This window comes from Cebidichthys violaceus, unplaced genomic scaffold, assembly GCF_023349555.1.
Source record: "Cebidichthys violaceus isolate CVI_PGR_0920_01 unplaced genomic scaffold, fCebVio1.0.p SCAF_20, whole genome shotgun sequence".
Taxonomy (NCBI): domain Eukaryota; kingdom Metazoa; phylum Chordata; class Actinopteri; order Perciformes; family Stichaeidae; genus Cebidichthys; species Cebidichthys violaceus.
The window spans coordinates 7,238,501-7,382,679 of NW_027176373.1; the positions used below are offsets into that span (position 1 = coordinate 7,238,501).

A 144,179-nucleotide genomic window follows, 5' to 3' on the forward strand; every position below is an offset into this window, starting at 1 on the left:
CTATCTATATCCCTTGCTTTAGAGGAAGTGTTTGCAGCTAACGTTAGAACTGGACCACCAATTAAGACCTTTCAACAACTAAATATAAATACTGTGACTGTGAGTAATACAATTTTGGGGTTGAAATATTTTACATTTTAATGTACATCCTGCACATTATGGAAATGTATCGTATTATTAGGCAACATTACAAATTACGTGAAACCGAAATCTTTCATTGCGAAATCAGTTCCGGGCATAAGGGCCCAAAACATAAGGCAAACTAATCTTTTAAACACAATTTCGCTGGTGGCCCGGAGATTATGAGCAGCACGGATACTGTGTAAGATAACGTTAGGCCGGGGGACTGAAACATCATCCATCCTGACACGGTCAGTCACGACTTTATAACGCACTTTGCAGCAGGCGAAGCTAACGCTAACGTTGCCCTGCACACCTAGCTTCATAGCTAGATTTTGTGAAGTGAGAAACCAACTGACAAAACGAGAGTGATACACTGATTAAACTGCCCTGCACCTATCTAATGCTAGCTGACAACGTTAGCTAAGTTAGCTAAATTCATCACAGGGGTAGTAGCTATGATTCGCTATCTGACGATGTTTTGATGGTGGTACAACCTGCACGTCCGGGATGATAATCTCGCATTTACTAATACGTTGATTGTCAAACATATAACGTTTAGGCCCGTGCATAGTTTTGAATGTTAGCTCTATCTCACTGCTGCACATTTAATTTAAAATACATAGAGGAAGGGGTGAGGATTTCGACTTACCGTCTGCCCCCGCCGGGTTGACACTCCGCTGTCACAATAAAATTCTGCCCGGTGTGTTGGCAAAATGGTACATTCCGACACTAGGCACGCCTACATCACGTTACCGTAATACCTGAAACGGTACCGTGTGCTTTTGTACAAGGACAACGGAAGTAAAATATGTATAAATACATATATATTATAAAAATGTTCAAGCTATACCCAGTGAACGTTCCTTTGGGAATTGCTGTTAATTTGCAATAAAGACTGGTTACAGAAAATCACAAAATGTTCTCGCCCGAGTTTGCTCATAACTGACAGCTCCATCGATCCAATCAACACAGCCTTGAAAGACTGCTGTCCAATCGTATATGATGAAAGACGGGACGTCAGTGTTTCATAATAATAACGCCGTAACTAAGTGCCGTACACTTCTCTCTTAAACTGGAGACATACCTCGGCTCTTAAACCGATGTATTGCAGGGTTTTTGTTACTCGATCAAAAGATGACGTCTATTTAAGAGGTAAGAGTTATACAGCGTGTTTTTGTCAACATATTACGAGAAACAAGGTAAAGTTAAAGGCTAGGCTGTTGTGTCCATTGTTTGTTATGTTAACATTGAGCTAGCACTGATCATCCTGCAGTATTGACAGAAACAAGTAACCTTACAGGGTTATTATCTTGAATTCCACTTAATGTATCGAACTGTTAGATACTGTTGGATCAATAATGTACTTGTAATGATCGATGATCCTTCAAAAACAGCCAAACAAATATTATCTAAACTTCCACGTAGACTTTGTCTTCGGACTTGACTCCTGCATAATATTGAAGAAGAATACTGTGGATGTCATTACCAAGCACAGCGCATGTTGAAGGGACCTGTTGATGGTTGCAATTTACAACAACAGAATTATCTTTACTGAGCTGTTAAATATGAAGTAATTTCCATTTTTTTTCCATTGTTGTACAAATATGCCAGTGTGTTATTTATACATTGTCATGTATTTTTAATACCCAGTTAACCTGTCTTTTGTACCGTGATGTCTGTGCTCATCTCTAAATGTGTTCTCCTCATCTATTTTTTTTTTTTTGTAGGGAATATTGCAGCCCCTCAAAATGAAAGGTCTTTACCTCGTGGAGCCTGTGGTTGCACTGTACGCTTTCTCCAGTTTTCTCATCTATCCTCTTGTGCAGCAGTATGTGTACCGGAGGCTCTGGCTGGAGCTGACAAACACCCCCTATCCCGTCTCTGACAATGCCTCCAGATGTGCAGATAACAGCAGCAGCAACCATTCCAGCTACCATGAGGTTAGTCACTAATCACTGGATGTAAGCGAGCATGTATTTAAGTAACTCAAGGTAAATGGAGTATTCTCAATTACCAATATTTTGAACAAGTAGATTTTTTTCTCTTCCACAAAAATCACACTAAGAATGACGGGCTAAGTGGAGAGCAGGGCCGCCTTTCAATCAGAGGGTCGGCGGTTCGATCCTCGGCTCCTGCTCTACTAGTCTCATGTCAATGTGTCCTTGAGCAAGACACTTAACCCCAAAATCGCTCCCGTAGCTGCGTCTACGGTGTGTAGATAGATACTGAATTGTAAGTTGCTTTGGATAAAAGCGTCTGCTAAATGACTGTAGTGTAATGTAATGAATACACTATAAACTCCTCCGGTATCCACTTGAGTAGCATTTTTAAAGTATAAGAAGTACTGAGGTTTTGTAATAGCGTCAATACTTTTACTACTACTATTATATTATTTGAGAACAATATTACACAGATTTTTGAGACAGGAAAAAAGCTCCTGCTTTTCTTGTGTTTTCTGCCTCCTACATTGTTCGGTATGTGACACAGCCTCAGCCATTGTCATGTGAGGCTTTCTGTGTGTTGAGAAATAATACTGACAGAGAAAAGCCGGGCTTCCCAAAGTAACTTGCAGCTCAACAAGACCTTAACTGTCATGACACAGCATGTATTTTCGTATAAACCTTTCAAAACCCCTCATGCAGCTCAGCTTTATATTGACATAATTACTTTTTAATTCACAGCAAGTAAGACTGCAGCACACCGAGGTATACCACATTAAACAAATTTAGAAGAAATATTCCTCTGCAAAAATAATCTAGTTACATATTTACCGAGGAAGAACGAAAGCAGAGAAGTGAGAACAAACACATTAAACCTGTTTTTTTCTATATTTTGGAAAAAAAACACTTTCTGCACCTGTAGAACGCTTTGTTTCTTTTGGCCCTGAATAAGAAAACCTCACATGACACGCAAATGGCAGTGCATTTCAGTTTGCTTTCATTTGCCGGATAATTGGGAACTTGAGGCTTGTTATTTTTTCCTTCCGAGGCAGTCCGGTGTCAGCCCATACATGATTTTTGGACTTAACCATGCTCTCTCTTTCTGTGTTTTCAGGAGGTACAGAGGCAGGCATCTCTCTTCTCCCTTTACTCGGAGCTCTTCTCCACAATCCCTTCTTTGGTTGTCACCCTCATGCTTGTGGCCTATAGTGACCGGGGAGGACGCAAGGTCACGATCATCATGCCTTTGATTGGCACGTTGATATACACCTTGGCCTTCCTGACAGTGTCCTACTTTGAGCTCAACATTTACTTGCTCATCATCTCCTCGCTCCTCAGTTCTCTGTTTGGCGGCTTGGGCACATTTCTGGGGGGCTGTTTCGCCTACATAGCAGACTTGTGTGAGGATGACCGTCAGAAGACGCTGCGCATGGCCGGAGTGGACATGATGATTGGCCTGTTATCTGGGGTGGCTTCAATATCCACAGGCTACTTCCTGAGAGCTGCAGGCTTTAACTGGCCTTTCCTAACCTCTGCGTTGTGCCAGTGTTTGATCCTGCTCTATGCAATTTTCATTCTGGAAGAGACTGTGACGAAAGCTCCCTCTGATTCCGTTATTTTAGATGGGTCTCCTCAGCACTCAGCCATGAAACAAACCATCTATGGGGTCTACTACATGTTTGCAAGGGCCAGCCGCAGGAGTAAGACTATCTTGGTCCTCCTGATACTCATCTTCACCAGCTTCTCCTTCGCCTATGTGGGTGGGATCTCCCTGATGACGCTATATGAGCTGAATAAGCCACTCTGCTGGAGTGAGATTTTGATTGGCTACGGCTCAGCACTGTCCTCCACAGTGTTCCTGGCCAGTTTTGTGGGAGTGTCAGCGTTCACGTACTGTGGTGTGCCACAGCTGCTCATTGTCCTGATGGGGATCCTGTCCGTCATATCAGGCATGGTCATGTTGCCGTTTGCTAAAACCACTTTCCTGATGTTCATGGGTGAGAAAAACGTTGATAACGACAGTGCTGCTTGAAGATAACCAACGCCTTATCTGTCAGTTGTTTACAAGCTCAAGTATGTGCAGAAACAGAATTAAAACCTGCACCTGGTTTATTTTTATGTTTTCAGAGAAGTTCGGTGATGTTGAATAGTTTGATGAGGGCATTGGGGATTATTAATAAATTTCACCTTTTACTGTATGCCAGATATTGGAAGTTGAGTTGTGCAATTATGCCCAGGAGTTGTGGCCTTGTAGCCTGGTTTAATAACTAATATGCCTCTGTATAGCTAACCATCACATATTTTCGTTTATGTAGCCCTTTTACAATATATGACATGAATCTCAAAGTGATTTACTTGAAATAAATAGGTGTACAATGACATGACATATCATATTAAACATAACAGACATTTTCAGTGCAGACTATAATATAAATGAGTAGTATAAAACAGAAAGTAAGTTAACATAACAGGCATGTTGCACAGGTTACTGATTGACAGAACATGTATTTTATTAGAGTATTGCATTGTATGCAGATGAAACTATACAGATAATTGACTTGAATCTATGTTGTTACTTTAATGTGTGCATGTTACAACTTCATGTGGTTACATTCTGCATTATGATGTGTAATATGAAGTCTGTCTTCTGATATCTGTCAACCACAGTGAGGGTGCCAATGCTTCTGTCTATCATGCCTTTCCCTGTTCTGCGCTCCATGACGTCAAAGATCATCTCAAAGTCTGAGCAGGGTGAGTGGGTTTAGGGCTTTCAGAAGCCACAGAGCCGTGTCTGTGTGTTTGTAGAGTCAGGGTCCACTGAATAGTTGCCTACCTCAGCAACTTCATGATGCACTTGAAAACAAAGCACTCGCAAGTTTCGGTCCCTTTAAACGAAGAGGAATCTTGAAACTAACTTGTTTGATTTTGAACACATTCTGTTTTCAGTCGCCCTATCACTTCTTAAAACCTGTTTTTCCTCTCTCCTGGGTGTGTATTTGCAGGAGCTCTGTTTGCCTGTCTTTCCTTCCTGGAGAGTTTAACTAGCAACGTATCGGCCGCAGTTTTCAACAGCGTCTATGCTGCTACACTGGAGTGGTTCCCTGGCTTCTCCTTCCTGTTGTCTGCAGGACTCTGCGTCATCCCGTTATTTGTCCTTGGGTAAGTTGTACATTTTGTCGATGTAGATAACACACCAGCACTTTTGCATTTTTTTAATACAAAAAGCAAATACATAACATAATTAAAGCATGCAATCTCGCATCTCCAAACTCGTGTCATGTGTAGAGCTGTACTCGGTGGATTGAGTTACAATCACCAAACAAACACCTGTTTTTCTGCTTAGTCACTGTTTACCAGTTTTGCTGAACTAGAAAAAGGGAAACGCCGTCAGTGATTTGGGCGCTCAGAAAACCAGAAGACTCGGTTCCTCATTCCTGCATTCATCACATCTAACTTCCCTCAGCAAACAAACTGTTGAACTCTTCATACAGCAATATTAACACATGACATTTACAGTGTGTCTTTTGAACTTTAACTGCTACGCCACCAACATCACTGCTGTCTTATTATATAGAAATGGAGGCCATTAAAAGGATACTTAACTGTGGTACACTGCGTTCTTACATTTGTTCGGTTACACTGAGTTAGCAGAGAAGTGCTGCTGAGTCAGTCTGGGAGGTCTAGCGTGAAGCTTAAAACTCCTTGGGTGGATTCATCTCTGTCACATGCACTGCTTCTTCTGATACATGGTGAGTAATGATAGTATAACAAAGCTACTGGGTCAGCAATCTCAGATTCATATCTGGTTGCAACATTGGAAACATCACTGACTTTGTGTTACTCGGGCAAGCTGAAGCAGGTCTGCACACAGGAGCTTTGTCGAGAAGACAGTTGCCTAGTTTAGTTGGAATTGGTGGTGACAGAAATGTATGCTTCTCTTATGCCTGTTTTTTCCACATTGCAGTGTGGTGAGTCTGATAGGAGTGGATGTTGCCGAAGAGGTCAAAGAGCAAGAGCCTGTCTTCCAAGGAGAGGAGGATCTTGATGAAGATCAGAACGGCCACAGCTCTCTTCTTAGCTGAGCCACAGCCTGCCTAAACATCACCAGCACGTCATTTTGGCCTTCCGTGATTTGTTCTTAGACACTTTTTACAAAAGTACCTCATTGACTGTTGTTAATAATGCAGGTTACAGATTAATTTATTGTGCTTTTGAACTTGAATTTTATTAAGATACAACAGGGAGTTGTGATTTTTTTTGGGATTAGATACATAGTATATAAAGCAGGGATGGGATGTTATGTGACGTGCATCCAACTTGTAAAATGGTAAAAATCCTTACCCGTTTTTTATACCTCCAAATGGCCTGACTGTGACATTACTAACACATTCAAAAAATGTAATGTGTTTTCATACAGTTTTACAGTGTGATATGATATGCACTTTAAAAAAAAAAATGTTTTCAGACTTTCAGTCACATGGACTGATGATCTGTCCTACATTTTGTGTCTTATTTTTAGTGCAATGTTTGTCAATGCCTTTACAAAGAGCTCCACTGTCACTTGTTTCCAAGATGAAATTTCATAAAACACAAAATGCAATATAACACAAAGCTTGTTATCTATATAAGGATACATATATTTTTCAAACAAATCCACAATTTAGATGCATTTAATCAACTGGAACCTACATTAAGTGATGTAAAAATAAACAAATAATATAGTATACATGTGAATGTATAAAGAATGTCAAGTAACCCCCAGAGTAAGGAAGGGGTTTTTAAAGGGAACAAGGACTCAGTGCTTTTTTAAAGAAATAATAATCTCTATTTAGGACATAGTTGGTATGGTTGTCTTCCAACTTTAAAATGTGATGATCTAAGGGATGATAAGGAAGGAATGATGGGAAAAACTACAAAAAGACATCAATCAAACAATAGCCAGTGTGTTTTCTAAGCGGGAATAGAAATTTAAATATAACATGAACAATGGTGGGTGGTATATCAAATGGGACAGAAATAGGTTGTTTACCCTTAACTGTGCCACACTGAATAAGCTAAAGCAGGATGAAACTTTAGGTATGGTTTCAGGTGGACCATCCCAGGGGGAACCCCTGATTGACTCAATTCCAAATGTGTCATCGAAGTATAATTGCAAACACAGGGATGTGATTGGTGTGTTTTCTTTCTTTTTGTTTATTTCAAAAGTGCAAACAATCCAACAAATAATTTGACAAAACGTTGTATTTGTGACTTGTGGTTCATATCTTATGTGCATGCTCATGTCATGTGTGTAAATGCAATAAAATAAATTAAATGTTCTATTTTTTTATTTTTATGGAGAATTCATATGAGTTCCTCTGACAGTCCAAACGATGACCATCAATCATGTTTTTGTTTTTTGCTGTTTGTATAACATACTCATGTGGAAGTTTACATGGACCAGTTTTTCTTTTGCTTGCTAAAACCACCACTGATGGAGATTTATGTGCCGTGTCTTCAACAGAAGTAAGTACTAGCAAGGAGTTTTCCTTTGTATGAATCACATTTTTTGCAGGGCGATCTTTATCTTGATGGAAACTAATTAGACATCCAGTCAATTGAAAATATGCAGAAATAGTTTTCAAGTCAAATGTTGAGTTTGGATTGTAAAAATTAAGAAAAGGGACACTATTAGGAAATAACAAATGAGACCTTGAATATTAACTAAGGTTCAACTTGAATCTTAAATACTCATTACGTCAAGCCGCAGATTTATCTGTCAGCAGCAACATACAGTGAAATGGTGCCATGGTGGAAGATATAACTATAAACTATCAATTTGTGCACATTTTCTCAGGTTGTAAAAAGTTGCTTTAACTTGTTTAATTCTGTCTAGCATGTGTTAATATTCTGTTTCCAAGGGAAATAATGTACTGATCAAAATTTCCCTGCAGGTTAGAAGTGTTTCATTGATGCTGTCCTTTGCATAATGACCACTAAGTGTCACTAATGGTCCAGACTAACAGGCTCACTGACACGCTACATCTACAATATCATCCGGCCAACACTATATAAGTCCAACATAAGCTGTTGCAGACATGGAAATAAAGAGAATATCTATCTTTTTTATCCTTCAAGTTGTTTTACAGTAAAACACTAAAAACTCACAAATATAATTTTAACTCTCCTATATGTACACACTCCTTTTCACACATGCTCAAGGACTCTGCTCTATATTTCATGTTTTTTTCAAAGGCTACAAAGGGACTTTTGAGAACTCTAGATTTAACCCTAACAAACTTGATTATGTTGTCAGTGCAGCCATGATGTAACGTACTGATCAGATAACTAGTTTAGAGCTGTTTCCCCTGGTCCTCAATAAAAGAGAAGTGCATTTTGAGCATAAAACAAGTTGCCCAATGCAATCAATACACCAGAAATTAGGTTGGTGATTCCTGTTAATTAATTATTAAGGTGAATCTTGAAAAAAAGTCAGCCCTTTTTCCCACAAATGCATGCTCCCAACACTGCAGTTTCTACTTTTCCTCATTCATCTTACATCTTAAAGTTTTTGTATTTCATTTTCCTGTACTGAATTTTCTGAAGTTTCCACCTCCTGCCTTTGTCCTCTATTGTGCGTACACGCATGTGTGTAAAACCTATTTTTCTTAGACTCGCCCCTTCTCTGGGAGAGATGTGAGATTCAAGGAAAAGCATGCAAGCATGCAGACGGTGTGTGTCTTATGGATGACGAATGGACACCAGAAATCATGGCAGGGAAACCATCAGATCGCATGTTTAGTTACTTGACCATGGAGTTAGTGTGCAAACAGAGAAGCATGTAAGTAATGTCTGCAAACACAAGAGATGAATGAGATGGCGGCGATGTCATATAATACCCTCACATGAACCTGGATTGAATATAAGATTAGATAAAACGTACACATGATGCATTCCAGGTATAATTGGGTCTGTTGGTTGTTGGTTTGTTTCATTTAATTCTGTTAAACTGAGTTGAGGGATATGATTTGCACAGGAGGATGAGGAACCCCCATGAGAATACAGTCGACATACACTATAGCTTTGAAAAAGGCAGAATAAAATAAAAAGCAAGACAACACAACTCAACCAAGCTGGTTCAGTGTGAACAGATCTAGCACACCTCCTTGCACTGTAGAAATAAAGTCTTGTTGCTTTTGAACACTGTTGGAGTAAAAAAAATTGCCAGTGAAAGTGTGTTTCCTTTTTCAATTGGCACGTCAGTTTGAATTGGCTTCATTCACGGAAACCCAAATGACGTCTGATCATAATTTGCAGTTATTTGATTTCCATCCTCAAGTCTTGAGAACCGTGACAGAAGCTTGATTGTAAGGTAATGTTGACACTGAGTTTGAATCAAGCTCTCGGCGCTGGAGGTTACATGAGGGATCATCTGAGGCAGGGCTTGCCTGGCACCAGACATGAGATTTCTGGTTAAATTAGAGATGGAGGTGTGGTTAAGAGTGACGATAGTTTGCAGGCGAAGAGACAGTTTTCCTAGGGGTAAGGACGGGGGGGGAGGGGAGACAGCCGTATTGGTGGCTTGTGTGTGTCTGGCATGCATGGGGTCGTTGGGGATTAAAGTGAAGCATGGAGGCAGGGGAATCGAGGGTCTTTGGTTTCTGGTTTCCAAACTAGCTGAATCAGCAGTATGATCATCTGCACCACATCACATCACCAACAGCCCGTTCTCTGATGTTGATCCAGTAAGTTGCTAACAGATCCTCTCTTTATCTCAACCTTCTGCTCTCCGCGAGGAGATAATTCACTACAATATAAAAACCCATTTGAGGTGGTTTGCGTGACTGAAGCTCTGGGTGCGATAGAGGGGCTTCCCAAGCTGGAGTGGCGCGATCATTTGAGGATGATTTGATCACACCAGGATATGCTGCATATCTATTTTCATTCTCAGTTTTTCAAACAGTAAACAGACTAAACAGCACAGGGATCAAACTCACAGTTAATGTGAAATGTGGGCAGATTTTGATGACCACCAAAGCTGTTTCTGACCTGTTTTCTACGAGTGAGTTGGTTTTACACACAGAAGCTCACACAGAAATCTAAATGCAAACAGACTGTTTTAACGTTTACACATGAGCAGCATCAGCATCTGCATCTGCAATGAATGCTTCCCTCAAAGGCATCTTGGCGGTTAGTAGTATTGACAGATTTTCCCAGGCTATGACCTTTATGGTTGCATGTCTGCTTCTTTGCACACTTAATAGGCCGATGGTTTGCAGTTTACCATTTCACAACTGTACTGCATGGATCTCTGTTAATGTATTTTCTACTTGTACGGTTACAGGACTGGCAATAGAAATTTAGCCAGGATAGTTGGTTCCACTACTGTCGTCTGAACCATCAGCTGGTCATTCATTCCTTCATTTCTCTTCCAATCACAAAGGTCACGCTGCTGTGTTGCTATTCTCCTGCTGGCAGGCCTGCCGTGCACTGCAACGGATGATATGTGTTGGTTATGTGATGGTCTGATCATCACACGCTCCCCACAGGCTGTCTGCGTGTGTGCTGTAGGTTGCGTGCCTGCTTAGGTGGATGTTAGTCAGAGGTACAGAAGCATCAACTGTCATCTTCATTTTCATATGAATTTCACATGGGTTATCAACTTTCCCCTCAATCCCATTTCAAGGTTGTCCTTTGATTTTTTAATTTATTTATCCATTCATATTACTGAGATCAACACATCTGTTTCTGTCCCATCTGGATCCCATGGCTTCATGTGGTTGCCCACTCCCTCCACAATCTTATGTTGATTCCCCCGTCGGTCTTACTAACTCCTCTCTTCCACATCCTTCTTATTTTCTCTCCAAGACTTTACTATACAATACCACAGATCCCTGTTCTCTCCTTTGTCATCTCCGACCATCCTACCAATCGTGCGTCAGACTCCAGAAATGGTTTTACATTCAAGTCTTTACCTCCCCCACCCTGCACATCTACTATATGTGTCTCCTGCCACTTCCACTGACACCCAGACACACAATCACAGCCTCAACGCTTAGGTCTAGATAAGATCCAATCAAACCCAACACACAAAAACTCCCCATCTCCCTTTCATGACCGTAGGCATCAGCCATTTCTATGAACATGGCGGGCTGTGTTGTTGATCATCCCATCTCTACTCAAGAGGATCGAGCTGAAGGTTGTTGCACGGTGGTGCTACCCCGCTGAGACCAAAATGATTACCATTTAATGTTTGAAAGCTTTGAATGTCATTTGTGCAGAGCAGCGCCTTTAGCCACGTCGACTGCTGGTGAGCTGGAGTCTTGAAGGCACCCCCCCCCCATCTCTAGAACAGTGGCAAAGGAAAGGTCAATGTGACAATCGATACACTGCCTCTCCCAGTTTGCCTGGTTCTGCTTCAGTGCGTCAGACTAATCAGCCTGCTGCTCGGGTTGAGAGGAGAATTCAGGACCAGATAATCAGGGGGGATTGGAAAGAGGAAGGCTTGACTAACTCTGATATATAGCCACATTCAGTGTCTGTAGTTTTAACACAACTGGTATTGTCATCATTATCCTTTCTTTGCAATCATCTTCTTCACAAATGATAAATCTAAATTATTCCTTATTTTAGTCTCAGGTCTCTTCTCTCCGGTCTCCTTTTCCTTGTGAAGGTGTTATTGTCTCTTTGGGTATATTAACAGCAACGTGTCTCTTAAGTGGTTTCACACTAATTACATTTGGCTAGGGCGTGCTCTTAAACACACAAACACAAGCACACAAATGGACAGAAAGAGGTATCTCTGGTCAAATTAGAAGCTCTCCAGTTTCACTCTAACATTACAGGAACCACAGAGCTAGTTAACCTTCTGTTTAGCCACACTGGCAAACAGCAAGCCGGCACGGTGTGGAGTGATGTGTGAGCACACGGTCACATCTGTATTTATCAGATTTTCTCTGACCCAACCCATGCCTCCATTCTTTGCAATGAGCTCATTTTTACGGGCTGCAGTTGGCTATTTCTGGTTTTCACTGGTCTATTATTAATAAGCATTTTCATTTCAGTTTGCATTAGCACGGTTTCCACAGCGCTCAAAAGCATCGGGTTTCTAATTATGGCCTTAGAGAGGAAATTGTCCGCAAAAAAGTTCAAAATCAGTATAAGCAGCACATGATATGTCAAGCTATTAACTTGCAGATACCCATTACACTCAGTTGCTGAAACACATTATAAATTAATAAAATAAATTGCGCATTTGTTAGGGTCTACTTTCAGCGGTGGATTAATATACATTTGGTTGCCTAGTGAGTATTTCCTGCAGCAGGGTGGTATCTATGGAAATAACTCAAAATAAACTAAATGGCCGTGTTCATGGTAATAAAGTAACATATAACCTGATGCAACTTGTGGCTCATTGATGTTTTTCATATTTAGTTGACAACAATTGAGCTTCATGTCACAGATTAATTAACTTTATCAGACTGTGGCTACATAGACAATACTTGAAAGATATATCAATTCAGCTTTTTTTGGTGCAAATTTTGACAGTGAGAAAATGTATACTTTAAAGATGAACAACATAAGGCTCCCCTACAATAAAATTGGATCCACCATAAAAGCTCAGTTTTGTGTCAAAAGTTCCACAAACAGCAATCTCTGGCTGGAAACCCTCCTGTCACCGACCCTTTAAATATTATTGTTTTGGTTTAATTCGTCTGAATTATTAAATCCCTTGATGTTCAACAATGGAGTCAGATGATACATCTGGACCACATTTTAATGAAGGCAGTTATTTGAGATTGATTGTATTTTGTCTATCAAGCCCGTGTCATGAACCCAAACATGACAGAGGAAGTCTCTATCCCATTTGGTACAGTAGTAGATGATAGTAAATGGGAGTTGGGGAGAGGGGGATACTGGGATAATATGGTGAATTTATTGTCCATGCGGCCCCAGGGGCTTCTTCCCTCTCTGCACTCTTCCTCTACAACAACAGGAAATTTCTTGGAGGGAAAACTTGCAGCAAGGGTGAGACTACTGCAATGTCCTTGAGCCTTTTTTCTTGTTCCTACTGTCATCTCCAGTAGGGAAGGACTGGGACTGAATACTCCTGGGGCATTTGCAGAAGCAGATACTCTTTATACCAGCAGGGAAAGTCGAAGGACACAAATAATATCCTCAGGGCTGTTTTGCCCCTCATCTTCTTTCAGAAGTCTTCCAGCTGTTCAGATTTATTTGTGTCTACTGGAACACTGCTAACATCTGTCCCATGTCTGCCAGTGATTGATGTCGGCCATGTGAGTGATATCAGCAATATCACAAACACATATGAACACATGTATCTGCTGTACAGAGAACACATGGGCCCACATACTTGACAACCAGATATGTGCACATGATAGCTTTATTGGCTGTCACCTCCGCCGTTCAAGTTCTTACTTTGGAAAATTTGTAATCTTGGCAGCCAGATTTCCCGTAAATCTGTAGTATTTGTGTGAAATGTGAGAACTAAAATGTATCTCTCTTGTGCATTAAAAGTGAGTAAATATGTCATGTCATCACAAGGACAACATAAAGGAATTAAACACGATAAAACATTCTTTCTTCTCATACTTTAGAAGCCCTGTGACGTGGGAAGGACAATTTTTGTTGGCTTTTTTTCTCATTTAACCCAAAAGAAAGTCAAGACTCTCAAATTTCTAATTATTTCTAACTATTTTGTATTGTTTTACTTGTCCAAACAAAGCTGTAACCTTAACCCGAACCTTAAATAAAGTTGTTCAAGTTGCCTAATCACAATCTGCCTCAAAGTTATTTTACTTGCTGAAATGTAATCACAATCAAACCCTTCACAACCTTCACACACTATTCTCGTAGCTATTCTCAGTCTTCAATCCCATACGGGGGTGTATTCACTTTATGAAATTCTATGAGATCATGTTCAAAGTTTGGATACTCATAAATTATGTTGATAATGTGATACACAGAGTATGACGACATGCATTCAAAGGCAGAATAATGTAGAGTGAAAACTTATATGTTACAAAATGACAAATGCTGTTTTTATAGATAGAAGTATACAAACTAACTAACTAACATTGTCCACTTGAAAGTTTATCCTCACTGAGAAGGGCGCACCCATTGTACCTTGTAAAAATAAGTGTGGTCATCTTTAAAGTCAATAAAAAACATCCTTATTCTGGGTTTGTGAGTCCTTTTGGAGGTATGAAAGTGTTAGGTGAAGGTCTATCCTTCACTATTGGATGTTGTAGTTGAAGACAACATCTAAATCATACTTTTGTTCCCCACAAAAGAAGAAAACATTGAGTTGAGGGTGCTTTAACTTCCTTGCACCTGGAGCTGTACAAACTCTGGCAAGATGTTTCCTGGATTTCAGCTGTTACATGCTAACTGGCACACTAGGGGGTGAAACCAGATGCTTTAAACAGGACAACTTAATCCTTTTGTTCCACTCTACTTACTGATAAAATAGAAATAACCTTTCTGTATGAAGCCAATAGATTTTAACCATCAATTACACTTTAAAAAAATCCTTATAAATGCATGACATCTAACCTTTTTTTAACTAAATGTCATTGTTTGAAAAAATATTTTGGTGTTTCCTCTAATTACAGTGACATATTTTACCCCAAAAGAAGCTGGCTACTTGTCAGTTTCAGATTTGACATGTGTTGCCACTTTAAACAGTGAACTTATGTGACTCAAATTATCTGGCGGTGTACTCTGGAATTTTACCAGTGCCAGATGCATTTTTTTGCATGGTGCTGAATGATGTTTAGCAGTGATGCAGAGAGGGGTGGTTAACCCTCATTTGACCTTATTGATTATCACTTTATCAGTTTGGCTCATTTACTGTGTAGTGTTGCTTTGCAGTAAAACAGGAAACAGAGATGAGCAGTGAAATGCTGATATTTCAGCAAAACATACAGCATATTTAAAAGAGGAGAAACTCAGAAAAAAGACTTCTGCTCTAAATCACATTCCATGTGAAACACTGACCAGCGCTCCTAATCATAAGATCTCTTTATCGTACCTAACACTTTATAAGGGAAGATCAGTTAATCCAGTATAGAAAAGAATAGCATTTTATGCCATTGGTTTTTCCATTCCCTCTGCTTCACAATGGTTACAGTTTCCTAAAATCAACATTTCCAATCTTGACAAAAAAAAACCTTTGGAGCCAAATACCTACATAGTCTCCAAGCCAGATTTACAGAGGAACCACAACACTATTGTTCTGAGATTAATGGACAATATGTCTTTGACAGCCCAGCTGAAATATTTCCTTCCACATATTGACTGTGCCTGAGTGACCTCTCTCATGGGCTCAACAAACATCAACTAATCAACGCAAACCTACAGTCTTTTAAACTAGTTTTAAATTAGTTTCAGAAAATGAATTGTTCCACATTTTGGAAAAAATGCTTCTTCCCTTTCTTGTCTAAAGTTAAATGAGTGTCCTTTAAATATAAGCCAGGAAACAATCAGCTTAGCTTAGCATGAACAAAACTGGGGGGATACAACTAGCTTGCTCTGTCCATAGGTAAACAAAACTTCCTATCAACACTGCTCAAACTCAAAGATAATAATTTACATATTGTATGTTTGTCAGGCTAGCTTTAACCCCATTTCTTGTATGCTATGCTAAGCTAGGAGCTGGCTCTATAGCTTCATAGATTTGAAAGGCTAAAATCAGTAATAGCTGAAACATGTCTTGACTGATAACTATTTTGTTACAATCTTTATCTTAACTTCTAACTGTGCATTGATTCATACCGTTTGTGTATGGATCCACATGCGTATAGTGTGTTTATGGAAGAGGTCTCATGAGTGGACCATTAAATACTCCAGGAAGTAAATTTAGCAGGCAACAAGTTTCAAACAGTTTAGTCAAGCTTTGAAGAGGTCTGCTGCTGCCCTCTGTATTTAAAAAAAAAAGCCATGTGCCAAGTATCCAACCAGCACATGCACTGCACCAGCTCTAAGCACATGTCCTAAACACAGATTTAGAAAATTCAGCCTGCACATAGAGCTCTTTAAAAAGCTAACACTTTCTCTGATGCAGCTTATTATGAAGCAGACCACATGCCGGCACACATACACACACATACAGTAGCCCATATGTATGTGCAGTGGACTGAGGTCTACTGAGGTCAGCAGTGTTGGTATAGGATATCCTGTTGATGTCACTCCAAGGATGAGAATGGTGTTAAGGGAGGGAAGACACAGCTGGAGTCGCTAAGTGTGCCTTTTTGATGAAGTGTTTCTGGTAACAGAAAAGTTACAGCTCACAACTGTCTCCCCTTGAATATTACAGTTTAATGAAAACTCTGAACTTTGTATCAATGACAAGATAAGTCAAGTTAATATGTGTCTATGATCAGTTCAGATGCAAAACTCAAGCATAATTACAGCCTGAAAATGCTCCCTAATACTTGAAAGTAGAGATTTTGTTGAGATAAGAAGTCCTTGATCCACTGACAATGAAACATTGACTTCACAAGCCCCCTGATTGCTCTAATAATTATCTTGCTTACTCCAATATCTTGGAACCTAGAAAGCAAAGACAAAATCCTATGCTTTATCTGATCACATGCATTTATATTTGTGGAGATATTTATTGTAATGATTTATTGTGTTGATAATGCAACCAGTCCTGCTTTCTGATTGCATCTGGAATTTGAATCCAGAGGAAGAGCCTCTCCAGACCCCTCTGGTCCTGCACAAAATAAGTAAATGATAGATTTCGGTGAAAGAAGAAACAAGAGGGTAAGTCTGTCAACATGCAACACTTATCCAATTTACCAAAATGTTATATTGCAAGTCAAATATGGAACAATGGTTTTAAGTGTTCTAACTTTCTTGAGTTGATTTTTGGAGACATGAACTTTACCATTATGTGCCAACAACAGGCTGAGGCTTAGCAAGCTAAACTTTATCAATGACTGAGGATTTGTCAGTGTTCTGACAGTTTTGGGTCTGTGCTGCAGAACTGTGCCTTTCATATCTCAGATCTTAGTACGTCAGACAGAATCTCTTGGGAAGGCTGCCTTTCGGGTGACACATCCAGAACTTTTAAACACCAATATGTCATTGTCAATATCATTCTTTCTCTGTACTTTTGTGTAATTATCGTGAACAAAATGGGGCCATAGTCAAGATGATTTGCAGCTTCTATCCCACAGCAGTGGCCGTTTACAGCAAGTGTTTTTTAAAATTATGACCACATTTTCCATAAACTGCTTTCTTTCACAAAGAATATCTTTATTTCTTCTGCTTGAGAGTTTTCATCTTTGCTTTACTGCGGAAGATAAACACACTCGATAAACATAGAGATTTAGCTGAGGGTCTTTTAAAATCTTCCCTTCTGCCTTTGTAAGAAAGCATTGTCCAGTGTGTGCAGGAAAAACACGGCCATTTTCTTGATTTGAATCTTGAACTGATCCATGAGGGTTTAATGAATTTAGAATTGCAGGCACAAAAATTTACTTATGGGATATCAGCTGCAAATGTCTCACAAGTCTGTCGACAAAAGCATTGAAAAATGTACCTCACAATGATTTCTTTTAATTGGGTGACAAAGGTCTTGAATGTTTTTTTTTCTTTTAATGAGTGAAAGTTGCAAGATCTAAAATTGAGAGCAATTCAATTGCCTCTCAACGACTCTCAACATGGCCGGCGTCTCACAGCTAATGCTGCTAACTACTAAAAGTAGAAACAACGGTGAAAGTGCTGACATAGCTAACAGTGTTTACTTGAGGGGAAACAAGAGGGTGGGTGCTACGCTTCCGCAACAACGCTGTCTTTCAGGATAGCAGTCGTAACTGCCGTATGAGGGCAATGCAGAGCAGCGGCCGAGAGCTAGTTAGTGGGGCACGCTCACATGCACAGACATTACACTAAAAGCACACACGGCACACACTATGTAAACAAAGAAGAGAGAAGCTCCAAATACAACACACACAAAGGGAGAGGACTTCATTCTCTGCTCAGATAAACAACGCTCCATTATATCTTTACATAGCAAATAGTTGTTTGCTGCTATATTAATGCTGAGAATATTAAAAACAGCTCCTCTAAGAAGTGCAGAAAAATATTTGGAGAGGGCAAGTGGGGACACAAGAGTTAGGTAACGATGAAAAAGAGGGTGGGTCAGGGTCAGCTGAAAAGGACAAGAATTTTGAGACGATACTGTCACTAAAATGAAAACCACCTGTGAATTTAAATCACTGAAGAAACCTGACTCTTCCCTGTAGCCTGGGACTGATCACACTGTCTTCGGGGAGGTTATATTTGTTCTGCAGAATCAGCTCCAAGTGAGACTCTCAGAAATTAGAAACTGTATCCAAATAAAACTGCCATATATTAACATTCACATGGGCACACACACACACACACACACACACACACACACACACACACACACACACACACACACACACACACAGAATGCAGCCGCACAAAAAGCACAAAGTAAACTGTGTCTTTTGGTACATTTCTGATAATATCCCTTAAGGTTTTGAGGACACACCATTCATTTGATTCCTATCAGGTTCAATCTGAAATCTTCTTGCTCGTTCCTTGCAAGCCAATCTCCCATTGCACTAATATCTCCCTCAGAGAACCACCACATCAGAGTGCGACAGACCTTTAGCATTAGCCAGGACAGAACAATGCTGGCATGTTCAGCAGTGGGGCACATGGACAGAATGAAAGAAGAAACAAGAGGAGCCACAAGCCATACAAAGGGTCTCGTTAAAGTCACAGCCACCTGCCATCCTTATTGGGCAGAAATCTTCACGGCAAATGGCTGGCTAATTTTCACAGGGAATCTGTTGCTTTCAGGGTGTTTGACATTTTTAAAACAACCCATGGACAAAATGCACAGTGAAATATTATTCCATTATTTTAGTAGTGTAAACAAGAACACCCTTGCGTTCCTTTGCGTTCAGTGTCAAGAGTTGCTTTTATGGTCACACTGAACATATGGTGCACACTGCGAGGTGCCCCAACAGTCATCAAAGAAGTTTCAGCGTGTGCTTATTGCAGTGGATCTAATGTTGTACAAATGAGACGGCCTGTTAGGCTTCCTCTCACACCTTAAGCCCCACATGGCACCCATATTTCCCCTCACACACACTCATGCACACGTATAAGGCTGCTTAGCATAGCACAATAAGCTCATAACTATCAAAGACGTCCATTTTTCAAACTCCTTCCTGTCTTTGTTGTCAGAATCCACCCCAGCTCTCTCTCTGATGTTCAGGAAATGAACCAGCCAGAGTGCAGGTGAGTGTGTTTGTGTAGCTAGTATCAGAGGCCAAGCTGGTAAATGTTATGAAGCTAAAAGCACCAATCAGCAATCACCTAAAGCAATAGCATGTGGTGAAAATCATGAGCACATAAATTTGAATTTCACGACCAAGAGAGTTGTGAGAAGAAGGAAAGAGAGATTTATGATTTTTCTTTTTGGTGAACAGTGGTTTCAAGAGTCAGGCGGCAACCTCCGCTTTTGAAAAGTGAAGCCAATGCAGAAGTAAACTTGGATTCTTTAACAACCATCAAGGGGTGTCTCCTCTGTTCGCAAAAATAAGTCAGATTGTAGAAGCCTATTAGAAAATACCTTACATCTCACTTAATTTATTACCTCAGTAAAGATTGTAAACGTGAGTTTATGGTCTAATTCGCTAGTTTCAACTCCTCTTCAATAAAGCATGTTGTTCATTTTGTAAATATGGTCCCACTTAGAGTAAAATACACAATAAAACAGGTGTGGCTGTGATTAACAGGTACCACAACATTTTCTAGTCTGAGTTTTGTCCGTGTTTTCATCTTGCAACTGTAACCCTTTCACTGTGTGTTTTTGGTTGATGAAAGTTAATTGTAACCGTTTTGATCACCTAAAAATTTCTCTTTCATGTGACGTCTGGTTGCAAAAAAACAACAAGATAGAGACGCCAAAAGTTTTGAGCTCGAGGTTTCAAAACGGCAGTCCACAAACTAATGGACGACGTCACACTGATCACGTCCACTTACAGTCGTCAGAGTCCCACTTTTGCTTCCAAAACCTACTAAAAGAGAAGTGAACTTCCTATTTGATTTGATAAAAAAAAGTTTATTTTGTGAATCCTAGTATTAGATTTCCTGGAAGCTGATCAGTAACAAAAATAAACTCTGTGGATGACCTCATGAGAGCACCTTAATGCATTGACTCTTTCAGCAATGACCCATTTACTGCTGAGATGATTCACGGGGATGTTATTCCTTTTGTAATTTATGCCACGATCACTGATAGAGCCAGAGCAGATTCTTTCTGTTTTGCATGATTTACATACCATCTGCATACAGGCTTTCTGAGTTTACCAGCACTCTGGATCCTTTGTCTTATAAATGATCTCCGACATGCCTTTGTATAATTTCAGGGCAAAAAAAGCATACTTAATATATCCATCATGTAATACAATTTCATCAGAAAACATTCCAAGCAAAAGTAGAAAAAGATGTGTGTCTTCTTCAATTGTTATCTTTAAAATATTGTGCTAGAGCTGTGACAAAGGCCTCATATTGTTTCTGTGGTGGATTGGAAGTATTGTGGCATTGTCAAGGAATGCATATTGAGGTTTCCAATTCAAATAATTTTTTCAGTTTTTGTGCATAAGAATGTTTTCATAGTTTATTTTCTTGTTTCTTTGAAAAATGTCCCACGTGCTATATCTATGTATTCCTGTAGTGTGTGTGTGGATATGTGACTCACTCTGTGTACACCAGTCTCTCAGCAGTCTGCCAGTTGATGGGAGTCACACTTAATACATTACATTAAAGACGAGAGGGATTCTTTTTTAAAATATTTTTAGTCATTAAAAGAACTAATTGTTGGGTTGAGTTGACTTTCACGACTTTCAACCACATACTCTATAATAAATTCAACTCTGGGCAGACAACTTGAGACAAGTTTGTTGGTCTCCAACACAGATGTGTGAGCTTGACGGAGTAAACGCATTTATGGCTATGTCAGCTTGTCATTACACCCATCTGATTAATAGTAAATGAGGAAGAGTCATCAGTTAGACATGTACAAATGGAGGTGATTAAATGTGAGGAATACATTTTTTTTCTTTCTTTGCGCAGCTTTTTAATGTTCTGTCTCATATAAAACCTCCTTCTTCTCCTCCTTATGCTTTTAAATAAACGCACACACTTGGACGTCACAGATACACACACAAACACACACACCAGCTGCCACCGTTCTCAGACCGTCACGTCTAATCTCAATCTTACTCTGTTTATTATTCCTTACAAGCAACTTCCACCCTCTCCATGGAAACACTCACTATCCCTGGCAATTTGCTGTCTAATCCGTCGTCAGATTGCACTAAAATAGTCCTGTGTATGGTGATTACAGAGTTCTGAAATCAGTGGTCACTGTGATGTGGACAGCCGGTGGGTATCCTGAGCTGTGCAGCAGATTTTCTGGTTGTGGTTGCACACACACCACCTTGCTTTTCCATTTAGGGCTATCTGTGTGTGCAGAGAATGATGGGAAACACAGTGACCACTCTGTCCCCATGTAAGCCCTGCGCATAACTGCCTCTATGGCACGGGCATGATGGTGTATGGTGTGTTTGAGTGTGTGTGTGTGTGTGTGTGTGTGTGTGTGTGTATGAAAGCTGCAGTAGTTAAATAATATACAATAAAAGCATGGAAGATTTGGTAATAAAAGAGTAGTTGCCTAGAAGAGAGATGAGCAAACCCCCACTTGCCACAACCTCAGTATCCCCAAATCCCTGCACTCCACACCCGACACACTTCACCAACATGAAACAGACTGCCTCTGCAAGGCACGGTGATATTTCAGAAGAAAGCATTAAGTCGTGCCTCTGAGGCAAACTACAATTAGGTTAAGAAAGGAGGGGAGCATCAGAGAGGGAAAAGACATTTTGAACAAAACTAAACCAAAAAGGAGAAGGGTGCCAGCTAGGGCCACGTGGGTTGTATAACAAATGACAGCACCCTCGAGCGTCCAGGTTTACAGAACTCTCTGACTTTGAGAGCAGGCAATATGGAGTCATGATGATGTCAACCTCATACTCAGAAGTGACCGTCATCTCACTGTTTGCCTGGGACCTTTACTGAAACACAGGGAACATGGAAATGAAGGTATGTGGATACAGACAAAGATGAGGAACTATTTTACACAGCTTGAGAGGATTGCATGTAGCCAAATTAACAACTTTTTTTTTTTCTCCAACAACTTAGTGTTGCGTGCCAACATCAGCGATCCCATTGTGCTCAGTAGTCCCTGTGCGATGTTATGCTGAAACCTCCACTAATCACACACGGTATAACTAATTATTAGAATGCAGTGTTGTGATATAAACAGATACAGGACACACAGAGGTGGAACTAAAACCACTCTTCTTGTCCTACAACACTAATTTGATCAAAGGGTGTCCCTGCCAAGATGTCAGAGTAATCTTTCAAAGCAGTTTTTCACATTTCCCGAACCATGCAACCGCATGTATTATATTCCCAAGCTCATATGGAAGTAGGCTTGCTGGGATAAAATGAAAAATTAGCTGCCACTGTTGGCTTTTTTGGACATTCATCGTGATCTCACTCATTTGCTATTATTTAAAAGAAAGATTGTGGAAGTAATAGCTGTTGCAAATGTTTAAATTACAGCAGTGCAGACCCAGATTTTTTTCTTTTCAGTCTATGGGTTGTGAGAAAATATTTTGGAGCATTTGCAAATATCTATACTGCAAATTGGAAAGCTCTGTATACTTTGTGTTGTGGTTTCACTATTCATAAACTTGTGGCGGTATGCATGCTAAAAAAACAAATGTTCAATAAAAGAGAAATATGGCAAAAAAATATGGCAAGAAAATTAGAGAATACCTCCCTTGTGGTGGGTAATCACTGGTAGCTCACACAGCTCTCTTTGTAAAGCCAAAGGCCTTTTTCCAAAAAACACCTCCCCATACTGTCGGCTCCAAGTGGCCTACCTGGACCTTGAATCGTGCAAAAGTAGTGTTTATGATTTCCTCACCAGTCAAAACGGTTTACAGAGAGCATTAAACAAATGTCATACATGCATCCAAAGTTTCTCTATGTCTGTCTTGAATCACAGCCAACGAGACTCTGCAGTTGTTGGTGGAAAATGCTCACAACTTGGCCTGGACCTTGCAGTGCTCTTTTTGTCTCTGAGAAATGAAGCATAATTGAATAAATATGTCACGTAGAAAGGGTGTTTAGATGGCAGACAAGGCACAGTAAATATTTGGGTCATGCTGACTGCCGAGCGGCCGGTGGATGAGAGAGTTAAAACCTCTGAGGAGGGAATCGCCGGTCAAAACACGGCATGAGCTTAGTGCAGTTTAGTCATGGTGTCACGAATATGCTTTCTGATTTCATGAATTTGTATTGTATAATATTGGCATCCTCTATAATTTTATACACTGCAACAGTATAACTACATTCAATGAGAATTGATGTCAAGCTATACTGATCATTATTACAAGAGTTTGTGTTATATACTTATATGTTTCGTCCTGAGTAAAAAAATAGAGAGACAAGAAAATTCAATCTAAAATTAAGTTTAGAGAGATAGTTTTCGGAAGAAGCACGACTAGCATTAACGAAACTCTGAATTTGAAAAACACACACCACATCATCAGTGGCTCCTGTCCGTCTCCAGCTCTTATCAGTGTGGAGTCTGGACTTAACCTTGTTAACCATGTTTACTATGCACCCAGGACTGTCTCAATGTGCTTATGAAATTACGTTTGTCTCTCTCTTCGTGAACCATTTAGTAAAAGGAGACCTTGGATGATGCAGACTGCACGGTCACATGCTAAAGGGTCGGACACGCACCGGTCACATCTCTACATCGGCGGAGATGTGCTCGATGAAGTAGAGATGAATGACCCCCTGTTTAGTGGTAAACACGCCTTGAATGCTCCAAAGTAGGTCTAGTTGAGAAACTCTGCAGTGCTGATGGGCTTTCAGAAGCAAAAGTAAATAAATCTTAGCTTGTTTTTTAGATTGTTGGAACAGCCTTTTGTGGGTTTTTATTTGGTCATTTCCCGCTCACGCAAGCTTTGTTAATGGCTGCAGCAGTTGAGGGAGCAGAGAGTCCTTTGTGCAGTCTAAAGCATTCAATATGCTTTTGAAAATGCATCCAATGATCAGCTCTCAGAAGAAATACTGTGTTTTTTAAAAATAACTGTGGCCTTAACTTCACTTGCTCTCCCTCTTTCTCCAAGTCTCTGCATACTTTCGTCACTCTGCCAAATTAGTTAAAACATCCTTATGATAAAATATGTGCTTAGTCGGAGCCTTTCCATCTCCTGGCCCTAATCCCTCTAAGAGCTCACACAGCCCTTCATAATGTAACCATGTTGTAACCTGTACTGTGTGTGGCACTGGTTGGGAATCCAGCAGTTGTCCTGCAGCGTGCAATTTATTGGGAAATAAATCTTAAACCATTCCAAAAAATAAACAACCAAACAAATTCAAAGCAGTGGGAGAAGACTAGTCTGGACATAAATCTCACACTAGAAGGGATGCAGAACATTCTCCAGCTTCTGCCCTGGCTCTAGCTACAGACAGCTGTGATTTTTGAGTGGCCTTAAGTTCCTCCTCTCTGATTCCAAGACGATAGGCAATGTTTTGAGAACACTGTATCAAAAAAACTTTGAATATAATCTATCAATTCCTTCTGTCTTAACGTAAACCTATACCCTGAACTTTACCCTCAACTGAAAAATAACAGCTTCTGCTTCAGGATAGTTTTGTGCTCTGTATTTTAAAGAGATATTCTATTTATTCAGTGTATAAGGGGTATTTAAAGGCCTCCTTGGAAAAGACAAGAAAACTGCACAAATTCAAATAAGCTGTGCTAATTTATTACCCAATGTTTGGGGATTTAACATGATTTAACAAGTTTCTTTCAGTGGTTGGAAAAGGCTGCTGGATTTGTTGCTAGCTGCTTTTGAGAATTAAAACGGGGTTGGTGTTAACCCCAAACATACAAAGTTCACAATTTTTTTCTACATCCACCAAATTATTACCCTAACCTGTCCTCAAACAGTGTTTGGCCGCAGTATGTACATTTGAACCACGTCTAGGTAACCTCTTCCAAATGAAAGCCATTCAATCATATGCTGCCCTATGATCCACTATGACGTACAAACTTTACAAATGTGAAGGGGTGGCAGGTCAAACTGGTCATGTGCTGAGGTGTGACGAGGCACCGAACAATATGGCATCCGTCGCAGGATGTGCTTCTATTCCGCCAGAGTCAAAGGTCAAAGCCTTGTTATCTTCCTGGGACAACACTTCGGTGCAACAATAAACAGGAAGCAGCTGATCAAGAAGGGCAACGTGAGGAACGACTTATCTCCCCCGACGCACTTGACCATCTCATCTTCCTCTTCCTCTGAAGTCCCTGACACACACTTTACAGGCTGACCCAAGGCTCAGACGTCCCATAACACACACACCACACGTATATACGTTAACAAAAGAGTAATTGTTGTCACATAAAGCTGCAAATCTTATTTTGGGGAACTACGGATGATCGGAAGGGAGGGGTGTGTGTGTGCCTGAGTTCTGAGAGTGAGAATGTGGTCCAGAACATTAACTTTTTGCATGCAAAGAAAGATCAGATTAGTGCAATTTAACAAACGAGCTCTGGGTAAAATAACACCCTTTATCATCTCTGTTAGTTTAACAACCTCCCCCCGCCTCAGACACACACAGAGACACACACACACACACACACACACACACACACACACACACACACACACACACACACACACACACACACACACACACATAGACTAGTTATCAAGTCACTCTAAATATGGAATCACGGTGGCACATTAATGGGCAAAATTTTATAACAGTTCCACGCAGCAACACATCTGGCTCGCAACACCCACTAAATCTGTCCCCATTTCTGCTGCTTTATGTGTGTGGTGAGTGAGCGAGGGTGGTGTGTAGAGGTGCGACTCACTCTTTCCCACGATGCTGTGCATCAGCAAGCCAGCAGCAGGGAAGGAAGCAAAGGGGGTGGAATGGCAAACACACACACACACACTTAGGAACCTCCTGTGCCCATAGTGCAGAAGCTGGCCAGTCGATGGGCTCATACAGGAAGTTCTCTGCTTTGGCTACTTCCTGTTTGCTAGACGCTTGTATTAGAAGCACAATGTGGGGTAGAGAAGCCTTTCAGCAGCTATTCACTACATTTAATGAACCAGTGTGAGAATACTCTAGTATTCTATAGCTGCTATAGCTGATTGTCCACTTTTGCACACTTGGTTTTAGTCACACTGACATTTTAGCTTTCCCTCACTTTATTCACATGGAATATTCCTTGATCAACACTATTTGCTATTACCACAATACACTGTAAAGTGTACTGTCATACATACAGTAGGTTTTATATTTTCAGTGTAACATAGATACATCTGCCCGGAAACAATTACAAAATATTTATGAAAAACAGTTATTTTAGTTCCATTAAACCCATGTTTCATGGTCGCCAAGTTTGTATATCAAGAACGCCCTGATTTAGTGGATCTGACTGCTTAGGGTATTTGCTTTGTAACAATAAAGCATTATAGAGGGAGGCAGGGAGGTGTCATGGCGAGGTAAATTAGCGAGGAGGGGAAGAGTGTGCAGAAGTGGAGGGTGCAGTCTGCAGGTGTTGTGTTGATATAAAGACATCGGGTGATGAAAAGAGAGAAAAAGAAGGAAAGAGAGTTAAATTAAGATTAAGATGCATCCTGTGGTTGACCAGTGGGATTACTGATTACTGCACCTTACAGAACTATGATAAGAGAACCCCCCCCCCCCCCCCCCCCCCAAATTGTATAAACCAGGATAACAGCTGGTAAATTATATTTCGTTAGAGAGCTATTAGAGTACAACAGAGGGAGAAAACCTCAGATGGATTATGAGCAATATATTTTCTCCATCATACAAAACCTGGAAGCTCATCACAGGAACTGTTTAATCTCCCACTCTACAGAGAGAGAAGGGGGGTGTTAAACCTGGACTGCTTCTTTCCTGTTTTCACTCTTTACCTCAAGATCGCTGCTCGATAAGGAAAAAGTTACGACCTTTATGCTTGAACGTATAAGATAAGCTTCTCAACAAATGTTCAGTTTAATGCTAGGAGGCCTTGTTCAGGTGGAGCTTGCCAAGTGGAAGCAGGCCATCCTCTGATGTAGAGCCTCTGAAGTTATAACAGTGCAGTCAGAGAAAGGCAGGTTTTAACATTTCTTTCAACTCCAAGCACTTTATGGAGGTGACGTAATTCAAGATAAGGATGAAACATGAAGCTCAGAATTAACAAAAATCTGCGCTGAGTGAAAAGAAATTTTAATGATGGATTTTGGAAAGTACTGTACTGTAGCAGTTACTTTAGGGGTGAGTGGCTGCCATGATGGTATCACAACTTATTTTATTTCAGGCATAATTTCCATTTGGATGTGGAACACTTTGTGTGATATCATTCTGCGAAGCTCTGGGGAAGTACTCTGAGCTCCTAATAACAATGCCCTTTTCCTGCTCTGTCATCCCTCGGTCTATTTATCCTCACAGTCCCTAAAATAGTCCAAATGCTGCACAGTACATACAGGCAGCTCACATAAACAATGCACATGTAGAAATCACTGAAATGGCTAAAAAGGTCTGGAGGAAACCACACATAACCAACAGGAAATGTGGTGCCAACACCCAAACAAAGTGGAAACACTGACTTTTTCCTTCTGTTGGGGGAACAAAATCAATTCTCTGCATTCAATACATCCAATTCCTAAATACTTAATTTTTGGTCCCCTTTTAGTGACATCTGCAGAAATACACAACGTAGTAGCTTTGAAAGACCAGCCAAAGTCATTGGGCCGGTGTGCGGTTGCATGGTAGGCAGGCTGGCCTCAGAGTAAAGTAAGCTATAATAATCTCCCTAAGAATACCCTGCAGGCACAGATGAAGACAAAATACAACTGTATTTGTCGCCAGTGGCAAAGGAAGGCACTTGAGAAAAAAAGACTAGAGAGAGTGCCCATGGTGTTATAGTGTGCTGAGTAGAGGTGAAGCAAGAACAATATTTCAATGTAGTTTTGTAATAATATGACAAGCTCCTTTCCAACGTGAAGATACAATTTGCAGGTAAAGTTAAGAAGTGTGTCATCTTTCTATATTTTTCATATTGTTAAGAAAGCCCTCAAAAGTTACTCTAACAGGAGTAAATTACTTGGGGATGGATTACAGTGCATTTGTAAATTCTACTGAATGAACATGTTAGAGGAAAACAAAGATGTATCAGGCTTTGGCTGCACAGGCAACACTTGTTTGCAAGATCATTGTTACTTTTGTTTTTTAATAGGATTTGTTGACAATAAGAAAAAATATAAAATATTGCCAGACTTTAAAACATTGAACTGTGAATAACAAGGGATCTTTGCTCACAAGAGCTCAAACTCTTTTTGAATGAAACCCTGGTAAATACCAGACAGCGATATTTTGGCCATGGGAAAGGAAGGTCTGATTAAGCCACCACTCTTTCCTTTCTTGGCACGCAGAGTCTCTTTGTGCAACTGTGACCTCATCCCATCCTGCCGCACAGGAAAGGTGGATCAGATAGCCGGGGCAGACACCTGCATGGACACAGGGTCGTATGCATGGTCGAGGGAGAAAGAGACAGAGTCAAGTGACAAAAAATGAGAAAGTTTGTGCAGTACTGTAAATTTGGACTTGCGTGTCAGGAAAAGGACTGAATCCCGAGAGATGAAGTGATAACAGTTGAATGAAATAAAACATGGTGGAAAGAGACACATTAAGCCGTTTTATGGGTGGAGCTGCCAGGATATACAGAGCTAGGATATTGTGTTGCTTGCCAGTCAAGGGGTTTCCTTTCAGGCACATTCCCAGAGGATTTTTGCAGAGAGGAGGAATACATGTTATGTTACATTTCTCACCATATATTTCTTTTTCAGTGATGAAATCTTAAAATGAGTTTCAGTCCACAGCACATGCAAACATGCCAAATTTGGCTAATTTGCTGCTTTGATTCACATCACAGTCCTGTCAACTGTGTGTGTTTGCATAGGAACAAAAGAGAAACACAGCCAACAAGTCCAATCATACAGCCAATATAGACAGGCCCCTCCAGTAGCTCCTAACGATGCATTTCCAATTGACCTTACAGCTTCTAGTTGTTAGTTAATCACCTTGCCACACTTATTTTAATGTTGTGTTAGAGGTGACCATACTGTAGGTCCATGATAATTCAAACGTCTATAGATTATCAGATGATGCTAGAAAGGCCAAAAATAAGTAATTTCTAAAGGGTCTCTGGGAATTTACAACTCTGTGACTGCTGCTTTAATCAGTTCTGTTATGAATGCATGGGGTTGGAATAAAAACAAGGCTCGTCTAACACTTGACAGACTATAAATCTAGGAGGTGTGCTAAAGGTTTGAAATGTGGACTGGAGTTATCATGGTGAGGCTGTGGATTTTGAGGTTAGAGGGAAGAACTGACAAACAGGATGGACACAGGAGCCAAAGAAATCCTTTGACAGTACTCCATGTTCATGATTTATGTCTGTACTATCCGTGTGTGCGAGTGTATGTGTATGTGTGTGTGTGTGTGTGTGTGTGTATGCGTTTGAGTATGACAGAGAGAGATTTTACACTTATTAATGTGTGCGGCAACAATATAAATCTTGTGGTGGTCTCCTCCATCGTGGGGAGCCCCACCAAAAGTGTCACTCCTCAGCCATGTGCAATTGGTTAAAGATGTGTATTTGCAACTCTGTGGCAAGTGTTCACACAACAACATCGATGCAGAATAAATTCACTCACACACACATGCAGCGCAGTTGCTCAGATGCAAACACACAAGAACAAATGCAGACTCTAGAAGAATAAGGACAAACGTGAGACGTGAGCAAGAGGAGTATTTAGCTTGGAAGGGAATCTGGGAGCTTGTTTCACCAGGAAAAGGTGTATTTATTTATTTATCTATTTAATATGGTAAATACATATTCAAATTGATCAACATGTGTCTTTAAAAAAAGCACATACTATTCTCAATTAATCACAACGTTTAAGCTGTCAGGTATCTGTAGCCAACCAGACCTTTTCGCAAGCAACAAATATTTCCAAAGACATGTAAAGTACAGTCCTCATAACTCACAACCAACAGGGGCAACTGCACAAACAACTGGTGGATTGTTTTCTATCTCGACATGAATTGGATTTTAAATGTTACCCTTTGCTATGTTTTATTAAAAATGCAAGTGTATCTGGGTCATGGGGTTCAGTCCAGAGGTGAGAACCAACAGGTGAGAATAGGAGTTGATTACACGATGTATCCTCTGCAATCTTATAACACATGCCATCATCCTAAGGGAACTTGTTATGATAACAACAAAGGACAGTAATATAATATATTAGATATTGAATGTTGATAATTATGTTGCTGGCTTGTTAAGGATGACTGTTATACAAATATTGTTAATAACATATCTTAAAAAAACCAAACTTTAATACAATAGACATTTACATTACATACATGAAATTTGACTTGTCCATTTTACCCACCCTAAGCATTTTTAGAAAAGTGTGCTGCTGTGAAGCGCCAGGTGAGCAACTTGGGGTTCAATGTCTTGCTCAAAGACACGTCAACATGCGGACAGTAGGAGCCAGGGATCGAACTTGCAATCCTGTGGTTGTAGGACGACCCTCTCTACCTCATGTGCCACAGCAAGATAGCGAAGATCAAATTGTACCGACATTAGATTGGAAAAGGTAGAGCTGTCAAAATAAAGTGCACAAAAAACTCCACAGTTGCCCAATCTATGACAAAGCCAAATATATTTTGAAGTCAGTATTGAATTTCAATTGTAGTGAAGTACTGTATATAGGCTTCACAAAATAATTTAAGAGCCGTATTTACTGTGTGTTAACACATTTAATTGTTTTATGAATTATTATTGAAAGGTTGAGAACATGAGTTGTATCTCAAGGACTACCCGCCAGTGGTCTTCATATTTTAAGAGACATTTTGATGTGTCTATTGATGGCTTTGTCTCCTCTCAAGCATCATTTATGTATGGCGTACCACAGGGCTCCATTCTAGGACCACTTTTATTGTCCCTTTTTAACTCCTTTTGGGCCACAATATCAAAAGCATGATGTTTCATTTCATTGTTATACAGATGATACTCAACTGCATTACTTGTCCTGCAAACCATCAAATTTAGCTAAGTTATCTTCCATGCGTAATTGTCAAGCTGTGATTAAGGATTGGCTGGCTGAAATCTTTCTTCAGCTTAAATCTTCTAAAACGGAAATTCTCATTATAGGCCCTGAGCTCATTTATGAACAAGTTTTGCCTGCTTTTGCCACTCCAGCTCAACATGTTATACTTGTTGTTAAGAACGTTGGTATTATTTTTGATCACAAACTCAGTTGCTAGTCCCATGTTTAAAGGCTTGCTCAGTGGTGTTTCTTACACTTGAGAAATATCTCAGATCTTTTGTTACACTAGAGATAGAGTGATTCATGCGTGTATCACTTCTTGTCTGGATTATTGTAAAGCCGTGTTCATTTTACGAGGTACCACATGACACTAATACTGCCATGACAGATGGTTCTATCTCCAAGTGACCACTGTCAAAAATGATGAGGAAACAGGGAGTTTATGTTTTCTTGTCTTTAATAGATCATTACTTTCTGTATTCACCACTAACCAAACAGTCTTTTGTGTCTCCTGCAGAATTAAGTGAGCCTGAATGCATACGGTATGGTCACCATGTCATGGTCAATGTGGGTAAATGTAGACACTTACTGGTGAAAGTGTAAATGCACCATTCCCCTCCACTGACTGCAATATAATCGGGCATGTGCTCTTCCAAAGCATGAGGGGATGGATTGATTGCTGTCCTTGGCAACCGCCTCCAGAAACCACCCACAGACCCCTCCCCATGTTCACACCCCCCACCCCCAGACCATCGCTCCCTCCTCCACACCGCCTCCTCTGCTCTGGTTCAACAATGCAGGTAGAGGCTTGACCTAAAATCTGGGGTGATAAATGACTGCCATCTTGCTGACGCTAGCAGTCCAAAGGGTGTGTGTCTGAACCTTGACCAAGCCTGCTCTGCTGTTTCCTCTCCTAGATTATAGCTGTGGAATTTTACAGTCACATATCTCAAATTTAATTGATCCAACTTCAATATTAAGGCTACTATAATATATCCATGTCTAATTAAAAGTTGCCAAAATATTTAATAAATTCTATATGAAAAATAATTATACAGGCATGTGTTGTAAAATGTGCTGGTGATAAACTCTTGAATGAACAGTGTAATTCATCTTATGGCCATGTTCATACAGATTTCATGAAACATTATACCATGTGATTTGCTTTTAATAGCTACTTTAACTTGAAATATGAATATTTACATACGGATAGTACAAAAGTATAGTATAGTATAGTATAAAATAAAATAATAAAAGTAGTATAAGCCTCCCATCCAAAATGCAGCCTATAATTAGGCTCTTTTCTTATGATTCTTCAGTAGTTATAAAATATTTGCAGTGGCTGTGGTTTGCTGTCCTGGCCCACAGCGGCATCTTGGAAGCATAGCACCAACCCTCCGGATACCCTCCAAGTAAACACTGTTAGCTCTGTCAGCACTATTGCCGTCGTTTGCACTGCTCGCGCTGTTAGCTGCAAACTAGCTGCTGGCAGCCTACACGATCTGTTTTGAGAACCATTGAGAATACTTGATTGTTCATAGGGACTTTTTGGGGAGGTTTTAACACGTGTGTAGTATCCCTTTAAATCATATCATATTATTAAGTCCCCACGAAGAAGGAAATAGAAATAATGCTGTTAATGACTCATTTCCATTCATAATGTGCCATGCTGAGCTAAACTCCTCTTTTGATCAGGCATGGTGCGCTGCGCTCTTTTGTTTCAAAGACTACTTCCACTGAACGGAGCTGGGGGGCACCAAAGGCTGCTCTCCAATCTCCTTTCTCCACTGTATTCCACAGCCTCCCTCTCCTCCCTTTTGTGTAGAGTACCCGAATAAATTAGCAACCCCAGTCGGTAATGGGAGGAGGAGGAGGAGAGTAGGGGGGCTGGGCCTTGTGGCGGAGGAGTTGGCTTTCAGTCGGTGAGGTGCACGGTCCATGAAGCGGCTCCGCTTTAGCGCGCACACACACACACACACACACACGCACACACATACACGCGCCGTGTCTGAGTGACTGGATGCTGAGAGAGAGAAAACGAGGAGAGAAACATTTAAGATCAACGAGAGAGAAGAGCATTGCGGGGCCACATACGGCTCCTTTCTTCTGCAGACGGCAAAGAAACCGTAGAGCTTTGCAGCTGATCGAAACGCGCTCACCTGACACGGGGACGGAGACGGAAAAAAAGATCCTCCACTGGAGGAGTAAACCAACCTACCGGTCTACCAGATTAGCAAATTTGTGGAATTAGCTCAACTGTCATTTTTGTGGATATTATGTAAAAAGAAAAAAAAAGAAGAAGAAAAAAGCCCGGTCCAGCTGGCCAGCACGGCTCCATTGAAGATTTTGTCCCGGAGGATTGTCTGTCGTTGAGGGGGAATTGGAGACCGTTTGCATACTAATCAGTTTTTGAGGGGATATCCAGAGCGTACATCCAGAGCTGCGGAGTGAGTCAGATGAATGTAAGTGACAGCTCCTTTATTCTTATCCTCTCTGTTCACTATTACATCTGATCAGTAAGGGATGCAGTTGGAGAAATTAGCTCTTCTGGTCTTCCGTATAGAGGGGTGCACCCTGCATCTGCACCTTGCATGGTTGAGCTGGTAGCTGGTCCCGGCTGTGCTGAGATATGGGGAGACCATGCTAAAGGGGCTACAATAGTAGGCTATTATACAAGATCAATGGATCATGGTGATGCAGCAGCCTCATATTGATTATTGATCCCCATCCACAGCTAAACCAGCTGAACAGCCAGGTTGGAAAAAGAGAAAAGAGTGGAGCCCCTTTCAAAATATATGCTAAACATGAAAGCGAGGTTGGTCTGGTAGGCCAGCTTCTTATGTCTTATGGAACTATTTGATGATAGTAAGTCAGTGGTTTCCTACTCAGGTTTTTTTTTTTAGCTTAGAGCGAATACCCTTTGTTTTGGAGGGAGTACAGAACCACTTAAAGGGAAACACCATGATGTGCACAAAGTGGGCCAGCACACTTTGGACTGTTTCCTGAGGAGAACAACTGATGTGACAGTGAAGAGATTTAAGAAGACTGTGAGGCGTCACTAGTGGAGAGAATTTGAAGTATCCCACTGTTGTGCCCCAAAACCATTAGCTACAGCCGAGCGTGCTCTGTTGATGATGGTGTGGTTTCCACTTTTATGTATGATTATGAAAACAGAACCAAAAAAAACGCAGAGGGACTATCTCACTATACGATAAAGACTGTAGGCTATCACATGTTATAAAAAAACTAAAATAACAAGTCCAAGAGGATGTCAGGTAGTTTTAATATCCAGAAAATACATTCTGACACAATTGAAATATTTTTTAAACATCAAGTGTATTTATAGCAGCCAGTTCTGTCCATATATGTTTACATGGCCAAAAGCTAAAAATGGGAACCCAGGGGCATATTTAAGTTTCTAACCACAATAGTTATTCCAGTCATATCTGGTGTCTGCTGGCATCCACAGCTCCTGGTTTTCTGCTGTAAGGAGGGATACGGATCTTTGCATTATTACACTATCCACTTACATGGTCTCATGTGCTCCAGCTCTGCAGCACACTGGCCTCAGCCTCTGGTCCGCACACAACCAGTAACAGTTTGGTTTCTTGCAGAGCGACGAGGCGTGCAGCAAGACATTTTCTAACAGGAACCATATGGATATCTTTTGGTGCGGCTGCATCGGGTAGAGCTTATGTTTGTGCAAACAACTTATAATTACTACAGGAGCAGTTACAATAGTGACAATTAAGCATTTCTAGAGAGTTTAGTTATATCTTTATTTTGGCAGTCATAAGGTAGATTTTTAGAGGATGAAATTATAAAAAGGAAGGATTACAAGTTTGTGCCTAGACGGTCATTTAATATGTCCTTGGGGTCGCAGCTGATGTGTCCACTTTGAGGCCTAAACATCCCCGTAAAATATGTTTTCATTCATCTTCAATTCATTTACAAGAAGAGCTGTGATCATTTATGCTACTCCCATTACTTCCTGTCTATCTAACACTGCCTACAACAAGCGAAACCTGTCAAGGCAGAGAGGTCTATTCATTCAGCGAAGTGTCAAGTCTTTTTGTAAAGCTTATCAACAAAGTAAACAGTCAGCTGTTTACCTTGCACTTCATGTTGTTCTATGCAGCTGGATGGATGAGCGTGATACTGACTCTGCCAGGGTCAGGGGATTCTCATCAGGGCTGTGTTCAAAATACATGCTCTCCTAAGACAACAGCATCTGCTGAAAGACTTTATATTAAAATTTTGGGGGGAGGTGACCTCCAACCCCCATTCCCTTCATTGTATATGGGATTATTGGGGGTGCATGTTGGCAGAAATGTGACATCTAACTTGGCTTGGTTTCTGCATCTTATTCTACTACTTGTAATGTGATAATGCTACATCGGAATCATGCTGACATACGGGCCAATATTGATAAATCTCTGTTTAAAACTTTAATCAAAGTTGCCTTTTTTTCAAGATGAAATATAATACCACCACCCACAGTCTTTAAATTCCTTTTTGTTTACTCTAATGGGATTACTTTAGGGAATGTCCAAGTTGAGGTTTTATTCTTCTGCAAATCTCAAGTAATCTTGAGAGTTTACTTTAAACTCTGGAGATATACAGTGTAATCAAACTGCGCATTCGCCACCCACATTGACACTGAAATCCTGCTTGTACTCCCAAAGAACCCACATAAGAAGAGAATGTCATCTTTTTGAGTCAAGTTTCATTATGTGCATGATTATATCCTATAACCCAGAGTGTCTGAATTGTTAATTAAGAAGACAAAGTCACCCTGCGTACCATATTGCAGAGAAAACTGTAGAGAGTGAAGGGTTTTGTGTAATATCTGTTTCAGCTCATCAACTCAAGTCATGGAGTGCTGCCAACACAGAAAGAGAGTGAGGGGAAAAACCAGAAAGCATCTTCCCACCCAAATGTTGCAGCTCAAACAAAGATCTGTCTAATTGTATTCCAGAACTGTTTTTTCCTGGGTTTTGTTTTCTGCGCTTGGGAAAGTACAAATATTGGAAAGTGACTCAGAGGGTCTGTGTTGGTGTCTTTATTTACATCTCAGACCACCGTTTTTAGACATAACATCAACCAAAGACTCCATTTTGAGGGGATTTCATGTAATTTATGTTTATTAGGCAGCATGTGAACTTATCTTCGGTTTCCTCTAAAGCCACTTCTGTTTGCGTCAGCCATCCACAGCAGGGCCAGGCAGTTATTAATAGCTTCAGTAGTAGAGTCATAAAATAAGATTCCCATTGATAAGGAATCCCCTTTGCTGATTGCTCCACATTTTATTAACTTTACCCTCAGGGCCTATTGGTTGCCATGGCAGCTACAATCGCCAAGTCTGCCATCTTGTTGTGATTACAATCGAGAAATTGAATTACACTATTGTAACATTTGAGCTGTGTGTGTGCTTACATGCAGAGAAAGCGGTTCCCAAATTGACATTGGAATTAAAATACGGCTGTATCAGGTTGCTTTTAATGAGCTTTCCTTTAAGCTTATCGATGCATTAGTGGAATTTCTTCGATGAGTATTAAAGATTGAACAAAGATAAAAGCATCGGACTGAAATTTTATAATTACATTTTTGCTAGCCCCCTAGTTCTCCAGCAGTTACCATCCTTGCTTCTTCAATGTTTCATTTTTGCTGCTGCAACTTTGGGAGATAATGTTTGAAATTCTTACAGTGTACTTTCGGTAGTCTTCCCACTGGGGAAATAGAGATCTTACCTTCCTACTTACAGTATGAAGACCCATTTATCTGCTGCTCTGGAGAAGATATTACTGTATGACTGCCTCAACCAATCAAAGGAAATGACTGGACTCTCCCGTCAGACACAGAATGATTGACTAGCTGGAGTTTTCAGATGGTGCAATTCCATTTTTGTTTGTTCTGAGGCCCAGTTTTGAAGTAACCATGAGTATCTGGTCAGCTGAATGGGAAGGACGGCAGACACTGACTGAATAAAAAAAAAAAATCTTCACAGTTCAGAGAAGTAGGTGCTGTCTGGAAGGCTATGAGAAGACTGCTTTTTGGACTAGTTCTGCTGTTCTTCCAAAATACAAAGTTTCAAACCTCTCCACTTGCTACATTATAATCTTCAAATTTGACAAACAGACGTTGATCCAAACAGCCCAGCGTAGCAAGACCAGGCCTTTAGATTCAGATCGGGGATAATGACTGCTGGAAATGGGTTGTTATGTTCCTGGAGGAAGCTGCAGATGGAAGTCCTCTTAAGCTTGGTGTTGTCTCGAGTTTCCCCATCCTGCGCTTCTCTGCCGTAGGTTGGAACAGTGACACCGGCTCCCGACTGCCAAAGTGTGGCTAGATCGTTTGAATTCTGGGTTCCTCGTAGTTGCAGTAGATGGATGGAAGAAGTGAGTTTGCTTCTGTGCATGAATGTTTGCACGTGAGCAAGTGTGTGGTCGTTGGATAGACCTGTGTCGTTGATGGAGAAATCTCATTTTGGCTGCAACTAATGACGATTTCATCATCAGTCAATCTCTCAATTATTATGATTTTTACTTATAGATGAACTGTTTACTCTTTAAAATATAAAAATCAGCATTGATAAATGATTTAATTGTTGTTGATTAATTTGATGTCCATCCACTAATTGATAAATTGACTAGCTGTTGCAGCACTGTATCCTAGTGTGTTCTATGCCAGCAGAGACATTCCTTCTCGGATCTCTTTATTGATTCTTGCCCTGTTGAGGGAACGACTAATGCAGGCATGTGTGTGCAGTATATGCACACACATGTTTCTGAATGAAGTGATGTATTAATTTCATTAGTCACATGAAGAGATGAATGTGGGAATTGCTCTGAGCGAAGATGAATGAAATGTGGTAACTGCTGCCCATCTGGGTGCATGATGGATGAGAAGTGTCTAAGCTCTGAGGCTAGAACTGAGAGAGGAAGAGAGAGCCTGTCTGTGGAGAGTCTCATGTGTTTTTAATGATGTAAGTGAGATGATCTGAGCTTCTGGTACATCAAACATTTGCACCGAGCTGAGCACTGCATGTAGGGCACCGCAGCTCAGGTAGTGCAACGTGTTTTGCAAGTTAAGGGATTCAGAGACTGGATGTGTGTGAGACAAAAGGAGACAAAAGAAAAAGTTGGCTCGAGAAGAAATACGTTTTTGAAAAGCAGTGGCCTTTAGGAAGATCACAAATGTTATTCTGTGTTGTTTGCCATTGATTCGGAGCAAAAGAGATCAGTCCTTAAGTACATTTTTCATTTGTAGCCTCAAACCCATCAATCACATGATTTCATTGCATCATTATTAACTGATGAGTATTGATGTCTGTTTAACTCTGTAGAGCAAATGAAAACAAAGACAGACAGACTTAATTCCCAGGCTTACCACAAGAAATATAATGGCGTAACATGATACAAAGGCATTCTCTTGGAGAACAGCTGTTGGCGCGCCACTAACCCGAAAGTTGATGGAGAATTTATTAGCTAATAAGCTAAGTCGCCGTCACATATTCTGATTATGGATTTTGATAGTTTTTTAGATATGTCAACCAAAGAAGAACCAAATTCCTAGTACCTCCCAGTGAAATTAAGTCTGTAGCATTTCTTTTAGGAAGATACCGGCCTACTTTCACCCTACAAATGTTTTGCTCTGTTAGCTGGCAAACTCTTCAACAACACTTTTTATCACTTTGATTAATGTTTGTGTTTTCTGATACAATAACATAACCTCATATAACTTTCTGCCTTAGGCCATGTCGCTGATTATTTCATCGGGTGGAATGTGGAAAAAGATTAAAGTGTGTGCTTGCCCGTGTGTGTGAGCGTGTGTTTAAGTTACAAGAGGGGTCTTCGGTTTCCCTGCTTCGGATCCTGTTTTGTCTATCAGAGTGTTTTGACTTTTAACTTTTCCTCTGTTCGTTCATTATATATATATATATGAATGGGTTAAGTAGGGTAAAGGTTGGGGTTAGGCATTTAGGGTTAGGATGACCCTACAGGGGATTAAAGTAAGTGAAGTGTGTGTGGGTACCAGCACTAAACAATCATGCCCATAATTCAAACAAATGATTTGGCAAATATTGCAAACACAATTTAAATCAACTCCAGAGTGGTTAGTGTTTATTTGTATTGCATTCACATCATATTAATATCTGAATGTTATGATTGCCATGCATACACAGACTACACTTAACATACTCACACATGCACACTGTCTGATAATACTCTACTTATACTTACCAATAACAAATCACCTAAATAACTAGCAAATAAATAACCCAAACTGTGTGTATGCTAGAACTCAAATGAGTAGAGAAATAGTTTGTTTCAGCCACTGTCAGGGTACTTATCTCAGTTTTACCAATGAGGTAATGATGTTTGACAGAGTCATGGACTTGGTTCGACTCAAAAACTTGCCCTGTTGGGATATCAAACATACTCTGATGGGGAGCAGCGATGTTTGCTGGTAGATGGCAGCTGCTCCTTCACCTTCAGGAATATCCCACCATGCACATCATTTTTTTGTTGTTTTTTTATCCTGCTGACCATGTAGGCCCACTCTTTGTTTTTGTAATATTAACTACTCTTTGAATATCCACCCACTTTCTCCATTTTTCTTTTAAAATGATTAGTCATAAACACACCCAGACACACACATTCATCAGAGAAGCAAAACTCACTGCACATTCACTTGGCAGTGTGGCCTTGAAGGTTGAGGGGTAAGTGAATCACCTCCGGCTGTGTTTTCACTTGCTCCTTGGCTTCATTGACGGTCCAGAGGGTACATTATTTATGTGGGTGCGTGTGAGGCTGCATGCATGTGTGTGTGATTCAGCACTCACTCAAACTATGGTTAACTTCTTCTTCTTCTTCTTTCTGTCTCTGTCACTGTCGCAATGTTTTTTTTTTTTTTTTAAGGAAACCTCATTCAGAATCAAACTTTTCCTCAGTATCTCTAGTTCCACTTCTTCCTCAGTTCCTTCCATCTCTGACTGTGTCGTTCTCTTTCTCCTTCTTGCCTGTCGGCCAGTAAAATCTAGGACGTTTTGTCACAGGGGAGCTAGTGCAGTTTGTAAGTGTGTGTGACTGTATTCCAGCTTGACATCTTCTGTGTGGGTAAATAAACAAATCTGAGTCATCACACCAGCTCTGAACTGTCATGCTGCTGCTGCAGAGTCTTATTTTTCACCAGCTATTATCCCTATGGAGTTAAGTAAGTACGTATGTTAGTGGAGAGATGCAAAGATATAAGTGTAACATGCCTATTTTAAGATTTTGACGCAGCAGCACAGTGAATTGAGACTGATTTGATAACATCAACCAGACATGACTTGTAATAGTGCTACACTACAGAATAAATTAGTCAAATATGGCTCAATACCTGTTGATAGTTTTGATGCTAGGTAAGATTAGGATGCAACATACCAATAATTATTTTATTGAATAATATATTAAATATCACTGACCCCAACATGAGGACACATATTGTTCAACCAAGTCTGTTTTTTAACCACATTTTCATGGCATCGTTTCACATCCAAACGAGAGCATGGAGCCAAACCACTCTCCAATACCTTTGGATTGGAACAAAAATAATAATCACATGCAAGCAACATTCACTTCCTAATCATAGAATAAGATTACAATCTCTTAAAACACTGCAATATGGAAACAAAGTGTGGACTTGAGCCTCAAACTCTCAGTCTCAGTAGGCTCCTGGCACAGAGGATTGCTTTTGCTCTCTGTGAACTGACTACTCTCTGCGATGACGTGCCCCCCCCCCCCCCCCCCCCCCCCCCTCTCTGCAGCCCCACTGATGTCACTGACATGGACATTTATGTAGGAAATAAGTAATAAAATAAAACTCCAGAGCAACATTTCATGGATAGAATTAAAAACAAAGGTTTTCACAGAGCTGAGGTAAACTGGGAACAATGTTACAGCTTGGTTCCTGAGTACTTGGCTTTCAAATCACTACTGACTTACATAAGAGAAATTAGGAAACACATTAAAAGAAAACTTGATCAGACTTGAAAAAACAATGTATCAAAAGACTTGTGATGATACAGTACATCAACTGGATGAAATCTGAACCTCTGATCAGTTCTACCGACTTCTCTGTCACGTTCCCTGTTACAGAATGTATTTGACAGTATTTGTTTCAGATTAACCGATTAAGCTGCAGCTCAGAGTAACCAAGGAACTGGTCCTCACTTCATCATGATTAATTCAAACGTACTCACAAACCAGATACGTAGGCTGTGTTTCACAGGTTGTGAGAGCTTTTATGGCTGCAGGCTTCCCTTGGGTGAGGTAAGCCACTTGAATGATACAGTCATGAACTCTCTCGCCACATAGTAGAATTAATATTAATTGTGCTGTGATGCAGCACATGCATGTATATTTCAGTGTGTGTGTGTAACTGTCCAGACAGTGGACGTCTGGCTGTCTGAGAGGCTGGTGCTAAGATATACTTAAGATTCTGTTTTGATAGTCAGCTATAGAAATAAATTGAAACTGATATCCACCTTTAGTGTAGTCTGGAATGGAGGAAAAAGTCAAAGTGGAACTGAGGAAGCATAGGTATATGTGCATAGAAAGGGACTTAAATACACACACACACACACACATTAATGCTCACAGTGCTGAGACAGCTGAGCTGGTGACAGCTGGGTTTGGTAATGGGACGTCTATATCAAGAAATCCAGGGAAAGGCGACTCAAAGGGGAGACGGGGGTCAGAGTTGTCGTCCCCCTAAACACACACACAACCCAAACGACATGAATACTGAGAAGCAAAGCATTCCTCCATCCTCTACCCCCACACCAGACTCTCAACCCTCCCTCCCTCTTTCCACAAAGCGTTTTACCGCTGCAGCCTGTTTCACCACAACCAGGTCCAATCTTTCATTCTCAGTCATTTAAAGTGTTGGTGTTGCTCTAGCCACCCTGTAATTGTACACTTGTTGAGAAGTGCTTTTGTATGCTTTTAAATGGCACCAGAACTACAGCAATCTAGTATCTTAACACCATATAGAGCACATGCATGACATGGATTGCAAAACAAAAAGAGAAAATTCCTCCATAAATCAGACTTTAAAAGGCAAGGTTGTATATAGTGTCTGTTTTTACGGCAGTCATACTGTATTTCTAATCTCAACTTGTATATTTCACTTTGACAGCTTCTTCCTTTATTCTTTCCCCTGTCTGGCTTTACTGTCAATCACAGGACCTTACCAATGTTTGTTGTGGGTGGCACAGAAGCAGTTTCAGGGCTCAATGAGTGGCTGCCAACTATCAACAGCCAATGCCAGACCTCTCAACCGCTGAGGAACTATTGCAATCCTGAGCTGTTCCATCAAAGCACAAGAAACATGGCTGAGATAGAGGCGGTATTGAGTGGCCGTTCTTTACTTGGAACTTCGTGACTTTTGGTCCTGTTTAGCTTGGCCCACGGGTAGCTATGGCGTGCCCTACTCGATCTGCTAAATCCATTAGAGGAGACGGACGGAGGAAAGGAGGAGGGATGGACATGGGAGGGATAGGGAGATAGTGAGGCCTGTTTAGAATTGGCACTGCATAGGGAAAAACTGTTCCACACAACTGAGATACTGCAGTGTGAACACACTCGCACACATCCTCAAACATATACTGTAGTACTTTAAATGGTTACATCCTATAGAAAACAATATGGTTTTCTATTATATGGTAGCAGCACTTAAGAGTGGAGGCCCATGTATTTGAGGCTTTGAGGCTTGCATACACCAGAGGCAGATTATGGGGTCACAATGCCAGATAAAATGTGGCTGAGACTGCATGGAGCCCTCCGGGTCTGCACTGTCTGTCAATGTGGTCGCACAGAGATGATGTCACTGCTTGCATGCACATGTGTTGTGCAGGCGTACAAAGACGGACGTATAAAGACCCATGCAACCAGACGGACGGTTGAAGCTTATTCTTTGTTGTATTTGACCTATTTTTTTGCATTTAAGATCTAAACTATTAGAAATGTAATTCATCATAATTAGCATAACATTATAAAGAGTGCCACTAGAGGGAGTGAATCAGGTGGTCTTTTGCACTGGCCATCTGTTCTGCCAGGAGCCTTTCAGCATGAGCAATATTTCAGCCCTTGCTCTCTCCATCCCTCATCAGCTTGTGTTTTTTACTGTAAACACAAGTGTATTACAGCACACGTCAAAAGGGAGATGATGTCATGCACCAACTGCTCATTGACAGTGACAGATTGCAGCCGTGCGATTTGTTCATCAATATAACCTTTCATTGACACTCAACTGAAGCAATGAGGGAGAGAGGATGTAAAAAGACTCACATATAGACCGCACATTCTGGAATACTCCCTTTCTGACTTTTTGTTTTTCACTCATGAGTTTCTCCTACACAGCTCAGTGGCCCCTAAAGACAATAAGGCAGCCAGGCCAAAGCAAACTGTAATCATCCCTCAGAATGTTACTTGTTCTATTATGTCCTAAATCGAGTCTTTCCTTCTCTTTCCTTCTTTTTTTTGTGGCGTGTCAATGGCTGCATTATGGTAATTCAGGGTATCGTGGGTTCATCTCATCACGGCGGGGACCCCAAAGGCTCTGACTCTGAGTTTCCCTCCCAGCAGCAGAAAGGTTTCTTTTCATTATCACACCCCTATTTGTCTCTGTGCGACCTCCACTTTTTTCTATTTTCGTCCTTATTCAAGGCAGACAGTCTATAAACAGAAACACTCCAACTACTTGGACACACAGCAACCACAACAAAAGAAAGTCGGGTATGCTTGCTCAGCTCAGCTTGCCTCTTTGCGTAGGAGTGAAGCAACTGTCCAGAGCAGCCGTCTGGACCAGATGTAGAGATCAGTGACCGCACCAGAGGGACCAGTATCAGTGTCTCTCTCCCTGTCCCACTGGAGCTATAGACTTTATTAATCTCTTTTCCTCGGAGGCCTCATAAACTACCGCAGGAGGTCAGGGTCGGTAGAAAGACCGGTGGGATGGATGATTGCAGGAGGATTCATTAGATATTAAATAATGTTTTTTATTTGCTCTATATATTATGCAAAAGTACAGGAGCCTTGTAAATCTAAAATGAGTTACAGAGTAATCTGTGATTTGAGTGTAACCTCATTCCGATGAACTGTTGTCTATTAAAACAAATTAATAAAAAAATTAACAAAAAAATTGATTGTATATGAAATAGCAGACAACCTTACAATCAGTCTATGGTCTTTTTGTATTTGTGAGTGTGAATGCTTCAATTCAACGTATGTGCAGATACTGCAGCCGGCAGCAAGCTGGCTTTCTCTCTAGAGGTGGAAGACATTCCTAAAGTTAACTGTCCAGACTATACATGCACTGGGGGAGTGATTGTCTAGGTGAATATGGCTGGCCAGCAAAGGCCAACAACCTCCATTGACAACTAGCATCCTGTCTGCTACTGGACCTTTTTACCTGCACCACACATTTATAGTGATCATGATTTGTACCAACCATTAGCTAATAGAGGCAGGACTCATTCACATTCCAGAGAGTTTAGGTGTTCAATGTAAAAGATTGTTAAAGCAGCATCCCCCTGGTCTCTTGGGTTTGATGAATGAGTTATGTTAGGGCTAGATGGCCCTCCTCATTGCAGGATGTTTTCAAGAAGTATACGCTCAATAAATCTTCCCTTGTAAATACGAGAGAAACATGCATAAACAATTGGTCTCATTTTGAACATAATCTAAATATTTGTGGACCTCATCAAGGGGTAAAATTAGCATCTATCTTGTGAGGGATAAGAGTGGCCATGCAGGTTAGATTTGTAATTCCAGAATTTTACATCAGTTTGCAAAAGTATGTGTCAAACCTGGGTCAAATAGCATTTGCAAATAATTATTAGTGTTTGTTTTAAGTTTCTGTAAGTACCAGATGGTGGGATAGCTCTAGGATAACTCAGGCAGTGTCAGTTGAGTTTTAGATAGCCTTTAAGCTGTTGTGATTGCCTTTCTTTCAGTCAATGTGCTAACTGAAGAGGCAAATCCACTCTTCTGGCACACTAGGAACATAAAGACTTTTTGGAAAAAAGTGTTTGACCCCGAACTGATGCATGCCTTTGTAGACAGTTACAATATGTGTATCTGTTCATGATTAGATCCAGCTATGACTGATAAGACTGATATAGCATTAGCATGAGGAGGATATTATCTTTTATGGATTTGTGCATGATTTAGAGTTTGTGGAACATAGAAGCTAAGCTTACAGACTTAAATAGCTGCTTTTCTCCATAAAGGCCCTGCTGAAGCAGCCATAGACTTACTTTCCCATACATTCCACGTATGGGAAAGTGTGTGCGTGTGTGTGTAAGCATTTTCTATCATAAAAGAAAATCTTACAAAGGATCTTGGTGCGCATTTCAGTGTCTTTAATGTGTTTTCCCTTGGGATTTCAGTGCGTGACTGCTCTGGACACTTTAAAATGTTCTCACCCAGTGAATAAAACTTGTTATCCTTCAGATAAATATAGTTTATGATTCTGTTCTCAATGTGGTTCAAGCCAATGTGGATCCTGGACAGATTTAGACTTCCATTTTCATGCTCTTTCAAATCTTCATGATCCAGCTGAAGAGTTCTTTCCAAAGCTCACATTCATCAGTGTCTTTAATATAGGTTGAGGATTGTAAAAGTGTTAGCACACTGTCATGTAAGGATTTAAGATACACTGTGGAAAAAAATGTTTTAGTTTTATGCTAAGTGAATTTTTAAGATATTTTCAAATAGAGAATAAAAAAAAAAGCTGTTCAATTGCTCAATCCCACACATCATAAAATATATCGTTACTTGAAGAAATACATCTTTTCTCTGGCTGATATTTTTCTCTTTCTCTTTTTTTCTTTCCCCCAGGTGTAGCAGAACCCAACCATGCCGATAACAAGTAAAGGGTCAAGACGGAGGGCTTGGGTCAGCGGACCCTGTGTGTGTTCAAGTCTCTGGCGACGAAAGCCACTCTTTTATTTATGCATCCTCCTTGTTTTTGTTCAGTCTACAACTGTCCTTGGAGCACTGGAGCTCCAGCTGGATGAGGAACAGCCAGCTGGGACCATCGTAGGTGACATCAGCGCTGGGTTACCGCCTGGTGAAACTGGGGGTCTTTACTTCATCTCGGACCACGAGAGCACAGGTGTTAGCAACGATCTCAACATCGATGAAACCACAGGCATCATTACCACTGCGCGCCGTCTGGACCGTGAGCAAAGGGATCACTATAGCTTCATCGCTGTGACAATGACAGGAGTCACTGTTGAGGTGTCAATCAGCGTCAATGACATCAACGACCATGCACCTATGTTCCCCAAAAAGAAAGCTGTTCTTAAAATCCCTGAGCACACCGCAGTTGGGACAAGGTTTTCCCTGGAGCCCGCGACAGATGCAGACAAGGACCAGCTGACCACTCAAGGCTACGCCATTCGAGAGGGTAACGTAGGCCAGGCGTTCAGACTGGAGACCAAGAGAGCTTCTAACAAGGTGCTGTATCTAGACCTGGTGGTCAATGGACTTCTGGACAGGGAGAAACGCTCATTGTACACCCTGGTTCTGGAGGCCTTTGATGGGGGATCACCCAGAAGGATGGGATCCATGACCCTGGAAGTGACTGTGACGGACATCAACGATCACGCGCCGGTCTTCAATCAGACCAGATACCACGCTATTATCTCTGAAAGCCTCCCACAAGGCAGCAGCATCTTACAGGTTAGCTCAAGTCTTGTCATTGTTCGGATAATGAGTCAATACTTCAATAACAGTTATTTTGTCTGAAAATCCACGTGGTCCAGGGGCATTTTCATTTCAAAGACATTCTTATCTTTTCAGGTGTTTGCAACAGATGAGGACGAGGGGGATAATGGTCTGGTTCTTTATGAAATCAACCGGCGTCAGAGTGACCCTGATCGCTCCTTTGTCATGGATATCAAGTCTGGGGTCATCACTTTGAATAGGCCCCTGGATTATGAACTGAAGAGGGTTCATGAACTGGTGGTCCAGGCCAGGGATAACGCCAGCCACCCTGAGGTAATTGCATTATTATTATTATTCATAACAGGGCTTTAAGCATACTGTGCCGTTAATGATGACAGGTAATATATTGTTTTATACAATATGTCTTCCTGAAGGATCATTGTTAGCAGGTTTTTTCTTAAATTGATTGCTCAGTCCAACATTGACAAATTTCCTTTTTTTGAAAAATAAAAGTAACATGAATAATGACATTTTTTTCAGGTGACCAATGCGTTTGTGACCATTCATGTCCGTGACTTCAATGACAACCAACCCACCATGACCATCATCTTCCTCAGTGAGGACGGCTCTCCGAGGATCTCCGAAGGGGCCCAACCAGGCCAGTACGTTGCTCGGATATCTGTCACAGACCCAGACTATGGAGAGTACGCCAACGTGAATGTGTCCCTTGAGGGGGGTGATGGGAAGTTTGCTCTCACAACCAAGGACAGCATCATCTACCTGATATATGTTGACCAGGTCTTGGACCGAGAGGAACGGGATTCTTATGATCTGAGAGTTATGGCCACAGACTCCGGCACACCTCCCCTCAGGGCGGAGTCATCGTTCACCATTCAAGTGACTGATGTCAATGACAACCCCCCTCTGTTCGACCAACAGGCCTACAGACAGACTATTCCTGAGGTTGTCTATCCTGGCTCCTTTGTTCTCCAAGTGACTGCCAGGGACAAAGACCAGGGCCCCAATGGGGACGTACGATATAGCCTCCTCAAGGGCAAAAACTCTCACTCTGATTGGTTTTCTATTGACACGGTCACTGGGATCATTACCACAGCGACGGCTCTGGATTTCGAATCAGAGCCAGCGCCTAGTGTGACCGTTGTTGCAACAGATAGCGGCCGCCCGCCACTGTCTTCCACAGCAAAAGTGGACATTGTTCTGCAGGATGTTAACGATAACACACCTGTGTTCTCTAACAACTTCTACAATGCCTCCATTAAGGAGAACACCCCAGCTGGGACCTGCTTCTTAGAGGTAAGAGAACACCCTAAAGAGGTTTTCTTTGCAGCCTTCTTTCCCTCTCAATCTTTTAATCCAGCTCTCTATCACTCTGCTCATCTTTATTTTGTAGGAGACCTGCCGCTTTTAATTCTCATAGTGTCTTGCACCATGTTGGCCACAACACTGTTGTTGTACTTGTACAGCCAAAACCAAGTATTCACTGCCTCCCTTGTCCTCTCATCTCTTTATTCACTCTCTCTTTTCACTTTCCCCGTAAGCTCTCTCTGATTACTCCCCCGGCAAAAGCCTGATTTATACATTAATACAAATGAGTCTGGAAATCCGTCATATCTGAAGGGAAAAGCAGTCTCAAAGTTTTATTTCAGAAAAGTTTGCACTTGGAAGCGTTGTGATGTGATTCATAAAAACTGAGCTATGAGAGTGGGTGAAACGATTTATAGGAGAAAAAAGAAACAAAGAGAGTAGGGCAAGGAGGCAGACTTCACCTGCATTCCTGAATCTACTGTGAGGAGATTTACTCTGTGCCGGTATGTCCTCTCTCTCACCTCATGTGGTTGCCATGGTAACCAAGCCATCAGCATAGGGTGAGCCCTCGGTATCGCGCGGCAGCTCGGCTGTCTTGCTTTTATCTTGATTCCAGCAGGTCTTATGTATAAGGAGGACCTCTCCTGAGAAATGAAAGAAAGGATGACTGGCTGTTTGTCTTCCAGCAAGGTCTTAACTTGGCATCAGGCACTGTTTAGACTGTTTTTACAGGTTGGTTTTACCTCTCTGCCGTGAAGCGGATGACATTTGAGCATTTCTGCTTCTCAGCATTTTTAGTGCCTGCTACTAAAACAAAAACATGCAGTGGCTTTAATAATAGGTTTTGGACCCCTACAGATACGAACTGGAATTAGAAAAATACCGGTAGTTGAATACATGTACCATGTATTTGGAAAGGGTAACTAGTTGGTATTCTGTGGAAACTTGCATATGGGCCTTCTGGGAAGACAGTAGATGAGGGAAATAAGGGAACGTAATGAAGAGCAGGGATATGAGATGCAGATTAATTAAAAAGGAAAAAGAGAGATGGAATTACCTGTGGAAGGATATAGAAAAGAAAAAAGCAATACGAATATATGTGATTAATTTCCGATTTGTCTTTACAATTTCAGATACAGCCTGTCTGTTGCTGAATTATTGAACCCTGTAATTTGTTCCTAATTAGGCTGCTCTGTTGAATTATTGTATCTCTCATCCGACTGAGTGAATCCCCTGGACCTCGATTCCAGTTGCTGCAATAGTTCAACCGTTAGTCGTTTCTTTAATCCTAGCCTGCAGATATTCTGGCAGTAGGTGCAGGCGTAATCCCACGCCAGACACCACGGGTGGTTTTGATGCCAAAGTGCGTGAATAAGGCTTGAATTGCTCATTCCGGCACGTTGCTCAAGGTTTGCTCAAACCGAGCCAAGATCCAGGCGAGAGTCCGCCCACAGGGGCTGTGATTTGCAAGATAATGGAAGTTGGAGTAAACTTTTTTTTCTGGGCCAATGAAATATGTGGCCACTCAGACAGGACACACTCAAGCAAATGATACCTGACATCATACCCTAATGGATGTCGTTCCAGATTTGTTCTGTATTTTCTCCTTTTGCCGGCCAACCAGCTGTTGAGATTGTGGAGAATTTGGTATTTTACTCTGTCTAGAAAGTGACAACGTGAAGAATTGGGTCAGCTGGTCCAGTAAACCCTGTTTATATTGTTGTGTGATGTTATTTGGCACCGGCAATTAAGTTGTGAGGTTTCGTCACGTTCCCAACAGAGTTGAGGCGAAGGCAGAATATTCTCAGAATTGAACCAATATTTACAATAGATAACAATCACATCACTGTTTAACTTTAGGAATTATTATACTGGACTGACTGGCTCGGTTTGAATTTGTATAAAAATAGGGGAAAATCAGCAAATGTTTAATATCTAAACAAGGAAATATGTTATCAGAAGAAATGTTTCATGAAAAGGGACACATACACACACAAGGTAAGAGGTAGTTTTCTTTTGTCTTTTCTGCCAAAACTAGTCTTCCCTAAACTCTTTTTTTCTTTTCTCACATTCTCTCGGTTTCTGTTTTTGCTATGTATTTGCTCAGTTGCTCTTTTTTGGTATCTTTCTCTTGATGTCTCTTTTGATTTCTCTCAGTCTCCACTCACAAATACACACACACAAGCAGCAATAGTGTGTAGAACGTTTCTTATCAGTTGAACTACTAAAGTAATCTGTAATGTGCTGCACTGTTTATGTAGCCGCGACACAAAGGAGTTATTTATTTCTTGGTTTCCCGGCTTTCCTCTTCCTTCGCTTCCTTAAAGTATTTCCCAGGCAGGAGAGGTTATGGTGCCTCTGTGTGTGTGTGTGTGTGTGTGTGTGTGTGTGTGTGTGTGTGTGTGTTTGTACATCCATCTGATTCAGGTTCATATCCTGAGAAGGTAAGGGTCATGAGAACAGCGTGAATTGTTGCTGATGATGAAAAGTGACAAGCATATTTTAGAGCGGAGCATTTTCATTGTTTAAAAACTCTTATTCGCATGCAAATATTGCTGGAATCATCTGATCTGTGTGGGGCCTATTTGAATGCCCCTGAGTTGATCAGGTTTTTTCTTTCTCTTTTTCTTGTATAATCTGTGTTTTTTTTAGAGGCAAATAGTATTTCCCTTCTGTGTGGGCCTTGCAGAGTGTCTGTCAAATCCAATGACATGCTTACATCTAGCATGACCCGACCATTGGGTAGCCACTGTTGACCTCACAAACAGTGACATGCACGCTCTTGTCAAGCCTCAAAGTACCAACAGATATAGGGGGGATCTTTAGGGGGCGACTAGCTCACTAGGCTAAGAGGGATGTCTGGGAACCGGAGGGTCGGCAGTTCGATCTTTGGCTGGGACGTGAGCTGAGTCGAAGTGTCCTTGAGCAAGACACTGTCCCCCTAGCGGCTCCCCAGGCGCCTGTCATGGGCAGCCCACTGCTCCCTGGTACAGGGTTGGGTCAAATGCAGAGAAAAATTTCCCCCTCAACGGGATAAATATAGTGTAATGAATGAATGAATATCAACAGATGAGATGCAAGCTAGAAGACACATTGATTAAAGAACAAAGAAAACTCAGCTCAAATGGATCAATAGTACAAATGAAATAAAGGGACCCTAACAAAGGAAGAATTAAATAATTGAGATAGATGAGAACGAGACAGCAAAACAGAAAGACACAGTTTACATGTGTGTGTATATCTACATATAAGCATTCCTATATGTCATATCTGTGTTTGTGTACTTGTACACTTTTAAAGCCAGTAACTCACTTTCAGCAGGTGATGCATCTCCCCTGTGAGTTTCACCATGTGGTTTCCTGGTCAAGCCTGTTAAACAACACTTAATCATCTCAACAGAGGCACAGATGTGCTCAGCTGGGAGATGTACAAACCTGTAGAGAATAGCTTGCTGGCATTGCCGTACAACAGTGTAATGGTACTGTTGGTAGATGACATTTTGACACCATGCTATAAAAATGAATAATTTTCACAATCAAAAAGAAATAAGGTGGTGAAATAAGGTGAATGATGAATAAAACCTGGAAGCCGTGCTGGAGGCCCTTGGAGGCTGCAAATGTCTTTACGCCCCACAGTATAAAATGCAGGACAGAATAAGAAACATACTGAAGACTTTACTGTTCGTACATTATTGCTAGCACTAGAGGTAAAATACAATTCAGAGGGATTATCCCTAAAGGAACATGAATATGCCCCTGATTATGATATAGCTTGCAAATAAAGTGACGTTCAGACCTGAGACTAAGTGGTGCAGGAATATCCAAAATAGAAATGGTGCATAGATGTTCTCACTAAATTACAGTAATTACAATCTTACCATTAAATCACAGCTGCCCACTGCAAATTTCTTCCGAAATCTGGGTATTTGTGATGCTCTGCCATTCACCAAACAGCTTGTCAAGGAGACATTTTAACCTTATGGTGGCGATTTCCTTCTCACCAGTCAAATGTGGCCAAATCTTGCTCTAGACTACATTTTTTTGACAGACAGACATATTATTTCACCTACTGAGCAGACCTTGTGGGTAGTCAGATAAAACAAGAACAGAGAGTCACACAAGAACATTTGAGTGTGAGTGTAGTGTGAAGGCGACTGAAATAGAGCAAAAACATATCGGAAAGGAGAGGTTTCTTTTGACAGGTGGAGTTAGTCCTCCTGAACTTCCCGCTAAACCACTTGAACAAACACAGCACGTCTGCCTGTCAAAGCAATCAGCAATTTTGGGATGAAGTCCGAAGTCTGGAACCCCGTGGCTAAAGTCTCTACGGCTCTATAAGGAAATACTAATCATATTTAAAAGTTATATATTCACACATGCACACTGAAACTAATCACATTTGATCAACCAACAGACTCAGAGATATTTGGTGACAGCCTGAAAACAGGAAGGTGTTCTTCTTAAGCTTGCTGTAACACCGGACCAGTCTCCTGCTGGTGTCGCACTGAATCTGACCCCTGCGAAAACCAGACCAAACCTTAGCTTCCATTTAGAGCTTTCATGCTTTCCTCCTGCCCAGACTTGCAGCACACACACTCTAGTTTTTATTAAGCTTGAAAATGTGAGGGGGTGTGCGATGAAATTTATTGTCCGCTTGATGTCTTCCATCAATGCTTGTTCTCGAACAGTGGCAGCTGTGCTTTAATACGGCCGCGCTCTGTTGAAACTTTATCTTGTGTGTTTTAATTAATCTGTCAGTGTGTTTAATTTGCTAGCATCAATAGCTGCGGGAAGAAAGGCTGCAGGTTGGAGCAATCACTTGTCAACACATGCCTCAGTTGCATCTAACAGGTGATCAGCCCTGACAAATGGTTGGGTTTTGTGCACAAACAGACACCAGCGAGATCCAAAGATTTGGTGAATCGTTTCATGCTGTTAACAGCTGGCCCGTGTTCTGACACACTTACTCTCTCTCTCTGGTTCTGTATTTCTGTCTCTGTCTCCCACTCTCCCCCGCAGACTCACACATCTCTCAGCTGCCAGCGAAGTTGACAGGATGTGTGTGATGAGGGATCAGGATGGTGTGTCTGCCATGCAAACTATTCTCATAGCATCCATCAACACTTACTGTGAATTCATCACCTGTTTGCTACTGGAAGCTCAGAAGCCATGAACAAAATCCATCTTGGTTTTACGCTCATGCTCTAAACTTTCTACGTAATGAGGTGGGCTTTATTTGTTAACTGTATGATGGTAATGCCCGTCTTAAAAGAACAGTTGGTCTGATTTTATGAGAGAAATATCTCCGTTGCAATCCTTGAGATCTTTATTATATGAACCCCCATGTTAACAGAATGGCTGTAGACATGGCAACGGCGCTCTGGTCTGTCAGTTGGTTGGTCTGTCAAATTGATTATTATTATTGATTATATTTCCATGAAATTCTCTACAGACATCAATTGTGCCTATAGAGGATACATCTTCCTGACATTTCCTGTAGCGCCACTATGAGGTTGACATTTGTTGTTTTGAGCGAAATGTCTCAACAACAACAAGAACTATTGAATGGATTGCCATGAAATAAGACACTACACAGTTATGTCCCCCATAGAATTAATTGTAATAACTTTGGTGTTCTCCAGACTTTTCATATATCGCCATCATCAGTTCAAGGTTTTAATTCGTCCAAAACTTTGGTTTATGGCCAAATGCCTGCAAATGAAGAGACATGATACTGGCACCCTGCAGCCTCAGCTGTAAGTTGGGTTTAGTGATAATTAGCAAATGCTAGAATCCTTAACTAAGATGGTGAACATGGTACTGCATTCATTACACTTGCTTAGCATGTTAGCATTTTTATGCTGTGCCGGCAACAGCCGTGACCGTAGACGTTATGTTTTCTGTCCGTCTGGTCCATTCTTGTGAACAAGATATCTCAGGAACGCCTTGGGAGAATTTCTTCCAATTTGTCGCAAACGTCCACCTGGATGCAAGGATGAGCTGATTAGAGGTTTGCCCTAAAATGTCAGTGAATACTTTCCTCCAGTAATCACAGGTGTTGGTGAATCTACCAAGACTGGAACGGTATAGTCTTTTATCACATTAGTGCAAATCTATAACAGTTTTTGAAATTTTCATTTTATTCAGTTCAGAACCCAGATTCTCTTATCAGACAGATTACATTTTTTCAGCTCTTTGATGGGTGTTGGATTCTGGTCCAAGTTGAATAAATCATGCTTTTGTCTTTCTTTTCTCCTCAGAAGCAGTAGTTTGGTTCCATATCACTAGCTGTTGGCATATGCTGTGTTTTAACCCTATCAGAGTGTTCATTCAAGTGTGATCTGACTGGCCGAAGCCTCTGTGGAGAGAATGGCCTCACGCCTCATTAAGCCCAATACTCCGTACCATATGGCAATGAGGGGTTTTCTTCTCTCACTCTCTTTCTTTCGGTCTCTCTCTAGCCTGACTGTTTTTTATTCCATTTCTTCATCTCATCTGTTAGTGAGTATCTCAATTTCCATTCTTTCTTTCTTTTTTTTCTTAACTTTTTACCTCATGTCTCGTGGGCTTTTAACCTTATGGCTCCTGTACTGGTCTCAACTTTATTTTTGCCTATTTTAAAGGAATCAATCTTCCATCAGTGAGTGAGACTCAAGTATGGAAAGAGTTTCTTTCTTTGTCTCTCTCTGCATCAGTGGACTATTTTAAAGATAAGCATTTTAATACTACACAATTACATGTATTAATGCATCAGTTTCACTTCTCATTGGAATTTTACTTACTTTACTTTTATTATTTCCCACACTTAATGGTGAAATATTGAAATTGCTTCTTTTGTTTGACCAAATATCCAAAATCCAAAGATATTCTATTTAAAAAATCCTCAATTAATCATATCAATAGACCTAACCAAGTCAACCATATTGGCTCATATGTAAATAAAACAAAACAAGCAAATCACACTCCACAAAAATTTAAAAATGTGTAAAGAAAATAATTGCGTTGATTGAAAAGTCTTTAGTGCAGCAAGTTTCTTTCCACAGTCTGAAAGTGACGTGGTGGACTCATTCAGCTTTAGCGAGAACACAGACGAGATAGCTCCTCAGTGGAACACGCTGATATCAAACAGCTGCAGGCACAGGATCCTCCATATACAACACAGACAAAACTGAAGCCATTCACACACACACATGCACACATTTTCTATCTGTCTCTTCTCTCCAGCCTATCTCCCTATTCCAGCTCTCCTGGGCTGCTTTCGCATTGTGTTTCTTTTTCAAACTTATCTGACGACCAGACGTCTTCTTTATCTCTGTCTGGGCCACCATTTTGTCAGTCTCATCTCTTATTGCTTCTCACTCCTACATTGGAGTTTGAGAGTGAAAGGAACAAACTCACAGGCACACACACACACACACACACACACACACACACACACACACACACACAGACTCACATATTGTGGTTTAACTCAAAAAGTGCACACACACGAACAGCACAAGTGAGCAGCAGGTGATCCATAGGCTTTCCACAGTTAATTTGGTCACACTAATCTAATTTCATAACACACTGAGTTCAGTTGGTGTAAATTAGTATGCTTCCTGTGTTTCTCTAGATTGTATTTGCTTTGGGAGAGGTTCTGCAGTTTGGGACAGCAGGTGGTCGATAAGTTAAGGGTGAAGGGCGGTACAAGCACTTGTTTCCCAGTGTATCAGATTCTGTCATTTCTGCTTTACAGAGATACGTGTTGGATTTGCAGTCACAGTTGGGGGTGACCAAGACATTTCCCTTTGAGCGCAGAGTTTCTGTGGCAGTGGGCTCAAAAATATGAATGTTCCAAGTCGTTAAATATTTTTTTCTTTGTTGTTATTTGTTTGCGCTACTCGAGGACATGACTTATTTGTGAGTCTGTGCGTGTGGTTGTCAGAGCTGTTATCTGGCTGATTCTGCTTCTCTCGTGTTGTGTCTGTCTCAGCTCTCTCCATGCTATTTATTTTCATCTCAGGGGTCAAAGACTGCGCAGCTCCAGATATTTGTTTTCTTAAATGAATCCTCCATTTTAATCATCTCACTTGTCCTCTTCGACTTCCTTCTCACCTCAGAAACTGAAACGTGGAGATGCAGAAAGGGAAACATTAGTATTCCACATCTAGCGTAGCGTTTGCTTTGCCAAAATACACAGTGTTTTTTTAATAATGGCACGACTTACAAAAAGCATTTTATATCCAGTATGGTCCACATCACGCTTCCCGCTTTCTTTACATCTCCCAGATGCATTTCTGTGATGCGTGCACCTCATATTGTCTTTTCTTCAAGCTTCAGCTTTTATAAGATTAGTTCTCACCATGAGTTGTCTATTAAAGGTTAGAGCAGACCAAGAAAGAATGAAAGAAAGTTTCCACTCCAGGGTGGAATCTTTTACAAGAGAATCTCTTACTACTTCCCACCTGCCCAATCTACCCTCCACCAATCCCCATTTCTCCCTTGTTTTTGATTGCTGTCTGGTTCCACTGAGCTGTATTGTACGTGGGCTAAAGTAATGCATTTAACTGGAAATATATATGATTAAACAATTTTAGACGTAGCTGCATAAAACTAAATAAATTCATGTACAGAGAAGAACAGAAGTACAGGATGAAACCCTGGTGCTTGAGCTTTACGGATAAAAAACACCAAAAACTCTGAGACTCTTATTTCCATTGTGGGCCATCGTGCATGTGAGCGCGCATGTGTGTTTGTGGTCACTGGCTGTGGTGTGTCAGACAGGGTTGGAAGGACTACAGGAGTGGAAATAACTTTACTGTTTGCATGGGCAACTGCTGTGATTTGTTTCATTGAACTGTACAAACCTTGAGCCGCAAGGGCTACGGGATGATTAATGACAAAGTGATGACAATGGATGTAAAGGTGATCAGAAAGGTAATGAAAATGTTGGAACAGAAAATCATTTGTGAAAATAAAAATCAATTTTGATTGTTAACTTTTTCTTGCTCCCAAACTCCTGTCTCTTTCCTTCAGCAGGAGCAGTCCCATCTTCAGGCACGCTCTGGAGGTTGCTGTAGCCTTCTGGACTCAGTGAACCCGTTCATGCAGAATAAGCAGAATATTAATTTAATAAGCAGCCTTGAGATGAGGAATGAACCTCTTTTTTCCATTTAAATTGACAACCTAACTTAGTGTGGCTTGGAATTTTTAGAAGCTGTGCTTAATACAGTCTTGTCTATCATTTCTTTATTTGGGTCAAGGTCTATCATTTCAGCACAAATAGCTATACTGTTCCTTTGAATGAACACAAGCTGCAATAAAAGGAAAGGTCCATTGACATTAACACTAATAATATACCTATAAATACATGCCTCTGAGTTTGCCGTTTATCAATAATGACCTTGATTATTTCTCTAAGCTCTTGAGTTTAAACATCTTGACAAGATGTGCGGCCTTCATACTCTGGTCATTTAAAAATTAAGCTTCAGGCAACTTTCAGCTGCTTTCAGGGTGGTCTATCTTTTTCTGACCAACCATACTGTAACTCGTAAGTTACGGAGTTAAGGAAAAGGAATTCTCCATCTTTCCTGTCACTGTGCCCTTCAGTATTCCCACCCTGCAATTTGGACAAAGCTCTTGTAAGAACTATAACAGAATTTTTTTTTTTTGTAGCAGCATGTCTTGCAGTCAGATCATGCAAGGTGTTTGTGTTGGAGTCGTATAAGGACTCTAAAATGAATCTCTCTGACATGAAACAGTAGTCGCTCTGTGTTTTTTTAACCTCACACTGAGTACATTTACAGGCCTTTGGCCTGAGCGATAGGTGTTGGCTGAGGTTATGTAAATCATCTGATTTGGCTTGTGTTCTGTCTTGCTGTTGCAAGTGATTTAACTTTTACAGTAAGGATGTGTCCGATTCAATGTCAATTTAGGAGAACCCACGTTTCTGGTGCATGTGGCCCAAATTCAGCTCTTTGGTTTTGGATCAGATTTACTGCGGCCTAACATACCCTGGTGCACAGTGTGCAGTTGAGGAAGTTCTTCATACTACTTGGAATAAATCTCTTGGTTTTGAAATAACAGAATTCAGCAGTAAAAGTGCTATTGGATGATGTTCTCAAATCAAAGTGCACAGCCATGAGAAAAACAGGCAGAAGAGATGTACGTTACTGTAACACGTTGACAGAGATGGATTGCTGTCACAAGTCTGATTCTGGATTATTGGAGCAATCAAACACTCGGCTCTCTTTGCTTGAAGATGTTTGCTGTTCTCCTACGAAAGGCATCAAAGGAACTGACAACAAGAGGGAGTTGCACCAGCCATCTCTGAATGTCAACATCTGGTGTTGTAGCTGCTGTCACTCACCACAGCTTAATGTTTTCACATCATGGCTCAGCAGAGCGGGACTGGTGTGGAAAGTGGGAGCAGTTGGTTGGTGGGAAGATGAAAAGGGATAAATTATGATATCTTACTCATCCATTTTCATACAGAGGAGAGGAAGAATATTTTTGGTTCATGTCTTAATAAGGAAGGTTAGGCAAGGATGGGATTTGCTTTGTGATTAATCTGAAATACATTTTCTCAACACTGACTAAACCTCATAAATGGATCAAATCCACAAATTAAAGGCCAATCACAAGTGATGCAACTAAAATAAGACCAATAAAATAGGCCATGTCAAAAATACTGCTTGCTGTACAGAATACATACATACAAAGACCTCCTAAAACCTAATTTGCAGCATTGGAATAGGTTAGTTAGTGTTTTGAATAGCAGTTGTGGCAGCTGAAAGCAAAGTCTACAGTTGAATGAAGTGTTGTATCTATAGTATGCTGTGTGGAAGAAAGATTGTAAACAGAGACAGGCTATAGTTGTGTCTGTGTCTGCTAATGATCGTATAAACCATTCCCGTCTCAGGGCTGTGTCAGCCTGGATTGTTAATGGAGAATCCCAGTTATGTTGGTGATGTACAGTCCCTCTGTAGCTTAACTCTGTAACTTGGCCAGCATTCTACTCCCTGCAAGGGAATATCAATTTAGAAAAACGCTGGGGCTTTCTGATGTTGTCAAGGGGTTTTCACTCAGACAAACACACATATTGTATATACTGTATGTACAAACACAGACATGCGCACTGGTAAATTCCTACACCACTTGAGGGCCGTTGAGAGTATTTTGTGCCCCGCTCCAGGGGACGATTATAGAAGAGCTGCTTGATTGCAAGAATCTTGGAGAGCCGGATCTGCTGCTCTAATACCGGATACAAGAGCTAATGTGAATCCATCAAATTGCTATTTTCTCCTCCATAGCCTTTGTTTCTTATCTAAAGAACGGTTCTTTCAAGTCGTGCAGATGGAGAAACTGAGATCACAGGAAGTGCAGAACAGATGATACTGCTTAGTTTGTGAATAACGTGTAATGCAATGTACACTAAACACTCTGTGTTGTAATGAAGCATGCAGTGATGGTAATGAATTGCAAGAGTCTGATCTTGGCTGCTCAAAATCGTGTGTACCTTGTAATGCAGTTGTCTTTACCTGCATTATATAACCTTTTTTTTTTTTACAATACATTGCAATATCCAAATGTTATTTTCATCAGATATATTCAGTTTTTACCTTCTGTTGCTAAACCCTGTGCTCCACATGATCTTTTTTGAACAGCAGACGCAACAATTTTTTTAATCAACAATTCTTCTTTTTGCTGTTTTCTTTTGTCGTCTTCACTCATGTTAGAAGTAAATGCAGAGATTTAATCAAGACACTCGTTAGTTTTGTTTTGTTCACATATGATTTTAATAAGCGCTATTGTTCGATTTATTGCCTTTTATTGATGTTTTTTATTTAAGATTTGTCATGATTATGTCACTTTTTATTTTCTGTATATTATAGTGCACCCTGGTTGGCCTAATTACATTGCATAATTTTCAATGTGATGGTGACTGATGCTACAACAGACAAGCAATGACGTCAGAGTCCATATCGATGCTATGCGGATCAACAAGTAGTTAAATACAGTCTGTTTACGCACACATATACTTCCAATCATGTAAAATCATAGACAAAAATGGAGAAGTATTTTATTTAAGGAATTTAGTGCTTTTGCAGGAACATCACAATATTTCTATAATGAAGAGCTGAATATGTGGATGATTTATAGTAAAGACATGAAGAGCTCTGGAAAGATCAGGTCTCTGCACATGTAAGACAGCGAGCGAGAGGGTATGAAATAAAAAGAAGAGGTAGTGATGAAAGGCGGAGAGCATGTGGTGTGAAAGCATGAATGTAGGATGCGGCTGAGGTGCTGATGGTTACCATGACAATGAGAGACGTAGAAGGGGGGGTCAGGGGAGGTGGGGCCGAGCCAATTCATCACTGCTTCCTCTTGTGTGTGTGTGTGTGTGTGTGTGTGTGTGTGTGTGTGTGTGACTTCACCTCTATCTATCCGAGTACGCCCTTGAAACAGGCTATTTCTCTCTCTGACTCCTTGCGTGCACACACATTTACACATATAGTGTAAAGAAAAGAGCAGTGCATTGGGGAATTGGACAGGGAGCTGACAGGTATTCAGCAGACCAGCTGGGCAGGTCATCTAACACAGCATTTTCCAGAGTTAAAGATGACCAATATTTCCTTTCAATGCCACAAGGATGCACTAGAAATGCTATTGATTAGATGATAACGGCTCCAAGGAGGGGACTCGATCTGTCTTTGCAAATTAGAACGCCCTGATGAGTGCAGATTTGGACTGTGTGTGTGTGTGTGTGTGTGTGTGTGTGTGTGTGTGTGTGTCTGTCTGCAGGGGAGTAATCTTCCATCCAGAGGTATTTTTCATGGCTGTCAGGGGGAGAGTGGGGTCATGTTATTGTAACTGGGCACGGAGAGGAGCAGGCAGACAGTCTTCATATGAACACTCAACCATGTGAAGGATGATCGCCATTACTTCATACAGATAGCATGTGTGTGCGTGCATGTATGTGTGATGGGGGAAGCGTGATGGCTTTCAAAGGGTTGGAGCCATCGTTCAGCGGTAGTCATGGTAACGGGATTCTCAGGACCACATGGAGGGAAAAGAGAGGAGGAGGAGGAAGCAGGGGAGGGGGGTGGTCGGGGGACAGAGGGAATTATGAGGAGTGGTGATGGCGTCTGTAAAGCGATGATGTAGATCGGCACCTCATAGAGCCAAAGTACAATGCAGTTTGTTTGTTCTGGCCATCATAGTAAAAATCATAGTAAAAATTTAAATGAAAGGAGACCTCAAAAGCTTTTATTACAAATGTATCAGAAAGAAATTACAGACATACAAGATAGCTTAAATCTGTACACAGAATTACTAGAACTATATATTTTTTAAGAACTCCCATAGTCCCTTGTAAGTAAGTACAGAGGTGGGTTTTTTACGCCAAAAAACATATACACTTCTTAATATACCTCTGAGGAAACCCTAATACTGTGCAGCTCTCCTTGTGTTGGAAAACGTTTTGTTTGTGTAGCATAATTTCATGCACATTTGCAAGACAGATAATGTGTGTGTACGTGCGTAAGCGCTCAGCTTGCTTTCCCAACACCTAAAGTGTGACTCACTTAATGTGAGGTTAACAATCCTCAGCCAGCTGAAAAGAGACACCACGTGCGGGTTTTATTTGCATCACCTTTAAATCCCTGTGGTCTGCCGCTGCTTTGAGGTAAACTGAGGTAATGCTTATCCACAACTGTAAATAGTCACATGCATGAGCCAGATTGACTGGCACAGGGGTAGGTTTGGCCTAGTGGGTTGAATTAGCAGAAAAGTAAATTTTACTTGTTTAAATCCATTCTGTTCTTGCATGCTTTTACTCGCGGCTTTTTTCCTTTTCTTGCTTATCTAAACTGACGGTTCAGGTTCGCTCCAGCTTTTTAGGCTCCTGCATCCACAATACTTCCCCTTCTGTCTCTTTCAATTCAGCAGAGAATCTGGACAAGCACACACACTTACACACAGTATACACAGCCTCCAACTGTGGCTCTAAATGGAGCCCTTTGTTTTCTTAATTGTCAAATTAAACATGTCACTCTATTTGAATGGGACACACATACGCCAGCTGCCAGCTCACCCAATTGAGAAATGGGCAGTTTAGCCTTTATTCATTAAAGACACGAGTCCCTTCCCCCCCAAAAAAAACTATTTGAACATGCTTGAAAAATCTCTTTTTCACACACACACACACACACACACACACACACACACACACACACACACACACACGAATGAGGAAAAAGTCGATGCAATCTTTTGTCTGTCACAGAGTGCGGCTGGATGGACGACCCCCCTCATCTGGTAACAATCACCTCACAGGCTGCCTCAGTCTCTTGCTTTTGTGTATGTGTGTGTGTGTGTGTGTGTGTGTGTGTGTGTGTGTGTGTGTGTGTGTGTGTGTGTGTGTGTGTTTGTGTTTTAGCATGTGCAATGTCCACGAGCATTTCTATGTTACGACCAGCATGTATGAGTATGTGTCTGTGTGTGTTTATGTGTGTGTTTCTAACCCCAGAGTGCCACTAGAAAGCCCCATCTATCCCAGCCCTGTCTGGGAAATATGAAGGAGGAGTAGGGAGGGACCTGCCTCCAAAATGGAAAAACTACATGAGCTTTCTCTTTTTCCTTTTTTTTTCTTCCTGCGGGTGATTATTCTTTTATATTTATTTGCCCAGCAGACGTCCTGCTCTCAGTCCAATCAAACATCCTCCATCTTACACATTAGTCTGGCCTTTCTTCCAGCTGCCGCTCTCTCACAGTGGAGTTGATGTGAACCCTGTAGCAGTGTCCAGGCTGCCTGCAGCTCCAAACAATGCACACCTATATTTCACGCTGCAGGAGCAATTCTCCTGCTTGTTCCTTGATGAATGCTGCAAGATGTTTTGTAGAGGAAGGATCATTTGGCTTAATTAATGTCCTCCTGCTGCACGGCCCCAAAGACACATAATTAAAGCTCAAATTCAGAGCCGTCTCTATTGGTTTAGGATTCAATAGAGTGAGGACTTGAACCTTGGCTTGAAGTCCAATCAGTGCCTCATTTAGTATTTCTGAGGCAGGTGTAGGTTCTCTATTGGAAAGATTGTGCAGGGAGTTAAAGAAAATCTTGTGTTAAAACAAGACAGATAAATCACAGAATCTGGCAAAGGTGATTAGTCAAAGACTTTAAGCCCCATTCGTCAGTTAGATGTACATTTATTCTAAAAACAAAACAGGTTGTCCTATTTTTGGAAGAAAAGCTTTCTATTTTCCTAACCGCCGTCTTTCACATCATCTATTTTTGGTTTCAGTTGTGGCTCCAATAGGCCTACCACTCAGCCTGTGCACTGTGTAATAAAGTGATCTGGCTTCTTCTTCCCCTTGCCATTTCATCCCAGTGATTTAGAGGACTGTAGTCAGGTCCATATTCTCACAAGGTTAGGTTTGATGAATAAGCCTTCTTCTGGCACAGCTCTCTGGGCGTCTGAGAGTGTGTGTGTGAGCTTTGCTTCTCTCTCTTTCGACTTACATCAGCGAGGCATGATATACACCAGAGAGCATTTGGCTGAAATCCTAAATGAGATACATTGAGTCGCCAGGGAAACAGATAAAATGCGTGTCTCTTCGGGGGGGGGGGGGTATTAAAATATTCTGGACAAAAGGTTAAATCCTGAACCACACCAAGTTGAAAATGTAACTTTGAGCTTTTAAAATATTCAAACCAAGATAAAAAGCACAAACGCTTACCCATGAAAAAGAGAAAGAGAAGAGGATTGAGAGACGAAAATGAGATGGACAGGCGTGCAGGTGGACTGGCAAACAGGCTCATATTCAGCTATGCACACGATTTCACAGTCTTTCTATCTCAAAATATTGGGGAACGAGGTTAACGCGATGCTGGTGGTCTGCATGGAGTTAGTATGCTGATTGTTCCATTAATGTCGCGGTGTTTCACGTTGCCCACTGCAACACACACACACACACACACACACACACACACACACACACTTACACGAGCACACACTCGAACTGAGCATCCAACAGAGATCTACAGCCAAAATAGAGGAGAGCTGTGGCAATTATACACCTAATAAATCAGTCATTTGCTCATTTTTGTACGTATGCCCCAATTGTGCACACTCCCCCTACACTGCTGACCTTTACACGCGCACACATTCATACACATGAAGACACACATATGCATGCAGGCTCATAGATACAGATGCTTGTATAATCATGTTCATTCAGAGGTCAGCTTGGCAGGAGTGAGCACATGTAAAAAACACACACTTATTTAATATCTGACAGCTTGCTTATGGAGTGACTCAGTCTCCGTCGTCTGTCGGCGTTGTCCCCATGCCGAGACAGACTCCTTCAGATTCCACTGTTGGGTGGAGCGATGGGGGGGGATCTGAGACCTGAATCAGGGGCATACATTTACTGCCTGGTTTAGCCATCAGTCTCTCCCACTTTTGGAAACTTACAGTAGACGAGGGGTGGGCCTCCTCCCTGTGTCCCCGCACTAAGCCAGAGGTTGGGTTCAGCTGGGCACAACAGGATGACTGTGTCAGATGTACTGGGGTCTCTCAGGTGTGAGAGACAAAGGTACATTTACATCCCAACACCTGTGACAGAATTACAGCTGACAGCTCCATCCTCAAGGCTTGGCTGCAACTTCCACACAAATTCATATTCCTGTTGAGCAATTCCAGTATATGTGAAAATAAATATGTGGACGAGTGCAAAGCAAAGTTTTGAGTTTAGTGTCAACTTAAATATTCTATGGGTTATGACATAGCATGTAGGGTATAAGATACCACAATGGATATCAGATAGGTTGTTTGAGATTTTACCTGACATTGCGCTTTGTATTCATGGAAGGTATGGAGACAACTCGTTCCTGGCACCAAATTTATGTGTGCAAAATGTGGCTAGCAAGCAAGGTAAATGTGTGCCTCAAGAGTCATTCTTATACAGTAGCTTTTAATAGTGTGTAATCACACATTAAAATGATATTTGTGATCACTGATACAATTACTGTGAGTAGATGACTGTTCATTTTGTATTTGGTTCCCATTTGTTTGTTTTGGTCCTTGGCTTGATCCTTATAGAGTATTAACAGATGTAGATAAAGTGTTCCAATATGGCGCCACAGTCATTCCAATGAAAGTGTCTTATGGGGGCATAAAAAGTTTTTCTTGCTTTGGTACTTTAGGGACTATAGCACATGCACATTATACTCCTTTATGGCTGAGCTCATTGAATCTCTGCTGACATGAATGGCATAAACTGATATACTGATATGACTACATAGGTTTTCCATTTTTATTGCACCTGACTGCTACCTTGATGGTACAAAGAGTTCTTTCTTTTGGGGAATCAGGTGGAGAGATAACAGCAGTGGGTATACTGGAATCCTCCTCCTATTGTGTTGTCGTTTTAACCTGGGACTGCATTACAAGAGACACAATTTTCCTCATCTGATTGTGGACCCCTCCGTGGTCCCTCAAGTTACCCTTGTGGTGTCTGGACTCCAGTTTGGGAACCGCTGCTCCAGACTGAACGCCACCTCGGAGAGAAATAGGAGTTATGGAGTCAGGTTTGGTTAGCCAGCAGACCACAGAGCCAGGACAGAGGTAATGTGAGACGCAGGCTATAGCAGACCTATGGAAACAGAGAGATGTCCATTTATAGTCCAGCTTTAGAGATTTAATCTGTGCTATTAAGCTGGCCAGCGCCGTCCCTCTGCTGGTCCTCTCTTATGGGAATTTTCAAAGAGGTCTATCACTGTGATTTACTGTGGACAGGTCTCAAATAGTCCACACTCTCTGTCTCTGGGTCTGCTCTTTTTCCTCTTTTTGCTCTTCTCCCTTGGTTTGTCTGTGTTATCGTACCTATGCTGTGAGCCAAACATACGCATGCATGAGTTCAATATGAAACCACCATATACAGTACAGTGTGTAGTGTGTTTACACATGCAGTAAACCTCAGGGACTCTGTGTACACACATGGGTCTGTGTTGTATTGTATTTCCCTCTGAGGTTAAGGTCAGAATCTCAAGTAACCCACCCCTCCCTGTTTTTAACTTTGGTGCCCCCCTCGACCTCACTTTAATGTCCTGGTCAATTACAGCTACTATAATCACTTGAGGAACCTCCCCTCCTTCTTCCCCCCCACCCTCCCTTCTCACTTCATCTCCTTAGATCATTTTGGTCATGGTAAAGTTGGCAGTGTAGCATGAATGTCGGCTGCATATCAACTCAGAGTGCAGCATATCTGCTTTGGCACTTGTAATGCTGGTATTTCACTATTCTGCTAATCATTTCCATACACAACATCCATTTTCCACTCGTCAAGATTTGAATTAGCCACCAGTGGTTTATTTTCAATGAGAAAAAAAAATCTCTTTCAAGTAAAAAAACTAATTTGTGATAAGTGGCTGAATATTTTGGTCATCTTTGTCCCATTTTCTCTTTTTTGCCTTTTCACTCGAACACTTGGAAGCAATCACGCGCAGCCACACGAACACTCCCACATGTTCCATCACTCTGTTACTGTTCTTGTATTGAATGGTGGGAAAAGGGGAATTATCAACAATGATCTCAGCACTGTAGCAGTGTATTCTCCATCTGGCATACGGTTTAATGATGACCACCTCCAGGGTGAGTCAGCTGTCAGGAAAGTCTGATTACTGGTCTGAATTTGCTGCAAGTGACTGCTGCAGGGACGTGGAGGAACAAGGTCAAGAAAATGAGAGCACTTTGAAAACGTGCGCTCACGAAGTAACATTTCCCCAGTTTTCTTTGGTCTTGGTTTGTTCCATCCCCCTCATGTCAATCTATTTGTCTGTCTGTCTCATCCTCTCAATCCTCTCTCCCCTGAGGGATCGATTTTACGGATGTATGTAAATATCCACATATGTGTGTCTGCTTTATCCATCCATCAGATTGGGTTAAGGCCTGGGCCCAGGGCAGAGACTGGGGTGAGAGCTGGGTCTGAGGACCGCTACTCACGCGAGGTGGTGATTGCGGACCCTAAGCCATCTGTCAGCCCTGTCTTTCACACATAATGTACACACATAGATGCAGAAGTAGATTGAGGGCGACTCCAACCTCTGAAACAATACTCATGTTACATTATGCTGCGATTCACTGGAAAAACGTTGGTCTTTTTCTTGAAATGAGACATTACACGGTAATTTGTGTGCTGATTAGGTTTCATGGCCATAATGCCTGTGTAAACTAATTTTGTAGAGGATGTCATGCATTGGCATCGGTTACATTTTTACTCTCTCAAGTAGTTGGTGGCTTTCATGTGTCATCAGTGTAAGATGAACATGCAGCAATTTGAAGGTCGTTCTGGTGTTAACAGAGGAATAAGAAGTATAAAAAAAAATAAGCAAAAAAGATAAAAGAAAGCCGAGATTTGTCACTTAAGATTAAGTGTTTCCCGTGCTTTGAGAAGATGAACATGTGCTTGTGTTTCTGAGTCCTTGCTTGAGGGCTTCACAGGGTCACAAAGGTTAAGAGGGTTGCAGTAAAGTCCATAGATTTGGGAAATGTGGAATGTGGACTTGGACATTAGCAGCGAAAGGGGCTGCACACACTCACGTCTCTGCTCATTCACTCACTTCCCCTAAAGCTCCACAGGTTAAAGGAAAATTGTGGTGCGATACAACTTGAGTATTGTTTTCATAGTTATAGTGCTCCCTTTGTTTTCTTTTATATAAATAATTAACCTGAGGGATTGTTGATAACCTGTCTGATCTGTTGTGTTTCTTGCCCCGTCAGACTCTGTTGCTGCAATGTCAGCATGTTGGTATTTCTTAGCAATTGCTTAGGTGAACAGAAATGATGGCTGAAACAAAAAAAAAATGAAATCTTGTCCTCTCCCTCTGCCCAGCTTCCCACAGAGCAGAGATCAATTTCCTTAGTCATAAACGCAGCCTATCGGGTTACTCCTGTCATAAAGTTGTACTCACGTTCAGGCCTAGCCTTCTGTCACTCAGCTGTCATTTAACACCCATAGTAACCTGAGGTCAGCTCCACTTCCGCACAGTGGGTTGCATTTAAAGTTACCTGAAGTATACATGTGTGTGCAGTCCATGCAGTAAGTGTATGAGCACCACCATGTTTGGGTTTGACTTCATCTTGTCTATAAACATAAAAGTAAATCATGTGGAGCCTGGGCTGAGTGGAGTGTTTGTAAGTGCACAGGAGGGTGGAACAGCAGTGGTTTAAGGTAATCTCTCATGTCAGCAGTTGTTGAATGGGAAGCCAGTGTTTGAGCGGTGTAATATAAACAAATAATACAAAATCTCCTTGAATCTAAGTTTGTGTGTGCATTTCCATAAATAGTCTTGTGAGGACAGAAAACATGTTTTTGCTGTTATTGCCTGTGACAGAGACAAGCATTATTGATGAGATGGTGAAACTGAAATAAGGTTTGTCTTCTTATCAAAATATGAATCGTTTGCCATTCAAAGATCCATGTAAACTAATTGAGAAAGAGTTTTAGGCTAAATAGCTCTAACATTTACAATCTCTCTTCCCTGTCTCTCTTTTTGTCTTCGTACAAACACTGGTGTAGAGTGACTGATAGGGTAGTTTATAATGCTGACTGGCTCTCTAGTGTTACCCCCACCCCCTCCACACACACACATATACAATCCCTCCCTCACCACGCGAGGTTGTGTTTCAGTCTGTCGCTTCAATATTTTATGCCCCTTGTAGCGCCAGTGCTTAAAGATTTACAGGCCTATTGATCACGTGCTTGTATGAAGGGGCAGTTTAGAAGACCACCCTCCCAAAACCATGCAGACACAAGCCATCAAAGCACCGACCCCGTGTGTTTATACCATGTCTCCTCTTGCTGTAGCATCTGTCTGTGTTATTCAGGGTGCATCCGCATCGCATTGTGTGTATGTAGCTCTAACCTTGGCAAGTACCAGGATTACTTCGCATCTCTCTGAACTCAACTACTCTGGAAATCATTACCTGGAATTGCTTGTGCTTCAAAGACGTCGCTCACTCCCAAACTCTGATGGCAATTCAACCCCATTGAGCTCCTCCTGGCTCTGTGTTGTGTGAGCTGATAGGAGGAGGTAGACTTCTGGTGTTTGAAGAGTTTTCTGTCACGAAAGTTAAGCATCATTGTGTCCTGAGAGTTTGATTGCAGAAAACAAAGGCTTTGTTTTTACCTGTGCATGTGCAGGATTGTTTGTGCCAAAATTCAAAATCCTGTTGAAATCAAAGTGGTGTAACATTACTGTTTTGTATGTCATTCCTTCATTTCTACGCCCCATGCTGAGAAAGGGCCTGTGAATTGAAAGTTTCAAAAACTCTAGGTCCTCAAACAACCTTCCAGTTCCTCTGAATAAATGACAGATGAGACCATGAATATCACACGCAGTGAAAAGATGTTATATAGTATGCTATGCGTTATCACCAGAGAAATCAAAGCTTTTTCCTATAGGGATATTCAACTCATAGGGATGCAAGCAAACAACAGTTTTGGTTTATATTATCTACTACCTCTCCTGTGTCCTCAGATAGCAAGACAAAGAGGGAACAAGGGATTGAAAAAGCAGCTGCATTCATCAAGATTGATCAAAGATTCATTCCCTAGGAATGTGGCCCTGAATGGAGCCAATATATATTGCTAGTTGCTAGTAGTATTTAAATATATATTTGTTGTGGTATGAGAGGACATTCAAATTTTGTCAAATGTGCTTTCAATTGTACAAATATCCTTAAATGAATGATATACCCAAATTTCCCTTTAGCGTTTAAACCCATGTGGCACCTAAGCGAGGTTGAAACAACAACCAAAGGAAATGTAATATATTTGCTAATAAGATCTGACCCAGTTCGCTCTCATGGCTCTTGTGAGTAGGACTGTCTCTCTGTGTGACATCATGCTGTCATAGAAACAAACAAAGAGACAACCACATCAGGGGGTTGACTTCCCCATAATTAAAACATAATTTTTTTATGCAATTAGCTTCATTACAGTATGAAACTAACTGTAAACAAAATGCACATGTCAGTGGTTTGCACACACAAACACACTGACACACTGTACGTTATTAACCTTGTAGTCTCCTTCTGAACCAGCTCCTCGCGGCAGCTGTTTGATTAAGGCTGAATGACGAATCCAGATGTGTTCTCCAGTGAGTCGGGTCTCATAATGAACCAATGAAACCTATTTTGTCTCAGCCTCTGTCTGTTGAGCTTTTCTTCTTTATTATTTCACAGAGCTTTGGTCATGGCTGGTCGAGATTGGTTTTCCTACCTAATCCCTGACGCCTTGTACAGTCTGGCTGTCACTGTCGGGGGTTCACGTATACACATACATTTTAAACATTTGCACACACACAGTTTGTCTGTCGCTGTGGGTAGCATGCTAAAATCCCATTTAATCATTTTCTGATTGACAAGCATCCTTTTTGTCCTTGTCCATAATGAGGTTTGCCCAGAAGTGGCAGAGCTGTTGGAGCAAAGGAGAGCCAAAGAGATAGACACACAAAGAGAACATGCCCTACGCAGCTACAGATTGGCTTGCTTGAAGCTATTTGAAGGCTCCATGCTGTGCATGCCAGTTATATTTTCATGTCTGTCTCTCTGTCTGTGTGTGCAAATTTTGCGATTTTAAGCATAGAGAAAAAAACCCGTTTCCGTCACCAATCGTTTTATGTGCATATCACGAGGGATGGGAGGAGGTGTGTGAGTGTTAACCTGAGGCGACATACTAAAAAGGTCTAATTTGATCTGTGGAGGAGAGGTGTGAAATGCGTGTCAGCAAACTGTAGCGATTATTGAGTCAGAACAGAATAACTGCTGGGTTGTCAGCCTGAATCTAGAGGTCTACAAAAAGTGAACAGAGACATAATTGTCTGCATGTGTTCTTCTGAGAATAATCATATGTGTGAGCTGAATGATAATTTATGGTCTTTAATGGAATCATATTGTGTTGAAGTCATATATCGACATATTGTGATACACAATTACGTTGTCTAAATTGATAATAACAAGCACATACTAACTCAAATTTCTCAGAAAATCTGATTCTTTTGCACTAAAGTTCTTAATTAAATAAGAAGATACTCAGTACTTTTCATTTGTCAAGTATTTAATTCAAACTCAAATTCACGACAAATACAAAAACATGCAGTTATTTCATATAGAATATTTATTTATAATTTACAATAGCTCTGTAGTTGATAAATGTGTAAATCAAGGACTTTTTGTATTTAGATTTTGTAATTCTTACTTTGTCAGAGCTTTGCTTTAAACTGTGTCGCTGTGGTGAAAAACTCATTGTTCGCCTTGTTTATTAGCACGTTAAGTTATGACCTCAGTGTTTCCACCTTGTTACATTACAAAGCCCGAGGGTTGTCAATTATTACTTCTGTCATAGCTGTTGTGGCAACAGACTGCTTTCATTCCTTCATCAACGTAATATATCTAAAAACAACTACAGACTTTGCAGATGTGTATTCAAAGAATATGAAGTTGAAGTCCTTGGAGGAAGCTTCTTGGAGGATATATCACTTAAATCTATGTGCTTTGTTGAGAAAGGGTGTGTGAAAAATTGTGTGTTTTGAGTATGGTGTCTCCATGTGCTTTTTGTGTGGTTTCGAAGTCCAGTTCCTGAGCATATCGTTCCAAGCAGAACTTCCGTTTTTGGTCCTAACAATAGGGACACCTTCCTGGTTTATCGCATCATTTCCTGTCTTGGTTCTAATACCGTCTCACACCACAGAGTTCGCTGGAAGAGAGACTGGAAATCCACCCGCCATCCACCAAGTAATCAAGGACAGGGTAAAAGTTGAAGGATCAGGCAAAGCTAATATGATTAAATTAATTAAATTCTGTGATTTTATACACTGTAAATTAGTTGTTTTATTTATTGTACAAACTGTAGGAAAGCCTGAACTCATAGAGCATATCTTGTCATTGTCACGTTGTTCACCATAACATTCAAATGTTACACTTATTCTGCAACAATTTCCCCTTTATCTTACATATAAATGGCATGTAGCATGTCGAATTGCGAAAATCTAGGTCAGTTATTTATTAAAAACTGATAAATAGGGAGAAGATAATGACCGTCTTTTCACTTTTAAAGCCGAATTGAGGCATTACAGAGGTGCTGCTGTTACATTTGATGTGTCACAGGGTTGTAGGATTTGTTGCATTAAAATAAAAGAGTAAAATTGCAATATTAAAATTGCCTATACTTGTACTAGTCCCGGCAAGCTGTATAATCAACACTGATTACTGATGTACTTGCTTATGTATGTGTGTGTGTGTGCAGGGGAGGGATCTCAAAAAGGGCTTTCTCAGGGATTATCAGCCATCTTCATGTTTTGGTGGATCAAAGCCCACTGCTCGGGTGGTCTAATGCCTCCAAAGGAAGGCATGAATCTTCTAGTCCAAGTCTAGCTTCTCTCTCTCTCTCATCCATGGTTTTCTTTCAAAGTCCATGTAAGGCGAGCATTCAAGAATACTCAACAATGACAAAACCATGGCACTCCATTGAGCTGTGTTTCTTCATTGTTGAATTTAGTAATGCCAGCAAGGCTGAAACCCTCTGTAGAGGGATGTTGCATGATTCACCTGGCCCAGAGCCTTGTTTACAGCTGCTGCGGAGTGTGATGGAGGCTGCAAAGAAGAGCTGTGTGCTACGGGACATGATGCAGGCAGGTCAGAATGGGACAGGCCAAACTAACACACTGCTGACAAGTTAATCTAGTCCTGCTATTCATCCAACACTCACTACCATGCTGGGGATGTGGAGAAAACTGAACCCAGCCCAGGGGTGATGACAAAGACTTAGATGTTGAGCAGTATAGGGGCTTATTGTTGCCTTTAACTTTCTTTTTGTCGTACATTCCCTCTTGCCTCGGGACCCCGTCTAAGGAAAACATTCTTGTGGTGCCATGTAGCCATGATGCTCTGATTGTGTGTAATCTTCCCGACTGATTTTAAGCTTCCATCATACGTAATCATAAAGTTTGGCATGATGCAAATGTATCTTGGTCGTGTATGGGCTCATCAAAATCAAGGGAAGGGCCTTACACCAAAACTGCTCATACACAGTGGCAAAGAAAAATATTTGATTCAATGTAGCTGATTCTATAGGACAGTTAAGTAAGAGAATGCCTTAAGCTCTCTTGACTTTGATAATGACTCAACTTTAATTTACCTGAAACAGGATTTACATCTGCTGTTGCATTGATTGTTGACAGATAATTCAATTTCGACCAAAGAGTCCATGATGTCTCCATAGTTTCTGTTTCAGAAAAATGCATTTCCCTTACAGCTGTGACACGTCTTCCTCACATTCCATTAATGTGCAATTTTTTAAAAAAGGGTATACGTCCTTACAAATGGTAGATATACTTGCAACAAGCACATATCCTTCTTTGTCATTTGTGTGCAGTTCAGTACAGGAGTACTCAGAGGAGAGAACTGTTTCAGTCTGTAAAAATGTGCTGGCTTATGATATGACCCAATCACAGACGAAGATGACGAGTAACCTTAAGCAAAGTAATCAACGTCTGGGTGTGTGTGGCTCCACTCAGCGTTTCTTCATTCTTTGTTTTCTGAACCTGACACTGCTCAGTTCGCTGTTCTGGCGAAACACTGAGCGAGGGGAAACACAGTATCCACTGATGGAGCCAGTTCTATAATGGAAGGCGCATTGCAGCTGGAGATCTGCTGTTGTAAGCCCAAATATGAGTTGCCCGTATGCATTATGCTGATGGAAGATCTGATTTTGCTTGTTTTGTTTAGAAATTGTTTTGGCGTGTGTAAGTTTCCAAGTGTCCACTTTAGAACTCTGTGTATGTCTTTGTGATCATGTTTAATCTTACTGTACACACTGTCGCCTGGATCTGTTTGTATCCTTATCCTTTGTTCATAGCAGTTGTGCGTGCCTGCGTAAGCCTGTGTGCATGTGCGTATAGTCACAGCTTGTGTAGCTCTGTGCCAGTATGTGCCACAGTGAGTGCTGGAGATTAGCGAGAGCATCAAAGCGGCGAATCAGTGAAGCAGTGTTAGGGCAATGCTTGAATTTACTGCCCCGTAGCCTTCTGTCATCGGCCACACCTAGCGGGGGAACAAAGGGAGCGGAGGCTGGCACTGACTGTAGTAGAGAGAGAATGAGGGGGGAGAGTGGGAAGCAAAAGACAAAGAGAAAAAAAACAAAGATTACAAACACTGGGGATAAAAAGCCCTGGCAGGGATAGGAGTGAGAAAAGTAATGAAGGCTCATTACAGGGTTTTCTTGCTTTGAGAGGGTTTCTTGGCTGCTCTTTTGTCCATTAGAGCCAGATGATGTCACAAGTAAATTTTCATTTAATAATGGCATCATCTGCACCAGTGTTGATTTGTGGGCTTCATAAAGGTAAATCCAAATCATTTCATAACCTTGTTAATGCCATATAGATTGAAGTAAAAGGCCAATGTCACCATTGTAATGAAATATATGGCTGAAATGTTTCAAGGCTTCCGATCTTTAGCCTTGGGAAACAACTGTAGCAACTGTAATAGCAAAGCTTCAGCAGAATGTTTGTCTGACCAGAATAATGTGAAGAAGACATCAAAATAGAGCTGAAATTTGTGGAAAATAATAAACTAAACTGGAAAATTGACATATGTTCATCGCTAAAATCCATTGTTTACAGTATGTGTGTGTGCGCTATATGTGTGTTTTCTCCTTTTGGAACAGCAGGAGTTGGAGTCAATTTTGATTTGTGGTCCATTTATAAAACCACATCACCATCTTGTTTCCACTGTCAGAGCTGGCTGCAGTTCAGAAACACAACTCACTTAAATGTTTAGATTAAGATTAAGGTACACTCACAAGTTCACAAATGACAACAGTGCTCTTGCGTGTGTTTTCTGGGAATAACAATGACACTGAAGTTGGGTTACTTTCCAGCAGTGCGGTGCCACCACTGCTGAATGAATGTACAACACAGGAAAACACAGTGCACCATAAAGTAGCTGAAATAAAATAAAAAATCTACCAGAAATATTTTGGGTTCTCTTCCTTGGTCAAAACCAAAATGAGAGTGGACTGTAGCAGAAAAAAACATCCAGAAATGTATGCGACACACCCTGTCTGTGAAGTAACGGACAGTAAACTGTAACTAAAACTGAAAACAGAAAAAACAGCTAATAAAAAATGTACATACCTGTAATGCAGAAACATGTACAAAGATAGAGTCGGTCAGGGGATTACAATTCAAAAGTAGAGATGGATTACAACCAAATTAAATAAAAGAGAAAAGTGGAAGAAGGAAAATAAATCCAAACAGGGAATTACCCAGGCTATCCAGGTTTCACTCTCAGCAAAGAATATTGCACATGTAGCCTTAAGAGTTCAAGCCAGTGGGGACAAATTGTCAATACAAACTGAGTCAGTAGACTGGAGGGGTAGAGACAGACAGCAGCCATGGAGATGAGATTGAGGTGACAAGGATCGAAAAAGGAGGAAAGGAGAGGAAGAAGGTATAATAGGGAAATGGAGTAGAAAAAGGAAGCCGTTTTAAAGGGACATATCCTGTCAGTGCAGAGATGGGCCAAGAAGGGGGAATCTGGGGAACGTTTTGGTTAGCCCCCAAACACAAAGTGCCATTGTCCGTTTATAGTGGTTGGCTAACTGGGTTTGACAGGCTTGTTTTTACTTGGTCCTCTGGGAGCAATGTGTTTGAGATAGAACTGTAGAGGGGCTTTTTTTTTCCTACATCGTCCAAGAAGCTGCTGTCTTTTCCTTGAGTGCAATCGCCTTTCATGCTTCACTCATAATAGACGAGAGCTATTTACCTATTTGTCACATGGAGGCAGATCTGTGCATGCTGGGGGTTTGCTACCAAGCGGACCATCCAGTCTGAAAAACTGATGCTTTTCTTGGTGATTGGCATTATAAATCGAAAAGAAACTAAATCACTGCCAAAACAAAGGAAATGCAAAACTGTTAAGTTTGCACATATACCCTCATGCATGTTTCAGTATGCATATGTCTCTGTGTGTGTGTGTGTGTGTGTGTGCGTGTGTGTGTGTGTGTGTGTGTGCGTGTGCATGTGTGTGTCAAGGCAGTGTAGTTAATTATCAGGGGGCAAGCAGTGTGCAGAGTCAACATGGTGTCTGTAATGAAAGAGAAAACCAATACGATTTTAAAGACAGCAGGGACTTGTGTTTCCTCTCCCTCCCCCAAGCTTTGTTTACCTCTCTTCCAGCATCATTCTCATCCCTCCAAACCAATCTTTCCCTTTCTGCCATCGTATCTTATCCCACTTTTGTTTTTGCAGTTGTATCAGTTATCCCTCTCTCATTCTCCTGTGTAAGTGCTGAGCTGAGCTAAATGTGACCCTGGTGATGGTGAGCTTTGCTTGCTTGCTAAGGTACGATGCTGCTATCTGAGCTGGGGGGGGGGGGGGGGGGGGGGTTAGGGGTGAGAAAAACACCATCATGTGGATGCCTCTTGGAGGTCAAGTAAATACATTAAAGGGTAAGCAAACAGAGAGGAAGCCTGGGCAGAAGCTGTTTTTGGCAGCAGCGCATTAATATGGGGGTTGGGGAAGGGAGGCAGCAGGATGCAAATCTGCCATAGCAGGTGCGTGTTGAAATAAATGGTGAATGCTGTATTAAGGGTTTAGTTACAGAGGAGTAGCCTATCTAAGCTTATTTTACTTCATAATATGTATTTGAGGTGCGTAAGGACTTAAACTTTTTCGAAATATAGTTTACTGTCCTCCCTTCATTTTACTCACTAGCCCTGATCTCCTCCCATTTCTGAAACCCAAATCCACTCAAACTTGGCTTTGATCTGGGTAATAATCTGCGCCAACCCACAGTCCACCGCCTCTAACCCCCCTCCCAGGCACCATTGATGTGACCAGCCATGTGATAGCTGGGACCCCATCATTTCCCATTACAGTGTGGCTTAGTGAATCTCAGTCAGCGCCTCCTACCTTGAATCCTTTGGCTTACTGTGTTGGAGGTCTGTTTACCCCGTGACTTTAAGATAATCTTCCCTCTAACTCCCTGCTAAACCTCTCAACCTTCATCACCTGTCGTCCCCTCCTTTAAAGGTGAAAATTATGCCAAAATAGACAACAGACATCTAAAGAAGAGTCCCAGGAAGACTCGCTGAACAAGTGCCATAAAGGCTGGAAAAGCTACGCTGGGAAGTGCTCCGTAATTTTTTTTATAATTCTCAATTATTTATTGGTTGGAGGTCCAGGTCCAGATACAACGGCGTCCTAAACCCTCTGTTACACATCTGCAAAACACCACATTAGTTCAGCTCCCTCTCTTCCTTCCTTGCTATCCACTTTTCCTCACGCACACTACTTATAACAATTTCCATTCCTCCTGACGCATTTTGCAGCGGCAACTTTCACCTCATCTCTCAGTATTAAACCCATTAGTGGGATCTCTCTTTCATCCCTTTCAGTCCTGACTTCTGTTTACACCTCCTTCTTTCTTTCTCTCTGGGAAGACAATGACAGGTGCATCATGATTCACACAGCAGAGAGCAGCTCATCCTGTCCGCTGAGATGTGGACTGCATCACAAATGTTGGAAATAGCATCTGTGTTGCGGCATGCTTCACTCTGATAGAGACATTGTAAAACTTTTCCCATAATCTACATTTCTCAAGCAGTGTGATGGCATATTTTTCTATCAACGGCAAAGGCAATGTAGTTAAAACTTTCTGCATGAGATAATCAGTTGTTCTTCCTCACTGTAATGACGTCAGAGACGCTGTGGTAATGATTCAGCACAGTGAATGAAAGCAGCAGAGATTCAGATAGGAGGGAAGATTGAGTGATGGAGGTAGAAAAGGCCCATCAATTAATGAGAGTCACTGGAGTCTCGTTATTTCTTTGTTTGAAGCTAAAGTCTCTATGTGGAGACTATTCAGCTTTAAATTAATCTTCATTCCAATTTATCTCTGCTTCTTTGCCTCTGTTCAAGCAATTACGATTTTCAGTTTCCCAACACTGCTAAACTGATAAAGCAACTGTGTAAGCATTCAACATTCCTTTGAATACCTGTGGTGGGCTTTTATAGTTTTTTATTGGAGACAATAGAGCAATATGTGGCTCAGGCCTTGTCTGCCCAGTTCATGTCTGCAGTGTTGGTTTTTGGGGCTACTACTGTGCTGCACAGTGCTTGCAGTGGGTCTTTGTGTTGAGAAGTCATTTACCAGGGAGCTGACTAATGAAGTGCGGACGTGCAGCTGATTTAAGACTTATTTCCACACGTCTGTAGATGTACGCTAACCTCCTTCTCCCTCTTCTTTTTTTTGTCCCACATTCTGTCTTTCCCCTTTTTTTCATCCCTGCCTGATGCGCTCCCTGCAGGAGTTGGCTGTGTCCCTGACCCCAGGGCCGCATCATGCCTAGCCAACCTGTTTTTCTTGGAAATTCCACTTGGCTGAGCTAGCTGTGGAGGATGGGATGATAACGGGGAGGCAGGCTGCGCACATGTGTTGTACCTCTGTGCGCATGAATGTATCTTTAATGGATGCTCTATATCACTGACAACCTTGCTCAAGTGTGTTTTGGGTTTTATGAGGCCTCCGGTGATTGCTTTAATCTGATAGGTTCCCCGCTGCTTGGCTGAGCCATCACTGTCCTGACTGTCTTTTGTTTGCACTGAAATCAGAGGGACAGAGAAGCAAATGTGGCCGACCCAAAGGAACAATTACATCCATCCTCCCTCAAACGACTGACGAGAGCAGATGAAAAGCGTGAGGCCCGAATGAAGGAAAAACAGAAGAGAAAGACGAAGCGGATTTAAGCAGCTAAAGTAGCCTCAGACAGAACAGTTTATCCCGAGAATAACTTGGCTGCCTCTTCTAAGCACAGTCAAAAAACGTTGATTTAACAGGTGCTTTAGGAATCAGTACTGTGTTTCCCGCCACTTCCTCATATTCACCTCGCATGTGCAGAGTCAGGAAATTAATTTAACAAGGATAAGCTAGTTTTTCACCCCCTCAGGCTGTGTATGAATAGCAGTGTCTAATATCTTCCCCCGACAAAAACACATTGAGGCTTTTTATGTCTCTGTGTGTCAATTAAGCAGAATTTAGTTATAGTATAGACGTGTGTGTGTGTGTGTGTGTATGTGTGTGTGTGGAGCACAAAAGGGTTTGGCTCCTGTACCTTCAGCAGTATAAAGTTAATCAATAGAATTCATTAAGATGTAATTGCCTTGACTACAAGCAGACCATTCAGCAGTTCATGTGTCAGTATGAGTGCATACAGTGCACGTGTGTGCGTGTGTGTGTGTGTGTGTGTGTGTATTTGCGTGTGTGGGTTCATGACAACTATGTGTTTTAACAGTACCTATCAGTCTTTATATTGCCAACACACACCTTGTGTAGCAGCTGGAGTTCATGAACTTCGGGGTCTTGCATGGGACCTTAGTTTAACCTTCTCAACATTAAATTTGCTAACTGTGTTTAGTTTCATCTTGCCGTTGACCCTGATGGTAATGAGCAATAACGCAGACACAAGAACTTCTATATGTTTCTCTCAACAGTCACCGAGCAGGTGACCCATCTCTGACTCTGGCTGTGGTTCAGGCCTGGGTCAATGAGAGGCTAATCCAGTTATCATAGCTGCCTGTTATTCTTAACTGCACAATTAACTTAGCTCCATTGTCAGTCTGAGCTCCAATATTAGCAGCAGCTAATCTTTGCTGCTTGTTGTTGGACCCTTGTCATGCACATGACTACAGAGAATGCACACGGTCAAGGGCATGTACAGTAATGAACAGCCTTAACAGAAACAATCAGATACGCATGAATGCAAATGAAGGCAAGAACACCTTAAACACATGTTTATGTTTATATTGTGCAGAGAAAAAAAATGACTGATAATGTCAAACGGAAAAGGACATTATTAGTCTTGGAAAGTGATTTGATTTGACTATGAATTAGTTTATCTAGTGCGGACGACACATGTCGAGTCACTAATCACGCGTGGTTTCATTCTCTGCTCAGGTCGACATTACTCCTCTATATCTTTACATACTGTAGCACATAGTTGTTTGCTGCTATGTTAATGTTCTGAATGTCAATTAGAGACCCACCTTGAATTAAGTTAATCTCATTTGGGGTTTTGTTTAGGTAGATACAATAATATCAGCCAGAATAGCACATATTGTACATCCACAGCAATAGACGTGCTTGGCACAAAACAATGTAGACACTTCACGTCAATCACAGATGTCAACCTCATTGCTGGGGGGGGCTGGTGGAAAAGTCAAGGGATCGCTATAGTGATGAGAACACTACACCAAACCAAATTTAGCTTATTTCAAGCAAAAGAATTCTCAAAATGTTTCACTTAAATTTGAACGAGCATTTCTGCAGAGAGTGAGCTATTACAGCTGTCATATACAGGCCTGTTAGTGTTTACCTCTGTATCCTGACCTGCTTTTCACCCTTGTTAAGACTGGCACTTTAATAATACCTGCCGTGTGTATTCTTACTGGAGATGTCACTGCTTTGATACATAGACACTATAGGATTACAGATCCACTGTTATATTTTTTTACTGTTTGAAGAGTGAAACTGTGCGCAAATACACACACATGGACCCTCTGGAGCTGCTGTGCCTCTCTACAGTCAACAACTATCAGAGTAGCCAAACGCCAGATGTAAGCTCAAAGCTCAGGGGTTGCTCCTGCTATCTTTTACTATTGTCACTTCCTTTAGGTGGAGGTTGCTGACTGCCTCACCTCAGGCAGAACAAGGTAAAGAAGGAGTGACATGGAGAAACTACAGATGTACACAAGGGATTAAAGTGTAAAAAACAGAGACATACAAGATGAAAACACACATACAATGTGGGTTACATGTGTTCTTTGTGCTGATCTGATATTCTTCAGAAAAACCCCAAAACAAATAAAACTAAAAAACAGTAAAAAAGATCACTGAGCCCAGCAATGTCACATCACAGAGGGTTTTGAATTGCCTCAAGGCTGCCACACTTTTACCTTCTTTTGTACAGAGAAAACGGTGTTGCTTTCTCTTATTTAGCCAGTGACACATTCATGCAGCATTAGGGTGACCTGTTACATGCACACACACACACACACACACACACACACACACACACACACACACACACACACACACACACACACACACACACACACACACACACACACACACACAAACTCGTCTCGAGGGGCAATGAAACAGAGGCGCAGCTGGAAGTTTGGTTTCCCTTTGACCCTTAAGATTGACATTGATTTGATCACATATATACTACACAGACACACATATGCGCACAGTTTGTATTGACCCTCATCCCTGAAACTAATATTGTCAGATGAGCCTTGGCTCTTTGTACGACCATTTCTGGAGGACACAAAAACGTGGTTCAGTCTGTCCCCAATGAAGCCTAGCTCACTTTTAATGATAAACACACTCTGCCTTATTAGTGTGAACCTCCCACATAGCTGCGTGTTGGTTTACAGATCGAGAAATAAAATAACACTGAAACATAAATGTTTACATGGAGAAAATCAGGCTTCAACTAGCCTGGAAGCTTGTGTGTATCTACAAAAAAAAGGCTGCTCCACAGAAGGAGACTTGGTTTCAGATTAACTATATAAAGCTGTGATTTTGTATGAATTGGAAACATGTCAGTATAGAATCTAGCTCAAGTTTGGCTAGATTTATTGTATTCTTAGCCCTAAAGGCAGAGAAAGTAATAGATAAATAATGTAATAAGTCTTTGAGTTAAAGGCTTCCATCTGGCAACGTAGGACAATGCCCTAACGAAGGCGGCAGTGCCGTAGGCGGAAGATAGAAGGAATCACTGCGGCAGTGACAAATGATTTTTGGAGTTTACCTCTTTGTTTGGATGAGGTCAGCCATTTTTATCTGCCATGGTTTGAGCTTTTGGTGGTAAGTGGGGAGTGGCAGTGGGACGCTTGTGGCTTCTCAGTGAGTCGTGTTTAGGTTCCCTGCCCAAACAATCTGCACCTTACAAGAAAAATGTCTAGTGGCCACAGTCAATTGATACATCCAAAGTTTCCCAAGTTTCTTTGACGTTTTACAAGCTTTTTTCTTTTTTTTTCTTTATTTAACCTTTAGTTTTACAATTATACATTGCTAAAAACTCTTCAAATGTCTAAACCAAAACCAGCAATAACTAATTTAGTTAGTTTTTACTTTCAATTCTTTTACAATATAGATTTTTTGTCCAACCCCATTTAAGATAATGTAGCCGGTAATGCACTTTTGTGACTGTTAGAAAAAGGTACCAGCCACAACCCACATTCTCCGTTATTTGGCTAGAGTCTGGTGTTAATTATGTCCATTGTCGTATGCGTTTCAACTCAGTGTTGACACGGTGACTGACGAGGCCATGATGAAACTGTCCCACTGCCTCAGGGATCACATCCAGGAAGCATGACGAAATGGGCGGAGGGCTACAGAGGCTTAGAGACACTATTTTGGTTTAGTAGAGCAAAGCCGTGCAATCAACAGGGATAAGCCTGAACTTTTGTGTAGCATGTTTAGAAGGTATTTGTGTCTCTGAGTGTCTTTATTTGCGAATCAACTTGAACCATGTTATTGAGAGGGCAGGAGTTCAGCTGTATGCAAAAAAAAAGAAAAATAGACATAAGATTTGAACAAAATGTTTGATTTAAGCTTACATTTTTCAAACATTTTATCTCAACTTTGATACGATTTTGAATTCTTGGCGATGACAGAATCTTATTTAGAAAACTTGATCCCTGGAGGAAGTTGACATTGACTTCCACTCCTTTAGCAGCTGTCTACATGACAGATGTTCAAATCACACCTATTGATCTCCCGTATTCTGTGACTTTTGCTCTCACAGATGGACTAATCAATACCCATGCATAGAGCTGCTCACTGTGTCTGACCACACAACACACAACACACACACACACACACACACACACACACACACACACACACACACACACACACACACACACACACACACACGTTGATTGGAAGTCATAACACAACATTTGCAAATTTGTAATGCAGTCAAACTGAAATAGAGTTTTTTGCTTTAGTATGAACAATCATCTAGCCTCTTATCCTGTTCCCTTGCTTTGAACATAAAGCACAAATTAGAAACAATAACCATCAACAAGATGACCACCCTCAAATTCCAAGTGCCTGCTCCCAATGGTTTACTCTAACAGTGGTCTGGAAGTCCCATACACTCGTCAAAGAGAAAAGAAAATCCTGTGGTGTCCCAGTAGAGGAAAAAAAACAAAATAGATTCCACACTCTCTCTGTCTCTTTGTCATGTTTTTATTGGATAAACCACCAAAATGCCCAACATTTATATATACACACACACACATGTATGCTCCCAGCAGAAACACAGATGCATCCTCCTAAACACATAGTGCCGTTTTAGCTAGTTAGAGGACTCTAAATTACCCAGAGCGGTGTCCCCGAGGCAACTTTGGGCCGCTCACTCTCAATCATTCATCCTCTCATTCATCCAAAAAACCCAACAGTTCAGAGAGTCTCAGACAGCAGTCCCCTGTCCAACTACTCCAGTCCGTCTTTGTGCTTTCTCACTCCTTAATTACTGTTTTCTCTTCATCTCTGGAGGTAAATTACAACTATAAGACAATAAGTGATAATCATCGCTCACTTTACATTACAGGCCTCACATTGTAAATCATAAATGATGGCTTAGAGAAAAACTTTCCTGTCATGTGTTTTGTTCTTTTTTAGCAGATGTGTTTTAGCAGATTTTGCTTTACTTTTGCAGTATCTTTGATATTTTCAGAAACATAAATCACAACAGTTGAGCTGCTCGTCAACAATGGAACAGCGTCGAGCCTCATTGAGCTCACAGATGCCTGAAGTTGATTGCTGTTCGAGGATCAGTTACAAGGGTGCAATGTTCATTTCCCTAATCATGCTTGGAAAAAAGAGTCTTGGTAATTGCAGGCCATATTGCCTTAAGACCATTTAATGACCACAACCGTGAATATATTGTGACAATTTTCATTTGCCTCTGTGGGTGGCGAACGTGCACATTCACCCTTCAACTTTGACATCTGACCCCAAGCTCCTCATTAGCTTCCCTGTTAGCAGATAGCGACCAAAAAATCTGTGGTATTTCACAGATATGCACCTTTGTGGCTGGCAGCTGCTGCACCAGCCAGAGTGAGTCTTGCTGAGGCCCATTGGACACAGACAGAGACAGGGTGTAAACGGCTATAAATATTTAACAGTAAGTAAAAGATAGGGCTGATTTCTGCGCTGATTAAACCAGCTGTCACTCAGGTCCCAAAGGATTCAAATTCTTAAATAAAAAGCGGGGGGGGGGGGGGGGGGGGGGGGCATCGGCATACACAAACGGAAGACAGGGACACACACTGTTGCACACCCGGGTTAATAGTTGCCACATTGCAGGGCTTTTCGCAAGATAGGATCGCTACTATCTAAATCCCCTTCGTCTCTTATCACGCTTTTGAGTCCAGTAAGGTGATGTCATCCCTCAATGTGCTCCATATCCGTCTGTCCATCCCTGTAACAAGCTTTTTATCTCCCTCAGACCTCATTTTTAACCTCCATTCCCAGTCGACTCCCTCTTTCTTTCTTCCTCTCCCTGTTTTCACAAAAGAGATGACAGCTTGTCCTTGATCTATAGAGCTAATGGTGACAGACCTGGTATAATTGTGGTTGTAGTACTGGACATTTCTACTTTAGAAGGGATTGAACCACTGATGATATTTATTCCAATTACACCTTTAAAACTAAAGGATTGTGTTTGCGGGGTGAGTCATAGCAGACTCAACTGAAAACAACATACCAGATATAAGGATGGGAAACTCCAAGCATCGGACATAAAGGAGATGACTTGACTTGTGACTATGCCTGAACAACGGCTCCTGTGTGCTTTCACATGAGATGCAGCCCAAAGATAAACTTTCTAACACGCACCACATGTCTGCAGGTTAAACTTCGTGGGCTGAAGCTGTAACTCTATGATATAGTTCCCTGTTTAGCATTGACTGTGGAACATCTACAGATATGTCCTGCTGTGTGTGTGTGTGTGTGTGTGTGTGTATATACTTGTGTACAAGTATGCACATTTGTGGGAGACAGAAAGAGGCAGACAAACTTTCAGTGGCCATCATCCCTTATTATGTTGGTTAATAATATTATCATTCTTTCTTCCAAATATAGAAGTCAGTCTCTATCGCTCTGTCTCTTTCACCTCCCGCCCCTTCCCTTCCCTTCAGTGGTTTGATAATGCTAATCATTTCCAGCCGTGAACTCCACATGAAAGACAACAAGCACTTGCCGTAATAGGGTGCTGAAAGAACGAGCGAGGGAGAGGAAAGAAAAGAGGGGCGAAGCTAAAAGAGAAAGGGGAGGTCAAGGGAGGAATGGAGATTGAATAAGAAGAGAGATGAAGCCTCGGTCCTCCTCGTTCCCATTTCAAGGTCTCATGTTATCATTAGCCCTGCCTTTTGTTCCTTTGCCAAACTATTTCCCCCCCCTCTCCGGCCGTCCCCTCCCTTCTCTCCTTCCTCGCCATATATCTTAATTGTACCCATAGTGCCTCAACTCATTGGCAACAGAAAGGCAGAAATTGATTTGGAGACTTTGAGGAATGCAGCTCACTGGAGAGCAAAGGAATGTGTCAGTGGAAAAAGTTAAATTATTTTTTTTTAGCTCTATCCGACACAGTTATTACTTTTAAATCCAGACACTTTCAGTTTGTTGTAAATAACTTCTACAATGATGCATTCAGTTTCCCAGCTCCAAGTGTATCATGCTCTTTTATGGTCATTGCTGCTGCTTTGAAGGATAATTCAAGTTTTTTACAGCTCAGGTCTTATTCTCAGAGTTTCTGCCATTATTTATATCACTAATAATGAAATTGTGCTTATAAAGTTAATTTGTGAGATCAAGGAAGGCAGTAACACACCTAAAAATAAGTCAGATGGAGAAAGAAGCATGAGCAGTCATGGTAAACGATCAATCAGGAACTCCCAGATTTGCCAAACTTGAAACAAAAAATGAAGGCAAATGGCAAAGAAATGAAATGACCAGAATTATGAAAGATCTAATGGAAGAATAAGACCAATAACCATTGCCAGCTGAGTGCCAGTTTCATCATAACTGATATTGAATTGATGGCCAATACTACTAAATTAAACCATGTTGTAATAAACTGCATATTCTGCATATGGTGGGACAACATTTGCATTCATTTTAGAATTCTTCTTGGCCTATTTGACCTCTCGCATCATGATTGCCTTATAAACATTCAGGCCTGGCACCAGTCAGTGGAAGAGTAAATTAGTTTGGGACAACTACTTTTACTATGAAAGCCTAAAGAATCTCTCTCTCTCGCTCTCTTTCATGAGTAGCTATAAAAGTCCAGAGCCTCTGCAGAGCTGCAGCTGCGTCCGAGAAGCCGTACGCAGACTCCCTCTGACACTAACCGATGTCTTACAGAGACAAACTGCAGAGAACAGCAGGATCCACCTGGACCAGCGCCCACATCTGGAGAAGCTGAGAATAGAGGAGTTGAAAGGAGGCAGTACAGTGGAAAAGGTTTTAGGGTAGATGCTGGCTTACTGGTATCTTTAGACACTCGCTGTTAATTTGAACCTCATCCCAAACAGGAGACCATGCCTTCTTTGCAGCATGAAATACTACTGACAGAAACTTACTTTGGGTTATGTGTGGGAGCATTAAGGAAAGGGTTAGGTGTGTTTCAGACATCTAAGTCATCCCGTTAGAGAGACGACCCCCTGATGTATCTGGAGAAGGAGAATGAGAGTGACAGTGGGAGCATACAGTACGATAGAGAAAGGCTAAGTAGAAAGGTAGAGGGACAAAGAAGCAGAAAGAGAGAGTACTTGTAAAGAAGAGTGACGCAAATGAATGATGAAGTCTGGATCTTTGCTAATGCTCCATTGAGTGATCGCTCCTCTACTGTCCCAGCCAGGGATGAATGGCTCTCCATGGACAAAAAGCTCCAGGCATGACTCCTGGCTGAATTCGATACTCGGCACGCTCTCCCTGACTGTTTTTCACATAGTCCTTTCCAGGCTGACGTGTGCTCTGTGAGACTTAGGCTTTTAACAGATATGTAGAAGTCGGACAATGAACTACACGATAGGTGAATTTATGTTTCATGTATTACAAGTTCAGATGGTTGGCAGAAGCTTAGCTGAAGCATTTTTACGTCCATTTGTGTTTTGATGATTTCTCTGCTGATAAATGCTGTGAAAGGCCAGTACATGTCTTCAAAGTAAAAAAGAAAACTACACAGCTGGTACAACAGATAATGCATACGAAACTGTAGACAGTTATCATTAACGGACACGTTTAAGCCATTTTCCTTTCATAGGAGACTTTGGCATTTTGTGACGTCAGGTGGGATATCAGCGCTCCCACAGAAAAGAACCACATTGGAGGTTTTGCACGTTTAAGCCCATTAACTACAAATTGTGTATACTTAGCATTACTGTGGACCATTTTCCAAAGACAACCACACTCCACGATTTCACCACCTTTCAGGCAGCCATTAGTTTTAGGTCATGCCAGTAATGTGTGGAAGTCAACTTGCAAAACCACCTTTATGGCCCTTTAATATAATAATGACCACCAAAGGATGTGAAAGTTTTTTTGTTCCTCAACTGCATAAATATAAATGTGGCCAAAACAACTTAGTCAGTAGTAACGCACTTTAGAGGTTCAACGTCATGCTAAAAGCATTTCAAAAACATAAGAACCAAACTTTAGACCTTTTCTAACGACATGACCACCCTGCCATCAACACCCCCATCCAAAAATCTGTGTAAATGTGGAAGATCCCACAAATATCACGGGGGAATAATGCTATGAAAGCATATATACCTAAGAGCAGGAGACATTTAGATCTTGAAAGGTATGGGCGCCTGTCTGTGTATGTGTTGCTATGTAGTTGTATGTTCATGACAGCGGCAAACCCCCGGAGAGTACGATGAGGAATAGGTGTGTAGAGCTGAGGCTGGCTGGTCATGCATCAGAGAGCAGGCTCTGGCGTGGGAGGAATTCCTTGCTGGCAAACACTCTCGTCTAGTCCACCAGATCTCTTGATTTAAGAAGACGTGTGTGTGTTTACTAGATTACGTTATTGGCTTTAAAGCTGTGCTCATTTTTTTTAGTCGAGATAAGTGCTGTACGTGCTGGGTACTGCAGCAAATTGGTAGAGGTGTTTTTGGTATTGAATCGGCATGTTGGTTTGATCCAACCTCCTGGCCTGCATAGTGTAAACTGAACATTGGGGCTGTGCTGTCAGATGGATTGACAGGAGGGAAATGTACTGATGACAGAGTTGATCCTTAAAAGCTCCTGTTTTTTCTGGAGGGTTGATGTGATTTTTTATTTTTTGCTACACATTTCAAACTGTTGGGCTTATACAATGCTAGCTTTGGTTTGTCTGTCTCTGTTTTGTCCATTTGCATTCTTTTTTCTATGTTCAACTTTTGCATTTCAAGTCTGTAACCACAAAACTGCTGTGTTGCATATAGTATGTTGCAGCAGAAAAACCCAAATCATTACATCTTTCATTTTATAGCTCCCAAGGTTTCAATAAAAGTATTCTTGTATAGGTGTTTTCTTTGTGCAACCTTATGTTTGCCTTCCGTATTTTTTTTTCTAGCATGAAGAATCCATACCGTACTGCTGTGGGTTTTCACATTTTAGAGTGTGTGGAGAATCAATGACGTGCTCTCCTGCTTGTTCTCAGCCTCTATGCAAGCCTTTTCCAGTCCAAAACTACATCCAAGTGTATTTATGAATACTGTGTCCAATCCCTGTATGTTCATAAAAACCCCAAACACACTATCGTGTCTCCTTTGCTGCCTTATCCAGAGCAGAGCACCCTTTCCCTTTGTCTTTGAATGTGACCTGCAACAGAATTTATAGGGTAAATATAGAGGTGACGATGAAGTCACTGTATGACCAGGTGGGCGGTCATGGGTGTTAAAGCCTCTTTAATTAGATTATGTGAAAAGGATGGGGTCATCATATATGCGAGTGTCTGTGTGTGAGCGTGTACACGTTAGTCCAGTTCTCATCACCACAGGTGGCTAATCCATCACAGACAGTCAGAAAGATATGACGAACACCCAGACATGTGCATAGATCCCAAAAGATTGTGTTAGTCTCAACACTACTCTGGAGGAAGTCCCAGCAATGATCTAAAATCCCCAGCTGTAAACACTGACCAAAGGAAGAGGTACAGTACGACCCCTCAAAAACCGTCTAGCCGCAGTAACACTACGACTAAAATCCCTAAGGGAGCTGTTCTAATATTCCCTGTGTGAGTCAAGGTGCTGGTGTTTCTGTCCATCTGTGTATAGCCAGCAGGTAGGTGTAATGGTGAAGACATGTGTTGGTGGGATGGAAGGAAGGTCATTGCCGGATGTCTACTATGGTGGTCCTCTGGGGTTCAGGGCCAGGGCAAGTTTACATGTAGGATTCAGACCTATGATAAAGTCATCAAACAACAAACAGACATAACAGATATATTAGATATGATTTTATTCTCATGATATTATGACTTTGTTCATACAATCTCTATCTGTGTTTCTAATTGCATTGTGTATTATCACGTGACATTTTTTGGTATATTATTTCTGTTGGATACAGTAGAGCATCTAGGGCTGCCCCCTCTTAGTCAATTACTCGATTAATAGGTTGTTTTGTTCTCAGTCGACTAAGATTTTTTTTTTTTTTTTTTTTATGTGTTTTTATTAAAGTGGTGGTTTTGTTTTATTTTTTGTGGAGAAACTCAGTTTGTCAGATCTGTTGATTAAATCAATTAATCGATTCAAAATCATAGGAGTTTTAGTCAACTAACAATTTCTTTGGTCGAGGACAACCCTAAAAATATCTTTCCTTTGCCAGAAATGTTGTAATCAGTATTTACACAAACATTTTATTGAAAGTAAACAGATATCTTTCTGTTGCCTGATTAGAAAGACTGTATGACAGAGAGGGAGTGATGTCATTAGGACTCCTGGATCTTGGCTCGCCATCAAGGCTTCGAGATCTGACGGAGAATGCTACTTTTAACAAGCACCATAAACGCCACCAAACAATGTTATGGACCAGTGTAAAACTTCAGTCAGAGGCAGGACCCTGGAGCACACAGGACATTTCCCTTTTGTGTTTTGCAAGGAAATCTTTGTTGTATTACGGGATTTATGAGTGTTTTAATAGATTTGGTCGGGGCATACAATGTATGTTTGTGAGCGTGTGTGTGTGTGTGTGTGTGTGTGTGCAGGAGAAAGAAATATGTTAGGTAGATGAGACAAAAAAAGTCAAAGGTTGGATCAAGACCTCTGTCTGTTGTGTCTTTGTTCTTACAGTTTAAAGTCCTAAATGGAGTAAGGATTACATTCGTAGGTCTGCATCTTATTTATTTGCCAGATAAAAAACAGTTTGACCTTCCATCACTCATTTTAGTGCCTCTGTTGACGCCTGAACCAAACACACAATCTCTGTCAAAACTGTTTTACTAAAGGTTACTTGTCATTTCCTCCCTCTATATCCATGGTAACAGCACCACCTGTCCTTTTACCAGTTTTTCAAACACACCGTGGGGGAGATTTATCTTTCTTTTTCCATTTTTTCCATATAGTGTATCTGTGATCTATAAAAGTGAATTGCTCTCACAGATGCTTGGTTTTATAGTCCTCTGGAAATCATAACAAGTAGTGCTATGGTGTGTGATATTTTGACAAGTGCAGATGTATGGGCAGTGAGGTGACTGTAATATGGGACATTATTGTGATAACAGAAAGGCCCTCAGCTCGTATATAATAATTATGACACATGTACGTTTTCTTTCATGCAGATTTTTTGGGACCTGCTGGGTGTGTTGGTCCGATGCGTCTTAAAATCCTAATGTCTCACGGGCTGTTTGGCACCAGTGGACCGTCCACATCTTACCTCGTGTCTCTTTTCCCTCAGGTGTCAGCCACAGATGAGGATCGTGGTTCCTTTGGTACTATATCCTACATCCTGGGTTCTGGCTCTGGAAGCACAGCACCAGCACACTTCACCATTGACAAGGAGACTGGCCAGATTTGCACCAGCACAGCTCTGGACCGGGATGAAGGATTGGACAAGTTTGACTTGACCGTCACTGCAACGGATGGAGTAAGAATACTCTTACCCTAAAACTATAAGGAATTTAATCTCTGTAACCCTTTCATCTTGTCAGACAAATCAATTCTAGGAGAAGTCTGTCATCGGTCAGTCTCATGTCTGTCTGATGAAAAGCTAGGAGACGAGGTTAGTTTTTACACTGGAAGCAGGAGAAACAGCTTTCCCAGCAAGGTAACAAACCCCCCTGTAAGACCACATTGTGCCATTTTTATACCAACACTACTACAAGCGAGTTATAATTTGTTAATTAGTGAGCCTTTGGTTAGTTTAAGGTTCTGGGCGAGAGATTATGTTAATTTCACAGCCAGGCAAGCTGTTCCCCCTGTTTCCAGTGTTGTTGCTGAGCTAAGCTACCTGGCTGCTAGCAGTAGCTTCATATTCATTGCAGACGTGAGAATGGTATACATTTTCGCATCCAACTCTCGGCACAAAAGCAAATATAATAGCAAATATTTCCACAAAAAACAATATTTCTCCTTTGCATTTCTGTACAATTAAAGCCTAATTAATCTTAGCTGAAAAACGTATAAAAGAGACCAAAACATCAAACTAGACTGAAGTTAAAGCACTAGCTTTTTGTGTTGCTTTATGATCAAACATTGCCACCTGAGTGTGTGATGCTCCTTCTGATCAGAGCTTCAAGCAGATGGCAAATTAAGGATGTGTGCACTGAAATAAATCTGATCAAAGAGACACTGAGAACATGTTTGAAGAAGACAACATCTTGTCTCTTACTGTGTGTCTTCGATTCAAGGGAAACCGCAACAGCACGGCAAAGCAATCAGAGCAAACAGAGCGGGAGTGTGGGGAGGAATAAGGTAAAAAAGTAGGAAAACAGATCGATTTAAACAGTCAATTTCTATAACCTTTTTACAGTAGGATACCATTTAAGTTAAATACGATGCCTTACTTCACCACATTTACAAACTCTTTGCTCTAGCGTCTTCCCATGAACATTTAAAGTCAATGCAATTAATCACATTGGATGCACTTAAATTGGCATGAGGCGCAATAAAGCATTCGTTCTCTTGTGTATACTTTGATTACATAAAGAAATAGAATACATTACCATTATTTTAAATGTCTTTTCATTAGTCATAGTTGTAGAAATCATACTTTTTTATGTGAAGATTGAATTCAGGTCTATAATTTACCACGTAACCCACACAATGCATCTTCTCTCCCAACCCCGGCACATTCCCAACTCATCTGTTCCCTCCGTCTCAACTATCCCTTCTTTAATGGGCTCGTAAAACTAAGCCGGCAGACACAGTGTAATGAGTGCAAACCTTTCTCCTCGCTGACAAATGCATACAACGGTTGATTGGCTCCATATTTCAGGGATCTTCAACAGAGAACTCATCTTTCTGTATTCCTTTACAGCTGCTTTGTCTTTTAACTGTGACATAAATCTATTGTCGATGTTTCATAACATGAAAGACCTGGGCTGTTGCTTTTCACCAAGAGATGGAAAACAATTTGAATGTTGTCTTCGGGGATATACAGTGCAGGAAGGGAGGGAGATTGTGGTTTAACTGAAAGCTATTTTTTATGATTTATTCTCCCTTTGCCTCAATAGACTAGTCAGTTAAGATCCGTAATATTATTACAGCATTTGTGCCTGCTGATGTGATCTTGTGTATAATAATATTTTAATGCTAATATCTTGAATCAAATCTAATCCGAAGATTTACATTTTTCCAGGGTGGCCTGAGCTCAGTAGCACGTGTGCGAGTCTCTGTGGTGGACATCAATGACAACCGGCCCACCTTCTATCCAGTCCTCTACACAGTCAGTCTCAGTACCCATAGTGCCCCGGGAACCTCCGTTGTCAAGGTAACGGCAAATGACCCTGATGCTGGGGAAAACGGCAGAGTGACCTACCGCACAGTGCCTGCAGGAGGAACTGGTTTCTTCACTCTCAACAAGGACACAGGTATGCGTGTGTGTGTGTGTGTGTGTGTGTGTGTGTCGCTAAGAACCACACCCACCGAACAAACATGGATGAGCTATTGTGAAACGTGTCTGCTTTGGAGTGTTTAAAAAAACAAAAAGATGTTGATTAATTTGTCTTCTCTACTTATCTTTCTCCCTCTACAGGGGTGATTTCTCTCTCTCGTTCGCTCCATGGCAAAGCCAACACGGTAATCTCCATGGTTATATCAGCCGAGGACGGCGGTGGCCTGACGGCACCGGTCAATGCCAGGGTAAACGTGAGTGTGGTGGGAGGCTCAGTGGCGTCTCCCGTGTTTGACCAGGCCCAGTATTTCTTCACTGTGTCGGAGGACGTCCTCAGGGGGACAGCGGTGGGAGTGATCCGAGCTGCTACCAAGACAGGTGAGGACGCCTGTTCTGTCAAGTTGTTGATCATTTTCTTTTCGTAGATGTCTTTTCTGCCTTTGCTCATCAATTTACTTGACATGATTTGCCACGGGGAACCTGTTTCATGCGCCTTATTGTACCAGGTTTCATCTTTCCGAAGTACCAGGACAAAAATGCAGTAATGGGCTGGAGAGTGTATGATGTCTTCCTTCTCACTCCAGCAGTTGTACAAATACGCAAGCAATAAGAGCACAAACTCCATTAACAAATCACATACATCTAAAAGCGTGGGCTATACAGGGGATTATTTCCACTGTGGCCAGACTTTTATTTTCTTTCTGTATTAATGATGGAGGAATGAATTTGGATGGGCCTGTATTTCTGAGTGGGAGTCATAATGAAGTGTTCTCAGTGGTGTAGTGGACAAAGGAACACTTATCTCTGTCTGTGTAACTGCACAAGGCTTTCAGTAATTCTATCCCCTCATCCCACTTTTGAGTGAATCCAGCCCTTTGTTAACACTTATGATAATAATAAACACACCACATCCATGTCAACTGAAAGCGGATATGGATCTGTCATCTGAATTTTTCATGTGTCGGATATGTTTACATTAAGCTAAAACGAATTGGATAATCAACAGCTGCATAAAGTATATTGAAACTACATCCCGTCTTGTGGGGAAAGGTTTAGTTTATTGATCATACGCAGAAATTATCAACCAGTAATGCCAAAGATTTGCTTGTTCCAGTTTTCCAAAGGAGATTATTTGCTGCTTTTCTGTTTTATATAATTGTAAACACCCTGGGTTCTATTTTTAGTCCCTTTTTGACTGCCCTTTTCTCACTCTTTATTTTGCTGTCTGTGTCCTCCATGCAGGCGTTTCTCAGGATATCTTTTACACCATCTCCTCCGGAGACCCTGATGGTTACTTCACAGTGGACAGTGCCTCTGGTACCATTCGCACTGCTCTTCCTCTGGACCATGAGACCTGCTCTAGTCGTGACCTGGAGATCCAGGCGCGCTCCGGTTCTCCTCCAGCGTATGGAACCAGCCGGGTACGAATAACCATTTCAGATGTCAATGACAATGCCCCCACTTTCCGCCCCTCCTCATCAGAGTCTCTGCTGTTACCTGAGATCACCAAAATGGGGACTGTTATCTACAGCATTCAGGCCACCGACAAGGACTCTGGTCATAACGGTCAGCTCAGCTTCGACCTGGTCTCTGCTGGGGCTGCCGGTAGCGGTGGCCAGAGGACGTTTGGTGTTGACCGGGGCAGCGGCGAGGTACGTCTGATTGGGAGTCTTTCTTATGAAAGTGTTCCACGCTATGACCTTCAGGTGGTTGCCAAAGATGGCGGAGCGCCTCAGCTCAGCTCCACCTTCACCCTTGTGGTTCACATCCAAGCGCAAGATGCACAAGGCCCCAACTTTGACACCCTGACCTACCGCGTGGAGCTACGGGAAAACACCCCCCTCAACACACGTTTCCTCCAAGTTCGAGCACTCAACAGAGAGGCTTCCGGGAATGGAGGAAGCTCCTCCTCATCTTCTTCATCCTCTATTTCCTACCGGCTTAGACCTGACGGTGACACTGCAGGTTTTGGCATCATGCCAGATAGTGGGTGGCTGTTTGTTCGTAGCTCTCTGGACCGAGAGGTCAAAGACATGTACCTGTTGACTGTCCTGGCAACTTCAGGTCCGGGAGGGACAGGCAGAACTGGCAGTGCCGCAGTCAGGGTGACGGTAACTGATGAGAATGACAATTCCCCAAGACTGAGCCAGGAGAGGGTGTTCCTGGCTGTCAGAGAGAACCTGCTGGCAGGGACAGGCTTCGGAAGGGTGTCTGCAACGGACAGAGATGCAGGACTAAATGCTCGACTCACCTACAGGCTGCTGCACACCGACAGGCACTTTCAGATCAACTCGCAAACAGGTGAATACGAACACCATATCATAGCCTTTTTATATTTGAATTTAAGAACAGTAATAGTACTTATGAAGCAGTTTGCTGGAATTGTGTTACACTTGCTGGGATGTAGTTACCCATCAGCAGGACTAATACCAATATGATTTCCCTTGAGGAATCAGTGATTTGCTGTTAGACAATTAAATTAACATGGCAATTATTCCCTAACTATTGCAAGTAATGAACGCTGAGGCCTTCTCTCCTTCTCTCTTTCTCTTTTTCTTTAGGGGAGATTAGCACCCGCCTCGCCTTGGACAGAGAGCAGCAGTCCAGCTACCAGCTCGTTGTGGTCGTACAGGATGGGGGTACGCCTCCTCGCAGCGCCACCGGCACCGCTCATGTCAGTGTGCTGGACGAAAATGACCACGCCCCCAGTTTCACTCATACCAGGCCGGACAGGGAGCTGCTCCATCAGGTGAGAATGAAGGGACATTAGATAAATCAGATGAGGGCAGAAAGAGATCCATAACTCAACCCATTGAGAAATGCTATCCCAGCAGGATTTCATAGGACAGCAGCAATATGTTTTGTTATCGTTATTCCCAACTGACTTCACTTATACTGTTTGAGTTTTCCAATAACTGTTTGAAGTAAACACATTTCTTAAAGTTACTTTTAATTTTTGAAGGCGGTAAAGAGTTATTCTATGATTTATAAGCAACAATCATAGTGCTAGAGAGGTAAGTAGACAAGGTGAGGTATCCAACACAGTATGTTGGAGAAAGACAATATAATGAGTAACAATCCTTCTCCATTGTAGGTGATGGAGGGGCTTCCATCCGGGACAGTATTAGGGACAGTGACAGCTAAAGACCCAGATGAGGGAGAGAATGGGACCGTATACTACTCATTATCAGGTGAGTCATCAGTTACATTTCAACCACTTGTTAAAGTGTGTTTAACCAGTGTTTCATCATCATTACCTTAAGTAGCCAAGCTGATATTGATATGTGTTGCATCCTCTGAAGGCTCCAGAGCAGAGCGTTTCTCCCTTAATCCGACCAGTGGCGAGCTTAGAACCGCTTCCCCTCTGAGATCGGCCGAGCGAGCCGAGTATGCCTTCACTGTGACTGCTGCTGACCACGGCACACCTGGCCTCAGCTCCACCTGCCAGCTACGGATACAGGTAAACAAAATCTGTACATTTCGGGCAAGTGCCTGCACATTTGTTGTGTCTTCAAAACATTTCTGAAGCCTTGCGCAGTTGGAAACAAAGGCTAATATGGTGGCCAAACTTAAAACTGTCACATCTACACATTACCTCAGTCCTTTTGCATTCCTTGCTGCGAGTAATTTCCTCAAACTGTGCACAATGTGAACAGTATAACTGTCAAAGGAATTAGAAAAGGAGATAAATATGAGAAGGAGAGAAGCTGAACCTGTGCCTGTACAAACAAAAGCATCTATCCAATCTAGTGTGTGTTTCCTGCTCCAAAGGTTAGTGGCGTAACCAAAACCCAAGGTGAGAAACCCGGAGCTACAGGAGGGAGCTGGTCTGGACTGAGTTATTGTTCTGAACTTTCTGTTGGAGGGTCAATCCAGCATATCAACATACATTATCAGGAATTCAGCAGCAGGGGGAAAAAAAAGTCCTGCCACAGAGGCATTTAGCCAGAAACGGGTGGTGGTTTGCTTTGACTGTGGAGCTTTGAGCTCACTGTTTTTATGTGATGTGATTTCAGAAAGGAAAAGGATGCTAATTACAGCACGAGTGCTTGCCTTAGATTTCACCTGCGCCCTACTTGTGCGACACTGAGATTAGACAGAGGGGAAACAGGCACCTTGGAATCAAATGTTACCATATGAGATTTGATGAGAGCCAGCTGCATCAAATAACAGAAAGAGAAAGGGAATACACCGCTGTACGGTAGCAGGCAATGATACATACACGCTCTCAGACACACCGACTGAAATGACACATTCAAACACTCACGTGAGGAAACATTTCCAGATAATGATTTTGAGATAACATTTCACATAGCTGCGGGTAAAATCAGACACAGGGGTATTGTTGTACACCATCAGTACTAAAGTACACTCACTAGCTTGTGTGTGTACTGTAGGCATTGGGCACAACCAAGGACATGTATAAATAGTTCAGCACAGTTGCTGGCACTGTATAGTAAAGCATCTTATTCAAGATAATTGAATTGGGATGTACTTGAGCAAACGACTTGCACCTGTAGTCTTACTTCCAAACATTTGTGGCCAACACACTACAAATCACTTCCCCTCTTTGATTGGTGGTGGGCTGTGATTGGCTTTCTGCACCACTGCAATGTATCTTAGAATAAAATAAAAGGACATGGTTCTATTATCTAGCTTTAAAAAAAGATAGAAGTCTTGTCACTTTGACATGTAGTTTTGTATGCATTTTATCTTAAAATGTCTGCACATAGTCAGTTTTATATCACTTCTCTCCTTCTTTAGGTTTATCTTTGCTATTCACGTTTGATAAAGACACTATAAAGATGCAATTCATTGCATTCACAGATCTTGGTAATGAAAGGGGTATGGTGTGTGTGTGTGTGTGTATGGATTTTTTGATGATGAAACCAGAGCTTGTTAAAATCTGCTTATGTTTGCTGTCTTCGGGGCTCTTTGATCTGTTCCAGAACAATATCGAACCCTGAGGCTGTTGCTCAGAGTGGCGAAAGCCCCTTATCACGCATTTGTTTCCCATCTGACTGGACTACAGCATATGGAGGCTGAACTTATTGCTCTGCATCATTTGAACTGCAATAATTACAGTTTTCCCTTGCATTACACCCTTCATTATTTTGTCACGAATCTCAAACCCCGACTCTCATCTTGAAGCCAGAATGCCACAGTATCAAGATATTTACTGGAAGGATTGTAGATAATGTCTTCATGCACAATGAGGATGCCTGTGAGGGTTATTATAGTAATAACAACAAAACAGAAACAGATTACAGCCCAAGGCTATGTTTGGGGATGGGCTGGGGTGAGAGTCATATAGCTTTATTGTCTGCAGAATACCAAAGGAAATCAGATCCAGCAACATTAACAGCACAGCATTTGCCTTGACACATTTCTTCTATACGTTGTTGAAAATAAAAGTATAAATTAAATGTTTTTGTCACAGTTTTTTCACTCTGTTTTGGTATAGATACATGAATGATTAAAGTAAAGAGTGATTACTTGCATGACATGAGTAAAGACATGCTTAGGTTAAAATCAGCAGTTTGACCCCCGTTTCCTGTCCTTCAGGTTCTCAGCTCCTTTCGGTCTAACCCCAAGCCCAACATGCTCTCCATGACCCTGAACACAGTCGAAGGAGCTGCTCCGGGCTCCATCATTGGCTCTGTCCGTCCACATGACCAGTATGAATCTAATGTGTTGGAAGGCCAGGTGACCTACTTGGTTGTTGGGGGGACAGACCGGGATGGGACTTTCATGGTGGACCGCTTAAAGGGCGATGTGTACCTGGTGCGCGAGCTCGACTACGAGAAGGGGTCGAGGTACAGGCTGCACATCGAGGTGTCTGACTTCTCCCAGGCGTTTCCCAGCAGCCACCTGGTGCAGCTGGACATCAACGTACAGGACAGCAATGACCATGCTCCCCAGTTCACAGAAGACCCCGTTACCATTGTGATCCCAGAGAACATACAGCCAGGAGCTTCGATATATACTTTCCAGGCTGTGGATCAGGTGGGAAACAGAATATATCATCTGCTAAAGAATATCTGTACTGTTGACCAGTGATTTATCAGTCTAGGTCCACTGTTATTTTCCTTTGAGGTAAAAGTGGAAGGGATTTTTTTTATTATTTATTTAAACCGTTATTTAACCAGGAGAGTCCCATTGAGATTAAAAATCTCTTTTTCAAGGGAGACCTGGCCAAGACAGGCAGCAACATAAGAAACACATAGTTACAGTCTCAGATGTCATCATGTGACTGAAGTATGCAAACTTCATCCACTGATGAAAAATGTGATGAAATCTCTGGAAATTCAATAGAAAGTCAAGATTATTTTTTTAAACTTTTATTTCAAAGGTTGAGAATTAACTTTCTCTCTTATGATTTGTCTTCCTTGCTGAATCAAAATTTCCACTCACTGTCTAATTCATCTGTTTGATTTTTTTATAGGATGGCAGTGGACCCAACAGTGAGCTGCACTACTCCATAGAGCACCACTGGCCTGACACGCCAGACCTCCTGACCCTCGACCCCTCCAGCGGAGTCCTGACCCTTGGGCAGAAGTTGGATCGTGAGTCAACACCTTCCCTCTACCTTGTGGTGCGGGCCACAGACCAGGCACTGGATCCTTCTCAGAGGCGCTGGGGTTCAGTCACCGCCCGGGTGTTTGTGACAGACGAGAACGACAACGCTCCAGTCTTCAGCTCTCCGTCTGCAGTCAGCGTTATGGAGGATCAGCCCGTAGGGTGAGGAGCTTGTCTCACTGTAGATTGCTTTTGATACCTTAACACCATTTTATGTCAAGAAGAACTTCCAAGAAGCCTGTTAAAAAATAATCAATACATTCACTTTCAAGGCCCCAAGCTTCAAAGGGCTTGTCCTCATCTAACATTTTATTTGTATCTTTATTGACAGGTTTGTGATTTTGTATGTGATGGCTCGAGATGAAGATGAAGGAGAAAATGGCAGAGTGTCATACAGAATCCAGGCAGGCAACAGCGCTGGTCGCTTCACTCTGAACCCCAACACTGGTAAGCTTATTTTTAGTGTGAGTCACGACATCTAAAAATATCAAAATGTTCCAATACTATAACAGGGTCTATGGAGACGGGTGATTTCCCATAAATACCCAATTTACATTTCATCAAGAAATGATTAGGGTCAAATTCACCACATCATTTCGTGCATTTACAATCCTGCTTTGAATGATTTAACACAGCAGAGTATGTGGCCCTTTTCTGTGAGGGTTTCATGATTGATAGATAATCAGCATCCCACCCGTGGAAGCCCCCTGGATGAACAAAACTTTCCAGAAGATTGTAATTACGCACTGAAGTGCTGCGTCTACAGGGTCTCAACTGCTAAAACACTCATAACCCTTATAACACTCTTTACTAGATGATATTTCAATGCCTTAGAGCAATATTTCACTTGAATAATCTTTTGGTGTTCTTTCCTTGACGGATTTCTTCATGGGAACCGATCTTAATTTAGGCTAGGGTCGTGGACACCCTTTGATATCTTATATATATGTGTATGTGTAATCTCATCATCATCTCGGCGCTCGCTGGTGTGGGTGTGCTCAACACTGACTGAGATGGGATTAAGAACCTTAAGACACACCTAATGCAGCTTCCAGATGGAAGAAAGTCTTTACTTCATTACTGTCAAGTGTCTGGTGCATTAGCAGGGGTTGATTTCACTCCTGGTTTGTTTCTCAGACTGTGTGGTGTTAAGCATATGGTTAATAATAGCTGTAATAGCAGATTATCTTTGTTTTGCAAAGACATTTACCAAACTTCTTGGCTAATGTGAGGGTATCATTAACCTGATTACTGCTTAAACATTATACGGCTGCTCTGCCACTGTGAACTTTCAGTTGTTTCACATTACAACTGCTGTAGTGCTAGTTTTATAACCATTTGACAGCTAACGTTTCTTATATGACCCTTGATTTCTTCGCGAGTAGTTTCAAAACTTTATTCATGCTGTTTGAATCATTATATTCTATATCTGCTGTTTAAGTAGAATAATCTTGTCAGACACCATTTTTATGGCTTCAGCACTACATTTCTTTTGCTAAAATTCAGTATGACATATTTGGTATCTTTAAAGATCTTCGGAAGAACTGAAATAAAGTTTCATGTGAGTTTGATAAAAGTTAATGGGTAAGAGCACTTTTGTCATACAGTACGGTTGGTACTGTATCAGTTACACTAAATTTGCTGCAGAGGAGAATGAAACAGCAAATGTTTTGCATCTGTTTGCTTTTGGCTGAAACAGGGGAGCTATATAGCAAAACCACACAGCAACATCAGAGGCTCAGCTTCACACACAATGTATGTGTTTGGCATGTTGAGGCATTTGTAAATTACACACGTCTCAGGCACCTCATGCCAGCTAAACTTGTACACTGCTGTGAACAGTAAACACACACACACACATTTCATATTGCCTCTCACTTTGACTGACCCTCCTTGTAGTTTGGGTGATGACAGGCGTGTGGGGTGTCGACATAAAAGGTGGGAGAGTAACTGAGGCCAGAGTCTGAGGAGTGGTGGTCTTACTGTATGTGAACCAGCTCAATTTATATAAAACACACACATAAACAAACCAACTAATGCCTTACAGATTTAAAGGCTTGCAGATACTAAAATGTTGTACGAAAAAAAACAATAACCAAGTTTTAGGGGAGGTTGATTTGAGTTGGCAACTATGTAGTTCCAGGTTGTGCTCTGGACTCTGCGTGTGTTTTCCTGCATGCCTGCACTAACAATAATCCTACATGTTCACTGATGAAGCATTGATTTACATTTGAATACATATTCAAAGTGCCATAATTTAAAATCCTGGCTGTGGTCTCTCACTGTGGAAACTCTCATAAAGCAAAGCTGTAAAAGTTTTTGTTTTTACTGGTCCTGCTAGGCATACAAATACTGCCTTTCTCTGGTACACAAACTACATGTTCACAGAAATAATCCAAACACACACTTTGAGAAAAAATATTCAAATGAGAATATTCATTATAAGTGATGTAATCCAGAAAAGGTGGTTTTACAACATTTTCTCTTTTTTCTCTCTTGTAGGCTCTCTCTCCGTCCTTAAAGCACTAGATCGGGAAAACCAGGAAATGTTCAATCTGACCATTGTGGCAGAGGATCATGGGATACCTCAGCTTTCCACTTCTCAGGTGTTGTGTGTGCAGGTCATTGATGTGAACGATGAAGCTCCGTTGTTCCAGCGAGCGGAGTTTGAAGCTCAGGTGATGGAAAACCAAGGACCAGGAACAACTGTTTTGACAGTTACTGCCACTGACCGGGACCAAGGTTGGTTTAAATGTGTCATATTATTACTGTATAGTCTGGACAGAAAGGGAACATGCAGTACCTTAGGGACAAAAATAATTTTTGGATATACATAGACTTTACTAGATTTAATATGAACCCCACAACACTTTGTTCCTTTTGGTCAGTAATATTTATGGATGAAGTCAAGTAAGCATTCATTTGGGAGCATCAAAAAAAATAAAGGTTCCAAAATTCACTATTGGAAGATTGAATAAAAATGCAGTTGATAAACAACACATATGCCTCTAATAGGACGGCCATAGAACAAAACAATAGAGACACATAAATGGTTTTGAGAAACCAAATCACTTTAAACCAAACCACAAGCTCATGCTAATGAAAATGTGTGGTTACTACCATCGTACAGAGCCTTATATTTCTGGAGCTTTCATTTGAACTTTCTACTGGCTCTATGTATGTTGAATTCATCAATATTACTGCACTGTTATATTGAATGTAGCCTATTTGCTTTATTGCCAGTTTTGCAGTTTGCACAGCCGTTTATCCTTTATTTTAGTCTGACTTGTGTTTTAATGCAGGTTCTAATGGCCAAGTGACATATGGAGGTGTGACAGAGGAAGGCTTCATCATCAACCCTATGACAGGAGTCATCACCACCACGAAGGAACTGGATGCAGAGCTTCAGGATCACTACACTCTCACTGGTACTACGAGGTCCATTGTCTTACACAACTCTATTTGACCTGTTACGTACTAATGGAGCTCAAGCCCATTGATTCCCACGGAACAACTCAATTAGCCTACATTAGTTTAAAATGTTGAATGGGTTCCAACATCAGCTTAACAATTTGCATCTTTTATCAGTGTATGCCAGGGATGGAGGGATGCCTCCTAATTTTGCCAAGGCTGTAGTGCGCGTGGAGGTGCAGGATGTGAACGACAACACTCCGGTCTTTGCAAAGCCATGGTACGGACTGGAGGTGCCGGAGAACCAGGCCGCTGTTGAGCTTTGCTTTCTCAAGGCCACAGATCCTGACTCAGGTCCTGGGGGAGAGCTGGAGTACAAGATCACTGGTGAGAAACTGGTATTGCGTGTCTAATCCAAATACTTTATTAGAATGTTTTTTAAGAGTGTGAAAATAACAATATCCTGTAAGAGAAAGGGAATTTCTCGTATTTTTTTAGGCTTTTTAGCAGCTTAATCACTTTTTTATTAGCCATCAGGTTTGCATGGAGCATTTTTGGTAATATCTGAAGTTGTGCTGACAGTGTTCAAGAATATATTTGGTATATAGTAGAGAGGGGATACATGCAGCATTTGGACCAATGCATTGCTTTTGACAGTGCTCTATTCCTACCATATGAAAGATCAGATCTCCAAACACTTACCCGAGACTCACTCCTGACATTCTTCTGTCTTATTTCAAATATAATATATTCCATATACCTGTCTGGAGCACATTCAAACTCTGACTTAAGTGCAGAGTTGGCAGAGATGCTTTTTACACTCCACAGAAATTCTTGGATTTTTAAAGATTTATTTTATCTACCATATGAATTCTCCATCCAGCTGGGGACCCTGATGGAGATTTCCACCTCCATGCCAGCACGGGAGCCCTGTCCACGTCACGCGGCCTAGACAGGGAGACGGGAGCTGAATATACTCTGGAGGTGGTGGCCACGGACCGAGGAATCCCTGCTCTCAGCTCTAGTGTGATGGTGGAAGTCAAAGTGCTGGATGTCAATGACAACAGCCCTGTCTTCACCAGAAGTAGTTACTCTGTGGAAGTGTCAGAGGATGCTGCAGAGCGGTCCAAAGTCCTGGAGGTAAGCGGAAATGGGAATTTAGATGATGCTTTGTTCAAACATCTCAATGACACATTGTATATCTCACGTATATAACAAAAGTCCTCATACATCAATAGTACTGATGTAACCCTAAAAATATATTTATCTATTTCCAGGTGTCAGCCACAGATGCTGATGATGACCTGAATGGGAAAGTTCTGTACTTTCTAAGCCGAGAGGCGCACGGAGCGTTCAGTGTGGATGAGAGCACCGGTGCTATCATCACATCAGCACCTCTGGACCGGGAAAAAAGGGCGTCATATAGCTTCCAGGTTTTTGCTGTTGACCTTTCACCTGCTGAACCCAGGAACACCTCTGCTCAGGTAAATGATGGGTTAGATGTAGAAGGTGTTCAGTTGACTCATTGTTTTGAAAAAGTTTTGAATTTATGATTCACATGTTTGATTTCGGAGATTTTTCTTTTTTTAATCTACATTGCATTAGCAGTAAATAAGCAATTAATTTTGCACTCAACCCACATGTGACTTCTTTCTTCTAGGTGACAGTCACCATTCTAGATGTCAACGACAACACTCCCTTCTTCCTCCAGGATCCACTGGTCATCGAAGTTTCCAGCAGGCATTCCCAGCGTGTTCTAGCCACCATGAAGGCCGAGGATAAAGACTTTGGAGCCAACGGTTCTGTTTTTTATCGTTTTGCCATGCCAGTCAAGGGCTTCAGCATCAACTCCTTGACTGGTGAGATCCAGGCCACCAAGCCACTGGGGGATCTGACCCAGGCTCAGAGAACCCTGATAGTGGAGGCCATGGACCAGGGCAGTCCAGCTCAGTCTGCCCAGGGAGTGGTGGTGATTTACGTGAAGGAGGTGGAGTACAGCGGTATTCGCTTCTCTAGGAATGCCAGAGACGTCAGCCTACAGGAGAACGCTATGCAAGGTCTGACATTAATACTGTATTATTAGGGATTAGAACAAATTTTCTACATTTACACTTTACTCTCTCTATGGTCACAGTTAAGGAAAATGTTCTCTGCTCTTCCTGAAAAATTCAGGCACTGCTGTGGCTCAGGCTCAGGCTCAACACCCAGATGGCACACGAAAGGGTATTAGCTACAGCCTGTTCAGTGGGAATAGAAGGCAGGCCTTCCGCATCAGCTCCTCATCAGGTGAAACTTCAAATAAAACAAAATCATTTGTATTATGTCCTATAGATGTAAATGAGATGTGGATTATAGAAAAACTATAAACACAAACAGTTAAATGAGCCATTTGATGATTTTATGAGATGATGATTTTTGTAATTTTCCACTCAAATCTCCAGGTGAAATCATGGTGCAGAGCCCCAAGGGTCTGGACTTTGAAGATGCCCCCAGGCTCCGTCTAGTTGTGAAGGCTGAAACATTGTCCTCCACATCTTTCATGGCTATCAACTTGATCCTGCAGGATGTCAATGACAACCTTCCTCGCTTTCAGCTGCAGAACTATGTGGCCTACATGAGAGAAGCACAGGGATATGAAATGCCAATCATACAGGTACTTCCAAATATAAAAATGTAACAATAAACTAGAAGGCCACTCTCAGAGTGCAAGGACGTTTTCTTAAGTGAAAAATAATGTACCCATCCTGTGGTTTGGATCCACTCCAAATGTATTGGGTTCTTTGTTTGCCCATGATACACCCTTTCACCAAGTTTCATGGAAATACGGCCAGTATTTCTTTTGTCATCCTGCTGAAAAACAGATAAATAAACTGAACTGAAAACATAACCTCCTTGGCGGAAGTAATAATGCAAAAGTCATACAGGTATTAGGCTTACTGGAGTTTTCCCAAGAGTCAAAATTCATTTTCATCATCCTCCCTTTTTTCCCTCTCCTCTACCTTCTCCCAGGTGATGGCGGAGGATGTGGATCAGGGCCAAAATGGTCAGGTGACTTACTCCATCCAGTCTTCAGGCATGAGCGGCCTGTTCAAGATCGACCCGATGACAGGAAGCATCACCACAGCGGCTATTATGGACCGCGAGATCTTTACCCAGACCAAGTGAGAACAGATCTGTGGTTGAATAAACCTCTCCAACATACATTCTATGTGCACATTTTGAGGAGAGATATATATTTTAACTGCTCAATGGCATATGTACAGGCAAAGTCAATTTTGTATACACACAGATAAACATGTATAGAAGGAAAAAAGACGTACCACATCATGAATCATATTCACTCAGCTAGTTTGTGTTTAGATAGCTGGTGAAGAAGTCTGCTAAAGTTATGGGTACCAGTGCAAACCAATATCTGCATGCCAGATGTATTAAAGCTGCAATTTCAAACTCTGTAAATCATCTCCTGTTCACTGTAACATTTTTTGTGTTGCTTTCATAACGCTTCTCTTTCATGAGAATGTGTTACCGAGGTGTGATGTGCATCATTGTATGTTTCTGTTTACATTTCCTCTATCATCACCAAAATTAGAATTCAACTTTAAGAACCACACATGTAATAACACCCACTTTTTTCTGTCCACCCACAGGCTTGTAGTTACAGCAACTGATAGAGGAAGTCCACGACTGGCTGGTTCGGCCACATTGACAGTGATCATTGTTGACCAGAATGACAACAGTCCCACTATTCCCTTGCCTCAGGAAATCCGCATCCCAGAGAGTAAGGACTTTAATTTGAAGGAATTTTGATCTCTCTGGTTATGATTCGTAATTTAGTTTACAGCAAATACATTACGTTTATGAAACAAATTCTGTCTCCACACAGGTGGGTTTAATGATGTTTAGTGTATTACTGCTGTGAAACATTCTAAATACTGCAAAAACATTCTCTTATCCACAGGACGTTAAATGTAGCTAACATGTTTTTGTTCAATCTCTTTCTCTACCTATCAGATATGTTGATTGGCACAGAGATCACTCTTGTGACGGGTAACGATGTCGACTCCAGTCCTGCCCTCTCCTACTCCTTGCATCTGGACCCAACAGCCTTAGGCAAGTTTGGGATTCACCGCTACAGTGGAGGCGTATCACTCACTGCCCCTCTGGACTTTGAGGAGAAGACGTGGTACACCCTGACTGTCAGAGCCACAGACAGCCAACACCAGACTGAGGCTAACATTACAATACTGGTGGAGGATATTAATGACAATGCACCTGCATTCACCCATGATCTCTATCAGGTAAGGTGGCTTATAAAACAAACTAATGCTCTGTTTAATGCAGGTATATTGAGTATATATCAAATTGAATGCGTGTTGTAAGAAATTTGATGTGCCCATTGCATACTACTAGCTGCCTGAGGAAATTTACAGAATACGTGTTTCATTTTTTTTTTAAGTTTGATAAAACTCAATTCAGAAACAGTTTCTCTACAACAGACTACAGCAGTAGGAGAACATTGCACTTGTAGACATGTACACACACTGTAAAAAACACATGTACAGTCCACACATGGTGCACACAGAGGGGGTGATACAAGTTAACTGCCTAATATTGACTGGGGAAAGGTTGCAGAGATCAGCCTGTATAATATTTACTTCTTTGTCTCAGGAAAAACAGGAATTAAAATATGAAATACAATTTTCCCTCTGTGAGTTTAGTCCCTGTTCACTTTTGGGAAATGTATTACAGTAGTTATGCAAACTGTTGTTAACTTATAAGTTTATTTTGCCCTGATGCTCAAATGTTGTTATTAATATCTAATGTACCTCAGGTAACTCTGCCTGAGCACACACCACCAGGAAGTGTAGTCGTCACAGTAACAGCGACTGACAGGGACTCTGGAGATAATGGAAAGATCACCTACAGAGTGACTTCATCCACCCAGGAGGGTTTCTACATTGACCCCAACAACGGTAGACAGCACTTGCATCCTTCCTGATATAGCTGAAATCCCTAAGTTTCCAGTTTCAATAGAAAGGAATATGTAATTCATTACATTTTGAAAGCAACTTCCCCAGCACAATGTCTGAATCCCTCTCTTTGCCCTCTGTGTCCAGGAACTCTGTTCATCAATCACAGAGCGGAGTTCGACCCTGAACGTCCGTCTGTCAGTATTGTCATTGAAGCTTGTGATGGAGGGTCGCCTTCGCTCTCCTCCCTCACCACTATCCAGGTCCAAATCTCTGACGTCAATGACAACGCTCCTGTGTTTCACCAATCAGATTACAAGTCAGTCTACTTTCATTAGATTTTGTATGCGTTTTGATGTAACCCCAAACAGCTAGCCTTACAAATGGGATGCTTTTCTGTCTGCAGGGCTACAGTTTCCGAGGATACCATCCCAGGGGCAACAGTTCTGACTTTTGAGGCCTTTGACAGCGACCTGTCACGAGAAAACTGTGGCTTTGACTTTGCTATTGCCAACGGAAATGAGGGAAATGCATTCCAGATCGAAAGCAGCGTACGGTTCCTGGAGGGGCGGGGCTTTCAGACAGTTGGGACTCTGCTATTGGCTGAGGGGCTTGACTTTGAAACCAAGCCACTTTACAACCTCACAGTGGTTGTGTCAGACCGTGGTGTGCCCCAGAGGAGCTCTAGTGTTGCTGCGGTGATCACCATTGGCGATGTGAATGATAACCCTCCAGTGTTCAGCAGAGCAGAATACGCTGTGTCACTGAGTGAGGGAGCTGCCGCCGGGACTGAGATCATAAGACTGACTGCTACAGGTGGGCAAAAGTCTTCTCTTTTTGTCCAGTTATCTCTCATTTACTATTCCCTTTTCCAATATTCCTCTCTTACTTTGTCTCCCAGTTAATTCATTGTACTCTGCCTTTGTCTTTTTGCCAGACCCAGACTCAACTCCCCATGCTGAGGTCCAATACACTATCAGCTCTGGTGATGAGGTGAACTTGTTTACCATTGACCAGTGGACTGGAGCCTTGCGGCTTCAGCAAGCACTCGACCGTGAGCACCGGTCCACACATATTGTCATCATCCAGGCCACAGATGGACAGGGTCACTTTGCACTAGCTCCAGTCATTGTTGAGGTCAAAGATGTAAATGACAATTATCCGTTCTTTCCTGTGGAAGTCCTGACAGTCAGTATCAAAGAAAACCAACCAGCAAACTCAGCTGTGACAGTTCTACATGCCATAGATCATGACACAGGAATTTATGGCCAACTCAGGTACTACATTGTGGAGCGGTCTGTGGCGGGAAAAGACAGCTTCACTGTGGACCAGAACTCTGGAGAAATCAAAAGCAAAATTCCATTTGACTTTGAGAAGGTTAACTCCTTTAACTTTGTAGCAGTGGCAGTAGATGCAGGAAACTACTCAGCCACTGTAACTGTTCAGGTGTTTGTCACAGGTGAGGATGAGTATGACCCACTCTTCACATCCTCTGATTTCGCCTTTGAAGTCCCAGAGGGAGCTAAGAAAGGCCAGAGCATTGGCCAGGTCCAGGCAAATGATGAGGATGAAGGGGTGGATGGTATTGTTCTCTATTCTCTTCCCACCAGCTCTCAGTACTTTGATGTAAACAAAACAACTGGGGTCATTTTCCTCAAGTTGGACGGCTCAGGCAGCAGTAGTAGTAGCAGCGGCTCTGGCAGGACCAAACGGGAAACCAGGCTGATGACCCTGGATGTGAGAGCTCACAGTCCTCTAGATGCATCTCGTACTGCTTCAGCCCAGGTCTCCATCGATGTCACAAACACCAACTATGGCCTTGCCCCCGATGTCAACATCCTGCTGATTAGCATCATTGCTGTGTCTCTTGGTTTTATTGTGTTGCTTGTGATCATGGCTGTGGTGGTGTTCCTTGTCAAGTCACGCAGGAGGAAGAAGGCCCAGGATGCAGGAAACAGAACTGTGGCCTCAGGAACTGCTCTGCAGAAATTGGATGATTGCAACTCAGGACCAGGAGGGGAGAGGATCTACCACCAGGCCTTGCCAGGCTATGCTGGAGATCAGGGTGGGGCCGGTGGTGGACCCTACACTAGAGGGGGCTCTCTGGATCCCTCTCACTCCAGTGGAAGAGGATCAGCTGAGGCAGCGGAAGATGATGAGATCAGGATGATAAACGAGTACCCCCGTGTTGCCTCCATCACCTCGTCTATGCAGGAGCACATCTCTGCCAGAGGACCAGACTCTGGAATTCAGCAGGATGCTGACCAGCTCTCTGATATCTCCTGTGAGCCTGCTGCTTTGGAAGGCAGCACCTGGTTCAAAGGAAAGAAACTGGGAGGCAGTCTCAGTGGGACCTTGCTCTCTGGCCAACTCCCAGTCTATAGGGACGAGGGTGGAGGGTACCTAGGAGTAGGCCGCGGCCTCAACATTTCCCTCCCCAAGGATTACGCCTTCCCTGAGGATGGCAAACCTTCAGTGGATGGTTCCCTCACAGCTATCGTTGCTAGTGACGAGGAGCTCCGCGGAAGCTATAACTGGGATTACCTACTCAACTGGTGCCCTCAGTTCCAGCCTCTGGCTAATGTCTTCACAGAGATTGCCAGGCTGAAAGATGAAACTGCCCAGCAGAGCCAGAATCCTCGCCAACCCTTCCAGCCCAAGCACAAAATGGATCCAAAACCTAGAATTGACCCTCCACCACTTATCACATCAGTGGCTCACCCAGGGGCCATGTCAGTCCCCCCCAAGGTCCCTATCATTGGACGGACATTCCCCCACTTGGCCTCCCTCCGCAGGTCCCCTATCAGTCACGAGGGCTCCATTTCATCAGCAGCAATGTCCCCCAGCTTCTCCCCTTCGCTGTCTCCTTTGGCAGCTCGATCTCCAGCTGTTTCTCCCTTTGGTGTCAATCAAGGGCCCTCAGCATCCATGATCAGCACCAGGGAGCCCTCACTGGACCAGAGTCCTGATCGCGAGATGAGAATATGATAGAAAAACTATTTAAGGAAGAAATTTATGATAAACAACCTGAACAAAGCATGATGGAGAATCCTTTTGGCTGTTCTTTTTCATGGAACAAAAGGAAGCAAGTGGAGACGTCATTCTCAGTAACCATTGTTTTCTCATGAGAATGAAGGTTTCCCAAATGTCCAGACAGAAATGTTGTGCCGTTTGTTTCAAGTGTCCGACCATATGAATTTTGGACAATAAACACAGCCACAAAGACATACTTAACTCTGGTCTCCTGGTAGAATATTTGCATTCTTTGAAGTACTTCCTTTGGTCTGCAGTGTTAGGAATACACAAAAGTGGAACATGTGCCTGGGTTGACAGGACCAGCCCACCCTTTCATACCAACAATGACGCAGATCTCAATGAACTCATCAGGGTTTAGAGATAAATTGACCTCTTCATGGGAATGTGCACTTACCATGCCCTGCAGTCGGAGATCCCTTAGTGTGTAGATAGTTAGATGTGTAGTTTTCATGTTACCTCGCTGGCTGGCCAGAGAGCTAAGGACCTTGTTCCTCTCTTTGTGTCTGTGGACATTTTTACACTCCAGTATTAAACTTATCCAGTGGCCTCTTTAAAATGGCCTCTGGACATGTATGTGAATCCCATGGACTGACAAATGGTGTGTGTTCACAAAGACACTGATTCTTTGAATTGGCAATGCGTCACACAGTGGGACAGCAATGGAGACTATTGTTTTTCTCACCAATTCAGATGACACTTTTTTTTTAACTTTTACTTTTATTTTTATATATTTTTATATGAAATTATGATTTCAGATCCAGAAATGCCATTATTCCAACATGGAGGGGTTGTCGTTTTTGTGTATTTGCATATATGTATATTTGTATGTATGCAGGCTACGCTATGTACTGTATGTGTCTCCTAGGTTTTTAGAAACTCTTGTGACAGTTCTGATGTGAGTGAGAGGGAGACTTCTGTGTTTTTAGCATTATTTATATGAAAAAAAGGACTTGCTGCCACATTTCAACTGTAGGAAACCAAGCACAGCTCACACTATGCTGTGTTGTTACCTTAAGATTTTTTTTTTTTTGTCAAATTGTAGATCATCACAAATCTAAAACAGCAACTGAAAGAAAACCTGTGATCAATCTTATTGCCTCTCAAGCAGTTCATCACTCTGTCATTATGCACAGCAGCACATTCCCTTTGTTATTCAGGGAGAACTCAATTTGCTGATCAACTCTGTCTTTGACAGAAAGTGCTTCCTAAAGTCAATTAACTTAACTAACTTAAATGCATTTTACTGTGAAGTTGTTCATCTCAGCAGAACAAAAATAACATGCAATGTAAAGGCTGGGATTCTCATCAAGAAAGTGGCATAACTTGGAGAAATGTAGCACATGAGCCAGAAAAGAAGGAAGCAAACGTCTGAATGCCTGAGCCCTGATAAATTTAGCAAGCAGTGCAGTAATTATTTTCCATCTGAACTCTCTGTTCTGTGCATTTTATTGGTGAGATTCACTCATCTAGATTGTCACCGACATGATGAGGTGTTTTCTGGGTTCCATGTGTTTAACTCATCATCTGCACCTTCTTTTTTTTCTCACATTGTTCAGATCCAGTTTTAGCAGTATGCTTGTGTAGCAAAGGCTTCAAGACTGTCTTTGTCATTCTTAAATATGTATTTATCCCTCTGGTCTGTTTTTAATATTTTTGGGTAATTGGAGCATTTCAAGGGATGGCTTCTACCTATGTTCTTTGTTCAACATAACTCTACAAATCGCCTCATGTGAAGCTGGCACCGGTTCAGCTAAAAGCTACACATGCCACAAGCCTAGCTCCAGCACAACATGTTCTCAACTCATAATCAAGGTGTTTCAGAAACATTTCTGTGTTGGAGGACCTCCATTTGGAGTTCAGTTTGAGATGACTGCCAGTGACTGATCAGTGGAGCAATGGCAGAAGGAAAGAGCTGTACATGTATCTAAAGCAAATAATAAATTCCTACTGATCTCTTTTGACAAACTGGAGTCAGACTCTTCTTTTTTAGAATTCAAACCAAGGCTTTGAGGGAAGAACTGCAAAACAATTAAAGTTTAACAATCTTCCAGTTATCTTAGCTGTGAATGGTAACTTTGAAGAGCTGGTGTTAACTTCAGAGATTTATGAGAGGACTGTTACTGAAAGGAGGGGCAGACTTGGCTTTGGGCAAAATCATAGCAGACCTTATGAGGGCAGTGGGCCAGGAGACAGACTTACACCCAGTATGGTCACCATCTGGTTTTAAAGAACAGTAAATATACAGCTGAAGGTAAAACTGAACAGTAGCCCTACAAGCAGTATAGGATAATAAAGTATACTGTATTATCATTGTGATATAAGATGAATTTATTTGTTTATTTGGTTTGGTTTGGTTGAATCCAAGGAATAACATTTAAAAGAATGATTTCCAACATTGTTTTGAGAAACCGAGATGGACAAAAACTGAAAAGAAAAAAAAGACAGAATACAACTACATAGATTTTTTTTTAAATTGCAAACTAACAATTAAATTAGTAGACATTAGGCTACATAATGACACCCACTGTAGTAGACTGAAGTCATCTGTCTATCAAACCCCTGACTTGACATGATGTGTTTAACTTGGTATCACACACATACTAATATACAATACATAAGACATTTGATTTTACTTTTATATTCTGCAAAATGTACATCCTGAAAATGCTCTCCACAAACACCCTGTGTGTTTCTATCACAAGATACAGTAAAGGCCTTCAAACGTATCGGAGAAACCTGAGATCCAGCCAAGATCCAGTCACCAGTGGATTCAGTTCTTCCAGCTCATATAAAGGCATATGATGTTGATGTAGCTGAATAATTGCAAAATGTTTATTCATATGGAGCACAGACGTGTTTGCATAGCTGCTGGCGATTTCTGCCTCATTTGGTGATCACACACAGCCGTGCCGTGTTTCTGTGGTTATTGTTATGTACAGAAGGAGCTGGAGATGGGCTTTGACAAGGTGCAAAAGAAAATGCCAGAGACAGAAGCTGCTGTGGTAAAGTGAGACATGCACAAGACTTCTTGTGAAATGAGAGGTAATGACGAATTGCAATACTAACTATATTTGAATGTTGATTGTGCTATTTATATCGTGAACAAGCTTACATTTGTAGTAAACTGAGGTTCAATTATACACTTCACAGAATAATGAACATACAACTAAAATCTTGCCTGCAAAAGAAAAAGCGTGCTGCCCTCACTTACACATTCACCTTCAACACAGCTGTGTTTACAGCCTGCTGTCCCAAGACTTCCTTTGCAGCCTACTCCTACACTAACCCCACACATCTCCGAATAATCATACGCACACACATGCACACGCACACACTCATAGGCTACTACACAGTGACACACATGGCCCACAGCAATCTCCCCAGCTGATATTGGCCCAGATCCAGCTCCTACAGGCACATACTTGGCAGGTTATTTCGTCAAATCTGGGACAAATCTCTCTGGAGCAGAAGTCCTTTCCCTGGAGATGTTGTTAGCCAAATTAAAAAATTGTTGGTACAGTATGATACTTGTGTGTGTGTGTGTGTGTGTGTGTGTGTGTGTGTGTGTGTGTGTGTGTCATACGGATGTATTGTAGGCCTAATGTTAATCTGTGATACTGTGGTGATCTACTGGAAAGACACAATACATATATCTTCATCAGGTGTTCTAGTAATGTGCACCATGATACTGGAAACCTATTGAACACTTGAAATGACCAAGTTATGAACGACAAGATTCATTTATCAAGACATTTGATGGACCCAGTGTACTCACTTGAACATCCATTGTCTCCTTTACCTTTATTCTTTATTTGCTCTTCAGATCCTTTAACCTCTTAATTATGCCCTATAGAAAAATATGTCTAAAATAACATTCCCAAAGTGAATCAGGGATAGCTCCTCAACCATAAGGTTTAGCCTATGTACATAAATCTGGTCACCTTGAAATATAGGAAGGAATATGAATCCACTGTCTGTAAACCGGTTTCTATAATTCCAGTGTAAATGGAGATGCAATAAAGAAAAACATTTTTTTTTTTTATCCTCGCCTAGTTTATAGTCTTAAATTCAATGGCAATATCACCATTGTAACCAAGACCCTGTGAATAGTGGAACAACTGGATTCTCCTACATAGCCTACAAGTGTGACTGTAAATTTGATGAAAATACACATAAATACAAAATGCATGATACAATTTATAAGATGGTCTCCGTGTTTAGCTTACGCGTTGATTGTTTACTGGGAGTTTTACTTAAAATTGACTCATTTCCATATAGCCATGTTACAAATAACATAATTCCCCAGAACATTGAAATAATAACAAACCCAATGAAAAGTCTATGAAGAGCTCTGTGCCATACAGGCAGATGAATAGAGAAAGGAAGGTATCCGGGGATACCTCTCATTGAGATGAATAGACTGATAAGGCTCGTAGGTGTAAGTGCTTTGATACACGAAAAAGTAGAAAAAGAAAAAGCACTTTGATACAGCCACCAGGAGGCTACAAATAGACAGAGCTTCCGACAGTGAAAATCAGTCAAACTTGACAAAGATGGCCGCTGACTGACGCCTTCTTGAGGCTCACTGCGACTTCCTATCGGCCCAAGTTTAACAGTGGAGCCGTAGGTAACCAAAATCTGCTGTTTTTTCCGAAAATAACATGCCTTGGTAAACTTTTATTATTTTTGCCAAGAACATAGATTTATGTCAGTGTGACTTTGTGTTTGTGTGTGTGTGGGTGTGTGTTTCGAGTGGTGCCTTTATGTGCTGTAGAAAGCTTGGAATTTCTATTCTCCAGTGATACCAGACATGTTATTGCGGACTGACTAAATAATTATCCCGGGTCTTTTGAACACAACTTGCTCTTCAACAAGGCTATGTTTGTTTGACTTTCTTGATGAAGTAGGCTACTTCGTAATAAGACAGAGTTTGGAAAACATACAGACAGTTTAAAGATTCTAAAATCTGAAGATCCCATGTTTTCAAAACAGTAGGCTATATAAATATGTATATGTATCTAATGGCGGATATTTTTGTAACTAGACTTGTCAATCATAATCTGAGCAATGGGTTCCTTAAAAAAGCACATTTTAACAGTATTTTACCTCAAACTTAAACTTTTGTACTTAGTCAATAACATCTAATGTTTTAGATATATTACTATAAGTATCCTAAGTAGTCAAATACTAAGGTTTAAAACCAAGTTTGAAGGGGCTTCAATATGCTCAACATCTTTCTTCTGAGTCAGCTGAGACCTCTGAGACTATCACAGTAAAATGTTGTTTTAAATGTTTAATATTTCACCTAATTTAACTTCCATTTACGTACTCTACAGGAGATTGGATCCATTTTAATTTAGCACTGTTTGTGCTTTCAAAATGGAGCACAAATACAGAATTTCAATGTAATCTTCAATTGTTAAGAAAGAAAGAGAAACACAATTATATACTTTAAAAAAACGTATTCTCCACTCTCGGGAAAACATTCCAAGAAAGCACACTGTTAAAGACCATGTTTTCTTTCCAGTGGGTCTGGATAATCTGCAGCTGCACTGCTGGAAACCAAGCCTGTAAATATCATGTTAAACTTGGCCCGTGCTGTAGTTAGCATCCAGGTGCACTTTCATTCTGACTTCCATCAGTTCAACTTTATTAAATGATGAATCAGTTCATGCATATTAATGTGCAGCTACTAAAACACTAACTATGCATGCAGCTGTTAAGTATAAAGTATTGTGCGTTGTATATTACAGACAAACATTGACGCACCGCAGCAGATGAGACAGTATTCATAAATGTAGGCCAGTGCACACACAGAAAGAGGGGGAAAAATAATAATAATAAAGAGGAACAGCTCTGAAAGTAGAAATCTTAATTGTAACGTTTAGCTTAGATTGAGGTCCTGCAGGGATTTTTTTTTCATTGAGGCATAATAATGAAAAACTGTTGTTAAAGTAAGTGCCAAATGTGGTGTCTGTTGTGCAGCAATATTCCCTGCGTTTCATGTTGTTATGAAAAAGACTAAGAGCATCTGAAAGATATTAACTATTTTTCCTGGAGTCCTCTTTCCAATGATTACACTTAATTCAGTCTGATGAAATACTGATAAAAAAGATATTTCTGGCAGCTACTTTTTAAACTAAAGCATCCAAGATGGATAGTTGGTCAATAACCTTATATGAACAAATTTGCATGCTTATGAAAAATTGAAGAAATAAATGATGCTGTTGGGCAGCCATGAACTTTGTTATTCAGATTCAAAATAAATCGGGCATGTTTAAGGACATGGCAGCACTCACACATATTTTTTTTCTTATTTCCTCATAACAGTCACATGCACATATTTGGTGACCAAATATTTTAAGGAGAATGCAACCGATTTTTTTGTTTACTTGTCATAAGGAGTAATATACCTGAGAAAACAGTCGTATAATGTCTTCTATGACCTCTGTTAGACTTCAAATTCAAAAATGAGTTCTCGGGACTTGAAACAAGTGGGCATTTAGGAGGCAGGAAAGGTCTTGATTTTGTTATGGGAAATATAGGATCAGTGTTATTGTTGCTCGACCCATAATGGGACTAAAAGTCAGAATATCTTGTCCTCAGGTGCACAGATTTTGACCATTCTTTTTTTTTCAAATTTGTCCATTTCATGAAATCGAAAGTATCAATTTGAATTTTACACAATCAGGAGATTGTCCATCATTTTGCATATCCTTTTATTTGAGTCAGCAACATTAAATTTAACTTTAAGGTAAGAGTACCTCAATTCAATAATCTATTCATTGTGTCCTCTTCACCCAGAAATGTCTTTGAACAGATTCCCAGAGCTACAAACAGGACCTGTGGAAGTTGGCTGAGGTAACTTCTCCTCCAAGGTCAGGCGGGCCCCTGTGAATCTGTTCCCCCACTCTGGTAACCCCCATCCCAGGAAATTACCATGAACACATACACCCCTACACACTGACATTCAAAGGCTCTCAGCGGTACCTTTGGTGCCAAGATCCAGTTTCATGCTGTTTGTCAGTTGTTGTCTCTGCCGGTGAAGGAAAAGCTTCTCACTGTTCTCCATTGCTGTGTTGTTAAAGCGATGTATGTGTACGTGTGTTGAGACGCTGTGATGTCGGCGCACAAGTCGCCTGCCTTCTTGTTTGTGGTGTGTTTGCACTTTGATATTGTCAAGTGGTAAACTTCCACTCATCAACGTAAATATTAGATCACTGTAATGCAAGATGTTCATTAACCTAAAGAACTGCAGAAATAGCTTTTGTGCTCTTCCACTTGCGTGACTAAAAGGATTCAAAGAGGAAAAACAGTCACCGGGTCACTCTGGCTCTTGGCCTCTGAATTGCTATTTTTAGTGAGTTTTCAAAAAAAGATTCTGTGGCGTCAAGCTTAGAAAAAAGTGACAGGAGAAAGGAGCCAGCTGAGTCAGTGTGAGCCTGGTTCTCATTTGTGCTGACCTTGCTTTACAGGACTCCCTCACTAGTGTCACTCACACCTCACACTGCAGGAGGGAGCAGGGTGAGATGGAGGGGGCGAAGGGTAGAGATGGGAAAAATTTACCCCAGTAGTTTTGGGGTTTTAGAAATACAATCAGATTCTGTGTAACAGAGCCAAAATAACAGGCCCGTAATCTCTGCTGCATTGTTAATTACTGAGAAATTACAAGAATGAATAATTCTTGTAAATAAATAATTCCACTGAGAGTTTCGTGCCTTTTTAGCCTTTCTAATTACCATTTTGACTGTGTTTAATGCGCATTGTTTGTACATTGTTTAAAAATAGCATCATTTATCAAGTTTTTAAATGTTGAAAAAATAAATTGTTCTCTGGATTGCAGCGCAGAGCAATCAGTCAGCAAAGCAAAGTATGAATGTATGAGAAAAATACAATGTGCTTCTAAAAAATGCTCATTTCCCCACAGCTCCCGAGTGTTTCCGTGTGAGAATGTGCAGGTGTGAAATACTCTGGTGAGAGCCCAAACATTTCAGTTTATGGTCAGTCAATCAATCTGTTGGCTTTTAGAAGGCTGGAAGTACCTCAGGCAAGACATGAAATATGGACTACATATAAACTGTTCCATGAACTCTTTACAAATGTTGAGACTCCGTAGTATTTGCATTATTTTTCCAGTTGTTAGAAAAACATTAAGACTTTAATGGGATTCAGAAATATATTTATACTTTCACATATTTTTCTGTGAATAACATATTCACAAATACTGGATCTCAACAAGTGGCAGTTATTAGTGGCATAAGAACAGAAGAGTCTTGAAATCAGATGTCAGTTACACAACAATATCCATTTACTGTTTGCCAACATTGGCCAGCATGACTAATGGTTAGCCAAGTTAGACTGGTGTCTTAGTGCAGCCATGGGCTGTAGCAGCAAAATCCCCTCCTGTAGTAATTTGATTGAATGTGTTTAATTCCTTATGAGTTTAACTTTTCATTTGTAAGATTTTCTCAATATGCAGTAACATACATGTGCACATATTTACTTTCTTCTCTTCTGGGATACCTTGTTCTCTCTTGCGGGAACAACGAGTTTAACTAAATTTAATTTCTTTTTACAAGATTACTTTTTTCTCAATTGGTAGCATTTTGAATAAGTGTACTTATTTCACTGGAATAATAATGTCAGTAACAAAACAAGGTACAACACCAGACAGAAAAACCCCAAATAGCTTTGATTAACTTTTGGTTCTGTGTTGTAGCCCTCCACAGCTTTTACTGATTGTGAATAATAAAGAGCAGTTACACATGTATCATGATCTCATGTTCTGTGCCTGTATGGGCCATTCAACACTGTGCAAGTCGCGGCGTTGCCAGCCAACACATTATAGGGTGGGGCATCTTTCTAATTAGTAATTCTATATTTGCATGAATGACGGGCCACGGTAACTAAGGCGGAGTTCAAAGGTCGTGTGGATGGCACCCAGTTGGAAAGTACAGGGGAAAGGGAGGGAAGCTGTAAGCGTTTGCCAGGATTATTCAATCTTCCCTGCTCTGCAAAGGTCCTAATGGACTCCATACTGCTCTCTCTGTTCTGTTTCTCTCTGTGTTTCTACAGTAGACGACTGCGGCAGGAGAGCTGGTCGTGGTCCTACTGCCTGTCAGCCTCTTAGTCAGTGAGGATTGTAAGGATGTCAGCAGCAGCTTAGTCTGAGTTCACAATAAGGTTCAGAGTCCTGAATTGCTTTTTTTCTTCATCTGTCTGTGTCCATGTGTCAGTTATGAAACCTCACCATTTCTTAGTCTACTTCATCCATCCCACCGCCCCGATACTGTCCCCCTGTCTTGATGTCTTCCAGCCTCAGTTTTTCTTTGTCCGCTACATTCGTGTCCAATATGTGAGCCAAAGGTCTGAGAGAGATACCAAACTTAAGAAAACACTCTTGGCCCTCATTCGAGGAGGTTAAACCAACGCCATAGGCAAAAAAAAAAAAAAAAAAAAAGTAACAAGACAACAAAACCACTTCTGCTCAGTACTGCAAACAGCAAAGGGCACTTTGAAAGAGAAAGCCTTTAAGGGAGAAAGCTGATTGTGGTGGAGGCGAAGCATGTTTCACATTACAAGCCATTATGTTGATTTATGATTGATAGATTGATAGACTGCCTGAGTCAAGCTTTTTTCTTAAATCTATCTACAACATTTTAAAACACCACAGTGCCCATTTATATCCCCATGGCTCTGCACATCACGTGCACACCTGATGTTTTTCCACTGTGTGCGGAGCGTTTCCCAAAGCACTGAAAGGAGGTGTAGGTCACTGACCCCTCAATGTCAAGGAAACGTCAGGCATTATCCTCTGCAGGTTTTTCAAATAAAAACAATAACGACAAGCTTTACTTGTGGGGTTACAGCCGACATTCCATCCAGATTATTCGTCTGCTACTCAGTCCGGAGCAAAATCTCACGCATGTAAACCTTCCTAATGGATTCAATAAGAGCAGAACAAATCAGCGGATCTCAGAGCATTCACTTGGTCATACACAGTGAAAACAATAGCAGAAAGTAGCTGAAAGTGTTCTCCACAAGTTTCCTTTTTAATTGATTTCCATGACTGCCATCTGACAAGATTTATTCAGACAAACTAGAGCCTTGCATAATTAGTTTCCTGTAGTGACTAAGCACCTTGTTTTCTCTCAGTTCTGTTATGATTCTTCTCTAATTATTTGATTTATTCGCTGCCATTTGTAAACAGCTTTTGTCTTTCTGACCATGTGCTTTTGCCCATCAGTCTGAGTCTCTCCATGAGACTGTGAGAAGTACAGCTGTTTTATTGTTTGGCTTACAGTGAATGTGCTCAGATACAGAAGCAGTCAAAAGTTAGATTTGCAGCGACATCGGCAGTAGTTTACCCAGTAATCATCATAAATTGCAAGTGTAATAAATATTCTTTCTTAGCAAACCATAATGGGCATTTCTTCTTCTTCCTACAGAGCCACAGAGGTGCTGCTTCACTTCTAACCACATGAAGCTTAACATTGAAACTAACTTAAATTTATGATGAGTTGTATTCTTTAAAACTACAGCTAAACTGGTCAGGTCATGTTTTTCTCCCTTGCTTCATGTATTGCACTTTACTTATGATTTCTCCATTCCTCTCCTGTCTTTCACCAAACCGTGTCTCATATGAATTCATATGCAACAATTCTTCAGCAGTGATTTACATTTCCACATCAGGAAATACTGTGATGTTCATGGACATGAATTTAAAATTCAGAGGTTTAAAGTACCACAGTAACAAAGTGAGGTAAGATGCACAGACAAGATTTCTTTGTGGTGTTGGTGGACTGGCCATTTTGTCTTTCACCCATCAAAACACATATTCTGTATGTTTTATTTTCAAAGCAGGTTATAGTACTCACTAATGTCCTTTATAACATGATAACAGAAACATTTATGTGACATGTAGAAATTAAACATGCACCCATGTAACAGAATGAATAATTGTTTTGACACACTTTACAGATTAGAATGTATATCCAAACTTTCACTTCCTCAGCTTGTCTTCAGACCGAAAGTATCTCAGCCAACCTCCCGAGGCTGATTGTAGAAGAACCACTTCATCTCTCTGTCTTCGAGACGGACAAGCCTTCAAGTCTCAACTTCAGATGAGTCTGCCCAAAGTGGAGAAGTAAAACAGGGAATTAGGGAGTATTTTGTAAGAAGGAGATCAGTTGTATGGAACTTTTTGGCCAAGATGAGACGTGAATCAGGCTTATCATTGAGACAAGCCAACTGCTTGTCGTTTCAGCTTAAAGCATTGGACCGCTTAAGTACTCTAGGCACAGAGAAATTTGCACTTTGTTTAGATTAACTTGGAGGGGGAAAGTATTGCTAAGCAGCAAGGCTTATATCCATATTATTTGCACTTAAATAAATTGGCTCCTTGTGGGTTTTTTTGTCAGACACACTTACAATAGCAGCATCATCTTCCTTCGCTGAGTGACTGAGGTGACAGCTGAGGAAACCGAGAGGGATTTGACACGGCTTTCTGAATTTTGATCTACTGAGCGAAATGTTACACTTTTTCAAATATCATATCATTATTCATGTGGTTTATTTTAATCAAAATGACATAGCTTAGCATTTAGCACAATCATTGCTTATGTGTAGACAGACATTAATGCACATGTTTAGACTGGCTAATTACCCTTTTGTAAATGTATTATTTGGCTTAAGTAAAATCAAAACATGGCCATTTTGTGGCCTGCTTATCGTATTCTGTGTTGGCAACATCAGTGGAATAGTTAACAACTGGATGGCTGGTCCACATCCAGTATGTATGTGTGGTCATGATTCATAGACGCAAAACCAAGGCTTTATCAACGCACGCAGTTTTTTTTTTAATATGTTGTGTCTTTGCCATTATTGTTTTGATGCAGATAAGACTGATGATACACCAAAATGTGACACCAACTTTAATATAAATCAGCAGGGAAACTGAATGTTCCAAGGTGCCCATTATATAATAAATCATTACTGTAAATGGCACCTAAGTGCTCCTTTGAAAGGTCTGAGTCACTGCAGCTGCCAGTAGTAGTAGCTGAATCAGGATACTGTGGCTCCTGTGTTTGATTATAACCCAGAGTCTCAAGGCTCCACATCTCTCCCAGGGTGTCTCTCACAGGCTGTTTCTGTGAAGAAAATAAGGAGAAAGGGACAATGTGTTTTGGCCAGCATGAGTAATCAAACCACATTTATTTTCTCTTGCACGAAAAGGAGAAAGAGAGAGGGGGATTGCAGCACTGCAGGGACGTAAAATCATAAAGAATGACAAGGCTTTTGGTTTGCTAATTACTAAAAAATTGTTTTCTGGCTGATGATAACCTGGATTACTCTCACTGATTCATAACAGCGTTAAGCTTTGCCTGATACGTTCTTCGCAACCATTTACGTGCTTGAAAGGTCAAAAGATCACAAACTGGATTGTTCCAGCAGTAGTGGGTGGCCTAGTTGCAGATAAAATGAGTAACATTTCAACAAGGTTGTTTTTTTGGTTTATTCTGATAATGAATGGTTGAACTCTGGAAGAATTGGTTTGGCTTCTTAACCAATGACAGCCTCAGACCACATAATAGAGATATCAGGCACGGTGAGCTGTGAATAATAAAGATTTACGGGGGTGCTGTGGATATCTTCGAAGTGTCCCCTATGGCTCCCATATTTCCTTCACGTCCAGAAAGTAGACTCTCTCCATAACCTCAGCATGGAGGGAGCCTCAGCATTCACTGCCGCCTCCCATGCTGAGTAGTCTGCTGCTAACTCCCTTCTCCTCCCATCTCCCCAAACTCTTATGGAGATTTAGATGGATGCATCCAGGTATTGTACCTTTCCAAAGACCCTTTCTATCATACTTACAATTCACTGTTGTTTTGAATCCTAATTTGGAAAAACAAACGCTGGCTGCGTCTAGCGGCAGGGTGTCTTTTGTGCAGTGCACACTGGGTAGAGCAACATCCAGCTTTGAGACATTTCAGCTCACTTTGTTAAGTAGCAGTCAGAACACTGACTGACACTGACACTCAGCACTGTCATTGCTATTTTCAGACATACCAGTAAATACAAAACACTGCCTCCCCTCACATTTCAGACAAACTACAGGGGGGATTTTTGACAGGAGGCAAGTTTTGCTTTTCACCCCCCTCTTAACGCTGAACCTCAGTCCTCCTCTTTCTCTCGCTCCTCTTGGCCCCTGCTGTGTGAGTCGTCCAGGTTGTAAAGGATATGGGTTGTGGTTTTACATAGTTCAGATGAACTGAATTCCTGGCAGCGTGGCATGTCACTTGGAGGAACAGTAAGATGTCAAGGCCAGCGAGCCATGAATAAAGGAGGGAGAGAGAGTGGGGGGGGGAGCCCATGAGATTGTGTGTTGGAATAAGATGGATGAGGTGAGAATTCAGTTACATTATAGAAGCCAGCCAGAATGAAAAAGTTTATTTTTTTTCTACTGTTTTGACATAAAGAATTTTCTGCTTACTATCCACATCTGCAGGTAGTGAATGTCTAAATGATCAGCTTTTTTCCAACATCAGGCAATTCCAGCGTTTTATTCAACTGCTACTGAGATGTATTGTATTCCTAAAAGGGATGATATAGTTTAAAGCAATTGTGAGACATTTTGAATAATACTTTCTTGCCGAGAGTTATATGAGAGGATCGATACCATGCTCATATACTGTTCATTAGATATATTAGCTTAGCTTAGCATAGACACTGGAAACAGGGAGAAATAGCTAACCTGGCTCTGTCTAAGGGTAATAACTCCGCCTCGAAGCACTAGTTAACATGTTATATCTCTTTTGTTTACTCCATACAAAAAACAAGTAAAAAATTGTCGTTTTACATCTTTGTACATCACATTCGGAGTACAAGTTAAACATCCCAAGGTTAAAGGCTAATGTTAAAGTGTTTTCAAATGTCAATATAGTACAAATTTGATAGAAGTTGAGTATAAGTTTTAAAAGAACAAATCTTATAGCTTTTGGTATAGCTAAAAATAATAAAGTCATATCTAACCCAAATATTCAATCATAACAACCTTACATTTTTTTGTTTGGAGTATATCTAAATAATTGCTCCAGGTCTTCTCTATGCTAACAAGCCTACTATTCTACTCAACCACTGAACTACTGCACCTTTTAAAATGGTTGAGGTGCAGGGAACAGCCAAAACTAAGGTTGCCATCACTCAAATTCTGGCCCTTTGTAGGGAAAAAAGATTGAGGGTGGAGGAGGACAACATAATCCTCGGGGGAACAGCAGACTCGGATTTGTGAAAAATGCATATCATGGGTTTGATGCTTGAACTAGATCCAAGTCGACCAACCTCGTGAATGGTATAGTGTGTGAAAAAGTTTGAATTCATAGCAACAGAATAACTTTATTCCTGTGCTCTTGTTTTCCACTGAATAATGGGCATACATGGGAGACTGGTCACACAAGAATAGCTTGTGGCATTAATCACTGGCTAAAAATAAAACTCACACAAGCACAACTATAAGTGATGGAGAAGGTGACCAAAACAGAGTGAGTCTCCAGAGAGTGCAGCTAGAGATGTCGAAAACAGCTTAATCATTCCCAACAATGTGTGTGTGTGTGTGTGTGTGTGTGTGTGTCTACCTGTGTGTGCATGTGACTATACGAAGCATGCACACACAAACTGTGTTTCTCATGGCTCAACCTGCATGTGTTTGGAAAACCCAACACACCGCTGATTGTACTTTATTTACAACCAGCTATAAATACATATCTTTTTACAGTCCGCTTAAAACTAAAGTCAGGCTATGAGACACTCACACTCTTCCCTCTCAGGCCTGTTAAATTAATGGACGTCTCACGTGGAGGATGCAGACGGAGGACATATCATAGATACTTGTTTTTTGTTCTCTGTGAGTTGAGATCACGCAAGCGCACACTTCGCACAGCTTGGTGCCAAAGTGCATTGTGCATTCACGCAAAGATAAATACAATGGTTGGTTATTTGCCTGACTTTGCTTCTCGGGGTCACATTACAGATGTGCTTGTTGCAAACATCATTCTTGTCATCTGAAGGGGGGAAAAAACAAACTGTCTCAGTATTGTAAGCTGTTACTGTAAGTTATTGTGTGCCAGTCCGACAACACTGTCAACTGACCTCTCATGAACCTCACACACATTGTTTAGCTGCAGCGTCGAGCCAGACATCTTATTGTTGTTGCTTTTGGGGTTTCTCTCACGCTCACCCTGTCACCGTGGAGGGTCTCTCCAATATCACTCAGCTGACCTCACACAGCGAACTTTATGTTATGAAGCATCATGCTTCCTACACATCTTTGTAGAAATGGCAGGGAAGGCTTAAATGTCTGTGTACGAGTGCACATATCTACATTATTGTGAGCGCAGGCAGGATTTGTGTGTATGTTCTGTATCTGTGATTCGAAACCTCTTGTTGAAGGCACAGAAACACAGGTTGAAGAAAACTGGAATGGGCTCAGAAACAGCGAGCAGAGCGAACACGAGTCCAAGACTTCAAGTGGAAACTATTCCAGACTAAAGTCCCATCTGCTTTCACTTTAGAGTCAGAGTCCTAAACTAAATAAAGATCCCTCCTGAACCCTTTTATTGCCATTTTCATTCTTTCTATCCATCCTTCTCTCTCGTAGACTTTTCTCAGTATCTCCTATTCCTAGCACAGATTCTCTTTGTTACTTTGAGGGAGCTTCACAGAGTTGAATGTGAGCAGGCTATACTGTATTATACCCCTCTCTCTCTCCCTCTGGTTGCAAATAAAAGTGTCCCGCAGTGTTAAAATTAGTTAAAAGGTCCCCAGTGAAGGCCAGTTCTGATCCCTCTCATATGCAACTCTTGAGTTTATTTTGTATTGATGTGTACCTTACCTTCATGCCTTCTTGTTATTGGTGCATATCTGAATTGAATGTTCCACTTTTCAGGAAAATAATTATGAGGTACAACTAGTTTAAACTACCTGAGGTGAAACTGTATGTTGGTTGGTTAGTTAAAAAGGTTGTCCTTCCTTAGTCACAATTCAGCACATTTCTGTTTCAATCCTTTCATATGGCTGCCATTTTTATTCATCTAAAACAAGGGGCCTCCTGCTTATTGAATATTTAGTGGCAGACAATTTTGTTAATTGCATATTTTCATGTTTTTATGCAGTCAGCATTTGTGCATGTGTGTTTTAAATCAGTAGTCATGGCCACTTGCTCTCTCTTCCAATACTGTGACATTGGAAAAGAGAGGGGGGAATAAAGGAATGCGCTGAAAGACAGATACTAAAAAACATCAGAATACGCTTTTTGTTTGTATGTTTTGTTTATGTTTCAGTCACAGGGAAAAAACAAAACATGTTCTTTGGAACAAAGGCATGATTAAGCATCCCGGCAATGAAGTGCCTTGAAGATCATTGGATTAAGAAAAGTATAATTCTCTTCACTGATTTCTGAGGCTGCATCACATAATTACGTGTCTCTGAGGCCAAGACGACATACTGCATATCAAAGACATCTTTTTAACTTTGTGCACTTCCCAGCAGCGCAAACAACCGCAGAGTAACATTAAATATTTCAGTCATTACACAAACACAATTGTTGAGTGCAGTCTGCGCTCACAGGGCGCTATCATAATGAATAGCTGCCACACTAAACCAAGACAATCCGACCGAGTCCACGCCACAAATTTACGTCCCATTAAATGCTCGCTGGGATAAAAAGCACCGTAGCTCTGGTGCTGCTGGAGGTAGACCGAGAGATGTTTGAATCCATGTTTAAGTGTCTGTGTTTTCAGCGTCAACCAAGGGAGCTCCTACACAGTGAATTACATCCATCTGCTATTGTCGTTCCAGCATGCTGCCTCCCCACGCCTCTCCCTGCATGATATGGTTTGGATTGTCACACTCTGCAGCCAATGCAATCACTGGGCTAACTCCCAGGCATGCGCTGCAGCCCGTAGCCAACAGAGGCCATGTTTTTGTTTGTCAAAACAAACACTGTCCATTTTTGATGTTAGGTTTGTTTGAGTTTCAAATAACAGACACCAACGGAGGGATTGGAGTTGTTGGGCAATGAACAAAGACTTCTCCATCCATACAAATAATTCATAAAATGAATGAAACGCTCCTTGAGTCCACACGGATCTGAAGAGGCATCTGATGAACAAAGAGATTATGATGAATTTGTGGCTGACCGCATATCCCAAAGAGACATTTACTGTATATTTATGGGGAGGTAATTCTGTTTGCTGATGTGCAGTCTAACTGGCTGTCTCAGGCTGAGTATTTTAGGTCAGTGGAGGGCAGACTGAGCTCAGAGAGCTTCTGCCTTCTGGCTGCGTCACATGTGACCTCATGGTGCTGGAGACATCGACAGGCCTCCCTTCTAATTCTTCCCATGGGACTCTAAGCAGCCACACAGGGTGCATGAATAAGTCATGGAGTATAGACATCTTTTTATCTGGGGGGGGTGCTTCTCTTTCTGACTGCTATCCCTTTTATTTCTCTGCTTCTTGCTTATTTTAAATTCAGAAAGAGAGCCTCTCTTCATTAAAGCAAAATCAGCCTGTGCATCTATGGTCCAAGACCAGTTTTCTTTTAAGATATGCACACTTGCCTTTCTCCTTCCCTCTCCTCGATTTGTCCCTTGGGTCCTCTTGTGGTGAAGAGGACAATTTATTCATCTATTGATTTATTTTACTGTGAGGGAGGAGGATTTATCTGTGGACTATGTCTGTGTCTCGGTTGGTTACATTGAGTGTTGTATGAATCACATCAAATAGATAAGTTAGTTCCATTGAGAAACACAGACTCGTACAATGAAGTGACAATATATATTTTATATTTTTATTTAACTTTTATATAAAGGAACAGTGTCTAGCATTTAGGGGAATCTACTGGCAGAAATTGAATATAATATGAATAAGTATGTCTTCTATAGTCTATAATCTCCTGAAAATGAGAACCATTGCATTTTCGTTACCGTAGAATGAGACATTTATATATACGGAGCAGGTCCTCTTCATGGAACCGGCAGCCATGTTTCTACAGTAGCCTAGATTACAGGGTAAAAGCTAAAGTCCACATATCAAGTTTAAAGTTGAAATAGACACACATAGTGTCTAAAACATACAAACAAAAAGGCATCAAGAAAACTATGATAGTGAATCAATATTTACAATAGAGAAGAAGAAAAAGGGGAGAAATTTATGCCTTTGTTTCTTGATCCATTTGTTTATTAAGGCGCTGTTATATTGAATTGAGAATTGTTTTTCTGTGGGTTGTTTTTTATTTCATCTATCCCCCAGGGACCTGCATAATGTGGGTATAGAGGTCAACGGTCAAAATACAAAGTGCTTAAGAGAGGCTAGAAAGGGCACAAGGATGATTGACTGTGGGAGAAAAGAAAACAAATTAAAATGGTAACTGGATGCCCCTTGGAACTAATTTAAGTACAAAATGTGCATAAAATCAGAAAGAGCATTAACCACCTTCAAGTTCAGAATGCAGCTTGACTAAAGAGAAGAAATACTGCCTCAGTAAGTTCCTTTGTTTGTATGTCACATACCAGAAATGACCCCACACACCTGACTTTTCCTAGCACCAGGATCATCTTTTAAATTTTTTATCCAACTAAGCAAAAGGACAAAATCAGGATATAATGAGTGACAATGATGAGTTTGTTCAATTAGTGATAGCTTTGACATGCCTGTGACATCTTTAAAGCCATTTCATCAAGCATAAAACAGATGCACATTACCATTGGAAAGAAGAAAGAAAACCCTGTACAGCCTCTGCAGTATAACCGTATCTTAATTAAGTATTAGTAAATGAGACATACTATCATATCAGCTGATAAAATGTGTCCGCATTTGTTGTCAAATATTTGCTATTATTTATCTAAATATTTGCTGGCTTTGTGTCATTCAACAGATCAAATTCTGCTGATACCGACAAGCGACAAATTCTGCGTATAACAACACGCAGCAAAACATAATTTCAGGGAAAAGAAATCTAGAGCAAGCAAGAAAATATGAGTTTGGCAGGAAGAGACAAGATTGGAATATTTAATCATGGAGACAGGAGGTAGTAAATCAGGGTTATAGTAAAGCGTGGAGTTTGCTTCTGGTGTTTGGTTGGTTTGAGTGTGTGTGTGTGTGTGTGTGTGTGTGTGTGTGTGTGTGTGTGTGTGTGTGCATGTGTGTGTTTGAACACAAATGTAAGCTGGTCACAAATCTGCCCATCCTAACATGCGTTCATGGCAAAAAGAGGACTCCTCAAGCAACATGTGCATCTATTTTGAGTGTGAATGTTTTGCCAAGTGTGACTCAAAAAACACAATCTGTTTTTCATATTTATGACATTTGGCCAGCTGAGAAAGGAAAACTTGCACTAGCTGTTATTTATGCCACAAATGTTGTCTCTGTCACTAACAAATACGTCACTTTGTGCGTGTGCGTATGTGTCTCCCATGATGCATTCATCAACCTCCAAAAGACAATACGAAAGAACAGGAATAGATGAAGTTCCCAAAGTTTATGAAAGAGTTCATAAAGGGGTTTTGAAAAAAAGGACATTAAAGTTTACTTTATGCTTCTTGGTTATAATTCAGGATAAGAAAAACCCTCTTTGCTGTATGATCTCAACGCTGGCAGTCTACTAGCAGAGCGTCAAGCAGTCAAAGGTATTAAACTGGTTCTTAAGCTTCCACAGATGGATATACAATGGTAAGGCCCTTCTCTGCTTTACCCCAAATACACTGTCCATCATCTTAGATGAGGTAAATGTGAATGGGGATACACAATAAACATTTCTTGACTGTAAAGGACAGATGTCTCCGTAGCATCAGCAGCAATTGCAGGGGTAAGATGAGCAGCTTTCACAGTAATCCACAATGAAAGGCTCTGAGGCGCCATGATGAGCAGTGCTATAAGCTGCACTCGCCCAGAATAAAGTTGAGGCTGTTTTCTTGAACTTTTTTTTCTTTAGGAGGATAAGGATTTGTGAGAGAATGTGGGGATCACTCTGGTTTTATGGCTAGTTTTGATTGGTTTAGTACAGTTGGTCCAGTCATGCCATCTTTGTGGGGTCTCAGAGGATGGAGAGGAAGGAAGCAAAGAAGATCATACACTTACTTATTACAAAATCTTACCGGAAAAGTGTACCACAATGTGTACAACCATAATTCAGGGCACAGTGAAACCTTCATGGCGGATAGTGGATGGATATAGACACTGCGACTAACACTGTCAGCAATATTCTTTCATCAGTTCAATAAGAATTCAACACAGGTTTGACCAGCTGTGCATGACTATGACCCTGGGCTGCAGCCAAGTGACACACACACTGGGAGAAAGGACCACTTTAAAAATAAGTAAAAGAAAAACAAACAAGGTGGTTTTGCTTTCTAAAAATGTAAAACGTCAATGGAACAAGCAAAAATTAGCTTGATGATATTGCTTGGAATAAGATATAGATATTTAGGACCCTATATCACACTGAAATGCTACTTGTAAGGTGATTGTGTCTAGATGTTATGAGAAATTTTGACTTAGATTTTGCATTTTGGCAGTAGGGCAGTTCCGCAATCAGCAGCTACAAAATAATTAATTTGGAGGAACTGGAGTCTGGTGTCTTTTGCTCTCATCCAACTCAAGTTCACAGGTTTTCATACACTATCTAAACACCCTGAGATTTAGTCCAGCTAGCAGAACTGAGAGCAAAATTACACCGTGACCATATAAGGACAATATGCCTCCTGATCTGCAATCTGAAATGCAGCTGTGTTTGTGTGTGTGTGTGTGTGTGTGTGTGTGTGTGTGTGTGTGTATGAGAGTGTGCGAGTGCATGTGTGTGTGTGTGTGTGTGTGTGTGTGTGTGTGTGTGTGTGTGTGTGTGTGTGTGTGTGTGTGTGCTCAACCCTTTTAGAAAGTGAGGACATTTTCATTCTTCAAAAGACATTTGTCTGGTTAAGACAAGGCATGAGGGTTAGTTAGTTAGTTAGTTAGAACTAGGATTATTTTCCAGTTTCAGGTTAGGTGTTGGGGTTAGGCGTTGTGATTGTTAACCTCATGGTCAACGTTATGGTATGGGGCTAGGGAACATGTCAGTGAGTGTACTTACATGTGCTTGTGTGAGTGTATTTCACGATGTGTTTGTTGTGTTTATTTTCTATCTCAACAGATAGTGAACATGTGTGATAAAGAGTAAGAGAGCAAGTGGGATTGTGTACATATACACAAGCATATACAGTATATGTAATATATGACTTGTATTTCACCATGTACGATTGAATATAAATTTTATTTCTATTTTTCCTGATATATCGTATTGCTATCCCAAATACAACATTGGGTTAAATCCCCAGTCTCGGCCTGAGTTCCCAAAAAGGAATCAATGAAAACTCTCAGAGTAATATAGTTTCCCCATTTTACAACATGTCAGAATCATGCTGTAATGTTCCAAAAATGCAACAATTTCTCATCCACTAGAAGCTTTTCTGGATCCTCATGTGCACAGCGTTTCTTAAAGAAGCCCGGGGATAAAACATGGAATGGGTTTGGGGGGAATACAAGAATGAGAAGAGGGAATTTCAAGAAAGTGTAAAATCTGCAAGTGGGAGAGAAAGCAGGTGGGCTGAGCGCTCGCATCTGACCTGTAAAACTCGCTTCACGATAACGGCAGCCTACTATGCCAAATCTGATTCACTTTTGCTTCATGCTGAGGGTGGGCAGGGTCACAAATGTGCTCAAGCCTGAAATGTATTTCAGAGAGACTAGTAGACAGAGGCAGACACAGTGACATAGATACAGAGGCCAAAACTTTGGAGGTGTGGGACTGTGGGATGAGTCTGTCCTCTTTGCCTCTTCATTCAACAGATTTGACAAGTAAGTTCATTTTGATGAGCAGTTTTATCCACAGGAGAGAGGCTTAGGGAGTGGTAATTTGGGTGGCTGTGGCCCCCTGCATAATGAAATCCTTATGATCTCTCTATGAATTAATTATCTTGGGGAATTTACTTCCATGTGAGCTTGTGTGTCTTCCATAGTCTGTCCCCCATCACAGGTAACCAATCAGTCCAGTTTTCTGTATGCTGCTGCATAAAGTCCTGTATATTTGTAAATTTTGGCCAGTTAAGTGATAGTGATTGATTTTTCTTCTTTTAGGTCTGTTGTTTCTATGGACTGAATGATTTCAAAACCATTAACACAGCATCCTGTGTCTGCAGATTGATGCCAGTTTCTTTTTGCAATCACTTCAGCAGCAGCCATAAGCAGAGGCAGAGAACAACTGGCTTTTATTTTATGTATTATCATCGTCTATATCGCAAATTAATGTAAGAGGAGGAGGAGCAGCAGCACAGGATGGGAGATGAGGAAAGTAAGGAAGAGCGGAAGAAATTATTTGGTTTTTTTTGCACTGGGGGGAGATGGTCTTGTCATTTTAAAGGGTTTCGAAGGGATGTTTGCTCACCCTCTTAATGGCTTAAAAGGACTGAAAGCATCTATCTTTCTCTCCGCGCATTTCAGGGGGGGGGGGGGGTGTCCAAGAAGAATGGACCCATTCTGCCCTGAGACTGATTGCACAAGTTTCAACAGATATGCCCCAGCAGCACACATGGAAAAATACCATTATTAAAGTAAATATCACAATGGAATTTCCATTACGCTGACACGATTTGGGGTTGAAGTGCATATTACTAAAATCCCATGAAACCAATTTACATTTTAATGCACTCATCAGAACTTCAGGAGAATGGGATTTTGTGTTTTTATAACTTAACAAGACAAAGTTCAGTGCTCAAGCTGAAGAAATACTTGTTGCATGTAAGCAGAGGATGTGGATGTATTGTCATTACAGGGTTTAATCCAGCTACTTTACATCAATCTCTTGTGACTTTGTGCATATGTGCATGATATAAACGGCACATATTACAGAATAATTACATTCCTGTAAGACTAATTTGCCTCTAGAGCAAGATATAGTCCAAAGACAAGTCATTGTGGATGTATTGTGAAAGAAAGAATTAAATAAATGCTGTATAGCCAATGAAAGTAGGTAAAGCATACTGTAGATAGAAATAGATAATAAAAATAAAGTTCGAGAGAATGTGCATGCATCGACACACACACTCACACAAATGCACACAAATCACCCTGTAAATCATTTAAGCTAGCTGCCACAGAGCGTGACCAGTGACAGCAGCCTGTCTGCCAGCCCGCCGTCATGTGGAGCCTGGCACTGGGGTTGACAGCCCGGCCTGAAACATGAGGACCGAATGGATCTGGAAATCTCTGGGGGGCTGGGTAGGATCTTTCTGCACCTCGGTGTCCCACACATCTGGCCTGCTGCACTGCTGTTACGGCTGGAGGTACACAGGGGTGATAGAGGTGCATTCTGGGGCAAGAGATGAGGTCGTACACAGTACAGACCCGTGCAGCTGTTCTGTGGTTTATTGCCTTCTTTCCCTGTGCAGATTTTTTAAAGACCTAATAAATATGGGAAGATTAATCTGGCATATAATAAGTGCTTCATTTATCTGTCTGAAGAAAATAAGGATCCTTGTCATTATTAATGTGTGTATGTATCCATGCAGTTGTATTCTTGCTTGGTAATAGTTGCCTGTGATCACGCCAGGTCAGTGGCCTGTTTGACATGAATTTAGACATTATGCTTTTAGACAGATGCTCCAGAAAGGCTCATATTGTGCGGTTGCTTGGTAAACAGACACATTCTTGGCATCTTGGGCATCACTTACTGCAACTTTGGATTTGACATTAAATGTGGCAACAGTGCACAAAGGAGTTAATCTTTTGGCAGTGTTTACAGGAGTAAATGTTGACTTTAAGATTTAGTTGCCACTCTTTGCTCTTGCCAAATAATTTCCTGCAGATGTAATTGTTATCTTTATGATATAGCATCAGAGCTACTCCTACTGGTGTTGAGGTCATGTATTTATATGTCTTCAGTGATGGGATGCCTTCAAGACTGAAAAACATGAAACATGTTTCACACGGAGCTCTTATACCGCAAGTACAAAAGTCCCTGCCTTTACCTTTGTTCATCTGTCCTATTTCTGTCTTCTTTTCTCTTTTTTCCCCACAAGCATCTTCCAACTATTCCACGTAATGGAAAGCTCGAGGCCAAACCATACTGGACTCAACGCACATTGCAGTCAGTGTGATGGGTCTCATGAGGCTGAATGATGTAAATGTCACCAAGCAGCTCAGACAGAGACCACAGACAAAACCAAGATGGACAGTGTCTGAGTGTGTGCCTGTAAAATAATTCTATTTGAACAGAGCTGGTCGGTTCTGTGTTCAGAAGTGTATAACTCATAGAAATGTTGAACCATGTAGCAGCACTCATTCCACCCTTATACATACAATTTCTCAACTCATTAATTCCCTGGAATTTACCAACGAGAGAAGCAAAAGTGATACAAAAGTTTCATAGCAGTTTCAAGAGAGGACACCAGGAGTAAAACCCATTTCTAAGACAAAGACCAGCATGGAATGTCTGAGAAAAAAAGGTGTTTCCTCTTTCATTGTTAGTGGTGGACTGCCTCATAAACCCAGTGAACACTTGGTGTTTCTGTGGCGGCTCGTTTGATTACAGTCCATTTCCCCTCTCCCACAGCCCCACCAGGTGGCTGCCCAGCTCTCCTCTGTGAACCAAACCCACCGTGATCGAACCTCCTGAAGGCCCTGAGGTTAGTTCAGGGGATTTCGGGCTAACTGCAAAATTTATGGGTTCGTCAGAACAATTTCAAAGAACAGAAAAAGATCAAAGAGGTGCTTTTAAGCTCCTGCATTTGAAAAAAGGATTCCTCAGAATACACAACGTGTTGGAGGTCCTCTAAACTCCTAAACATTGCATTGACATATTGGTTTGAAAGGAACCCCCAGAATAAATTTTTTTTATGGTCCTGGTCAACTGCCTTTGCTGATCATGCCATGGTTTTTAAATCTGCACATGAATTCCATGTGAACATTTACAGAAATGTATGCATATGTTTGTTTTTTTCAAAAGACACATTTTGTGTTTGTACTTTGCTTCAGTAAAAATGAATCACAAATGTATTTTCATATTTTAGTCTTGGACAATGTATTGTAACTTTTGCAAGACCTGCTTATCATGAGGTTTAGCAATACTTCTAAAATACATTCAACAGTTTTACGCTTTTTTCTTTTTTCTTCTCATTGGAGATGATTCCAGCATGAGCTCACTTCTCTTTAAAAACCTTGTGAAGACAAATCACCTTAAGAGTCCCTTAAGATGTCACCTCGAGAAAAACAAAGCTTAGAATAACCTTGACTCTTATTAACTACTGATTAACTACAGCTGAAGTAAATGTTTATGAGATAGCTCTTATTTATTTTCATTTCAAATGCATTTTTCTCCTTTCATAATTAGGCCTATGGATCCCCTGTTTCCTGGTGGGATTAGTGCAGTTACTTTGATGTGGGCTGTGTTCTGTTTAATGTGTGTGGGCAGGCTTCCTACGCCTGTGCGTGTGGCAGGGTTGAGGTGAGGGGCTACGTGCAAGCCCCCTTTTTACTCTGGCAGTGTTTAGATGTAGTGCGTGACCTACCGTGCACCATAAAAAAGCAGATTCAGGAACAAATACAGCTGTAAAACAGCAGCCTTGGCAACTAAGGCAAACACTTCTGATCACAGCTCGCTCATTTGGCCACATCTGCGTCTTTGTGTGTGTGTGTGTGTGTGTGTGTGTGTCCCATTATGCAAATGTATGTTGTTCATTTGTATGGTTTTTAACAAGTTACGGTGTGTTCTGCCAAGTACAGGTAGCTGATTTCAAAACCAAAACAAACTCAGGAAGCATTAATAACATCTCTGGCACATGGGAACATTGAGTGTTTCCAACATTTCAAAAGCCTTCTTAAGAATAACCAATTCTTCATTGGAGAGACAAACTAAAGCAATATTATGTTCAACATACATCAATATTAATACCTTTAATGTTTAAGTTATCAATGTTGGTAAGAAACTTTGTCAGACTGTCAGTTGAGGTTTAAAAGTAAAACACAACTTTGGGATAAGCCCTAAGAGTGCAGGTTAATGTTGTATTATGTGAATTTTAGAATTACTCTAAAGTGATATCCAAACTTTGGCCATATAAATATATATAGCGTGAAAGTTTATTCTTTGCCGTGCATTATTAGAGCTTTCAACTGCATTTCATGGCATTCCTCAGCTCAGTTGTCATACTAAGGCCATTTGATGACAACTGAGTTATTGTTTCTATGACTGTTGAGGAGACTGCTGAGGCTGTGTGATGTGGTTGAAAACTCCAGAAAAGCTAGGAGGTCGGCCTTGGGTTAAGATTTTTTTGTCAAACATGAAAATACGGTAAAACCATATTTAACTATATACATAACCAGAATTAAAAATATAGAAATCTGCAAAGTGTGGAAAGTTAGTCTGCTGAAAATGTGTTTCTAACTGTTACTGTTTGAATAACATTTCAGCCACTTATCAATGGAAGCGGAAGGAAAGGATTTACACTACTCAGCTCAGAAAGCTCCTGTGCTAATATTACTGAACAACACACGCGCTTAAAAAAAACAGCAGCGCGACATCCTGCAAGGAAAAAGAAAAACCTTTAACGCTAATGACCTGTAATATTTACCCAGGGTGACTCCTGACCGGCTCACTCACAGCTATAGAGGTCCCCGCACACCTCAGGGCAGAGGCCGGTTGTTTTTTTTTGCTCCTGATGCAGAACAGATGAAACCTTTTGGACATTTTGTTTTGGTTGCTATTGAAGATTTGAACACTGTGCGATCAGCTTTGTGGTCAGTCAAAAATATTTAAACAGTGATATGACCCTAAAAATACAACGTGTTTGTGTGTATGTGTGGCTGCTTCACAGGAATTTGTCTCCATGAATACAATATCTCAGCCGAGCACACACAGCTTCAGCGTTAAACAACCACTGAGAGGTCAAACACTTTGTTTGAAAAGAGGTTGGGGTGTCTCTCCACAATGTAAACACTTCAAATAGAAAATAAGTCTATTAGCAGGGTTTCTGATTAGCTGATGAACAAACGCAATCAAAGGCTTGCTTGGTCTCTTAGAGAATATACATCAATGTCATTTGTTCAGGGCCTGGTAGTGATTGGCATGTTCATTAAATGTCCTGTTTACAATAAGCTGAGAAGCCCACATGTGAAGTCAGCAGATGATTCTAAGTGGCTCTGAAAGGCTGTTAGTCATCCAGCAGATCATGAAAATGATCGTAAAAACTGCTGCAGTCATCATCATGTGGCCACTTCGTTTTTTCCTAAGAGAGGATATACAAGCTGATTTGAAAAGCCTCATCAGCTTTTGAACTGAGTCGTCTCTTTGATGAAGAGAGTACACGCAACTTGTTTGTCAGCAGTGGCTTATATGAAGCCTGCTCTTTGTGTATTTATACACTGTAGACATCGTTCTTATTTGGCTGTACTGTATTTAAGTTTGGGATTTGGTGCCATCATGAGGGCATATCAGGTATAGATGGACCATAACTGATTTTTACTCAGTATTTATTGATTTTGTTGGCAGGCAGTATACCAAATGTGTGCTGCACTAAAAATGTGAAATGCAATGATTTCTGACTTGTTATGTTGCTGGTTGTGCAGAAAGTGACTGCATGAGACTTCCCCGAAGTTTGCGTGAGTCTTAATGTGATTCAACAGGTGAGTGTGCACACTAATGACGAAAACATCCCCTGATTCCAGTAACTAGTCTTTCTAAAGCCAAGCTCATGCTTCATGTGGTCGCTGACTAACTCAGACATAAACGACTTTCTACGCCACTTTCTGCAAACACGACATTTAACAGATAATCTATGCTTCACACGGCTTACTTTTCCATAGCAGCAATGAGTGATCACACACAACTGGTTTATGTGAGTGTGATTTACTACCAATCCTGTATGTCCATGCTGTCCCATAATGTAAGTGTTCATTTGAATTATAATAGTCACAAATGGACACACTTTCCTGTGATTTTGCAGCAAGTGAGAATTTATTTGATGTGTTTATATACGCACTAGTTCCACCACGTGTAAGCAAGCGCACATAGGACTGAGCACAGGAAGTAAGAAGCATAGTCATGAATTATGGGCCTTAATTTGAAGATGGTGGTGGAGTTTTGGAGGAAAAAAGAATCATTTGAAACATAAGTCTTAGGTCTTAAGTCTTATTAAGAGTTAATAAATCCACTCAATCCAGTAAATCAAGACTCACTACACTTTAAAAGTGAATCGACGGCTATAATTTGGGTGGACAGCACTGCACACATCTGCAGTAGCAGCAGCAGCTGTGGCTAATTATGTTTCATGTGATTATATTGTTGACATATATTGACATGCAAACTGTAAAACATTTTTTGTTGTTTTTAAGTTGTTTAGGATAGAGAAGAAGACAAAGTTGCACAAAAAACACTACACTGTGTACACTGGAACAGGTAGTGATCCAGGCTGGCAACCAAAGAAAACACACCAAGAGCTGGAAAATTCGCACTGTTTTCAAGTACACTTCCATTAGTAAAACATTCCCATATGGCATTTCACGCCCCTTCCAAAAAATACCATGAGAGTTTCTTTTGGCTCCACACTTCTTTCAGCGTCCAATATTCATTAATAAAACGTGCACTCTCTCCCTGGCTTTCACTTTCCACCACCTCCCTTAAACTCTGATTGACTGCAGAGGCTGTTTGAATCCCCTCAGCCCCTCAGTGTTTGTAGGATCTCTTCCAGCACTGTTAACATTGTTCACTATGGTTCATTCATAGCTCACATAATTGAATAAGAAGCGTATGCTCCAAGTGCCCATGTTCGAACGTTCATTGTGTTGCATTGTTCTCTGGCAATATTGTGACAATGTGTACAGTGAGTTGTATATGTTGCCTGTTGCCACCCTGTTATTCAAACATGTGTTTTTAATATATGAGACTCCCTGTGAAGCAGTATTGATACTGGAATTAAGTACATGGAATCTTCACAAATGAAACAACGAAAATAATAAATTCAAATATGAATTCAAATTTTGCATTTACAAATAACATTAACGTTTCATGATATGTGTATTTGGTAACAGTAATAAAGATCACGCAGGGTCTTTATGAAAATACTCAGTACACTGAGAGAAAAGCCACAAGACAGTATTGGCAGTAGTTCTCCTCAGCAAATCACATACTGACACGTACCCACAGAGGGCAGTATTGTAGTTATGTTTAGCTTTCACCACAGCCTGAGGTTGGAAATATCAAGCAGTACGTGTACAACATGAGAGATGATGAGTCAGCAGCCACTTTTAAAATTCACTGGAGACATGTACAGTACAATCAAGGAGAAAGAACAATATAATAAATCAATGTATTACATGATCTACAAATAAAAAAAGGTTTACAAATGGGTACAACATTTTTTGCGTAATTTTGGGTTCCAATCTACACACAAATAGCAAGCAATTTAAAACATATTTTACAATTACAGCCTCTTTCAGTTGAATTTAAATCTCAGATTAATAAGCCAGAACTATGTACAATTTGTGGCCTTTAAATGGAGGGTTGTGGTCAATTAAAGTAATACTCTTTTTATTAAAACCAGATAGGAATGATTCAAATTTGTGTGTTCTGTATGAGGTACATCCTCCAACAACCCTTCACTGAATATGTATCGGTCTGTTTATAATAAAACTAATATCACACTAACTATTATATAACCATTAAGATTCATTCAGATCCTTTATTCATTTTCAAAGACAAGTTGAAAATGTGATGTCAGGCTTTAGTATCTTCAGAGAGTAAAGAAACATCCCGATATGAGTCATCTCAACCTTAAACCTTTCACTTTTGAATTTTGAAGCTTGAACAGACTTAAACCAGTCCAAACTAAGGGGTGTTTACATGTTTGTTCCCAAACAATGGGCAGCATATTCTCTTTTTCACACAACTAATTGTTATTTATCTGTGAGGATGAAGCAAGCAGCATAGCCCTTTGATATAACAACATACAGTATATTCATATCACACATAACAATTCTAAAATATGTATCTCAGACAAGCTTTAATGTACAGGACTACAGGTCACTGTGTATCTCAATTATATGATCAAAGAATGTCCTTTAATTAATGTCCGTTAATGTAGCCATCAGCCATCAGTTTACTGAGGCATGCATACATCACCTGCAGGATGCTCTCAAAGATGGGTGATAGGCGTGCGAAGGAAATATGACGACCTCTCACTCCGTTCCCATTTCTAGACACAATTCCGAAGTGTGAAGGGTAAATGTGCTCAAAATCCTCTGTCAATGAATTTTGTCAATAGCATCAAACTATCATATAAACACATTGTCCTTAATTTGAAACTACTTCAATGGGCACGCACACATATCATTTGTCGTATTCAAAGATGTGTGGAAATCCAATGTTACAGATAATTCTAGTTTAATAGTTTTTCACTTTCAGTTGAAACCTTTTTTATAATCAGGCAACTGGACTGTATTATAAATATATGTAATATAGATACATTCATAAATGTATACAAATATGCGTGGCTTGAAGGTTACCTCTATGCTCCAGGGAGCACCATGTCAGTGTTTGCCTTGGTAACGAGTGATCCATCCTCTCTCAAATAGACGGGCTTTGGATCGGAGCGCGTCCGTCTGCAACATGAATTGTACGGTGTCGTCAGTTCCGTAAAGCGTTCCGTTTGGTTTCATTAAAGAAAATAAGATAGGGGATTATTTACGAGGACGAACGCAGTAAGAACAATACTTTACCTGGCTATGTCATCAACATATTCTTAAACTAGAGCACTACGTTGTTTCCCACGGGCATTTTTGTTCCCCATCGGACTGACCAAAGACACAATAGTCTCCTCTAAGCCGCGCATAAACCGGGATGCACTGCCGTTAGCCCGTTGTATTAGCTCGCTCGCTAGCTTTTCCCGAACTGCTCTGTTTTTACGACGGGACCAAGCACACCGTAAGTCAAACCCCTTGAAAAACGATGATCTTAGCGATATTAGCGTTCAATTGTGTCTGTTTTTCATTTGTATATTTGTTAATCAACCAGCTTTGCACAGTGAACCCCCTGGATTGTTTTTGACCAGTTTCCTCCTAACAGCTGCTCATGTGACATAGAAGCAGGCCTTTTTTTTTCTAGAAAGCATATTCTGCTTCAGTATGACATTCATAACCGGTTATGTTTATACTGCCGGAATAAAGCCCCTCTGTGTCGGGCAGTTGAGCCCACCGGGGAGGCCTGCAGCTAGAGTTACCTGCTGGAGAGAGAACAACTGTACACCTGTGCTGATGCACCTGTCGGGGCTCCCAGGATGTTGTCCAATCGACTTCAAGTCAAACCTTCTTTCACTATAATAGTAACCTATTGTCCATGATATCTTACCTTTGTAATAATGATAAAGAGCATTGTCTCTGTTGTAGCACATGTTCTTCAAGTTATTTTGGAAGCTCTCCGTTCCTAATTATAGGCTGTTAATGATTAATACAGAAGTGAATGCCTGAGCTCCCCCTGTTGCCATTTCATATTGAGTCAGCCTGGTTTAGGTGGTTCGACTAAGAGACTAAAGATAGTGGATTGAGGGACTTGGCACTGTAGCAAGATCAGGGCCTAAATGTAGATGTTATGCAAAGCAGTATTTGGTTGCTCAGTCTTTGATGACCTTTGTCTGTGATGAAAATTAAAAAAAGCTTGTTCTGCAAGGGAAAATTCCAGCATATGGCACTACCGGTAAAGTTAGTTTATCTTGAAAAGAGCACTTTATATGGAGAAGATGTAAATTTTTTTCCCATCCTAATGATCTGACACAGGTGCAGCGAGATATCTAGTGTGTTTTTTGTGTTGAGTATTGTTGGGCAAGAGAACCAGTACTTTGAATGTCTTAAGTCAACAGAGATGTTGTCATTCCTCAGGATATGGACTGGGCATGGCCCACAAAAGCCCACTTACAATAGGCGAGGTCAGAGCAAATGTAAATAAGCGCTACCTACCTTCAAACAACGTCTGGGATGTTGGTGCCAGCGAGAGATTTAACCGCCATAAACCTACCAAGTAGTTGCTAGAGCTATATAACTGCTTGTCCAGCGTTTTTTGGGGAAAATGTGTCATGCTTATATGATTGCACATCTTGAATGTACGTGTTTGACCTATTAGAATGACTAGGCAATGTCGACCTAATCCTTTTGCTATCTCCCCACTGGTCTGGGTTATTAGGGAGTGGGTTCTGCTAACATCTGGACCTTTAACAGTGGAGTAGAGTGGCCACTTCAACAGCTCATTGTAGCGGCGGTGCCCGAGCGTGGGTCTTTCATAGGTGTGCTGTATTCATGCCGAGCGGTAGCCTTGCTCTTTGAAAACCACCTCCTCACTTATTTGTGGCAATTATATTCCCATCTGCCTCATTATTTGTCTGTTTTGACTACGCTCTTTGCTCCGTCCGCTTCAAATCAGAATTAAGGCCTCGCTGTTTTTCCATCCCTGCCTTTTTTTCCCACTTCATTTACATATGGCAGTTTATTGTTTCAACACGTTATCTTCCTCTCTCTCTCTCTCTCTCTCTCTCTCTCTCTCTCTCTCTCTCTCTCTCTCTCTCT

General features: G+C 41.2%; 4 protein-coding genes across 13 annotated transcripts in view; 3 read left to right on the top strand and 1 right to left on the bottom strand.

Moving 5' to 3' along the window:
* Positions 1 to 839, bottom strand: part of synj1 (synaptojanin 1) — a 22,065-nt gene extending 21,226 nt beyond the window's left edge. For 6 of the 7 annotated variants that reach the window (XM_068715954.1, XM_068715958.1, XM_068715955.1 and 3 more), the window contains exon 1: positions 773 to 839. The gene's annotated coding sequence lies outside the window, so the exon portion shown is untranslated. Of the gene's footprint in view, positions 1 to 617; positions 638 to 772 lie in introns of those variants that run through there. The other variant, XM_068715953.1, reaches the window with a different exon arrangement.
* A 335-nt stretch (positions 840 to 1,174) lies between these two features.
* On the top strand, positions 1,175 to 7,382 carry si:dkey-5g14.1 (lysosomal proton-coupled steroid conjugate and bile acid symporter SLC46A3). The gene is made up of 6 exons (XM_068715959.1): positions 1,175 to 1,275; positions 1,851 to 2,063; positions 3,178 to 4,060; positions 4,731 to 4,814; positions 5,066 to 5,222; positions 6,028 to 7,382. Exons 2-6 carry the CDS (start codon positions 1,872 to 1,874, stop codon positions 6,143 to 6,145), a joined length of 1,434 nt encoding a protein of 477 aa, XP_068572060.1. The 5' UTR covers positions 1,175 to 1,275; positions 1,851 to 1,871; the 3' UTR covers positions 6,146 to 7,382.
* Positions 7,383 to 33,243: 25,861 nt separating this feature from the next.
* Positions 33,244 to 113,691, top strand: dchs1b (dachsous cadherin-related 1b). Its single transcript, XM_068715960.1, has 29 exons — positions 33,244 to 33,810; positions 46,237 to 47,082; positions 47,203 to 47,400; positions 47,608 to 48,381; positions 91,397 to 91,585; positions 93,299 to 93,530; positions 93,695 to 93,931; positions 94,796 to 95,854; positions 96,115 to 96,302; positions 96,648 to 96,744; positions 96,856 to 97,013; positions 99,119 to 99,559; positions 99,999 to 100,294; positions 100,464 to 100,579; positions 102,635 to 102,874; positions 103,435 to 103,560; positions 103,721 to 103,930; positions 104,427 to 104,683; positions 104,821 to 105,027; positions 105,204 to 105,600; positions 105,716 to 105,829; positions 105,985 to 106,196; positions 106,553 to 106,704; positions 107,191 to 107,321; positions 107,555 to 107,841; positions 108,375 to 108,516; positions 108,661 to 108,832; positions 108,920 to 109,329; positions 109,451 to 113,691. The coding sequence occupies exons 2-29, from the start codon at positions 46,255 to 46,257 to the stop codon at positions 111,499 to 111,501; spliced, it is 9,921 nt and encodes a 3,306-aa protein (XP_068572061.1). The 5' UTR covers positions 33,244 to 33,810; positions 46,237 to 46,254; the 3' UTR covers positions 111,502 to 113,691.
* Positions 113,692 to 142,228: 28,537 nt separating this feature from the next.
* Positions 142,229 to 144,179, top strand: part of arfip2b (ADP-ribosylation factor interacting protein 2b) — a 14,307-nt gene continuing 12,356 nt past the window's right edge. For all 4 annotated transcript variants that reach the window (XM_068715961.1, XM_068715962.1, XM_068715963.1 and 1 more), the window contains exon 1: positions 142,229 to 142,548. The gene's annotated coding sequence lies outside the window, so the exon portion shown is untranslated. The remainder of the gene's footprint in view (positions 142,549 to 144,179) is intronic.

Excerpts from the sequence above, each read along its gene's own strand:
- si:dkey-5g14.1 (XM_068715959.1), top strand. The coding sequence starts at position 1,872 with ATGAAAGGTCTTTACCTCGTGGAGCCTGTGGTTGCACTGTACGCTTTC. Across the intron at positions 4,061-4,730 it reads CACTTTCCTGATGTTCATGG|TGAGGGTGCCAATGCTTCTG; the intron begins GTGAGAAAAACG and ends TGTCAACCACAG. Across the intron at positions 4,815-5,065 it reads CATCTCAAAGTCTGAGCAGG|GAGCTCTGTTTGCCTGTCTT; the intron begins GTGAGTGGGTTT and ends GTGTATTTGCAG.
- dchs1b (XM_068715960.1), top strand. The coding sequence starts at position 46,255 with ATGCCGATAACAAGTAAAGGGTCAAGACGGAGGGCTTGGGTCAGCGGA. Across the intron at positions 97,014-99,118 it reads CCTGCCAGCTACGGATACAG|GTTCTCAGCTCCTTTCGGTC; the intron begins GTAAACAAAATC and ends CCTGTCCTTCAG. Across the intron at positions 104,684-104,820 it reads AGCGGTCCAAAGTCCTGGAG|GTGTCAGCCACAGATGCTGA; the intron begins GTAAGCGGAAAT and ends ATCTATTTCCAG.